This window comes from Elephas maximus, chromosome 3 (genome assembly GCF_024166365.1).
Source record: "Elephas maximus indicus isolate mEleMax1 chromosome 3, mEleMax1 primary haplotype, whole genome shotgun sequence".
Taxonomy (NCBI): Eukaryota; Metazoa; Chordata; class Mammalia; order Proboscidea; family Elephantidae; genus Elephas; species Elephas maximus.
The window spans coordinates 195,600,065-195,737,254 of NC_064821.1; the positions used below are offsets into that span (position 1 = coordinate 195,600,065).

A 137,190-nucleotide genomic window follows, 5' to 3' on the forward strand; every position below is an offset into this window, starting at 1 on the left:
GTATAGAATAACAGGCTTTTGTTTCTCTAAAATAGTAATACTTTCAAAATTTTGACTTAGATAAAAGGATGCTCATTATAGCATTGTTTAGAATATTGAGTATTTGTCAATACTATAAAACCAGTTGCCATCAAGTCCATTCCAACTGATGGTAACCCAATGTGCGCAGACTAGAACTGTGCTCCACAGGGTTTTCAAGGCTGTGACCTTTTGGAAGCAGACCACAAGGCCTTTCTTCTGAGGCACCTGTAGGTATGCTTAAACTGCCAACTTTTTGGTTAGTATTCACTTAACAATTTGTGTCACCCAAGGACTCCATATGCCCTAAAATAAGTAATTTATAAGACAAGTTACTATATATTTAAACATACCAGGTGACACTACAAATGATATCTTAGAAAAACATTCAATGACATGAGCATATAACTGTGAATATGTGACCCTAATATCTCTCAGCATGTTTTCTCCTTTTCAAAATGGGCGATTGAGAGCTTGGCATAACTAATACCATGATGATACTGTAAAGAACCTCTAAGTGTTTTTTGCTTGGTGTTCGGTACACTCACTTTCAATGTCTTCTTTATTACACCAGCCACACTGGTCTCTTACCAAAGGTGTGTGGGGCCTTCTCGGCTCTTGCAGCCTTGGTCTCCCTCCTTTTTATTGTTTTCTTGGGGGATGGCCTTCAGCCTGCAAGACAGCGGCTAGGAAGGCTGCCGAGTGCTTTTGGTCTGTAACTTTCTTCTTGCTTCTTATCTCAGTTAGAGTGCACTTGGTAGACTATTTCCACTAGCCGAGTCCAGAAGCATGCTTTTAGTCTGATGAAGAGTTTCTTGTAAGTGTCTTGTGATGTATACGCATCCAACCATCTGCAGGCTCCGTGCCTGAAGACACTATATAATCCTTGGAAAAATTATATATAAGCTCTGACATAAAAATTGCTTTTCAGGACCCCATGAAGGCAGCCACTGTTGCTGTCAGGTGTCCCATTCGTGTTACTTCCTTATAAACTTTCTCTGTCTTTCTGACTTGGAGTATGTTTCATTGGCTTGACTGCTCCGGGGCACGGACCCTAATCAGGAAACAAATAGGAGAGAAATTTCTTGGACACCAACTGAAAGGACAACCCTAACCATAAGAATCAGCACCAAACTGGTTTCTTTGAAGCAGAGGTGAAATATACACCCATTCTCCAACTTCTCCACCATTCTGACCTCAGCTGTTCTCCCCACAACATTCTTTCTCTATTGGGTTTGATAATTCATTGGAACAGTCACAGAGAACTCATGGAAACAACATAACTGCAACAACAACCTTAATAACAGAAAAGGATACAAACAGAAATGAAGATATACGGAAGTCAGGGTTTGGGAGGGTCCCACCATGGGACCTCAGTGTCTAAAAGGAGACCTGCTTACTTCTCAAAATGATTACTGTTGGTGAGAACCACTGTTCATTCTCACCCATCAGGAAACTTTCACCCAGGAAGCTCAATGACATCACTCCTCGGGGTCTGCTATTGGTTGCTCCTCTCAGCTCTTGGGTGGGGTTCAGTCTTTACACTGCTGACACCACCTGGATTTGTTCATTGTCTCCACTTCTTCTGGTACTGTTGCAGTTACTTCCTCCATCACCATCGCAGGTTTACTTGGTCTGGGAGGCCATAGCTTAGGATTCCTGTGTCCCGCACTCCTGACTCAGGTCCATCAGGAAGCCCCACCTGTGCTTTCAAATTCTAGGATTTTTATCAGTTACCCGGCAGCATCCCCCCTCCCGGCCCCCAGCTAATCCATGCAAAGGCCAACTACTGCATGGGGCTTTGGAACCGGGACTAAAGGGTCAAATTGCATTTTTTTTTAGTAAAGTGATTCTATGCCATGCAATAACAAAAATATTGAAAAAGAAAAAGCAAGGTATAGGTGTCATTTCATTTAGAATCATGAATTTATGTATATATGAGCACATACATAAGAAATAGTTTGACCAGTGGATACTGAGATATTATAACAGTTGTCACAGAGTGATGGAAACATGAGTGATTTTAATAGTTATCCTTTTTATTGACAAGTATGCAATCCATGCCCTGGGCCTTCCCAGCTGCTGCTTTACCTGAAGTCTTTCTTGGCTTCAGCCTCTTTTTTCCCTGCCCTGTTTTCTGGGCATTTTCTTTCATTATCAAGATTGTCACTGTTTAAATATCTCTAGAGCCAGGTGTTCTGTGGCTGACAGAGAACACCTCTCCACAGGGTGAAAGAATCAACCCTCTGCAACCTACCCACCCATACTGGAGCAATAGTTTGACTGGATATAGCATTCTAGGTTAAAAGTCTGTTTCTCTCAGATATGGGTAGGTATTGCTTCCTTCCCCAATAGCAAATTAAACCAAAATGGAATCAAATCAATGACCTGGAAGATTAAATAAGGAAATCTTCCTGGGAGATAAAGAAAGAAGACAAAGGATATAAAATTTTAAAGAAAAGAACTAACAATTGAGGAGATACATTGTCTAAAAGAAAGAGGAAGAAGAGAAAGGGAAAGGGGAAAGCAAGGAGAAATGAATTCCAGAACTTAAAAAAAGAGGAGAGAAGGAATACAGGGGGAAAGTAATTAAAAAATAATAACAATAACAAGAAAATTCCTCCGGGCTGAAGAAGTATTTATATCTTCAGAATTAAAGTGCCTTTTTTTTTTTTTTTTACCCCAACCTAGTAGTCATATTCTAGTAAGTCATAATTTTTATTATGATAGGACAAGATTAAAATATGTCTGGAAACAAAAAGATGCAGAAAACATGTCATCCGAACATTTTTATTGCAAATAAAAAAAGACAAACCTCACAGATATGCTTCAGCAACCCCAGAAAATAAAATTCAAAAAAAAAGAAAGACAAAGGACACAGAAATCAATATAACTTTTTAGAAAGTTCAAATAATTATTGATAATGCAGGTAAGAAGTTTTGTTTTTTTTTTTCAATTGTGCTTTAAGTGAAAGCTTACAAATCAAGTCAGTCTCTCATAAAAAAAAACTTATATACACCTTTCTATGTACTCCTTTTATGTACTCCTGGTTGCTCTCCCCCTAATGGGACCGTGCATTCCTCTTCACCCTGCACTCCCCATGTCTATTCAGTCAGCTCCTGTTCCCCTCTGCCTTCTCATCTTGCCCCCAGATAGGAGCTGCCCACATAGTATCATGTGTGTACTTACGCCAAGAAACTCACTCCTCACCAGTATCATTTTCTGTCTTATAGTCCAGTCCAATCCCTGTCTGAAGAGTTGGCTTTGGGAATGGGTCCAATCTTGGGCTAACAGAAGGTCCAGGGACCAGACCTCTGGGGTCCTTCTAGTCTCAGTTAGACAATTAAGTCTGGTCTTTTTATGAGAATCTGAAGTCTGCATCCCTCTGTTCCCCTGCTCCATCAGGGATTCTCTCTTGTATTCCCTGTCAGGGCAGTCATCGGTTGTAGCTGGGCAGCATCTAGTTCTTCTGGCCTCAGGCTGATGCAGTCTCTGGTTTATGTGGCCCTTTTTGTTTCTTGGGCTCATAATTACCTTGTGTCTTTGGTGTTCTTCATTCTCCTTTGGTCCAGGTGGGTTGAGGCCAATTGATGCATCTTAGGTGGTCACTTGCTAGCACGTAAGACCCCAGTTGCCACTCAACAGGCAAGAAGTTTAACGCAAATGATAAGGAAAATATTTTAGAAATAGAAGACAGATAATGTTTAAGAGAAATTTAAAAAATAGTATGGAACTAAACTTTATACCCCTTGTGAGATATAGAGGTGAGGGGAATAAAAGCTACAAAGGCATTCCTTTCTGAAGGAAGATTACAGGTATTGATTAATTCTCGATATTGACAGAATTGTATGTATTTTCTAAAAAATAGAAAGAAGACATAGAATTTTCAATTACTAGGCAAAACCAAAATAGAATAAAACATTAAATCGATCAGGTAAAATTCAGAAATTTTTAAAACAGAAGAAAGCACGGTGAATAGAAATAACAAAATAGTACGACAGAAATAAGAACAAACACATCATTACTGACAATTCGTCTCAGGTAAATGCGTCTATAAATTGAAATTCTTGGTTTAAAACACACATCCAAACCCGTTGCCATCAAGTCGATTCCTACTCATAGTGACTGTATAGGACAGAGTACAACTGCCGCATAGGGTTTCCAAGGAGCGGCTGGTGGATTCGAACTGCCAACCTTTTGGTAGCAGCTAAGCTCTGAACCACTGCACCACCAGGACTCCAAAACACACACAGACACACGAAATACTTCATCAAAATTTAAAATTTGGGGCATCAAAAGACTTTATCAACAAATGGAGAGATAGCCTACAGAAAGGGAGAAAATATTTAGAAACTACATATCTGAAAAGTGTTTAATAACCAGAATACAGAAAAAACTCCTACAACTCAACATAAAAAGACAACCTAATTAAAAAAATGGGCCAAAGACTAAAATAGACTAAAGAAAATATACAAATGGCCAATAAGCAGATGAAAAGATGATCAATGTCATTAGGTATTAGGCAACTGCAAATCCAAACCACAATGACATACCACTTCATCTCCCCACTAACTCACTGCTGTTGAGTCATGGCCCCACTAAGATGACTATTGTCAGAAAAACAGAAAATAGCAAATTGGAACCCTTATCCATTAAAAAAAAAAAAAATTTTTTTTTTTTTTCTTATCCATTGCTGGTGGGTTATAAAATGGTGGAGCCGCTGTGGACAAGAGAATGGTGGTTCTTCAAAAAGTTAAAAATAGACTACTATAATACAAAGCCAGTTGCTGTTGAGTTGGTTTAGCCTCGTGATGACCCCATGTGTGTCAGAGTACAACTGTGCTTTGTAGGGCTCTCAGTGCTGATTTACAAAAGTAGATCTTCAGACCTTTCTTCCAAGGCACTTCTGGGTGGACTCAAACTGCCGAACTCTCGGTTAGCAGCAATCATGTCAACCATTTGTATGACCCACGGACTCCAGAACTACCATACGATTCAGCAATTTCACTCTTAGGTGTATACCCAAAAGAACTGAGAGCAAAGACTCAGACAGGTACTTGTACGCCAATGTTTACTGCAACGTTATTTACAATCGCCAAAAGGTAAAAACAACCCAGGTGTCCATCAACAGGTGAATGGATGAGCAGAATGCAGTGTATCCGTACAATGGGATATTATTCAGCCATAAAGAGAAATGAAGTTCTGATACATGCTATGCTATAGATGACCCTTGAAAACATGATGCAGAGTGAAATAAGCCAGACGCAAAAGGACAAATATGGTATCATCCCATTTATATGAAATTTCCAGAATGGACAAATGCACAGAGACAGGAACTGGATTAGTGTTTACCATGGGCTGGGGAAAGGGACTGTGAAATAAAATGATAAGTTTTGTTTTATGAAAACAGAATTCTCTTGCCCATGACACTGAAAGCATCTCATTAAGTGTTAGAAACCTATTTGCTGTATAATCATATATATATATATGCTATTTAACAATATATATATATAATTTTTAAATCTTATAGTCATGCCTTAAACTGTAACTATCCTTTAGAAGCAGCTTTTCTAGTTTCACGTAATTCCATTTAGATGATCAGCCCACTGAAACTCACTTGAAACTTGTCCTTTCAAAAACAATTGAAGATTAATGAGCATGTCCTGCTTCTAAGACTCCAGAGGTCTTACAGTCATGGCTCACTGATTTTGCAATTGTCTTAGCAAGATTGCTGTTTTTCTATTATTTATAATGTTTGAGCACATCTGCTCTTTTATTAAGATTTATATATTCTGATATAATTGTCAGCCAATCAAACATTTTTTGCTCAAAGTTTCTGATGAAATCATGTATGTTGTTGTTGTTAGGTGCTGTTGAGTCAGTTCATACAGCGACTGTACGCATATCAGAATGCAACACTGCCCGGTCCTATGCCATCTTCACAATCATTATTGTACTTGAGCCCATTGTGGCACCCACTGGGTCGATCCATCTCATCGAGGGCCTTCCTTTTTTTCCCTGAGAAACATATAAGTACCCTGAAAATCGTAATTACTTGGGGGCACTGATTTACTGGGTAATGATATGCCATTCAACATTAAAGTTGTCTATTAAACCTGCATGTTGTTGTTCTTATGTGCCATCGAGTCGGTTCCAATCCATAGCGACCCTATAGAAAGAAGTAGAACTGCCCCAGAGGGTTTCCCGGGAGCAGCTGGTAGGTTTGAAGTGTTGACCTTTTGGTTAGCACCAAGCTTCTAACCACTACGCCATCAGTGCTGTTAGCAGTGTTCTGAGTTGCTCGTTTTTGATAGGATGAATTGAGAGTTATCGCTTAATGGGTACAGAGTTGCTGTTGGTGGTGATGAAAAAGTCTTGAAAACACATGTAGAAAGTGAGCTAGTGTTTGTTCTGCTGTTTATGTTTTCATCAGCATCAACGAAAGATAGACAAATAATTAAAAAAATTAAAAAGTAACAGGATTAGGAAAAAGTACTGGGGAAAAAAATCAAATTAAAGTGTTGGAAACTTATTTAAAAAACAAAAGTTTTGCACAGCATTGTGAATGTTCTCAATGCCACTAGGGTCACTATGAGTCAGAATCGACTCGACGGCAATGCCTTTTCTTTTTTTGAGATTGTATTCAAAACGGTTAAAATGGCAAGTTTTATGTTATATACATATTTGCCACAATAAAAAACAAGGATTGATAAAGTCTAGTGACTCTTGATGTCTTTTTGAACTTTATATTTTGTATAACATATACATACAAATAATATATGCACAAATCATAGTATCCAGCTCAATGAATTCCACAAAGTGTGAATATATTCATGATCACCCACATAAAGAGCTGGAATTAGTGGCCCCCAGAAGACCCCTCCCATCCCCGTGTCCAGAACTAACCCCCCGAGAGTAACCAGTATCTTCATTTCTAATGCAATAGGCTTGTTTTCCTTGGTTTTGAATTTTATAAAATTGGAATCACAGAGTATGAACTCATTGTGTGGAACATCTTTTGCACAGTATTAATTATATGTTGTTGCTTGTGGTTCTGGTTCCTTCATTCTTATTGCTATATAGTATTTTATTGTATAATTTTCTCCCAATTTATTTATCTGTTCTACTGTTGATTGGCATTTGGGGAATTTCCAGTTTGGGGTTGCTAGGAACTTTGTTGTATTTTTCTTCCGGTGAATTGAGTTATGTGATTGCCTGTTAATAAAAAGGCTGGAGCTTCGAGTCCACCCAGAGATGGCTCAGAAGAAATGCCTGGCAAACTACTTTCTGAAAAATCAGCCATTAAAAACCTTATGGAACACAGTTCTACTCCGACACATGTTGGGTCACCATGAGTTGGAGTTGACAGTGGCTGGTTATACACCTAGGGGTGGAATTGGTGGCCCATATGGTTTACATGGACACCCTGGTGGCATAGTGGTTAAGAGCTATGGCTGCTAACCAAAAGTTTGGCAGTTCGAATCCACAAGGTGTTCCTTGGAAACCCCATAGGGCAGTTCTACTCCGTCTTGCAGTGTTGCTCTGAGTTGGAATCGACTTGATGGCAATGGATTTTTTAATGTGGTATGGTAAACATAAGAAGCCTTGGTGTCACAGTGGTTAAACACTCAGCTGCTAACTGAAAAGTTGGTGGTTCAAACTAGCCAGCTGCTTCTCCAGAGAAAGATGTGGCAGTCTGCTTCCATAAAGATTACAGCCTTGAAAACCTTATGGAGCAATTCTGCTCTGTACTATAGGATCACAGTGAGTAGGAGTTGACTCGTCAGCAATGGGTTTGGTATGGTGTTTTAGTCATCTAAAACATCTAGTGCTGCTGTAATAGAAATACCACAAGTGGATGGCTTTAATAAACAAAAATTTATTCTCTCAGAGTCTTGGAGGCTAGAAGTATGAATTCAGGGTGCCAGCTCCAGGGCAAGGCTTTCTCTCTCTGTTGACTCTGGGGGAAGGTCCTTGTCATCATTCTTCCCCTGGTAAAGGAGCTTCTCAGCACAGGGACCCTGTTCTCCTGGCTCTTGTTTCTTGGTGGTATGAGGTTCTGCAGTCTCCCTGCTTGCTTCTCTCTTTTGTATCTCAAAAGAGATTGACTTAAGACACAACCTGGTCTTGTAGATTGAGTCCTGCCTCATTAACATAACTGCCCCTAATTGTGCCTCATTAACATTATAGAGGAAGGATTTACAACGCATAGGAAAATCACATCAGACGACAAAATGGTGGACAATCACACAATACTGGGAATCATGGCCTAGCCAATGTGACAGATATTTTGGGGGGACACAATTCAATCCATAACATATAGTATACATATTTGCATTTAAATAAGATCCAGCTAAAATTTTCCAGTTTATACTCCCACCAGCAACATATGAGATTGCTGGTGTTTCCACATCTTAAAAGCGAGACCTCAGGACTAGGAAGAAAATTTCCTTCTTCAACATCCTGAAGCCTTTCTTCCTGTTCTCGGATTGACCTCTTTTTAGCGTGATTGATCACAGGCATGCCTGTATCCTTCAGTGGAAACCCTATCTTCACTCAGAGGTGCTGGTCTTGGCACATGACTCTACCAAATCACATAATTGATTGGTATCTCTGCCTATCTCAAAGTTGGGGTTATATCACCTCAAGTGGTCATCACTACTTCAGCTAAAGCAGGTCCACACAAGTTCAGTGGAATTTCTTTTTTATCTGTGCGTATCATGAGTTCCAAAATACTCGGAGCTAATTCCTCTCAAGGGCTCACTTACATATGTAGTTATAGATGTTTGCTTAGGGCATTGCCTCCACACTCCAATCTTCTTGAAGTTCAGGTAGACAGTGGTCTGCTCTATCTGACCATTGGGACTGCCTAGTAATGACAGTGGGTAGGCACACTGACCATGCCGTTCATATTCTGACACCTGCTGTGTCTCCCAGGGTTAATTAATTTTGTAGTTGAGATTACCCTCATCTTGTGGTTAACTCCGTGGGGCACCCTAATTGTCAGTCCCTGATGCTTGGAGCTGGAGCCCTGGTGATGCAGTGGTAAACAGCATGGTTACTAATCAAAAAAGATCAGCAGTTTGAATCCACCAGCCACTCCTTGGAAACCCTATGGGGGAGTTCTACTCTGTTCTATAGGTCACTATGAGTTAGAATTGACTCAACTGCAAAGGGTTTGATTTTTTGGATGCTCAGAGCTTAGAAGTTAGGAGGTCATGACAAGGATGCTGTTCACTTAGTTACACTTGGTCTTAGCCAAAAGGCTGAGAAGCAATGTGTCTGCTTACTTCCTAGGCAGGTCTTTCCAATGCACATTCAAAGGTATTTCCATTTATTTGGTTCCATCCACATAGTATCTCATAGAACTCCTGTTTTGTGTGTGTATGTGCTGATGCAGATTTTCTCCCCAATTTTTGTGTTTTTTTTTTTTTTTTTGGTCATTTTAATGGTGATATGAGCAGAAATGAAATTTAGCATGAGGGTAAAAAAATCACCGTCTTGATTTGTGATACTTTATCACTGGTTAAAGGTGCACAAATGTCACTGCTGCTTTTCTTCTCAACTGCAATTCTGTTCTACTATTTTGGTCTGGAGTTCCTGGGTGGTACAAACAACCAAAGCACTTGATTGCTAACAAAAAGTTTAGAAGTTCCATTCCTCCCAGAGGTGCCTGGGAAGACATGGATGGTGATCTACTTTCAAAAAATCAGCCATTGAAAACCCTATGGAGCATAGTTCTACTGTGACACATGTGGGGCCACCATGAGTTGGAGTCAACTTGAAGGTAATTGGTGTGGTGTATATTTTGGTCTATCTATTCTTGGAAACCCTGGTGGCTTATGGTTATGTGCTATGGCTGCTAAGAGGTTGGCAGTTTAAATCCACCAGGTGCTCCTTGGAAACTCTATGGGGTAGTTCTACTCTGTCCTATAGGGTCGCTATGAGTTGGAATCGACGCGAGAGCAGTGGGTTTATTCTTGGCCACTGGAGTCACTGGGTAGTGCAAATGGTTACCCCACTCAGCTGCTAACCAAAAGCTTAGAAGTTCAAGTCCATTCAGAGATGTCTCAGAAGAAAGGCCTGGCAATCTACTTCTGAGAGATCACAGCCTTGAAAACTCTATGGAGTACAGTTCTACTGTGCCATACATGGGGTTACCATGAATCAGAATCAACTCAATAGCAACTGGTTACTTGTTTATTGGCCATTTTCATGCAAATTTCATTTTTAGATTTCAAAAAATGTTACTATATTATTACTATTTGATAGTTAAAGCAATTCTGAGAAAAAAGAATAAAGTGGGAGGTTTTATTCTTCCTGATGGCAAGGATTACTATGTAGCTACAGTAATTAAGACAGTGCATGACTGGTGGAGGAATAGACACACAGCTAACGGAGTAGAGATGGGACGCCAGCCCAGGCAGCTGTCTCTAAAGGCTGGGTTCTTGATCTCTCAACTAAACTGCCGATCCACAGGAGAACACTTTCCATTAAAAAAAAAAACAAAAAACCATAAAATCCCTTGTTAATTTGTTTAAGTTGATGTAAAGTTGAACATTCTAGTGCCTGGACAATATGGCAAGCTAACTCAGGCTGCTGTTTCCTCTTTCAAACCCAACTCAAAAAATCTTTCAAAAGTAAGAGGGGATTCAATTCATTTCAGAAGATAATTTTATAACTTTGAGGTCCCTGGGAAGACAAAAGATGACTGGGTCCTCATGTGGGAGGGAAATAGCCCAGAAATGGATTCTGTTGTCGTCTCTTCAAAGTAGGCCAAGATGAGAACTTGTCTCTCTGGTTCGTTCTTCTTTCCTTGGCTCTTTGTGCGTTGATAGCTTAAGAGAGGATAGCAGAAATAATTTCTTACACTGTGTCCGGGAAACAGTAGCAGTTCAAATAAATATTTGATGAATAAAAGAAGATATTGGGGAAGGAACTTGGTGAGAAAAGAAATGATGACACAAGGTGGCTTGCCTAGAGTCCCTGAAGCACATCTGGCTATAATGGTTATGAACATCCTGAATGTTTTCATAAAGTTTTATGGCAATCTTTATTGCTACTCTATCCTTGTTGCTGCTTTTCCCGTCTGATTCCTCCAAGTGTTATGTCTTCCTCACATTAGCGTAGGTGACTGAAGAGTCCTGGGGGAGACACACAAGTGAGCAAGAAAAGAATATGGTGAAGGGAAGCGAGATGACGAGCTTCCAAGAAGTCTAGCTCACCTTGGTCTCCGGAAATGTCCCTCTGGTGTTTGCTGTGGAGAGAAAAAAAGAAAAAAGTACCGTGCTATTAGCTCCTACTTAGACACTACTCCCAGACTTTATTCCCTAGGGCACAGAACTATTATGTTTAATATATAGATTTCCATCTTCTCCTGTTGCTCTTCTGTGAAATCCATCCTTTAATGCTGCTCACCATGAAGTTCCTCTAAGATTCCATCTACCCTCTTAGCCCTCCATGAACCCTTATTAATAAAGCCCTTCCTCTCTCTGATGCTGTTTCCATGGATTATTTTCCCTTTTTTTTTTTTTTCTTTTGCCTTCTCTAACCAACACAATATTTTTTAGTATTGGTCCTCTAACCAATATAGTATTTCTCCAGGGATCACTTTCCTGTCATTCCTTTACGTTCCTTAGACTACCATCCATGGGTGGCTCACCTTACTGTATAGAAGGAAACTGGAGGCACAGGCAAGGGTGGACAAACCCTGAGTCACACACAGGATTCTCACAGAATGAGTCTGGCAGTAGGTGCTGCTCGGTGATGTCTGCTTCTTTCTCCCTTCTTTCTAGATGGGCATTTACCCACTGCCATTAAGTCAATTTCTACTCACAGCAATCCTATAGGGCAGAATAGAACTGGCCCTCAGGTTTTTCAGGGCTGTAAATCTTTTCAGAAGTAAACTACCTCATCTTTCTCCCTCCGAGTGGCTGGTGGGCTCTAACCACCGACCTTTCGATTGGAAGACGAGCACTTTAACCACTGCTCCAGAAGGGCTCCCTTAGGTGGGCATAGTAGGACTAAATCTCCTACCCTCTTCCTAACTACAGATCACTACCTAGAGGGTCTGGAAGATGTGCATCTGCTGGCACAGTGAGGCTGATTGTGTCTTTCAATTCTGCTGGGCTAGCTGCAGACAGAGGAGAGCAACAGGGTAACCAACTCATACATAAAGCTGCAGCAGCACAACTCTGAGCAGAGCTGGCAGAGGACCCAACTACAGAGACTGAGAGGAGAGTAGGTGGCTGACTATTGACCAGGAAATTGGCTGAATTGCAAGCAGCTATTAAAAGAAAAAAAAAAAAATTTTTTTTTTTATTGGCTGTATTGGAGGCAGCTGGGAGCACAGATTAAAAGGCTGGTATTCGTGTTGCAGCTTCAAGGTTACTGGGCAGCAACTTCAAGGACATGGCTCTTCACTGCTACAGAACCTTTGTCTCAGTTCTTGCAAAGTTACATGTCAAAGTGAAAATCCTCTGGATGCCTCTAGATGCATTCAGTGACTCCTCCCATCACACTCCAAGAAGTCAGGTTCCTCTTCAACTCAGGGAATTTCTCCTGGCTGAACACTCCTCCCTCAACTGGAGATATTCTCTCTCTTGCCTGATTTTGTTCATTTTGTCTTGTACCCCAGGTTCTCCCTGATTGCCTAGTCCCATCAAAATAAAGACTCAACACCTGCCCAAAAGCAAGATGAGGGGGTGAGAAAGGACAGGAAAACTGGATGAATGGACACAGAGAACCTGGGGTGGAAAGGGAAAGAGGGAGAGTGATGACACGATGCGGGGATTGCAACCAATGTCAAAAACAATTTGTGTATAAGTTTTTTGAATGAAAAACTAACCTGCACTGTAAACTTTCACCTAAAGCACAATAAAATTTTTTTTTTAAATGGAGACTCAATGGACCATCTGCCTTTTTTTCTTTTCTAATTCAGCTTCTCTACAAGAACCTTCCTCTAGAAATCTCCTGTTTCCATTTAGACCCACAGATTTCACATCAAGGGCAAGTGATGTGATGAAGTCTTTATTGCACACACAGCACCACAAAACAGCCCCACTTCTGTGGGAAGAGGCATCTGACAAGAACGACTTTGCAGTTTCTCACCTGCGCCTTCTGTCTGTTGGATGCTCCACACCTGGGAATAAACTACATCCTTATCTGCAGCACCATCTAGAAGGAGAAGACAAGAGTTCACAGATGTCATGGCCAGTGGCTCAAACTCTAAACATGTCTATCCAGTCCCCTGTTCCTTAATTAACTTCCCAATCCCAACATGATCCTGAGGAATTAACTAGTACTCCTGAGGGTTGGGTGGCTAGGAAAACAGTCTAGGCCATATTAACTTTATGGTCTTTTCCCTCGCTCCCTCTTTCCTCCTTGGTTCAGCCCCAGAGCCCCTTCCAAGGAAGAAACTCACCATTTGCATAGTCTGGCTGCCCTTTCTCTGTCACTGTGAGTGTGTTGGAGTAGATGGTCTCACAATTGGCATACAGGGGCTGCAGCTCCCCCACTGCTGGGAGTGGGCTGGAATGGGTGGACTCTTGAGAGCCTGAGCTGGAAGGACCTCTGTGAGAAAATGAACTGACTACATGATAATCCCAAGAACAGTGAGTGAGAAAAGAAATGAGAGAATCTTGGGAGAGAGGGTGTAAGAAGCCAGGCAGGTGTCACCGTCCTTGGGTGATATTATGGGCCTTTGTATAGACTACCTGTGTGTGGTCTCTCAAGGTGTCCCAAGATGAAACCAGATTGTCACTGCAGGTGAGCTTCCAGAGACAGGGCCAGAGATACATTACTTAATCACAATTTTTTTTTTTCTAGTATAGCTGTTTTTTAAGTTCATATTCATTGCCTTTGTTTTATTGTTGTTGAAGAAAGTATTTTTGTAATAGGTTAGCTACACTGGTTTGGCAGAAATTTTCTATTTCTTCTCTTTGGCCTTTTCAAATGTTATGAATAAAACCAAACCTACTGCCGTCAAGTCGATTCTGACTCATAGTGACCCTATAGGACAGAGTAGAACTGCCCTGTAGAGTTTCCAAGGAGTGCCTAGTGGATTTGAACTGCCAGCTTCTGGATTAGCAGTCGTAGTGCTTAACCACTACCGCACCAGGGTTTCCAGAGTCATAAATAAGACAATGATATTACCCCAGAGTTAATTTTTTTCTTCTAATAAACACTCATAGGACTTTACCTGCATATTACTCACTACTTTTTCTTTCTTTCTCATACTCTGTACATGTCTTACATCTCCTTTAATAAAGTATGTCCCTTGAGGAAAGAAATAAACTCCATAGTATGCATATTTCATCCTTTTGACATCTAACAAGAACTCATACATTACAGGTACCCAAAAAATAATCTTGAATATACAAATTAGGAAATTAATTTTAAAATATCTAATTCTATCCAAGAACACACCCAGGATCATGTGGGCCATCCTCAGACAATGCCCTGAAGCATAAATATAATGAAGTAGAGAATTGAGGAATTATTATGGCCTTGAAATCTATGTACAAACAGAGTAATAACAAGTGTTTAAAACTGCAAGTAAGGAGATCACTAGAGTTGCAATTTTGAATAGGAAGAGTTCTCACCTGGGTACATTAGAGGCAGAACTTCCTCCTGAAAAGCAGATAAAGAAACATTTATTTCAGCAGAGGGAGCTTTATGTCTCAAAGCTTTTGCTTGACTTAACTGTGTATAATCAGCCTGGAAAATACATGATATAGAATAGGAATTCAATTGTATTTCTTCCAAATGGCTATTTATTCCAATACTATCAGTTGAATAATCCATCCTTTTTCCCCAGTGCTTTGAAATGTCACTTCAAATGGCAAACCTCACAGACATTTGCCTGGGTTTCTGGATATTCTATTTTGTTCTATTTTTTCCTTGTCTAATCACATACCTAAAACAATGTTTTAATTATCGTAAAATATGATATATTTTACGGTTTAATATGCTATCATCTCAGCATGTGTTTCCACAATCAACTGGCACATGGAATTAGGGCATGGAAGGTCAATCTTTGACTCCTAAAAGCTCCCATCAGGAATGACACACACCACTTCTGTCATTTCACTGGTCATACATAACTTCAAGGAGTCAGGGAAATGCAAAATTCCCATTTCCCCAGAAGTAAAGGAAAACTGGATGTTGTTGAATATTAACATCTTTTGCAAGATTAATTACAAGAATATAAATAAAGACATTTGTCCAAGGTCTAACCCTCCAAAAGCACAATAGGCACAGACGATTTAACGGGAATGCTCCATAAAACTTTGAAAGAATAGGCAATTTTTTTGCTATATAAACTGTTTCAAAACATATAAAAGAAAAGAAAACTTTGAACTTCCTTTTGTGAAGATAAAATAACACTGAGTACTCTTAAAGGGGGAAAAAAAAAATCTCTGAACCTGCTAAGGTTAAAAGCAAAGAGTTTTATTAAGAGATGTACAATTCACAAATTAGACAGCATTCAGTAAGAAAATGCTCTAAAGTCTGAAAGGGGATTTTTGTATATGAGGGTGGGGGGTTACATATATATCACAAGTAAACTTCTCATAATGTCAGTCAATCTAATTTCCATCACAGACTTTCTGGGGACAACCTGTGTAAGTGTTCTCCCTATAACATGCTGCATAAACATTTTCTCCTGAGAACAGAGCATTTTTGTCATGCTGTTCCTGGAACACTTTTTTCATAAATTTAAGCAAGCATAACCACATAATTATTCACCCGGAAGGAAGAGGAGTGCACGTATTCTGAAAGCAGGAGCAAGGATCTGGGGAAAAGGGGAATTTGATTTTAGACCTGGGTCAGCAACCTTAGTCAAGCCAAACACCTCAGTTTTAAAATGCTCTTATACACTCCTCCCTTCTGATCATGAATTTCTGTAGACATTCCTTGATCACTACTATAAGAGTGCTTTCTTCTGCATGGATTTTTTAGGTTGTTTTATTAAATTTCAGACCTAGTTTTCATTTTCCAGTATTCAGCTATTAATTTCTTCACCATGCCACAGCTTAGACACTCTGCTTCTGTGATTCTCTGGTTGGGACATGTGTACAGCAAGGCCACATTTGGAGTCTAAAAGACTAACTTAAGGTGTAAACTGGGGTTCTTTAAAAATACATAATTCTATGCATTGTCAGGGAAATAGTGTCCTGATTACAAATGTTAGAGAAACAATTCATATAATATTTGATTAACCCCAAAATAATTATTACAATAACTAAGATAATCAATCTAGTCTGGAATAAAAATGTAACTAAGAGCCAATACTATTAGGTAACCAGTTAAAAATATCAAGAAAAGGAGTATTAGGTATAGGAGGTATTGAATGAGGCTAAGAAGCTTTTTTGTGTGTGTGTGAGTTTTTATGATATTTTGTCCTATTTCTCTTGTAGTACTTACTCAGGCATAAAGAGAAGCATTAGCAATTAAGCAGAAAAAAAGTTTATTTGGACTTTCATATTAGAGAGAATTTCTAAGAAATAAGACCACAGGAGTATAGTAAGGTTATTAATACAAGAAAAGTTACAATCACTAAGCAAAGTCCACAAATCTTAGTAACTTGCATGATATCTTGTTCCATGATCTTGGGATTAGCTGTCTGCTTCTGCTGTCATTTGCTTCTGGCCATGAAGGGGTGTAAAGAGAATTTTTAGGTCACCGAAGGGCTGACAAGTCTAAGGAGATGCCTTAGACAAATGGATCTAAGGTTTAACTTCTAATTTTGTGACACAGGGATTGTTGAGAAGAACTAGGTATGGTCCTTTTTATAAGTCCAATATAGCCTATTTTTGCTGAAATATTTTGGTCAAATGTTTTCCATGAATTTGCAAATTAAAACTTACCTGCAGATGACAAGCAAAAATGGCTGTGGTTGATTTACAATAATAATAATTCTTAAAAGTAAAAAACCTGATGGGAATTAATTACATAACTAATGTAAAGCTAAATGAAGTCAATTCAAAATTTTTAAAAGGGTTTCAGATATAACATGTAATAATCTTAAGACATACTACTGAATAGTCAGGATATACAAAGAATATTTAATGTTAGGCAAAGTAGCATTAGAACATACCAGGGACAGAGAGAATAGTGACAAATCTCTAGGAACTTATACAATTTCTGAAATGTATTAATAATATTCAACCTAAATGTAAGTATATCTTCTGACCTGATAACATTTCTTATGCGATTTACAACATATTAAATATCCCAATTTTTTTAAATAAAACTTTCATCTTCCTCCTATCAACTTTGTTCATATCCTCCCAGTCTAACATTAGTCCTGCTAAGATTTCAGCAACCATTTCAGCCATCCCATTATGTCCATTTATATGTAAATGGAACCCCATCAATGTCTACTTTAGTCGTCTTATTTTTTAATATCCTTCTCAAGATTTCTATTCTGCTGGGAGGGGTCCTTTGACTCTTTCCTTTGTCTTCTTTGTATTCTCTTGGCAATAAGTTTAGCCTTCTTCTGTCATTTTACATCTTTTCATTAAGAACAACCCAGTAACAGAAAAATTTAACAGACAGAAAACTAAATTTTAACAATCCTGTAAATAAACCCATCAAACCCTAAACTTCTACTTAACCTTCTTCTTCCTTCTACAACTTTCCATATTCATTCAAATTCTTTTTCTGTGCTCTCCTCTTTCTCATCTTGGTATCAACATCATTTTAGGACAAACATTACTATCTTTTAAACTTTAGAATATATTCCATATACTCAGTCTAGCCCCAAAACCAAAACCAAACCCACTGTTGTTGAGTCGATTCCGACTCATAGCGACCCTATAGGACAGAGTAGAACCCTCTCTTAGAGCTTCCAAGGAGCACCTGGTGGATTCGAACTGCCGACATCATGGTTAGCAGCTGTAGCACTTAACCACTACGCCACCAGGGTTTCCCAAGTTACTTATAAAGATCTTGGAAACTGTTTTGAAGTTGACATATCACAAAACAAAAAGTTTTCTCAGAACAACTTCATTTTCATTGTTTTCTGGGACTGTTACCATTGCCGTTGAGTTGATTCTGACTCCTAGAGACCCTGTAGGACAGAGTGGCTGCCCCATAGAGTTTCCAAGGAGCTCCTAGTGGATTTGAACTGCCAATGTTTTGGTTAGCAGCCAAAGCACTTAATCACTATGCCACCAGGGTTTTCTCTGGGACTATTAGGACTATTCAATTTATATAAGTGATTATTTATTATTAAACTAGTCAGAGTAGGTCCTTTAAAGAAATATAAGCTAATTTAATAATACCACCTGGAGGTAGGAAATTATTATATTTTCATAAGCCTTTCTTTTGAATGCATTATAGGATCTTTTAGAGAACAGCTTTAGAATAATTTGTCTCTTTTAACAGCCTTAACATACTAATCAAAATAAATGTCTTCTTCCAATGTACTTTTCAAACAGACTGAATTTTATCAAAATTTCTCAGAATAGTTATTAAAAGCCTAGGTGAAAGAAGGAGTTTTTCTTGGAAGAGAAAAGAACTGAGATTTTAGATAGCCCTGTGAAAAACTCTACCTATGGCCTTCAATATGATACAGGAACTTAGAAATAACATTCTGAAACAGAAAAACAATTTAAATGTGTCTGTCTATGAGGCCAGCTCAGAAACTATGCTTATATAATACCATATAATACAAACAACCTAGTTTATTCTAGGAATATAAGATCAACTCAATATTTGATAATCAATGTAATTCACCACGTTAGGAGAAAAAAGGTGAAAAATCATATGACCATCTTAATAGATTCAGAAAAGGATTTGATAAAACTTAGCACCCACTCATGTAAAACTGCTTAGCAAACCAGGAATAGAATAGCAAAAACATCTGATGAAAAGTATCTATCAAAATCTTAGGGTTTGTTTTTGTTGCTGTTAGTTGACTTGAAGTCAAATTTCAACTCATCCACACCGAAACCCAAACCTGTTGCCATTGAGTCGATTCGGACTCACAGTGACCCAAGCCCTGCTGGTGCAGTGGTTAAGTGCTCAGCTGCTAACCGAAGGTCAGCTGTTCAAACCCACCAGCCACTCTGTGGGAAAATGTGTGGCAGTCTGCTTCCATACAGATTACAGCCTTAGAAACCCTGTCGGGGGCAGTTCTACCCTGTCCTATAGTGTTGCTAGGAAGTGCTATGAGTTTTGACTTATAGAGATGCCATATGACAGAGCAGAACTCTCCCATAGGGTTTTTTTGACTATAATCTTTACGATAGCAGATTACGAGGTCTTTCTCCTGCAGAGCGGCTGGTGCGTTGAAACTGCCAACCTTTCAGTTAGCAGGTGAGCACTTAACTGTTTGTGACGCCAGAAGAGTTCCCAAAATTATGAAATATTTAATGTTTTTTGCCTGAAGCTCTCTTGAATAGAGGTAGTGATAAAACACTGAGCTGTGCATTTTTGTTTTGTGCTTTTCTGCATGTGTGAGGTATTTGACAATAAAATGTGTTAAAAAGCACAGAAGTATTTTTAATGGCATGTCAAGTGCAGGCACATAAGAAAAAGAGAGTTGAAATGATGAGTAAGAAGCATACATTTAACTTATAATAGCAATAGAAATATTTCATATGGGTTGGCTCTAGGAAGATTTTCTTCAATGTAGTCCTCATACTTTAAATTGTGGCTCCATTGTTTTGCTTTTCCCTTCTTTCTTTCTTCTTTTTTTTTTTGAATGATGATAAAAAATGAAGATTAAAATTTTCTTTTAATGGAGGTCAGTTAGGTTTTTCCTAACCAAAAAGATTTATATTCATTAAGCAGCAATAAAGCTCTCATGAAAGGATACAAAAACTATTAAAAGTTTTTTTAAAAAATTCAGAGATAGCAACTTTAAAAGCTTTGTGTGACACATTGAATTTTTGCCCCTCATTCTTCTCCACTCCTTGTATCCTTGGCATTAGCCGTGTGGCGTTGTGGTTTCTCCAGCTGTAGGTGAATGCAGTGCAGGGAATTACTTAATAGGGCCCTTCTAGCCACGTGTGGTCTACTGCCTCCCGCAAGATGATTGGGTGGGACTACGCAAATAAGGTGCTGTGGCCCACCAAGGGAACTGGACAGCCTTCTAAAATGGCAAATAAGGTGCCTGGAATACTTGAAAGCGTGAAAGTATTCAAATAAGGTACACCAAACCCAGTGCCGTCGAGTTGATTCCAACTCATAGTGACCCTGTAGGACAGAGTAGAACTGCCCCATAGAGTTTCCAAGGAGCACCTGGCAGATTTGAACTGCCGACCCTTTGGTTAGCAGCCGTAGCACTTAACCACTACACCACCAGGGTTTCACCTTAACCAGGGGCAAGGAGGATGCTGATGCTACTGTACAGTTCTTCCCTACATCACCTAAAATTGCTTTTTTCCTGCCAGACACTGCAGTCCCAGGACCAGTAGTGCAGCTGTGGGTGCTGAAAGCAGGAGTGATCCCTAAGCAAGAGACTCGAACTATACCCCTGGACCTGTGTGCCAGAATTCCTAAGGGCCTGATGTACCTTTCCCCCATCTGGCAAAATTGGAGGTGACGGTGAATACGGCCATATTGCCTAGTGGTGGAGATAGCCTACCAGTGTTATACCCGTGTAACCCAAAGATAGGAGGGAGTGTACTGAGGGAACAGGGAGTAGTTGATGTTAGAGACGATGGAGTGCTACAATAGTTTGGAGAAGTTGGAGATTTGGAAAACTTTTAACCTCTGTCTCATAAGAACCTGCTTTGTGCTGATCCTTATAAAAGAAATTACGAATTTAGTGGAGTATGCTTCTTCATGTATTCATTTTGGTCTCAGGCAATGGAATTTGGGCAGAGGTGACAATGTGACAACATACCAGTTCTGTGCCTAGGCTTTAAGAGATATCAGACAATTTTTCTCACTCCTGTCTTCCATGGCTATAAGGAACTGATGACCCAGCCAGCCCAGCAGTTCAAGAAGGATGAAAGACCTGAGACCAATCTGCAATAGGAAGTAAGCCCAGCCAGACTGCAATTTGGAGCCAAACTCCCCAGCCAAGTCCGGGCTAGATCAGCCAACCCTCAACCAACTGCATACATGTGAACAAGAAAAAATGGTTTAAGTGACTTTGGCCACTGAGCTTTGGGGTGGCTCATTAAACAGCAATTTTGACTAAAATGTAGACTAAAAGGAAGGAGCTAATAATACTCAGAATCTTTTGGATTAATTAAAATTACATATGTAAGTTACACATTTATAATCCATGTATACATATATTGGATCTAGTAATTGAAAGAGGAGTCATGAGAAAAGTAACTAATAAGAAATAGGTAAATAAAAGAAAAATGTTTATGGCAAAATTATTTTAATTCTTTTAAATCTAGCTTCTTGTTACATGTGGGAACGCTGGTGATGCAGTGGTTAAGAATTTGGATGCTAACTGAAAAGGTCAACAGTTCAAATCTACCAGCTACTCCTTGGAAACCCTATGAGGCAGTTTTACTCTGTCCTATAGGGTCACTCTGAGTCAGAATGGACTTGATGGCAACAGGTTTGGTTTTTTGATTTGTTACATTTTATTCCATTGCATATAAGCTAGTTATACTTATTGAAAGTTATTAACTCATGTTTAATAGTTAGACTTTTTATTTAAAAGTCAAGCATGGAGGAATATGTTAATGGCTTTTAATCTCAAGCCACTAGATGCAGGAGAAAATACATACTGTAAAATTAGTAGTATTGTAACATCGCTCAGGAGGTGGAAAGTCGTAGAATTGTGAAACATAGGAAGAAATTATCAGATTTTGGAAGGTTTTCTTTGCAAATTCAATTTATACCAGTAATGGATAAGGTCATAGCAACAAAGAGGAAATAAAACAAATAGATACAAACCTGATGTCTCTTGGTACCAGTAATAAAACGGTAGGGCAACAGCAACAAAACCAAGAACACCAAAGAGTCCCCCGAGAGTTCCGGCTATGACAAGGTCTTTTCTGTAGCCCTCAGGTCCTGAGGAAAGAAACCAGTGCCTCAGCCTCAGAGGGTAAAGAGTAAACTTTTAAAGGTAAATGTTGTACCCTGGAATCCTTATAGGGGATGTGGGAATAGTAAATAGAAATTCATGTAAGAAGCCACTAAGTATAGTCCATATTCTCAGGTTAGTGTGAGGAGAAGATAACCAGACACTGAGGTCGCCTTCTCTACCTCTCCACACGCAGTAGACATCACACAGGACACCACTCATCTTCTGAAACCGTAAAAGTTATCAATAAAGAATTTGGCTGTGTTGTGTAAGAATGTAGAGGTCAATCATATAAGAGATGCGATGCCTCATAAAATAGCACTGCAGAGCCAGAGGGTAGAGGCTTGTGGAATTTGGAACTATAATTTGTGGGAAAATGATAGTTTGCTAATTATAATATTGATCATCACTCCCCTACATCCAGTACCACCAACCTACCTGTGACATTGAGTGTCACCACCTGACTACGCTGGGCCCTGAGGCCATTGTCGGCCTCACAGGAGTAGTTCTCAGAGTGCTCTGAGGTCAGAGAGAGGTTGAAGGATGCTCCTCCTCCAAAGGATGCCGAGCTGTTCCCCAGGATGACATCCTTTTGATAGAACTGGTACAGGATAGGGTGAGTGCCTCTCTGGACCTCACAGTGAAGCTCCACCACGTCCCCGACCACAGCCTGGGCCCCAGAAACCCTGATGGTAAGGGCAGGGCGAGACACTGGAACTAATAGAGAAAAAGGGGCTGTCAGAGAGGATTTTTGATGCTGCAGTAAACTTACGAACCCCCATGATGGAGTCTTAGCAAAGGGCCTGGCCCTTTGTCATGCTGTATTACTTCCATTCTCACATGCCCCCTAGAATAATCAGAGGTAGTTTTCTCAAAGCTGTATTCAGGAACTTAGGGGAATACCAAATCTGAGCTACTGCTTGGGCATGGTCATTTCTTGTTACTTTTTTCTTATGCCAGCCCAGACTTCTTTATGTTACACAAAAAGAAAGACATCAGCAATTTAACTTGTAAGGGTTCTCCTCCCCCACAAAAAAACCAAACCCAGCTCCATCGAGTCTATTCCAACTCATAGCGACCCTACAGGACAGAGTAGAAACTGCCCCACAGAGTTTCCAAGGAACACCTGGCGGATTTGAACTGTGGACCCTTTGGGGTTACCCATCCTCAAATTGCTATTTGTTCTCCACAGCACTGATCCCTGGGGCCTCCTGGAATTTTCTCATGACTCCTATGTACCATGACTTCAGTTTTGGAATTCCCACCTGAGACGAATGAAAGTGGGACTCACTTCTCACAGTGATGTTCACCTCACTCAGGACGGGCTGGTAGCCATTGTCAGCTCTGCAGTAATACTTGCCAGCATCACTGTCCTTCACAGCCAGGATCTCCAGCTCTGCTGACAGGGAACGCTGGGTCTTGTTTCCCAGGCTGGTTTCTGTGGTCTCTCTGTGCCAGGAGAATGTGATGTTTCCTGTGCCCTCAGACACCGAGCAGAGGAGGACCAACTTCTCTCCTTCAATCACCTGCCCGCCAGGGGGCTGGGTTTCTAAGCTCACGTTAGCGACGGGTACTCCTGAGTGGGTATAAGATAACATGTGAGAACCCTGACTATAGAAAACCCTGAGACCGGGACAAAGACAGATTCCATCCCCTTGGGAATATAGGGATTTACATGTAATCCATTATAAGCATGCCTACAGACGTATGGACTCCATTACACTTAGCCTTGAAGAATGTGGATACAGATATTTGCATATCCCAACCCTGATTCTGGCTAATTTCATGGCAGCAATTACTACAGAATTTGTGGTGAACCACCTGCTCCATGAGGCAGGGAACGCTTTTTGGTTGAGCCACCGTGCAGGTAGATGTCCTTTACACAGAATGAAGACGGACACTGGCAGCATCAGCCCTACCTTAGAAAAGGCGTTGTCACTAATAATGATCTAAATGACAATTCTTCCTTTGTTTCCAATTTCAAGGCCTGAACCCAATCACAACCCTTCTGTCCCAAAGCATCCTCTGACCACTCAGATTCACTCTTGCTTCTGCCTTTTCTGAGGCTTTCTTTAGTCCCATACACTGTAGCACTACATTGCCTTCTAATAAGTCAAGACGTGTTGCAATCCCAGCAGATCAGCCATTTGGAGGCAGCAACCTTGGCTTTTAAAGTTGCTGGCCCACTGCTAAGTGCCGCACACACAGTCAGTGGTCAATGAATGTCTGATTATTTGACTGATAAAGAAGAGACAGATTATAGGGAGCTTAATCCATTCCTGATTCTTACAAACAGAGATGTCAAGAGCAAATTGGAAAGTTTCTCTAGCCTAGTTCCCACTTTACACAAGGACAGGATTTGCACAAAGAAACAAAAGAACTAGCAGTCCCCCTGAAGCCAGAGCACACCTTTCTTTTCCTTGCAGGCTCAGCCCTACCAATACTTACTCTGCACATGAATCTGAGATTTGAGGCTCTGCTTTTTGACCCTGGGAGTCACTGTTTGTGCCTCGCACCAGTAAGACCCTGAGTCTTGGCTCCATATAGTAGGGATATGGAGCTCTGGGGACTTGCTCCAGCCTGGCCCCAGGCCCTGGCCTTCTCTGAAGAAGCAGAATTGAAGCTCGGTGCCTGATTTCTCAGGAGGGAGCCAGGTCTCACAGGTCAGGGTCACTGGGGTCCCCTCCGTGGGCTGAGAGGAGCTGGCCGTCAGCACAGGAGGTGGAAACAGCTCTAGAGAGAAGGATCACAACAGTACCCAGAGCAGTGAGATTCAGAGTTCCTGCTGAAAAGCGCCTGGTGAGAAGCAACCCCAGCAAACAGGACACTCAGAGCCAGACACATCTTCCTTGCACGGTCAAACCACAAGCATTTCAGCTCATGCTTGGCACACGACAAGCTTTCCCCTGCCAGGTATTCACGCTGCTCTGCTGCCACAGCCTCCTGCCCAGCCCCAGCTCACACGAGAGTGAGGATTTTACCTTGGACTTTGAGCTTTACTGCTTTTGAAGTTGTTTCCCAATTCCAAAGAAGTTTTCCAGAAATGGCACAGTGGTACTGGCCACTGTCATTAAAAGCTGCACTTTGGATAGAGAAGGTTGAGACTTTATCTGACAAAAATAACTGTCTTCCATCCTTGTAGTAAGACATAGTTTTTATTATTCCAGTCCATTTTGCCTGGCATTTCAGAACCACACTGTCTCCTTCCAAGACAGAAGAGGGGGCCAGAAGGTTCGCCCCGTCTGCAAGAGAGAGGTAGAGAAATTGGATTTACCTTTTCTGCAGAGAACTCAAGTGCCTGACCTACTCCCTTGCTGTTGGGCAGTGAGATGGTGTTAGGAATTGTCTCTGTAACTTTAGACAGGATAGAGGTTCTAACTCATGCCTTATTTACTCAAGGCTGCACCCCATTTTTCCCAAGGGGAAGGAGGATGCCAAGGGAGCTGCAACTTTTTACATAGATGGAAGAATGTTCTGCTAGATCTCCTTTTCTTAGCTCTCTCCACTAGTGATATCACACAGGAGACCACTATCCCCAGGGGGAACACTACTTTTCCACCACCTATGCATTCATCCCAGAGTTGGAATCACATTAGACAGCAACTAACAACCACCACAATAACATGCATTCATCAGCCGAAATAATGGGTTTCAAGTCTGTGAGATGGGTGGACTTGGGGAACGAGAAGGCATGATAGTGAAGTCAAAACCCCTGAGCGGAATGTCCTAGTAAGTGAGCATAAGCTGGTTCATAGCTTCTTCCAGGAAGCTACAAAGAGTCAGGCTATGTGTCATTGTGATAAAGGTCAGACACCTCCAGGGTTGTAATCTGTGTACCAGAAACCAGTTGCTGTCAAGTGTGTCAGAGTAGAACTGTGCTCCATAGAATTTTTCAATGGCTGATTTTTCAGACATAGATCGCCAGGTCTTTCTTCCAAGATGGCTCTGGGTGGACTCAAACTTCCAACTTTTCAGTTAGTAGTTGAGCATATTAACTGCACCATCCAGAGGCTCCATTCTGTGTTCATTACCTCTTAATCTTGTGAAAGGAGTCAGGGGTCCTAGCAGGGCAAGGGGAAGAAGCCCTAATGCTGGCTCATTTATCCTTAAACCCAAAAAACCAAACCCATTGCCATCGAGTTGACTCAGGCTATCCTCAGGGAGTTCCAAATCCTCTAGCAACCAGCCTTGATCGATAGGAGCCAAACAGGCACAGTCAGGCTGAGGCAGGCACCTACAAAGGTGCCCAATAGGGGTGCCTCTCATCTAGGAGAATAAAGAAGAGAATTGTATTGAGGCGACAACGGTAAGAAACAGGGAGAATGTTAGTTGTGAATGGAGGACTTTGATTTAGGAAATAATATTGGAGTCATTATTCCCTGTCCTTGAGCATAGAGAATGTGACCCAGATGGAGTTGAACTCACAAGGACTCACAAGGACACATCAACTGGGCTCTGAGGTATAAAGACAATAGCTAAAACAATCTTGGAAAGTATCTTTCAGGGAATCTTTAACATAAGCCAATCAAACAGAACCCAAAAGATTTACCACTCTTATCTTTTTCTGTTAGCATTTAGTGAGTAGAAAATTTGTTGGACCCATGAAGACCCTCCTGACTGTTGTTATCAATGAGATGGTTAAGAAAGACAATTCAAATTGTAGGATTACAGAGATTTAGTACTTTCTAGACAGTCGATGAAAAGATGAAGCTTTCAATGGTTTTGCTCATTTGTAATGTTAATATATACTGATGACTCTATTACATCCCTTAGACTTGAGCAGACATGGCTCTAGCACCATGCTTGTCTGTTTTCCCATTATTGCCTGTTCTGTAATATTCCTTGAACTTGGACAGATATGGCTGTGGCAGCATGCTGGTCTGTTTTCCCATTCTTGCCTATTCTGTAATGTTTCCTTGGGCTCAGGCAGACACGGCCCCGGCAGCATGCTTGTCTGCTTCCCACTTTTGCCTTTTTGAACATATACCAAGTAAAACTTTCTGCTTTAGGAAACTTTGTGATGTTTTTACCCAATAACAGTTAATGGCACAGTGGTCAAAGATTTCTGAAGCTATAAATCCAGTCAAACTCAAGGAGACCTGGACTGTGGAGAAAAAGCTGGCAAAACGCGTTCTATCTTCTGGACCCACGTGTTCCCATTCCATGTCGCTTTGACAAGGACAGAATAAGTGCTCTTGGAAAGCGAGCCTTTGCTTATTCTTTTTTGTTCTCTTTATCATGTGTTCTTAAGTTTTGTTTGGCATATTTGTTTGAAGAACTGGTTGTTTGACTAAGGAGAATCTTTCTTAGATTTTTGCTTGACCATTTGGTTAAGGGTGATATCTAGTTAACTCTTTCGATGAGCTGCAATTTAGGTCTGGATTCGGGCATTTGAAATTTTAAAGAGGTAATTCTATTTTCGAAGAGCTCTGAGGCACCATAAGCCACAAAAATTTGGGAACGAGTCAACCAGTAAAAGCCATCAGGGCAGTCATCAGTGCTCATCACAAGCTTTAAAGTCTCCTGTGACAAGACAACGTAATCGAGAGACAGGCTAGAGCACTAGCATGCCGGCCACCCCCAAGAAAACTCTCACGCAATGAAGGTACACGTTGGTCTAAGCAAAACACTGTCTAAACTCTGTGGTGTTCCTCGTCAGGTTTCTTTTTGTGGCTCAGAGAAATCCTTGAAAATAGTGCTGTCTTTTACCAAATTTGCAGGGGGAGGTGACAGCTCCTGACCTGTGTTATGAAATTTGAAGGGAGAGGTGATAGTTCCATACCTGTTTTATGGTCTAGTTTCCCAATGAAGAATCACAATGTTAAAATTAAAATCATCAGTAGCTTTAAAGTACTTTCCAATTGAAGGGACTAGTATATTTAAGGTCTAAAATAAGAGACTAGGTCTATGGCCAACAGAATGAGTTAAATTCAAAAAGAAGGAAACCAAAAGCTTGAACCTTAGAGCTTAACATATTTGATAAATAAGCCTGGATTTCCCTCCTACTGCTGAGACACCGGTTTGTGGTTCACATCTAAAAAACACTGTAAACTGAAAATACTAGAAGTAATTTGGAATTTCAGTGACCACTTTGGGAAGCTTTCATTTCTGTTGTCTTTTCTTTTTGGGGAACGCTTGCTTGATGCTCAGGTTTTGTCAAAAGTTCTAATATTGCTCCATTTGAGGCTCTGGCAAATTAACAAGTTTTATCTAGAACTTGTTTTTTTCCTTTGAATTCAGTCTATTAAATTCCAAAAATTGCTATATACATTTTAAGAAACTGGAATTCCCATACTCTTGTTTTGTGTGGTATTTTTCAGTGAGTTTATGTGGTTTTTCTGTCTCCTTTGGTTCTAAGAGCTTGCTTCTGGTTTAGAGTGTTATGTCTAAGTTTCTGTACTGTGTTAGGCTGGAGGTTATGGTTGAGAATTGCTGTTTTTTTTTTATAAGGCTGTCTTAGAACCTCAGTTGTTTCTTCATCCAGAAAAACTGTCTTGTGTCTGTCTTATAATTTAGAATTTTAATAGCTACTTCGAGAGACTTTGATGGAAATTGGTCTATTTCAAAAGTACATCAAGATCTTTATGTTCTATACTATGTCAACCTTAAAAGCAAAACCTTTCTAAGTAACTTAAGCTTGGGAAAAATATGGGAAATTGTAAAAGTTGAATGAAAACTTGGAATACTTTTTAAAAAACACTTTATTTCAACACCTATGTTTTATGGTATAAAGGCTTAAAATAATTTCTAAGACCTTTTAGGTAACCTATTGATGTTAAATTGAGTTAATAGATATGTAACTTAATTTAAGTTTATATAATTTTACTTTTTATGCAACAAGAGAAAGAATACATAAATATACGTATATTTAGGTCTGCTAATGAATGTGTTCATTTTTGCTCCTTTAAAGTTATATACTAGAAGAGATATGCAACAAAGACAACATTTACGAGGTTTACTGAAAAAGAAATTTATTTGATATGGTCCAAAGTTTTATCTGTCTGACTGAAGTTTAATGGTTTAATTCATGAGATTTTTAGGAGCTTTAATGTTAAATAGCATGTAAAACAAAGAATTAGGTTTCTCGCTGCTAAAATAACTAAATTTTCTTTGGTTTCTGAGTTAAAAGGTTAATTTATTTGTGTAGTTTAAGATGAAGGTTTGGCCTGTCATTAGAATAAGATTTCTGAGTCAAAAACCAAGCCACATGGCTTCAGGAAAAAAAGCTAAGATTTTTACTTTAAAATCTTTGGTTAAATAACTTAAGTATTGTTTCTCAGTGACATATAATCAACTCCTGACAACTCTGAAACTTCATGGAAAGCCATAAAAAAGTTTATAAAGGAAAAGTGTTAAAAACATTTATTTAATATGTTATCAATTACATGGAACGTGTTGTCAAAATTGAGAAATGCCTGATTCTTTTTGGGTTAAAATTTGTTAGTATTTCCTCTTATGTTTTTGCCTAGTATTAGACAACAAATACATAATATTATGTCATAATTTTATTTTTCTTAATTGCTAACTTGGTTGCAACTTTATTTCTTTTGAGTCTAGTATCATAAAAGCCAATAGTTTGATTGGGAAATTGACATCATAAAAAAAAAAAAATTTTTTTTGTTTTGTTTGGTTACCTATGAATTTATTACTACTTGGGTAGAGACTTGTATATTTGTGGTATATCCTGACTATATGGTATTATGCCTCAAGATTATTATTAATAATAATATCTTATATCTTAAGTTCTTTAAAAATATGATTAATGATTATATTTAAAAATATTTTTTATCTTAAGTTTTTTTTAACTGATTTTATTGACCTTGGTGGTGTAGTGGTTAAGTGTTATGGCTGCCAACCAAAAGGCCGGCAGTTCGAATCTAACGGGAACTTCTTGGAAACTCTGGGGGGGCAGTTCTACTCTGTCCTGTAGGGTTACGATGAGTCAGAATTGATTCAACGGCAACAGGTTTTACATTGTGCTTGTAATTAATTTCTATCTGGTCTTTCACTATTAACAGTATTATTTTTATAAATTAATCATGGCCATATTAAGTTTTGTCATCTGCAGATAAGTTTTTACTTTGCTGATTTGCTGATAATATTTGATCAAAATATCTTAACAAAAAGATGGACTATATCGGACTTATGAAAAAGACTAGCTAGACTGAATCAAGATTTCCAGAACTCTTACACAGAAGCTGATGGGATCACAGACTGTGGCTGATCCAGAATCAGGTGGGAAAGAAATTAACTACATAAGACTGAGTAAACTAAAGGAAACTAGGGTTTTTATATGGGAATATTGCTGAGGTTTTAAGGTCCTACTTTCTGGATATAAGAAATCATTTTCCTTTCTCCTAAATTATCTAGCTAATGGGTTTAGGTATTGTAACACTTGAATTAGAAGCTCCTGTTGGTAAACTTAGAAAAGTTGTAAATATCATCACCAGAGAAGCATCTGAAATTTGAGCTATGATTTTACAAAATAGAACAGCATTAGATTTTCTATTAGTTCTTTCAAGGAACAGTTTGTGCCTTAATAGATAAATGTTGCTGAGTTTATATTAATACTCAATCTGAGGTTTTGTAGAATATAGTTGCTGTTGAGCCATGTAAAAAGCAGTTACCGAAGCTGCTTGTCTATTAAAAAACACCTCATGAGATTTGTTTCCTTGGTTCAAAGACTTTAGGGTCATGGTTTCATCACTATTTTAGACAATTGGCTTAATACTATTGTTAGTGTTTCTTTTCTACTTCCTAGTTTGCTGTATGATTCCTGGGATCTTAAAAACCAGATGGTGCCCAATTACCATTTATTGAGCATTTTTGATCAAAGATTCCATAGCAAGATCATGATCGAAAGGAGGGAAACATGAAAGAGTTGTAATTCTCCTGGAATCCAGATTTCTGGCTTTCATGAAGGCTCTAAGGTAATCCACACAGGCCTTTGGATGTCCTTTTGAACCTCGAGTTTTGAGGGAAAAAAAAAAAAAAAAACTGGTTCCTGAAGCCACTCAGAGTCAAAAAATGGTCCAGATAAACTAGTAAGACCATTTTGCTCTGGACTTTTTTTTTTTTTTAAGGATTCTCTGTATTTTGGGAAACTGACTCCAAAGATTGGACTGAGAGCTATGTTCAGGGTAAATCAGTAATCAGTTTATTTAGTCTTCAAGACAGTGTCATGAAAGACTTGTCTAATGTTTGTAATCAAACTCTCACCCTCTTATTATGCAGAAATTTATGTATCTCAAAGAAACCAAGTTCTCAGAGAAGATCAATCTCATGGCTCAGACTCCCCTTTGTCTTTCGTTTTACTTCTGCTTCTTAGAAAGTGACTCATGACTTAATGGGTAAGCCAAGGAGGGGCAACTTGCCCTTGGGAAGAATACTTAATATGTTTTAAACAGATTAACTGGATACTTCCAACAGAAGTCCATCCTATATCATCTTGCTAATCAAGAATTTTCTAGTGGAAATTTATTTGTCACATGTAAATTTTTCTATACCTTCTGTTTCCCCTAGCCAAATTTCTGTACTCCTTATGGATGTATGTTTTTGCGTGATAGATCCAACTATACTAGTTTAGAGGATCCCTTTCCAACTGATAGTGAATTTATGTGGGCAAACTCTTGTTTAGATTCCTGACAAATGCATGGGCAATGCCCTTTAGGAACTTTAAGATTACCTTTAGATATTCATAGTAATGCTGCTAGTAAATATTGGAAAGTTAATGTTAAATTATAACACATTGTAAAATGAAAGTCAGAAGAAAACTCATTGGTCCAACTCCCAGAGTATGGTTGGTAGATTAATTCCTACTTATGGCATAGTTGAATTAGAGAAATCTTTAAGAAATTTATCAATCGCTATGGGACAAATAGCAGGCAAAATTGCTGATGGGATGGAAACACAACAGCAATGTCTGATCTCATAAGCCAAGGTGACACAAGATAACAGAATAGACTTAGATTTTTTTATTAGTCCAAGAAAGTAGTCTGTGCTGTAGAATTAGACAGCAAGTTACTTGATTACACATTGTAACACTCTTACAAACACCAGATTTGTTTGGTTGGTTACCATCAAGAATAAGTACATGGGCTAGATCACTACTGCAAGGGATAGTAATATTCTTAGTATACATCCTGATAGTATTAAAAAAAAAAAATTATCTCCTGTCTTCTGGTCTTACACACTTAAAAGGCAAAAGAAAAACCTTGGGCTGAAATGTTGGCATACATTGTCTCTGCTCACTTAGAGATGAGAACATCAGTCTTACTTAAGACCCTGGTGAAGAACCAGATGGTATCTGGTAGAAAACCAGCACCATGAGTTTAAAGAGCCTGCAATGGCCACTGTCTAGAAGCTCAACTAAGTCCAGGCATTGATCACCAATGTGTTATCTCCAATTTCCATTCAACAAGAGGGAATGATTTTAGGAAATAATACTGCAGTCATTATTCCCTGTCCTTAAGCATAGAGAATGTGATCCAGCTGGAGCAGGACTCACAAGGACACATCAAGCAGGCCCTTAAATATAAAGAGAATAGCTAAAACAATCTTAGAAAGTGTCTTTTTGGGAACCTTTGGGAACCTTTCATGCAAGCCAATCAAACAGAACAAAAGATTTTCCAATCTTATCTTTTTCTATTAGCATTTAGTGAATAGAAAATTTGTTGGACCAATGAAGAATTGTTGAAGATTTGTTGGCAGAAAATTTGCCCTGACATGGAGAAAGATGAAAGGATATCTATCTAAGATGCTCATCGAACTCCACAGAAGGTAGATCCTAAAAGAAAGTCACCAAGACATATTATAATCAAACTTGACAAAACCAAAGACAAAGAGAAAATTTTAAGAGCGGCCAGGGATTAGTGAAAATTGCCTACAGAGGAGAATCAATGAGCATAATTTCAGACTACTCAGCAGAAACCATGCAGGCAAGAAGGCAATGGGATGACATATGTAAAGCATTGAAGGAGAAAAATTGCCAGCTAAGAATCATAAAAAATATATCTAGCAAAATTGTCTCTCAAACATGAAGGCGAAATTAGGACATTTCCAGATAAACAGAAGCTTAGGGGATTTGCAAAAACTAAACCAAAATTACAAGAAATACTAAAGGGAATTGTCTAGTTAGAAAATCAATGATATCACATACCAACCCAACACTAGAACACAGGACAAAGCAACCAGGTATCAACTGAGGTAGGGAAATCACAAAAATAAATCAAGATTTAAAAACGCTCAAAACAGGGAATCAGCAATGTCATTATATCAAAGATGACAACATTAAATCAATGAAGAGGGACTAAAAAAGTAGCCGTACATCTTCCATATGGAGAGGAAAATAAGGCAATATAGAGAGACACAAGTTAGGTTTAAACTTAGAAAAATAGGGGTAAATATTAAGGTAACCGCAAAGAAGACTACCATCAAAATAAAAAACAAGAAAAACATAAAGACTCAGCAAAAACAAAATCAACAACAATGAAAAAGAAGAACACACAATTTACAAAAACTACTCAGTGCAAGAAAATAAGTGGAAAAATGAAATTGTCAACAACACACAAAAAAAGACATCAAAATGATAACACTAAACTCCTACCTATTTGTAATTACACTGAATGTAAATGGACTAAATGCACCAATAAAGAGACAGAGAGTTGCCAAATAGATTAAAAAAAAACACGATCCATCTATATGCTGCCTACCAGAGACACACCTTAGACTTAAAGACACAAACAAACTAAAGCTCTAAGGAGGGGAAAAAAATATATCAAGCAAACAAAACTCAAAAGAGAGCAGGGGTGGCTACACTAATTTCTGAGAAAACAAATTTAAACCTACCACAAAGGACAAGGAAGGACACTATATAATGATTAAAAGGAAAATACAGCAGGAGGATATTACCATATTAAACATTTATGCACTCAACGACAGGGCTTCAAGATACATAAAACAAACTCTAACAGCATTGAAAAGTGAGATAGACAGCTCCAAAATAATAGTAGGAGACTTCAACACATCATTTTTAGGGAAAGACAGAACATCCAGAAAGAAGCTCAATAAAGACACGGAAGAGTTAAACGCCACAATTAACCAACTTGACCTCATAGACATATACAGAACACTCCATTCAACAACATCCAAGTGTACTTTCTTTTCCAACTAATATGGAACATTCTCTAGAATAGACCACATATTAAGCCATAAAGTGAAACTTAACAGAATCCAAAACAATGAAATATTACAAAGCATCTTCTCTGACCATAAAGCCATAAAACTAGAAGGCAATAACAGAAAATCAGGGAAAAGAACTGAACAACACTTTGCTCAAAAATGATTGGATTATAGAAGAAATAAAGGACAGAATAAAGAGTTGCATAGAATCCAACAGGAATGAAAACACTTCCTATCAGAACCTTTCGGACACAGCTAAAGTAGTGTTCAGAGGTCAATTTATAGCAATAAATGCACATGCCCAAAAAGAAGAAAGGTCCAAAATCAAAGAATTATCCCTACAACTTCAACAAATAGAAAGAAAGCAACAAAAGAAACCCTCAGGCACCAGAAGAAAACAAATAATAAAAACTAGAGCAGAATTAAATGAAACAGAGAACAGAAAAACAACTGAAAGAGTTGATAAATGAAAAGCTGGTTCTTTGAAAAGGTTAACAAAATTGATAAGCCATTGGCCAGACAACAAAAGGAAAACAGGAGACAAAGCAAATAACCCCAATAAGAAATGAGATGGGCGATATCACAAGTGGTCCAACTGAAATTAAAAGAATCGTAACAGAGTACTATGAAAAATTGTGCTCTAACAAATTTGAAAACCTAGAGGAAATGGACAAATTTCTAGAAACACACTGCCTATCTAAACTAACACAGAGGTAAAACCCACCCAATGCCGTCGACCCAGAGGTAGAACAACTAAATAAACCCCTAACAAAAGAAGAGATTGAAAAAGTAATTCAAAATCTCCCAACAAAGAAAACCCCTGGCCCTGACAGCTTCACTGGAGAATTCTTCCAAGCTTTCAGAGAAGATTTAGCACCACTACTGCTAAAGGTATTTCAGAGCATAGAAAAGGAGGGAATACTCCCAAACTCATTCTATGAAGCCAGCATAACCCTGATACCAAAACCAGGTAAAGACTCCACAAGAAAAGAAAATTACAGACCAACATCCCTCATGAACTTAGACACAAAAATCCTCAACACAAATCTAGCCAATAGAATTCAACAACATAGCAAACAAATAATTCACCACAAACAAGTGGGATTCAGAGATAGTTATGCAGAGATAGTTCAACATTAGAAAAACAATCAAAGTAATCCATCACATAAATAAAAGACAAGAACCACATGATCTTATCAATTGATGCAGAAGAGGCATCTGACAAAGTTCAACAGCCATTCATTATAAACACTCTTAGCAAAATGGGAATAGAAGGAAAATGTCTGAACACTATAAAGAGCATTTATACAAAGCCAACAGCCAACATCATCCTAAATGGAGAGAGACTAAAAGCATTCGCCTTGAGAACAGGAACCAGACAAGGATGCCCTTTGTCACCACTCTTATTCAACATTGTGCTGGAGGTCCTAGCCAGAGTTATTAGGCTAGATAAAGAAATAAAAGGCATCCAAATCCAGAGACAAAGCAAATAACCCGAATAAGAAATGAGATGGGCGATATCACAAGTGGTCCAACTGAAATTAAAAGAATCGTAACAGAGTACTATGAAAAATTATGCTCTAACAAATTCGAAAACCTAGAGGAAATGGACAAATTTGCAAAGAAAAAGTAAAAGTGTCTCTGTTTGCAGATGACATGATCTTATACACAGAAAACCCTAAGGAATCCTCAAGAAAACTACTGAAACTTATAGAAGAGTTTAGCAGAGTATCAGGCTACAAGGTAAATATACATAAATCAGTTGAATTCCTCCACACCAACAAAGAGAACGTTGAACAGGAAATCACCAAGTCAATACCATTTACAATAGCCCTTAAGAAGATAGAATACTTAGAAATAAATCTAACTAGAGACGTAAAAGACCTATACAAAGAAAACTATAAGACACTACTGCAAGAAACCAAAGGAGACCTACGTAAGTGGAAAAACATACCTTGCTCGTGGACAGGAAGACTCAACATTGTAAAAATGTTTATTCTGCCCAAAGTGATCTACAGATACAATGCAATCCCGATCCAAATACCAGTGACATTTTTTAATGAGATGGAGAAACAAATCACCAACTTCATACAGAAGGGAAAAAGGCCCCAGATAAGTAAAGCATTACTGAAAAAGAAGAACAAAGCCAGAGGCTTCCCACTACCCGATTTTAGAACCTATCATACCACCACAGTAGTCAAAAGAGCCTGGTACTGGTACAACAACAGACACATAGACCAATGGAACAGAATTGAGAATCCAGACATTAGTCCATCCACATATGAGCAGCTGATATTTGACAAACGCCCAAAGTCAGTTAAATGTGGAAAAGACAGTCTCAACAAATGGTGCTGGCATAACTGGATATCTAGCTGCAAAAAAATGAAACAAGACCCATACCTCACACCATGCACAAAAACTAACTCAAAATGGATCAAAGACCTAAATATAAAATCCAAAATGATAAAGATCATGGAAGAAAAAATAGGGGCAATGCTACGAGCCCTAATATATGGTATAAACTGTAGAAAAAACATTATTAAAAATATACAAACACCAGAAGAGAAATTAGATAACTGGGAGCTCCTAAAATTCAAACACCTATGCTCATCCAAAGACTTCACCAAAAGAGCAAAAAGATTACCTACAGATTGGGAAAAAGTTTTTAGCTATGACATTTCCGGTCAGCGTCTGATCTCGAAAATCTATATGATACGGCAAAAACTCAACAACAAAAAGACAAATAACCCAGTTAAAAGACGGGCAAAGGATTTGAACAGGCACTTCAGTAAAGAAGACATTCAGGGAGCTAAGAGATAGATACATGAGGAAATGCTCACAATCATTAGCCATTAGAGAAATGCAAATCAAAACTACAATGAGATTCCATCTCACCCCAACAAGGTTAGCATTAATCCAAAAAACACAAAATAATAAATGCTGGAGAGGTTGTGGAGAGACTGGAACACTTACACACTGCTGGTGGGGATGTAAAATGGTACAACACTTTGGAAATCGATTTGGCGCTTCCTTAAAAAGCTAGAAACAGAAATACCGTAAGATCCAGCAATTCCACTCTTTCGAATATATCCTAGAGAAATGAGAGCCCTCACAGGAATAGATATATGCACACCGATGTTCATTGCAGCACTGTTTATAACAACAAAAAGATTAAAACAACCTAGGTGCCCATCAGTAGATGAATGGATAAAAAAATTATGGTATATTCACACAATGTAATACTATGCAACAATTGAGAGCAACGATGAATCAGTAATTCTAGTAAAAAAAACCAGGCTTAGTGGTCTGACTGAGACCAGAGGGACCCTGATGGTTATGGTCCCCAGACCCTTGATGGCCCAAGATTGGAACAATTCCCGAACCATCTCTACAGACAGGGATTGGGGATTGGCCTGGACTATAAAATAGACAATGATGCTGGTCAGGAGTGAACTTTGTGACTCAAGTAGCCACATGAGGCTTTGTGGGCGACTCCTGTCTGGTGGCGAGATGAGAAGGAAGAGGGGGACAGGAGCTGGTTGAATGGACATGGGGAATACAGGGTGGAGAGGAGGAATGTGCTGTCTCATTAAGGGGAGAGCAGCTGGGAGTGCAGGGTGGGGTGTGTATGGCTTTTTGTATGAGAGACTGACTTGATTTGTAAACTTTCACCTAAAGTGCAATAAATATATTTTTTTTAAAAAAGTAGGATTATAGAGATTTAGCAATTTCTAGACAATCTGTAAAAAGTTGAAGCTTTCAATAGTTTTACCCATTTGTAATATTAACATATACTGATGACTCTGTCACATTCCTCGAACTTGGGCAGCATGCTAGTCCATTTTCCCACTTTTGTCTGTTCTGTAATATTTCCTCAGACTCAGGCAGACACGGCTCTGGCAGCATGCTTGTCTGCTTCCCACTCTTGCCTTTTTGAATATATGCCCGATAAAATTTCCTTTCTGCTTTACTAAATTTTGTGATTTTTTTACCCTACAACAACCTCTGGGGTGGGGCATATAAGCAGGACCACAAAGATTAAATTCAGGGCAAGATACACAGGTATGAAATTTTTTTTCCCCACGAATAATGTTTTTAACGGAACAGCAACAAGAGTAGAAGGCAAACCATGTTTCTCAGGCGTTTGCCTGCAATGGAAGGTCAGCCAGGGTGAGGGCAATGCGTGGGTGGGGCTAGGAGGAGAAACAGAAGAGAAGACTGGCCTGAGGGAAAGGGTGGGGAGAGAAAGATATTACCAGCTGTTACACTGGAGTGGAATCATCTGCATATGAGCCTTTCCACTGGAGATGAGACTGAGGTTCAGAGAGGCCACCTGACTGCTCAGGCTACACAGCTGGTATATAGCAAAGGCATGATTTAAATCTAGTCTTTCAGCCTGTATAGCTACTCCTGAGTCCCTGGGTGGTGCTTACTTACCAACCAAAAGTCGGAGGTTGAAGTCCACCCAGAGGTGTCTCAGAAAAATAGGCCTAATGATCTACTTCCAAAAAATCAGCCTCAGAAAACTGTATGGAATCCAGTTCTACTCAGATAAACACAGAGTCCCCGGGAGTTGGAGCCAACTCAACGGCAACTGTTCTTTTTTTTTTTTTTTACTACATCATGCTGAGTAAGGCTCCCTTTTATTCTTTTCTGGAAACCCTGGTGGCACAGTGGTTAAGAGCTACAACTGCTAACTAAAAGGTTGGCAGTTTGAGTCTACCGCCGCTCCTTGGAAATCCTCTGGGGCAGTTTTACCCTGTCCTACAGGGTGGCTAGAAGTCAGAATTGACTCGAAGGCAAAGGTTTTATTCTTTTTTGAAGGGAAAGATCTCAAAGTCCTGAGGAGCCTTTCAGCTTTCTGAGAAGCTCTTGCGCAGGGAAAGAAAAGAGAATAAAGTGCCTGTTGCCTGTTCTCTGATTAGTCACCAGTGAGCCACTGCAGAGACTGTGTGCGCCTGCTATTGATACAGATAAGGTTAACTGTGCTGGCAGAACAAAGGAGCTGCTAAAAGATTACCATCTAGAAGCTGGGTAAACAAGAACCACAACCTGTCAACGTGAGATAGGGCTGAAACAACCCGTGAATTACTATATCCTTCTTAGTGTTTTTTTCTAGTCCCTTCCCCCTTTACAGGCTCCTGCATGCATAGAAGAACAAAGTGTGACTGCTGTTTAACCTTCCTTAGCCCTCTGAAGATGGTGATGGAGTGCCAAAGATCAGTGCGGTTGCGTTATATCCCATAATACGTGATGCCAAGGGCTGCTGAGAGGACTCCATCTTGAATATCTGTGGGTTCCATCTTGGATTCCAGATGTCGTGCAACCTATTTAACATGCACAGCTGTTCTGAGAAGTACCCACCCCTTGAAAGAAGCCCACTAAATATTCGTTACTCTATTGTCTCCACAGAACCCATATAAGCCCCAGCCTTGCTTCCCTTTTCCAGTCAGTCTTTTGGCGAGGTTTAGATCCCCACTGACTCCTTTTGCTTGACTCAAGCAAAATAAAGCTTGCTGAAGATAAAGTTTGTCTTTTGCGTGTATTCTTACTCAGGAAAAGAGAAGGACCCTTTGTGTCAGATTGGCAATTGGTAACAATATCACACTGAGACTGAGCAATAGCATGGATTCTATTTGTGGTCAGAAACCACCTGAGCTTTGACTGAAACCAAAAAACCAAAACCACTGCCATGGAGTCAATTCCTACTCATCCTACAGGACAGAGTAGAACTGCCCCATAGAGTTTCCAAGGAGTGCCTGGTGGATTTGAACTGCTGTAGCACTTAACCACTACACCACCAGGGTTTCCAAGCATTGACTAAGGTTTCCTCTAATTTCCGCCCTGACAGAAGGTGCACTGATGAGTATCACAGGGTAGACTCAGAGGTCTCACATGAACCAGAATAAACACAAGAGATGAGACTTGCTCTAGAACAAGCTCCAGGCCAGGACCTCCGTAGGTGTCCCTGGACATTCTTGGTCCATTAAGGGTGAGACAGGCATCTTCTTATTTCGGTACAGTTCCTTATAGGCCAAAGAGCTCCTTCCCACTTAGCAGTTAGCACTGGATAGACAACAAAACAAGTCTCCCTTTCTTTAGATTTAGTCTTATGTGGAAATTCTGTACGTAGAGTGAAATATTTCCCTCTTTATTTTCTTGGTTGAGTACAGCTTTAAGTCAGGAAGAAGGAGATAAATTAGTTTTAACCACACAACTTTAGAAAAGTAGCATAGGAATAAAAATTTTGGAACTAAATAATGGGTCTAGAGCTGGGATTGTCAAGCTCTGGCCCACCAGTTGGTCAGTTGTCTGTTTTTGTAAGTAAAGTGCCCTTGGAACACAGCCGTTCATTTACATATGCTCTATAGCAGCTTTCCTGTCTCAACAACAAAGTTGAGTAATTGAGTGGTTACAACAGAAACTAGCAAACCCTAACATATTTACTATTTCGTCTTTTATAGAAAATGTTTGCTGACGATCTAGAGAAACGACAATGCCACATGTTTGTTCTGACTGTGCACCAAGTTTTCATAACTGTGAGGACATATGACCAGACAATATTGAAAGGTTATAGTCCTACTGGCCGGGAAAACAATTCTCCCCAAATTAGCTTTCTGTCCAGTCTGCATGTCCTTTTTCAGATGTTACTTCCCTCCCTGCAGTTAAGGCTTTTAACAAGGAGGGGCACAGAGGATCTGCTTACCCAGGCAAGCATGACCAGAGTGGAGATTTCATGACCTCAGAACGAGTCAGCCCCTGGAAACAGTGACATTTGCACATCTCTGTAAGTCCTTCTAGAGCCTACTGTACAGGACCCTGTGGTGGCCAGGTGACTGATATACCAGAGACCAAGAACAAAGACAAGTGGGACTCACCTGACTGTTCACTGACTGGAGCTGTGAAGAGGTCAAAAGTCACAGGTTAGCACAGAGCTCATAATTTTGAAATTTGTATTATTCTGATAAATTTCTCAAAAATTCTTTCCATCTTTCTCTTCTTTTCTATTCCCCTACACAGTGGTTAAGAGCTACGGCAAGCTACAGGAAGCTATGGTTGCTAACCAAAAAGAGGTTAGCAGTTCAAATCCACCAGCTACTCCTTGGAAACTCTATGGGGCAGTTCTACTCTGTCCTATAGGGTCGCCGTGTGTTGGAATTGACTCAACGGCAACAGGTTTTTTTTTGTTGTTGTTGTTACTCCATTACTTGAGCCCTGGTGGTTCAGTGGTTAAGAGCTTGACTGATAACCAAAATGTTCAAATCCACTAGATGCTCCTTGGAAACCCTATGGGGGTATTTCTACTCTGTCCTATAGGGTTGCTATGATCAGAATCAACTCAAGGGCAATGGGATTTTTTACTCCATTATCACCAACAATTCAACCTTCCTCAAACTTACAACTAACCCTCATTTCATTTTATAATTACAAGGCAAGTTACAAGCTCAGTCTTTGACCAAAGAGATTGCCAGGAACAAGTCCCATGATGTTGGATATTTCGTGATTCTCTCCTTCATTTCATTCTCTTCTTCTGTCCTCACACCCATGCTTTTCAAAGGAGTAAACACTTGATAACGTGGTCACAGAAGGTTCATCAGAAAATGAGCATTGGGATAGTTGGAGAGTTGAACCCACTTTAAATGGATTCCTTTCCTTGCATTATATTTTATGTTAGAGTTCTTTGACTCAGTTAACAAATATTTATTTCTTCCTGCCAAGTATACAGAAAGGAATCTTTTTTTCTTCCAGCAGCAGCTCTCTTCTCAGTCATAAAACCAAAAAACCCACTGCCATCGAGCCAATTCCAACACACAGCAACCATATAAGACAGAGTAGAACTGCCCATAGAATTTCCAAGGAGCACCTGGTGGATTCAAACTGCCAACCTTTTGGTTAGCAGCCATAGCTCTTAACCACTACACCACCAGGTTTTCCATCTCCTTCATAGCCCGCAAATAAATAGAGGAACATTAGTAAAGCTTTGCAATGAATCTCCTGAACTCAGATCTTGTAGGTTACTGTTGGACTCATTGTTTTTTTCATGGTGGGGAAGGGAAGTATTAAGTGTAAAAAGTATGAAAATTTTATAATGAGAACATCACATTACTCTATAAGATCTTAGAGTTCAAAAAGAAATGTATGACTAACAAGTAGTAAAGTGGCCCACCTTGAAAATTAAGGATTGGGATGTGTTTCGATTTGATTTTCCTCAGACCCCTGATCCGGCCATCCCCCACTGCTTTGCATCTGCCTCTGAAATTTGGGCTGGAAGCAAAGACCTGAGCATTCCTACTTGTCCCTGGGCTCTGGTTAAACCCCAGACCACTCAGGAGGTGGACACCTCATCCTGTTGGCCACCTCAGTTCCAAATCAAATAATCAAACTCACCAAAGATGACCAGCAATGACCACAGCAACATGAGGACCTGGTGCAGCTACTTGAGAAGAGATATTCTTACAGCCACCAACTGGAGCCTTTGAGCAGGGAATGGAGCCTGCTTTTCAGAATAGGTTTTACGTAATTAGCAAAAAAAGGAAGTAGAAGAGACCAGCAAAGTGTTATCTCTATTGTCTGTTCTATAGGCACTAAGAGAGTTAAAGATGATCCTCTCTTATTGGCAGAGAAATTTCACATCTTGCCACCAAGGGTGCTGGTTATGACTATATAGGGCTCTTAAAGAGTCAGACACAGTTCTAAGTGCCTTCTCTTCACAAAGTTATTTAAAGTCCCTGTCAGCTTCTGAATTTGGTACTGTTGTGATCTCCTTTACACAACTGAGGTGAGTAAGCTGACCAAGATCAATGCGGTAGCAGTAGCAGAGCTAGGATTCCAGGAAGCCCAGTCCCACAGCCTGGCTCTTTAGCACTATGGTATATTAATATGATGTATTGCTTCTCAATGTTCCTTAAGATACCAGAATCATTATCCCAGTGGCTCAAATTTCTTACCTGAAATTTTCTTAGTCAATTTCCGTCTAGAATAGGATCTTACTAAAATTCAAAATACTTGCTCTATATCACTGAAAACATGTTCCCTTCCATGTTTCTAATTCACTTTGTTTTTTGTACCCCAGGCTGGTCCTAAAATAGCCACACTCGTCAGTTTTTTTGGTGGGTAGAAATCACGCATCATGCTAGTCCCTGCTGGGACCCTCGTCCTGATTAGATGTGATCCCTATTAACGTTATGTGGTGAAACCTGTGAGAACCAGAAATTGATGGACTGCCTTGTTTTTCCAGGTCTCACAAGTTTTCCACCTTTGACGGGGTGCAATTTCACCCCTTGTCTATAGCTTGTTGTAGTGGAAAATATTTGTTTTCGTTCACTAACGGGTTTCCACCTTACACAGCTTGTACCTTTCACACTTTTTACTGTGTCTAAAAATGTACTCAGAATCAGGCTGTCCAGGTCTTGTGCAGCATGACGGTTTAAACCACAAAAGCATAAGCGCTTATAGCTTGGTGACTGACTGATAGGGAAATAATCATAGAGTCAATGCCATCTGTTCAGGGGAATACTTAACATTATCACTCACTATAAATGTCACTCTACTTTGGGTTATTCATCAAAGCATTTCTTATAATAGTGAAAAAAGAAAATACTAAAATGCCAAAGGAAGATTAAAACATAAATCCACTGTCAAACCATGAAATAACAAGCAGCTATTAAAATGCTTCTACAGAAGAATATTTCATGGCGAGAAAAGATGTTTATGATATATTGTCAAGGGGAAAGTGAACACAGAATGCAGTTTGTCTCAAATTAGGAGCCCGCTATCCCCAATAAAAAGTGTTTGGGATGATAAGATGTTGCTGTTAGGTGCCGTCAAGTCGGTCCCAACTCATAGCGACCCTGTAGAACAGAGTAGAACTGCCCCATTGTGTTTCCAAGGAGCAGCTCGTGAATTTGAACTGCCGACCTTTTGGTTAGCAACTGAGCTGTTTAACCACTCCGCCACCAGGGCTCCAATAAAGTGTTAGTGTAATTATATATGAAACATGGAATTAAAGTGGTTTTCATTTCTCTCATTCTGCTTTTCGGTGTTTTCTAATATTCTTATAATAAACATATGTTATTTGTTTATTTTTAAATTAAAGATTCATTAAAAAAAAAAAGTTCTGGGCTGTATGGCCTCTTTCACCTCAAAGAGAAGCAAGCAATGCTACTTTCACTTTTGTATGCATTTAGAAGAACGACCTATTCTCTCCCTGGAACGAGAAATAGTCACCGAGCTTCTTGTCGAATCCTTGCCTACTGGGAGGGTTTCTAACCAGTCTCCATGGAGTTGATCCTGACTCATGGTGACACCATGTGCGTCAGAGTAGAACTGTATTCCGTAGGGTTTTCAATGGCTGGACTTTCAGAAGCAAATTGCTAGGCCTTTCTTCCAAGATGTATTTGAATGGATGGACTTGTACCTCCAACTTTTTGGCTAGCAGCTGAGTGTGTTAAGCATTTGCACCACCCCCCAGGAACTCAAGAAGGGCTTCTAGACGACCTGTAATTCTTCCTCATCCTAGCCACCCAAGAAGGCATAGGATTCTGGTAGAAGGAAGGGAATTAAGGAAAAAGATAGAGAGGAGGGCATGGAAAAGGTGGTAGAGGAGTTGGTGGTGGGTGTAAGTTTTTCACAGTCATCTAAGAAGATTTTTCAAAATACCCATGACTTTTCATTGATTCTGATCAACGGAAATATAACCTCTTCAGTTTAAATTTAGTATTCCCTAAGGCATTACCAAATGGTATGGAGCGGAACTCATGGTTGAGGTGAAAGTGGGTGCTGCAGATAGAAAATAATAGAAAGTTGTTGAAGACCAAATCTGTTGTACTGAGGGGGCTGGGCTACAATGATGGCTATAAGTCCTCTAAGATGGTTGATATGATCCACCTAGGTGCTGCTCTGTATCTGACAGATGGTGGACAATTAATTACATGTAGATAAACATAGCCTTGAAGCCTACCTAAACTTGTATGCAAACTAGGGACCACAGCCAGAGATTAGCAATTTTGATCAAGCTTAGGGTTCCAAGGCCACCAAGTCTAAGAATTCTTTTTTAGTGGATATAAATTGTTTATCATTGTAATTGCTGCATAAATGTCTGTAGAAGTAGTCACAGTCATATTATCCCTGTTGTAGTAGCATAGTTGTTATCTTAACAGTTACCACAATTACCTTGAATGACATATGTCTTTGTTCAATGGGACTTGACCTCAGAATTTCATGTTCAAGGTTATAAATATACACTTTTGCCATTAATGTACAGGTGATACTGTTTGTTCTAGACCTCGTGAAGCAGAATTAGCCCATAGAAATCTGTATGTTGTCTTCATAGACACTTTCCAGGTGTTGTTTAGGTAGATAAGACCCCTCTGCCCAGAAGATCCCCTACAATGCAACTCATTATTTGCTAGAAATCCACTGGGTCTCTCCATAGTCAAATAGCATGACAGGGAACTCAGAATGTGTAAGAATGCCTGAAGGCTCTCATCCATTATCTCCCTGGGAGATCCAAAGATGGAGATGCCCCAGAGATCCAGGATCTAAAAGACATATCTATGTATTTGCTCCTGGGAGTCAGAGAATGGCATAAGTGGGTAGCAGTCTCAGATAAGGTCTGCTCTAGGGGACTGGAGTTTACAGAGCCAAATTTTTCTTCTTCATGAAGAGTACTCATTCCTTCAGTAGCAGTATAAAGTCTGATAAACTCCTGCTATTCCTGTGATACCAAGCGAAGGAAAACCAGTCTTGGAGTCTGAAGAGAGGCAGAGGCACAGAAATCCATAGTGAGGTTCTAGAAAGACATTAGAGAATCACCTGCAGCAGGTAGAAAGACTCTCTCTTGTGAAAAGGCCTGGTAAGTGGCCTGGGCTCCCCAATGATGCCAGGTGGGGAGGGCACACCAAAGTCCAGAGACAATTCAATCTGAAATTTAATTGTGAGTGTGTGAGTTTTCCAGCAGGTAGATGAGTTATTACTTCCCAGGCAGGAAGTATGACCAAGGAGAACTGTGGATGAAAGTGGTGAAAGTGGGTGGGGTTATTGACTGCTGATCCTTAATATAGTCACTTACAGCAGCTTTCTGTAGACCGCCTCATAGCAAATGATCATCAGTTGTGTTGTGGCAGAAGAAAGCCAGGAACCATAGGGATTACGCTTTCGGCTTTCAGTTTTGATTTTCTCCGAGGTTGTTTGCTTATTCTTCTGACATCCTCTGCTAACAACACCTTCCCTATTCACCTAGTCTGATTCTAGGCAGGAGAAACATTCATTTAAGGATTCATGCATTCAATACAGTTTTATTCAATATCCTTCATTTTTGGGGCACAGTACATGGCACTCAATATGCATGCATGAAAAAATACGGCTCCTACCATTTTGGGAATTACTGTCTAGCATCAGAAGACTAACATGAAAAAAAAAAACACACTCATGTGGTGTGTGCTATGGTGGGACTCTGTACAGCATATAAAATTGGTACAGCAGTGAGTGAGGAAGGGGAGGAAAGACTTCCAGAAGAATGGAATCCTGAGAGATGGGTAGGTTTTCATCAAACAAATAAGGGGAGAAGGGAGGAACTCCAGGACTAGTGAGCAGCAAGAGCAAAGTAAGGAACCAGGGGCCAACTACAGCTTCTCAGGGATCCACAGACTTTAGAATGGCAGACACAAGACTTCAAAGAGGAGCATCACAAGATATAATGTCCAAAGATTGGCCAGACAAGATCAGGGATGATGAGTTGTGGAATGACATCAAGGACACCATAAATGAAGAAAGCAAAGTGTCCTTAAAAAGACAGAAAAGAAAGAAAAAACAAAATGAGTGTCAGAAGAGACTCTGAAACTTGTTCTTGAACATAGAGTGCCTAAAGCGAAAGGAAACGATGAAGTAAAAGGCTGAACAGAAGATTTCAAAGGGCTGCTTGAGAAGACAAAGTAAAGTGTTTTAATAAAATGTGTAAAGACCTGGAGATAGAAAATCAAATGGGAGTAACATGCTCAGCATTTCTCAAGCTGAAAGAACTGAAGAAAAAATTCAAGCCTTGTGTTGCTGTATTGAAGGATTCTACAGGGAAAATACTGAACAATGCAGGAAGCATCAGAAGGAGATAGAAGGAATACACAAGCCACTGTAACAAAAAGAGTTGATCAGCATTCAACCATTTAGGAGGTAGCATGTGATCAAGAACTGATGGTATTAAAGGATGAAATCCAAGCTGCGCTGAAGGGAATAGTGAAAAACAAGGCTCCAAATTGAGAGAATATAAATTGAGATGTTTCACCAAACAGATGCAGTGCTGGAGGTGCTCATTCATCTATGTTAAGAAATTTGGAAGACAACTTCCTGGCCAACCAAATGGAAGAGATTCATATTTGTGTACGTTCCACAGAAAGGTCATCTAACAGAATGTGGGAATTGTCAAACAATGTCATTAATATCACACACACAGGTAAAATTTTGCTGAAGATCATTCAAAAGTGGTTGCAACAGTACCTTAACAGGGAACTGCTACAATTTCAAGCCAGATTCAGGAGAGGACGTGGAAGGAGGGATATCATTGTTGATGTTAGATGGACCGTGGCTGAAAGTAGCAAGTACAAGAAAGATGTTTGCCTGTGTATTATTGATTATGCTCAGGCATTCAACTGTGTGGATCATAACAAAGTATGAATAATATTATGAAGAATTAGAATTCCAGAACACTTAATTGTGTTCTTGAGGAACTTGTACATAGACTAAGAGGCAGTCTTTCAAACAGAACAATGGGATATTGCGTAGTTTAAAGACAGGAAGTGTGTGCATCAGGGTTGTATCTTTTCATCATATTTATTCAATCTGTATACTGAGGAAATAATCAGACAATATGGACTATATGAAGAAGAACATGGCATCAGGATTGGTGGAAGACTCATTAACAACTTCCAATGTGCACCTGACACAACTTTCTTGCTGAAAGTGAAGAGAACTTGAAGCACTTACTGATAAAGATCAAAGACTACAGCCTTCAGTATTGCACCTCAACTTAAAGAAAGCAACAACCCTCACAACTGGACCAATAAGCAACATTATGATAAATGGAGGAAAGATTAAAGTTGCCAAGGATTTCATTTTACTTGAATCCACAACCAACACCCATGGAAGCAGCAGTCAAGAAATCAAGAGACATTGCATTGAACAAATCTGCTGCAAAAGACCGCTTTAAAGTGTTCAAAAAGCAAGGACGTCACTTTGAGGACTACGGTGCAACTGACCCAAGCCATGGTATTTTCAACCACTTTGTATGCATGCGAAAGTTGGACAATGAATAAGGAAGACCAAAGAAGAATTGTGTTGGCAAAGAATGTTGAATATACCGTGGGCCATATTTATGCCAGTTCCCGAGAAAGGTGATCCAACTGAATGCGGAAATCATAGAACAATATCATGAATATCACATACAGACAAAATTTTGCTGAAGATCATTCAAAAGCGGCTGCAGCAGTACATCAACAGGGAACTGCCAGAAATTCAGGCGGGATTCAGAAGAAGGCATGGAACCAGGGATATTATTGCTGATGTTAGATGGATCCTGGCTGAAAGCAGAAGGGTGTTTATCTGTGTTTTATTGACAATGCAAAGGCATTCAACTGTGGGGAACATAAAAATTATGGATAATATTCTGAAGAATGGGAATTCTGGAACACTTAATTGTGCTCATGAGGAACCTGTTCATAGATCAAGAGGTAGTTGTTCAGACAGAACAAGGGGATACTGAATGTTTTAAAGTCAGGAAAGGTGTGCATCAAGGTTGTATTCTTTTACCATACCTATTCAATCTGTGTGCTGAGCAAATAATACAAGAAGCTGGACTATATGAAGAAGAACAGGGCATCAGGATTGGAGGAAGACTCATTAACAACCTGCATTATGCAGATGACATAACCTTGCTTGCTGAAAGTGAAGAGGACTTGAAGCACTTACTCATGAAGATCAAAGACCACAGCCTTCAGTATGGATTGCACCTCAACATAAAGAAAACAAAGAGCCTTACAACTGGACCAATAAACAACATCATGATAAATGGAGAAAAGACTGAAGTTGTCAAGGATTTCATTTTACCTGGATCCACAGTCAACACCCATGGAAGCAGCAGTCAAGAAGTCAAAAGACACATTGCTTTGGGCAAATCTGCTGCAAAGGACCTCTTAAAGTGTTGAAAAGCAAAGATGTCACCCTGAAGACTAAGGTGCACCTGACCCAAGCCATGGTGTTTTCAATCATATCCTATGCATGTGAAAGGTGAACACTGAATAAAGAAGACCAAAGAAGAGTTGAAACCTTTGAATTGTGGTGTTGGTGAAGACCCTCAATGAGATGCATTGACACAGTGGCTGCAACAATGGGTTCAAGCATAGCAAAGATTGTGAGGATGGCACAGGACCAAGCAGTATTTAGTTCTGCTGTACATAGGGTCAATAACAAGAACAACAACATATACTAGTTGTAATAGCTACTGCAATTTTACACCTAAGGAAACACAAAGACATTAGTTAATCTGACCAAAATTGCAGAGCTAGTAAATGGTGGTGCCAAGATGTAAATCCAGACAATCCTTTTTGGAGATCACACTTTTAACTATTTTGCTAGTAATTTAACTCTCAAAAGAAAACATGTGGTCACTGAAATAAGGTAGAAATATGTTAAACAACAAAGTAAATATAACAGAAGAGAGAATTCGTAAACTGGAGGACAGAAATTAGGAAATTACTCAGAATATAACAAGGGCAATGAAGAAATGAAAAATTTGAAAGATTATTTCAGAATAGATTGAAAAGGTCCAGTAAATTTGCAATATGAATTTTTGAAGGAGGGATTTAAAATAACGATGAGGCGGTATAATAAAAAAAGCAGCAATAACCAAGTATTTTCCAAACTTGAACAAAGACATGAATTCTCAGTTTTAAAAAGGATTAATTTCTAGCAAAATAAATAAATTTTAGATACACTATCATGAAGCTGTTTAATACCAAAAGCAGAGAATCTTAAAAGCAACCAGAGGGAAAAGGCAGATTAACTATAAAACTACAACAATTAAACTGAAAGAAGCCTTCTCAAAGGCAACAATAAAACAAAAAGACCATGGAATAAAATATTAAAACTGTTGAAGAATATAATGGATCAAAACAAACAAACCCATTGCTGTTGAGTTAATTTTGACTCATAGTGACCCTACGGAACTATCAGTCTTAAATCCTACTTTTGCCCCCTTTGGACAATTTAATACAGACCTCAGCACGAAGAACTAGAAAATTGTAGTTTATGAAGGAAAAAACTGATCAAGAAGTAAGCAGCCAGATGTAAGATGCCACGGAGAGGTCTAATGAAAGTGTTAAGGCAAAGTTTCTTAACAGAAGAGAAATGATCTTACAAAGAAATTCAAATTTCTGGATAACATGGTGTTCCAATTTCATCCTTTGAGGCCCTCCCTGAGTTCCTAATACAGCAATGGCAGACGAAATATAAAACATAGTGTTTGTCCTAAAAAAAAAAAAAAAAAGAAAGAAAATTTTTCCATGGTCCAGGAACAGAAACTCAGTTTAAAACATTTAAACTGAAAATGTGGCTGAAGGAAATAAGGGTGCAAGGCTATCAGGAAGAAGAACATTCAAGGTATAGGGAACAGCAAGTACAGATGCCCCGGGATGGTACTGTATTTGAAGTATCTGAGGAACGCCGAGGCTAACGCGGTTGAAGTGGACTATGCAAGGGGAAGAGTGGTAGGAAAATCTGCGGTATTAAACAGAGAGTCCAAAAACAGACTCATGTTTAATTCGAGCGAGATAAAGGTAGCACTGAAATAAAAAGGGAAAGAATAGACTATTTAATAAATTTTGTTGTTGTTGTTAGGTGCCATCAGATCAATTTTTCCTTATAGTGACCAAATGTGACAGAGTAGAACTTCCCTATAGGGCTTTCTTGGCTGTAATCTTTATGGAAGCAGATTGCCAGGTCTTTTTTCCTTGGAGCCCCTGGGTGAGTTTAAACTGTCAACCTTTCAGTAGATAGCTGAGTTGATTAACCCTATGTGCCACCTGGGCTTCTATAGTTAATAAATAATAGTGGGCAATTTATGTCTGTTTTTAAAAATAAATTTACATCCCTACTTCACATAACTGAAAATTCCAAAAAATAAAGACATAAATACAGAAATCAGTAAAAGTTAGATTCCTACCTCTCACCAAAAAAAATACATATATAATACATTGAGTGAATATTAAAAAAAAAAAAACTGAGAAAGCATTATCAGAAAACATAGGAGGATATTTTTATAACACGCTCTGATAGAAGATGACAGAAAGACAAGAATCTCAGAAACTAAGAAAAACATTGAGAGATTTAGCTACACAAAAACTAAAGTTCCATATTTTAAGATTCACTGTAAACAAAAAGTGAAGTGAAAGATTAGACAAAACCATGTGTATCACATACAATGGAAAAATGGTTAAGATACCTAAGATCTTAAACTAATTTTAACATCATGGTTAAAATTTACATAACTGAGCAGACATACGAGACTATGTGGGCAGCTCCTGCCTGGAGGAGAGATGAGAAGGCGGAGGGGGACAGAGGCTGCCTGAATGGACACGGGGAATACAGGGTGGAGAGAAGGAGTGTGCTGTCTCATTAGGGGGAGAGTGACTAGGAGTACATAGCAAGGTGTATGTAAGTTTTTGTATGAGAGACTGACTTGATTTGTAAACTTTCACTTAAAGCACAATTAAAAAAAAAAAAAAGACGTGTTAGGGAAATGCCTAGGAATCTTGTAGACACAGGCCTCTGTTAAGATTCATAGTGGATTTCCAAGAATTACAGGGGTGGAAAAAGGAGTGGAGCAATTCAAAGGGCAAAATATTTGATTCCTATTTTTTTATAGGTCAAAATAGACATAATAAAGAAATTTAAATGCTCATTTAAAATATAACCTTGTAATACTAACATTTAAGAATGATCATGAATGTAATTCTTCTCTCTTCTGTTTGTCAGGAAACCCTGGTGGCGTAGTGGTTAAGTCCTATGGCTGCTAACCAAAGGGTTGGCAGTTCAAATCTGCCAGGTGCTCCTTGGAAACTCTATGGGGTAGTTCTACTCTGTCCTATAGGGTCCCTATGAGTTGGAATTGGCTTGACGGCACTGGGTTTTTTGGTTTTCTGTTTGTCAGAGTACTTTACAACAGAATTTAATTTGCAAGATAGCAGAGTATTCTAGTGTATGGATATGACTTATATAACCATTTGCATTGGACGTATAGTTGAAATTACTTTTGTTGCAATAAATAATATGACTGTCAAAAAATTTACATAATTGTTTCTAGGAGGGGCAGAAACTGACTGAAAGAGGGTATGAGGGAACTTTCTAGGAAGATGGGACCATGCTATATCATGACAGGCATTTGATTTACTCAGGGGCATGCATGCATTTGTCAAATGAATGGGACTGTGTACGTAAAGCCTGTGCTTTCAACGGTGTGTAAATTACACCTCAATAAACAGTTCATATAAAAGCATAAGAAAAAGAAATGAACACAAAGAAAAATGGGCAAAAGCTAAACACAGAAAACTTCTAGAAGAATTATAAACCAGCAGTCAATTTATGGAGAGATGCTCAACTTCCTTAGTAATTTAAAACATTTAAATGGAAATAACAGTGATATTTTTCCCTACACCTTCATTCTCTTCTTTACTGTTGATGAATATGTTAGTTGATACAATTTACAGGAGGGCAATTTAAGAGTATTTAACAAAATCCTCTAATGTACGTAACCTAAAATGTAGTAATCTCAGATATATATTAATTTATCCTTCAGATAAACCAACATGAATGCATAAAAAGATTTTTTTTATAGGACATTTACTTTAGCAATGTTTTTACAATATGAAAACTTTGGAAGCCACCTTAAAGTCCACCAGTGCTGGGAAGGATTAAAACTTATTATGGCTTGCCTATACAATGGAATACTGTACAGCCTTTTAATATAGTACAGTAGATCTATACAGACTTGAAAGTATTTCACGATATTTTGTTAAGTAGGCATATTTTTAAATAACTATACTTACATACATGTGTATGTGTTTGTACAAAACTATCTGGAGAGTCATAAGGTACATTTTTAACAATGGCTACCCTTTGTGGTGTCCTATTACAGGGACAGCTTCAACTTTTTTATTTTTTATACAAACTGCTTTTCATTTGTAAGAGTGAGTGTGCGATTGCTTTCAAATTAAAACACAGACTCCAAACCATATTATACATGTTTTCAAGAAATTTATGAATGAAAGAAGGAAAAAATGTATTCACAAATCTTCTAGAGGTTGCAGCAGACACAGAATTTTGGATAGAGATTATTTCTCATAAATATTGAGACGTTTAGATCAGCCTGGATGACACATTATTAAAATTGAGTGTGGCCACCATAATTCTTTATGTAATTTTGTTTTAGTTCTAATTTGCTAACATGACCCAAAATATAGTGAATAGTGTATTTTAGGCAGAAACATGATGATTAACCTAAGTGGGGTTCTGTACGGCCTGTGCTGAGAAAATACTTAGACAAAACCATGGACACAGCTGTCTTGTTGGAGCAGTTCTACAAAACCACTCTCCCTGGGTCCACGCACTCTAAGCTTCACTATTTCTCCACCAGGAGAGCCCAACCCCTTTTATCCCACCATTTCCTCTTGCGAAAAGAATTAAGAGCACGTTTTGACCCATCCCAGAGGAACCAGCGGGAAACCAGCTCTTCCATAACACAGTTCTTCCCACTCCTGTATCCACGTTAGTTCTCCTGGATGGTCTCTTCAGGGCTTACAGTGACTTCACGGTAGATGAAGGATTAGGCTCATGGAGCAAAGCACCTGGGTGAGGTGTACCAGAAAGCCGGCTCCCCTGTGATCTCTGAAGAACATCTTGGATCTGAGGCTTGGGCTCATGGATGGTTTTAAAAAGGTGGAATATTCCATAGTTTTACATTGCATCTTCATAGTCCACATCCATATTGCTTGCCTGCTTCACCTTAGAATAGATGGCTAAGGAGACCTGGAAGCAAAGGGTCATAGATAGGACTAAAGCAGAGAAGACAGCAGAACATGCCTCCCACCAGCCCACTTCCCCTGTAGCCTAGATGCATACTACCATGTTATACCACACAGCATATAAATTAGAGCCTCTTTGAAGACTGTGGTCCAAGGGCAGCATTTTCAAAGGGTCTTCATCCCACTGGTGGGCCACAGAGGTGCTCCTGATGAGCTACAAACTGACCCAAAGATGCAAGGGCTTCTCTCATTCTTATGGGCTGTTATAAGGCAGTTCCATGGGCTGTCATCTATTAAGGGATGTCAGAATTTTGTATTTGTAAACTAAATTTAGTGTGTCACTGGAGCTTACCAAGGACTTGAATTCTGTCTTGTTATGGATTGAATGAAAACCCTGGTGGCGTAGTGGTTGAGTGCTACAGCTGCTGGCCAAAAGGTTGGCAGTTCAAGTCCACCAGGCGCTCCTTGGAAACTCTATGGGGCAGTTCTACTCTGCCCTGTAGGGTCGCTATGAGTCAGAATCGACTCAACAGCAGTGGGTTTGGTTTTGGTTTTTTATGGATTGAATTGTGTCCCACCAAAAATACGTGTTGGTTCCCAACTCCTACAGCAGTGGATACAATCCTAGTTGGAAATAGGGTTTAATTTGTTATGTTAATGAGGTCATATGAGTGTAGGGTGTGTCGTAAGCCTAATTACTCCTAAATTATAAAAAAGAGCAGATTAGAGACAGGTAAAATAAAAGTCATGTGAAGCTCATCAAGGAACTGAGGAATATTGGGGCTACAGAAGCTAAGTATCTTCCTCCAGAGCCGAAAGAGAGAGAGCCTTCCCCTATAACTGGTAGCCTGAATTCAGACTTCTAGCCTCCTGAGCTAGAATTTCTGTTCTTTAAAGCCACTTACTTTCAGTACTTCTATTATCGCATCACTGGGAAACTAAGTCATGTCCTGAGACATCTGGTTGCCCACACTACGCTAGACAAAATTATAAAGCACCTGTCGCCTTTGCACACACAAAAGGGTTGAAATTCTGCAATTACCAGAAACGATTTTTATAACATCGGTGATGTCTTAAGTTGTTCAAGGTTCACAAATCACTATTACAATCACTATTAGTATAGGTTTGTTTAATAATAATTTAGTGGATTGTTTGGCTAACCTTGTATCACAGTTATATATGTATGGCTCAACAATATTTGGGACACAGAATTTCAAGTAAATAGGCTTTTTAGACTAGGTAGTACTATGTTTCAACTACAAATCATTCATATGCCTATTGCTAAATGTCCATTTAAAACCAAAACCAAACTTGCTGCCATCAAATCGATTCCGACTCATAGACACCCTATAGGACAGAGTAGAATTGCCCCATAGCATTTCCAAGGAGAGGCTGGTGGATTTGAATTGCTGACCTTTTGGTTACCAGCTAAGCTCTTAACCACTACGCCACCAGGGCTCCAAATGTCCATTTAGGCCTCCAAAATATTCCTTATACAGTGATACTTTATTGTTACAACGCATTTTTGACCCCAACTGTGTGGGGAGATGGGGAAGGAGGTGGACTATGAAATCGTTTGCTTTTCCTAAATGACCATAATTTTAAAAGTTTGAGAACCAGTGCCCAGAGGAAAGGCAGCAAGGGCATGGAGGAAAGAACAACAGGGACTTTAACTCACCTCATCCTCAGTAAGTGTCCTTGGCGGCTCTAAAGTGGAGAAAAAGATAAATACGCTAAGTCCCCACTTCTATTGAAAGTCCTTGCCTAAACTGGCATTAATATAGGCTTCTTCCTCTCCCATCTGCCGCCCGTGAATTGAATTCCATTAATATTTTCACTCTTGCTTTTCTACCTATTACAAATAAGATTTCCTTACTCTACAGGGGAATATTGGCAGCCCGGGGGTCGGGAGTAAATACACCCCTCCTGACAGAGGAGGGGTCTTTATACCACTCAGATTTGCTGAGCCCAACACGCGTGCGAAGCGCAGCAGCAAAATAATTAGGTGGCTGTGATGGGGCTGCTTTGGGAGGCCGTGGGACCACTCCGAGAGAGCAGACAGAAGCCATCGTCTCTGCTGCTGCGGTGACACTGGGCAGTGAGACGTTAAACAGGCCAAGTTAACGTTAGCACTGTGATCTACTCCAGGCTGCTTCCGGACCAAGGACCAGTTTTCAGAGAGGGACGGTAGTGCTCAGAGCCGGCTCCAGGCAGCTGCTCTGCTGGGCGCCGCCATTGAGTCTCCTCTTGGTTCCAGGAAGGAAAAGAGGCAGACACAAAGTCAGTCCTCATCTCTCACCTGCTGCTGGTTTCCGTTCCTGCTGGCTACAGTAGACCAGGGAATAGACGTCATCCCCACTTACAACGTTCACTGAAAAAGAGGAAAGGAGGCATCAGGACACAGTCTCCTCTTCTTGCCGTTCGACTCACTCCATACCTGTCCACCCATCACAGCCCTGAAGACACAGGAGTCATTTATTTGCAGAGGTGGCTGGGGCCCAGCATGGCCAGGTTGTGTTAGCAGACATCACCCCGTGACCCCTTCCCCAGCTAACTCTGCACATTTTGGCACAGGTCATTTGGGACACCTCACCATTTTCATACACAGGCTGCGGCGGCGCTGGGGTAGGTGAGTTGACATAGGTAAAGTCTTGGGGTACAGGGCTGGGAGGGCTCCTGCAAACACAGAAACATATGCTTTCATTTGGGGTAGTGAGTGAGACGTCGAAGGAGAGAAACCTGTTAGAAACTGTCTTGAGTGGAGCAATAATTCCTGGGCAAATCAGCATCTGGATGGCACGGCTCTATGGGACAAGCCGCCATCCTCCACACGGGCTGCGTGGGGCATTGCAGAGTGTGGTTGGTGGTGTTGGTAGTTGCCGTGAAGTCGGTTCTGACTCATGGTGACCTCATGTAGAGCAGAACTAAACCTTGCCCCGTCCTTCACCACTTCACAATCTTTGGTGTGTTTGAGCCTATTGATTGTTGCAGCTACTGTGTCAATCCACCTCCCTGAGGGTTTCCCTCATTTTCACCGACGCTCCTTTACTAAACACGATGTCCTTTTCTAGTGACTGGTCTTTCCTTATGATGTGTTCACAGTAAGCTAGCCAAAGCCTCACTATCCTCGATTCTAAGGGACATTCTTAGGGCAGAGCATGCAGTAGGGTGTATTTTTCATGAGTGTAAGGTCCTTCCTTATCTGACTGTCTCCCTGTGGGATCGCTCACACCCAGAATAGTGTCAGTCACATAATAGGTATTCAGTAAATATTGAATGAAGAATATGGATTCACCCTAGATGGAAAACAGGTGGCTAGGTGGAAGAAGCAGCTTGAGAATGGGCCAGAAGAAAGTGGTCCCACGTATACATGCACCACTGAAAGAGTGTTACTCCGATTTGGGGGAAAAAATCTGTTTATCGTTGGCATAAATAATACACTATAAAAATATATCAACTAAATATTGGTATCCCCAGATGGAAGTATTTTAAATCTTTTCCTCCTTTAAACTTCCAAAGAACTTCAACAACTTTTCAGTAAGTTTATTACTCTCTGTCTTGCATTACAGAAATGGGTCTATACCTTGTTGTTGTTTTTATTGTTGTTGTTAGGTGCCATCAAGTTGGTTCCAACTCAGAGCAACCCTACGTACAACAGAACAAAATGTTGTCCAGTCCTATGCTATCCTCACAATTGTTGCTGTGTTTGAGACCATTGTCACACCCACTGTGTCAATACATCTCATTGAGGGTCTTCCTCTTTTTCACTGACCCTCTATTTTACCAAGCACGATGTTCTTCTCCAGGGCCTGGTCCAACCTCCTGGTCTAATTTTTTTACCTACCTTAAAATACTTTAAGACTCTCAAGATCTTTTCATATTTTCAGGCCCGTCATCACTTAACAGAATGATTTACAGGCCTTCAGATATGGTGGACTAATTGAAAGAATGTATGACTCTAGTCAAAGCCATACAACTTTCTTATTTTTACTAATGAAGTAAAAGAGATGAATTAAGAAGAAAGATGAAAGGATTTAAATGAATTAGTTAATATATGAAATCGAACAGAAGAGGAAGAGAAATTGAAGGTTCAGTCAGCAGTGGAAGGACTCTGGAGTGACAGTGTTTGATATAATGAAGATATGAGAAGCTCATGAGAGAGGACAGCTCAAATTTTTTTTAAATTATTTTGCTGCATTATTGGCACACACAGAGAAAGCAGAGGCCTCACCTGAGTGGATCCCTGGCTGACCGTTTTCCTGCAAGTCAAACAAAGAAGTACACATGTGAATGGAGGGAGCCCTCTCTCTCAGTGTTTTCCTACAGCACCTGTGCAAGGAACGTCCCTTGTGCCCGATACCCATCCATGGCCAGACCCCAGGGTGAGCTCAGCGGACAGCCTAGTGATCGTTAGGCAGAGATTTCATCCCCAGATGAAGAGACTTGGGTCCAAAATAGTTCAATAGGGTCAAAGACACAAAGCTCGCTTGTACCAGAACTAGAATTTGAACCTAAGCCTCCAAAACATCAAGTCTATTGTAATTTTTGTTTCTGGTTTTGCAACCACACCATCTAATCTTTTCATGACAAGAGTACTTGCAGGTAGGTATTGCCACAGTCCTATTATAAATGGAGTGAACAAAACCATTGCTGTCCAGTCAATTCCAACTCATAGCAACCCTAAAGGACAGATCGGAACTGCCCCATAGGGTTTCCAAGGAGGGCCTGGTGGACTCAAACTGCTGACCTTTTGGTTAGCAGCCATAGCTCTGAACCACTACGCCACCAGGGTTTCCATAGATGGAGTGAGGAGCCCAAATATGCCAGAAAGGCTTGAAATTTAAATACAGATCTCACATTGTCCTCTCTTGCCCAGTTTCCAACTTGCTCAATGGAGGACAGGAGAACAAATTTAAACATACAAATGAAGACAGGATTACCAGTTGTGACAGAGCATGGACCTAAAAACTTGGTACTCTGGTGAAGAATAATAAAAGGGAACAGTTGTAGGCTCAGTGGCCAAATGAAATCTCTTTGAGGAAATGGCATTTAAGCTGAAAAGTGAGAAAGATCCAGCACTGAGTAGAAAGTATAGATGTGTAGATGAGTAAGTCAGGGAGAAGGAAAAGGTAACAATTTATGCATTGACTAGAACAAGGGTATGGTCAGTATAGCTGGAGCTCTTAACTGTACTTCTCTTCCGTTGCTGTTAGTTGCCATCGAGTCAATTATAACTCGTGGTGACCCCATGTGTGCAGAGTAAAAGTGCACTCCATAGGGTTTTCAACGGCTATGACCTTTCAGAAGCAGATCTGTCTTTTGAGGCACCACTGGTGGGTCTGTACCACCAATCTTTCAGTTAGTAGTCCAGCACTTAGCAATTTGCCCCACCCAGGGAACCAACTTCTCTGTTGTTGTTTTAGGTGCTGTCCAGTTGGGTTCCAGCTCATAGTGACCGTATGCATAACAGAACGAAACACTGCCCGGCCCTGCTCCATTCTCACAATTGTTGCTATGTTTGCGTCCATTGTTGCAGCCACTGTGTCAACCCATCTCACTGACATTTCTCTTATTTAGTTAATTTCTATATAAAAAATTAAATCACAGAAGCACAAGCTTTCAGTTGAACCTTAACTGATAACACATGGGAGATAGAGGACTATTTGAAAACTTAGTTAATAGGTGCCATTCCTACTCATTGGCGGTTGTGAGCAGACCTATAGCCAGGGTGGTTAGCAGGATATATTCATATTTTACAATGTACACATCACAGATCCAGTCTAGTCCAGTGAAAACAAATGTTGCAGTAACAGATTCCCAATCTCTATAAATACTAACCTATTTTTTTCTTGAGCCAGTAACAAAAGAGGAGGACGACAGCGGTGGGACCAAGGGTGCCGAGTAGCCCCTCGATGACTCCTACAGTAAGAAGTTCCCTTCTGTCCTTGGTAGGCACTGAAAGGAGAGACCTGTGCATGAGCTTGGGGTACGGAGAGCAGAGATCTTGGGTGTGGGTTGCAGCCAGGATCTGCTCTTCTTAGGGGCTTGCAGCATATCATGTTGATGAAAGAAGAAGCGCCCAGCATTTTGGCCCTCCACACTCCCCAGATGCATCGCTTAGAACAGCACCAACCGCAGAAGCTCCATCTTTGGTAGCACCCCACCAGCAGCACTGTGGCAGCATCAACAAAACTTTCTCAGGAAGCTGGGAAAGAGACATGGACCAACACAGTTCTGTAGCCTGAGCTATACCTGTGATGTTGAGTAGCACGGCTTCACTGTGCTGGGTCCCCAGGCCATTGTCGGCCTCACAGAAGTAGTTCCCAGAATGCTCTGCAGTCAGGTTGAAGGATGCTCCTCCTCCAGAGGGGGCTGAGCTGTTCCCCAAGATGATATCTTCGTGATAGAACCGGTATAGGATTGGGGGAGAGCCTCTTTGGGCCTCACAGTGAAGCTCCACCACTTCCCCCACCACAGCCTGGGCCCCAGTAGCCCTGAGGGTGAGGACTGGATGAGACACTGGAACTGACAGAAATAGTCAGGTGTCAGAGGGGTCTCTTATGCTGGCACAGACTCATAATCACTGGCCACAGAGGCTCAGCCCCATTTGAACTTCCTCAGGGTGTCCCTAGGGAACATGGAGCCCAGCTTGAGACCTGCTGGTTGAGACGAATAGTGAAACTTACTTCTGACAGTGATGCTCACCAGCCCACTGAGGCTGGGGCCATAGCCATTGTCAGCTGCACAGTAATATTGCTCAGCATCACTCTCCCTCGCCGTAAGGATCTCAAAGTCTGCAGTTAAGGAACGCAGGGTCTTTGTGCCCAGTTTGAAACCCATGGCCCCTTTGTACCAGAGGAAGGTGATGTTTCCTGTGCCCTTAGCGACCGAGCAGACAAGGACCAGCTTTTTTCCCTCCATCACCTGGCCCCCTGGGGGCTGTGTCTCCAAGCTCACATCAGAGACGCGGACTCCTGTGTGAATAGAAGATGACATAAGAGGAGTCTGAGTAGGGAGGATTTCAGGGGCAGGGAGCAGATATGACAGCGATGAAAGCAAAAACCCAAGGTAAAGTCAGTGATATATACACTTTAAAGGAAAAAAGGGAGTCTCTGCTGATTTGGAATTGCAGATGATAGTGTAAGAAAGCAAAGAATATTGAATACACCATGGATATACCATGGACTGTAAGAAGAATGAACAAATCTGTCCTGGAAGAGGCACAGCCAGAATGCGCCTTAGAAGCAAGGATGGTGAGACTTCATCTCAGGTATTTTGGGCATGTTATCAGGAGGGACGAGTCCCTGGAGAAGGACATTATGCTTAGTAGACAGCGAAAAAGAGGAAGGCCCACAACAAGATGGATTGACACAGTGGCTGCAACAATGGGCTCAAGCATAACAACAATTGTGAGGATGGCACAGGACCAGGCAGTGTTTTGTTCTGTTGTACATAGGGTCCCTGTGAGTCAGAACTGACGTGACAGCACTTAACTAAGTGTAAGAAAGACACCATAATATTACCATGGAGGATGTAGGTCAATGTGACTCCCAGATATAGAGAGAGATTCAGGTACATCTCTAGACCAGCTCCTATTCCCATGGGAACAGAATACAGCAGACAGGGAGGACCAGTTCAGGGAGGACCATCCCTGAGTTTCCAAACCCTCAATTTTCTAGATACAGTAGTATGGTGGGTTACAAGTTCAGGTTGCAAATCGAACTGCCTGTGTTTGAATGTTGGTTCCAACTCTTACTTGCTGTGTGTCCTCTATCAAATTACTTAACTTCTCTGAGACTCAATTTCTTATCTGCAAAATGGAGATGATAACGATAGTTATCTTCCGTAGTTGTGAAGATTCAATTCGACAACGTGCAGCATTAGGACAGGACTTGCTGTACACTAACTGTGCGTGAAGACAGCTATGATTTTTTTGTTCCGGTCCAGTTTCACCAGTGTTGAGTTTTAAGCATGTTAGGAAAACCCAGCCTTTTGGAAGTAGTAGACATTTGCTTTATGGCACAGTGGATATGCCTTTGTCTGAGAATAGGAAAGGATGTTGGAAGTGTCCATCCTGAAATGGAATAACATGGTTCAAAATCACTAACACCCTCTTTTCTATTTATCTTTCAAAATCAAGCTCCAACTTCCTTCCATAAGCCCTTTTCCAATAGCCTATTCCATATTCGTCTTCTATAAAACCTCTTACCACCTCAGTCAGATTTCTCCTTCTCTGCAGCCTCTACTAATAGCCAACCCTAGACCATACAACAGCACATAGTTTATCTCAGGTATTCAGGGTGCTGGTTGAACAAACACTTCTTGTCGTCAGAGATCATGTATCATGCAACAATAATTTTCCCCTACACCTTCCAGCACAGTGAAGATACACAGTGTCTCCAAAATATTCTTCTGTTTGCCTGAATGGGAACAGCAAGGATAAGGGAACACCTCTTAAGGATTCTGTTATGGTTTGAATTGTGTCCTCTAAAAACTACGTGTTGGAGTCCTGACCCCTACGCCTGTGGGTGAAATCCCGTTTGTAAATAGGGTTCTTCTTTATGATAATGAAGCCATGTCAGTGTAGGGTGTGTCCTAAACCAAATCATCTCGGAGTGATAGAAGGAACAGCCTAGACACACAGACAAGCAAGTGTGAAGGAGAGAAGATAGATGCCACATGTAAATCGCCAAGGGACTGAGGAGCCTGGAAGAGACAAGGATCTCCACCCAAGAGTCACATCCTGAATTTGGACTTCTAGCCTCCTGAACTGTGAGGAAAAAAATTTCTGTTTGCTAAAGCCACCCATTTATGGTATTTGTGTTATAGCAGCACTAGGAAACTAGACAGATCTGATAGAGAGGTTCAGGTCCATCTCTAGACTAGCTCCTATTCCCTCGGGAGCAGAACACAGCAGAGAAGGATGACCAGCCTCATGCCACTGCCCCTTTTGGCCCACCCTGGTCGACATGCCCCACTGGCACTCACTCTGCACATCTATCCAGAACCTCTGGCTCCGTATAACTCGAGTTTTCTCTGACTTTGCCTCACACCAGTAAGACCCTGAGTTTTCACGCCACATTTTGGGAATCTGAAGCTTTGGGGAGGTGTTGCAGGGCAATCTCTGGTTCCAGACATCACTGAAGAAGCAGAACTGAAGCTGGACACCTGCTGTCTGTGGAGCTGGGTAGATCTTACAGATCAGAGTCATCGAGCTCCCCTCTATAGGCCGGGTGGGACTAGCTATCAGAAGCAGCTCTAGAGAAAAAAGAAACACATATTCCAGGGTGAAGGGGTTCAGAGTTCCTGGTGAGGGGCACTTTTGGTTCTCAGCACTGGTAAACAGGGCTCAAAGAACCAGCCAGCTGGACACACAGTCTATCCCTCATATGACCCTCTCACAGTGGCCTGTGGGCTTCCCTTTGCCATGAGTCCACTCTGCTCACACCTCCCACCACACACACACACACACACACACACACATCCTGCCCCTGTGCAGCAGCGTCCTTTACCTGGAATTGATCTTTTCTCTTTGTGAAGCTTCTGTCACTGGGTGGTGGAAATGGTTAAGTGCTTGGCTACTAACTGAAAAGTTGGCAGTTCAAATCCACCCAGAGGCATCTTGGAAGAAAGGCCTGGCAATCTACTTCTGAAAGATCAAAGCCTTGAAAACTCTATGGACCAATTCTACTCTGACACACAAAAGGTTGCCATGAGTTGGAGTCAACTCCACAGCATTTTTGTTTTGTTTTGCTTTGTTTTTTTTTTTGTTTTTAACTTCCTCCTCTGAATGGGGCTTGGGTGCTAACCAAAAGGTCAGCAGTTCAAATCCACCAGCAGCTCCTTGGAAACCCTACGGGGCAGCTCTGTTCTGTGCCATATGGTTGCTATGAGTCAAAATTGACTCGATGGCAGCAGGTTTGGGTTTTGGCTCTGAATGGGGTTTAGGGGAAGAGGAGGTGAGAAAGAGGTGGGGCTGGCTGCAAGGTCCTGGGCGCAGTCTCGCAGCTCAGAGCTTGCTTCAGATCGTCACAAGCTACGGAGACTACCTGGCAAATACTTGATGACGGAAACTTGGTTTCTTCATCCTCATTCTCAATGCAGCCTTTGATTCCTGCTTTAAGCGAGGATTAGTTAGGTATGTGGTTTTATGGCATAACAGCAGGGCCAGAAGAACACAAGGCATGAGTTAGACTTGAGCAAATATCACGTGAGGAACTCAGAAGACTGGGTTGCTTCTGAAACTCTCTTTTGACAGGAATTCGTAATCCATTAGAGCCTGCATTCCTGAGTTCTTGAGGCTGCAGAACAACCTCTTTTAACACTGTGGTATTTCACGCACACAAAAAAAACCAAAACCCATTGCTGGTGAGTCGATGCCAACTCACAGTGACTCTATAGGACACAGTAGAACTGCCCCATTGAGTTTCCAAGCAACGCTTGGTAGATTCAAACTGTTAACTTTTGGTTAGCAACCATAGCACTTAACCATTACACCACCAGGGTTTCCATTTTAGGCACAAAAGAGTAATTCTCACATTCATTAGGTGTAAACATGCCTTAGTGAAAGTTCCCCTGTGAGGGGATCTTGTCCTCCTCTCCTCATCTGGGTAAGGGAGGACTTTAAATCAGGACCAAAGCTAAATTAGTTTACATAAACCGGGATCTGAGAGAAACTGTAGCACTTGGTGCTGCAGGGCAGGGCTAGAGATGGAAGGAGGCAGTGCTACTACTCCATTTATTGTGTGGACCAAGGATTGACTGTAAGGTTCGTCTCCAAGGATGTCCAGCATTTCCTCCATCACCTCTGGTGGAGCACCCAGCTGGGAAGTACGCAGGGACCTTAGTGCCTCCGAGGCTGGAGGACAGAGATTCTCTAGCTTCAGTCTTCGGCACCCTCTGCCTTCCTTGCCAAAATACTATCTTCCTCCCCACACTGCGCTTCCCAGAAATAAGATGGTGTTCTTGAGGTCAGAGCAAGACCTGTACAAGCGTTGACCAGGCACACGTCAGGTGCAGAGACTGGCGTAAACAGCACAGCCCAGGCCCAAGGGAGCCACTGATGTGTTTATACACCTCAGCAGTGTCAGCAGGGTGTGTCTTGGACGAGCAGGGGCTGCTCAGACAGCCATTCACCGGCCTCCTCCAGTGACAAGGCACCCACAGACCGCGAAGAAGAAAGGGAAGTTGCAACTCACCGGTTGGTTCACAGAGTGGAGCTGGGAGAGAAGGCAGCAGAGATCAGTAGAGAGCAGCAAAGTTTAACTCTACAATCCACCCTCCTTCCCTCTTACCCTCCCCCATCTCTGCCTTTCTTCCTCCTTAACCTTCTCTTTCCTCCCTCTTTCTCTTCTGCCCTCTCTCCTTTCATATTCTACTCCCCTTTCCTGCCTCCCTTTCTTCCCTCTTTTCCTTTCCCCGCATTCCACATCACTTATAAAACACCTTCCTACAAAAAACACATGGCTTTTTTTGCACCATCATAAAGTAATTTATGATCACTTTTCTCATCTGTAATTAGGAAATGGTGCCTTTGCTTTTAACTACTTGGCAGCTCCCTTCTTCACGCCCCTCACTTCTAGCCCTTCAGTTCAAAAGTGTTCCTGATCCAGCTCAAGACTCTCTGCTCATAGTAACAACAGAGTCAGACAAGGAGAGTGGAGGGGATCATCCTCAAGGTCGTGGTGCCCCTTTATTTACCAAGTTCAGATCAGAGTAAGCTTAGAGACAAGAGAAGGAATTCAGATTTCTCCAAAGACATTCTCAAGGATTGGACCAAGATATTTTGGCATAATGGTCAAGAAGAGAGCATTCTGAGGAAAATGTGAGCTCTGTAGCCAGATGGGATAGACTTAAATGCTGGCTCTTTGTCTACAAGCTGTGTGACCTTGGGAAAAATGCTTTATCTCTTTGTGCTTTAGCTTCCTTCTCTGTAAAATGGAAATAATAAGAGTACCTATCCCTAGAGTTTTTGCAAGGATTAAAAAAGCTAGTACCTATAAAGTGCTTAGAATAATGCCTGAAAATGTGTTGGCACCCAATTAATATTGTTTTTTAGTATTATTATTATGTCTTTTAGTTCATGTTTAGTTTGAGATGCCTAATGTTTTAAATTAAATATTTATGTGAATAATTAGTTCCTCAGGTAGAGAGGAGGGAACAATGATAGGTATGATAAAAATCACATTTTGCTTATTCATGCATTCAACAATTTTTTTTTAAATTTTACTTTAGATGAAGGTTTACAGAACAAACTAGTTTCTCATTAAACAGTTAGCACACATACTGTTGTATGACATTGGTTAACACCCCCTGACATGTCAACACCCTCCCTTCTCAACCTTGGGTTTCCTATTACCAGCTTTCCTGTCCCTGCCTTCTAGTCTTTGCCCCTGGGCTGTTGTATCCCTTTAGTCTTGTTTTGTTTTATGGGCCTATCCAGTCTTTGGCTGAAGAATGACCCTCAGGAGTGACTTCACTACTGAGCTAAAAGGGTGTCCAGGGGCCATACTCTTGGGGTTTCTCCAGTCTCTGACAGGCCAGTAGGACTGTCTATTTGTGAGTTAGGATTTTGTTCTACATTTTTCTCCAGCTGTGTCCAGGGACCCTCTATTATGATCTCTGTCAGGGCAGTCAGTGGTGGTAACCGGGCACCATCTAGCTAGCTGTACTGGACTCGGTCTGGTGGAGGCCGTGGGAGATGTGGTCCATTAGTCCTTTGGACTAATCTTTACCTTATATGTTTAGTTTTCTTTATTCTTCCTTGCTCTCAAAAGTGTGAGACTAGTGGAGTATCTTAGATGGCCACTTACAGGCTTTTAAGACCTCAGACACTACTCATCAAAGTAGAATGTAAAGAATCTTCTTTAAAAATGATGCTATGCCGATTGAGCTAGATGTTCTCCCAGACCATGGTCCCCACAGCCCTCAGCCCAGCAATTTGTTCCCTCAGGGAGTTTGGATGTGTCTATGGAGTTTCCATGACCTTGCCTTGTATAAGTCGTGCTGGCTTCCAAAGTATTGTGTACTGTCTCACCCTTCACCAAAGTTACCACTTACCTATTGTCTATTTAGTGTTTTGCCGTCCCCATGCTTCCCCTCCCTCATAACCATCAAAGATTGTCTCTTTTTGTGTGTAAACCTTTTCAAGAGTTTTTACAGTAGTGGTCTCATACAATATTTGTCTTTTTGTGATTGACTTATTTCACTCAGCATAGTGCCCTCCAGATTCATCCGTGTTGTGAGATGCTTTGAAGATTCATCCTTGTTCTTTATCTTGCATAGTACTCCATTGTGTGTATGTACCATAGTTTGTTTATCCATTCATCAGTTGATGGGCATCTTTTTGCTATTGTGAACAATGCTGCAATAAACATGGGTATGCATATGTCTATTTGTGTGACAACTCGCATTTCTCCAGGATATATTCCTAGGAGTAGGATTGCTGGATCATATGGTATTTCTGTTTCTAGCTTTCTAAGTAAGTGCCATATCATTTTCCAAAATAGTCATATCATTTTGTATTCCCACCAGCAGTGCATAAGAGTTCTAATCTCCCTACAGCCTCTCCAATATTTATTACTTCCTTTTTTTTTTTTTATTCGTGCCAGTGTTGCCAGGGTGAGATGGTATCTCATTGTGGCTTTGATTTGCATTTCTCTAATGGCTAGTAATCTCGAGCATTTCCTCATGTGTCTGTTGGCCACTTGAACGTCTTTGGTGAAGTGTCTGTTCATTTCCTTTGCCTGTTTTTTTAATTGGATTATTTGTCTTTTTGTTGTAGAGGTGTTGGATCTTCTTGTAGATTTTAGAGATTAGGTCTTTGTCTGATTTCAACAAGCATATTTGAGTGTTTACTATATGCCAGGCATTGTGTGGGGCACTGGGTTTACAGGAGTGAATATGAATGACAGTCTGCCACCAGGGGATTTACATTATAATGAGGAGAGAGCCAATCAGCAAATAAATATATAATGTGATTTCAGAGAGTGGTCAGTGCTACAAGAAAGCAGAGAAATAAGTTACAGAATACCTGAGAACGGTCATAACTTTTTAGATAGATGTCAGTTGAGTAGAAACCTGAATGAAACCAGGGAGTGAGTATCTCTGGCAGAGTTAGCAGCAAATGCAAAGGCCTTGAGAAGGGAATGGGCTTATTCAAGGAGAAATAAGAGGAAGTGTCCCTGGGACTGACTGGGAAGGGGACGGTGGTAGATACTGATGTGTGAGAAGTAGGCTGGGGCCAGTCATGGGAGGCTTTGTGGACTTAGTAACAATTGGATTTTGTTCTAGATGTGATGGGAAACCATGGACAGTTCTGAATTAATTTTTTAAATTTGTGTAGGATCACTCTTATCCTGTGAGAACAGATTATAGAAGTGCAAGAGAAGCAGGGAGAACATTAGTAGGAGAGTTTAGTCTAAAAGAGGGAGAAGGATGGTTCAGATTAGGCAGCACTGGTGCTGTTGAATGGTCAGATTCAGTATAAATTTGGAAGGTAAAATCATTAAGGATTGCTTATGGGTCAGACCTAAAGTAAAAGAAAGAGAAGAGTTACATATCACTCCTAAGGTTTTGGCCAAGCAACTGAAATAGAGAAGTTGTGGGGTGGTGGTGGCGAAGGTGTAGGGTCAAGAGATCTATTTGGATATGTTGAGTTTAAGATGCTTCTTAGAGACTGGAGCACTTATACACTGCTGGTGGGCATGTACAATGGTACAACCACTTTGAAATCAATTTGGCACCTCCTTAAAAAGCTAGAAATGGAAGTACCATATGATCTAGCAATCCCAAGCCTTGGAATAGATAGTAGAGAAATAAGAGCCATCACACAAATAGACATATGAATACCGGTGATCACTGCAGCACTGTTCACGAAAGTAAATAGATGGAAACAAACAAGGTTCCTGTCTTAGTCACCTAATGCTGCTGTAACAGAAATACCACAAGTGGATGGTTGTAACAAGAAAATTTATTTCTTCGAGGTAAAATAGGCTAAAACTCCTAATTCATGGTGTCAGCTCCAGGGGAAGGCTTTCTCTCTGTGTCAGCCTTCTTATCAGTCTTCCCTGGACTAGGAGCTTCTCTGCACAGGGAACCCTGGTCCAAAGGGCATGCTGTCCTCCCTGTGCTTCTTTCTAGGTGATATGAGGTCCCCTCACTCTGCTAGCTTCCGTTTCTTTTTAACTCTTGAGAGATAAAAGGTGGTGCAGGCCTCATCCTGGGAAACTCCCTTTACATTGTATCAGGGGTGTGACCTGGTAAGGGCGTTACAATTCTACCCTAATCCTCTTTAACATAAAATTACAATTACAAAATGGAGACAACCACAGAATACTGGGAATCATGGCCTAATCAAGTTAATACACACATTTTGGGGAGGGGACATAATTCAATCCATGATAGTGCCCATCAACAGATGAATGGATAAACAAATTATTGTATATTCACACAATGGAATACTACACAATGATAAAGAACAATGATGAATCCAGGAAACATCTCATAACGTGCCTGAATCCGGAAGGCATTATGCTGAGTGAAATTAGTTCAGTCGCAAAGGGACAAATATTGTATGAGACCACTATTATGAGGACTCAAGAAAAGGTTTAAACACAGAAGAAAACATTCTTCTATGGTTACAAGGCTGGGGAGGGAGAGGGAGGGGTATTCACTAACTAAACAGTAAAAAAGAATTATTCTAGATGAAGGGAAGGACAACACACAATACAGGGGAAGTCAGCACAACTGAACTAAACCAAAAGCTAAGAAATTTTCTGAATACAACCAAATACCTTGAGGGACAAAGTAGCAGGTGCAGGGGTCTGGGAACCATAGTTTCAGGGAACATCTAGGTCAACGGGCATAACAAAGTATATTAAGAAAATGTTCTGCATCCCACTGTGGTGCGTGGTGTCTGGGGTCTTAAAAGCTAGCAAGCAGCCATCTAGGATGCATCAACTTGTCCCAACCCACCTGGAGCAAGGAGAATGAAGAACACCAAAGACACAAGGAAAATGTTAACCCAAGAAACAGAAAGGGCCACATAAACCAGAGACCCCATCAGCCTGAGACCAGAAGAATTAGATGGTCCCTGGCTACCACCAGTAACCGCCCTGACAAGGAACACAACAGAGTTCCTGATGGAGCAGGAGAAAAGGGGAGTGCAGAACTCAAATTCCAGTAAAAAAAAAAAAAAAAAAAAAGACTTAAAAATGGTCTGACTGAGACTGGAGGGACCCCAGAAGACATGGCCCCCAGACTTTGTTAGCCCCAAACTAAAAACATTCTGGAAGCCAATTCCTCAAAGATTAAACCGGACTGTGGGACATAAAATGATACTTGTGAAGAGCGTGCTTCTTAGCTCAAGTAGATATATGAGACTAAACGGGCAGCTCCTGTCTGGAGGCGAGATGAGAAGGCAGAAAGGGATAGGAGCTGGTTGAACAGACGTGGGAAATGCAGGGTGGGAAGGAGGAATATGTAGTCACATTAAAGGGAGAGCAACTAGGGTCACATAACAATGTGTGTATAAATTTTTGTATGAGAAATTAACTTGAACTGTAAACTCTCACTTAAAGCACAATTTTAAAAAAAAAGATACTTCTTAGATACCTGAATGACAGTTGAATATATGAGTGGTGTTCAAAGGAGAGGTCAAGGCTGGAGAAATAAATATAAGTTTAAGCTTAATGTGGCACTTAAAGTGACCAGGTGATATTACTTGGGAAAGTGTATATGGAGAGAGAAGAGAAGTCTAGGTACCAGTCTTGGAGAGGTCCAACATTTTGAGATGAGTATAAGGAGAATTCAGTAATGATGACTGAGAACCAGCAAATATTGAGTTAAAAAGAAAACCAGCAGAGTATGGTACTCCGGAAGCCAGATGAAAACATGTTTCAGGAAGAGAGAGTGCTCAACTATGTCAAATGCCCTGAGAGGCTTAATAAAATGAGAAATGAAAACTGATCACTGCATGGGGTAACATGCAAGTGGTTGATAATGTTAAGAAGAGCAGTTTCATTGGTGTGGCGTGGAAGAAATACTGATGGAATGGGTTCAAGGAAGGATGGGGAAAAAAAAAAAAAACTATAGGGACCTAACACAGTTTAACAGTTGCAAGGGGTTAGGGATGCAGAGAAATCTCAATGAGGGTATGAGGGGATTATTTGAAGTGATGGAAATGTTCTGTATTTTGGTGATCGTGGTGGTTACATGTCTCTGGACATTTGTCAAAATTCACAAGAAGTAGATTAAAAAGAGAATTTTCTGGTAAGGTAAATTTAATATGAACTTTACATAGAAAGGATGGGAAGAGATGAAGTCAACAACTCACTGGAAACTTTGTAAAGAGAGACAGAGAAATGATGCAGTAGATGCAAGAGACCATTAGATCATATTTCTATTTTTTCAGATAAAAGACATTGTAGCATGTTTGTATATTCCTAGGAATAATCTAGAATGGAGAAACATTTTAATGATGGATCATGTTTTTAAGAAATCAAGAGAACCTCGGACTCAGTGCACAGCAGAGAATCCTGTCTTAGATAGGAGGAACCAAAAACCAAACCCACTGCCGTCGAGTCGATTCTGACTCATAACGACCCTATAGGACAGAGTAGAACTGCCCCCATAGAGTTTCCAAGGAGCGCCTGGCAGATTTGAACTGCCAACCTCTATGGTTAGCAGCCATAGCACTGAACCACTATGCCACCAGGGTTTCCTAGATAGGAGGAGGGACGATATATTCACGGTAAAAGGAGGGAAGGCAGAGTCTGTGAGTACAGAGATGGCTGGGTTGGTACATACAGCACTAGGAAGATGAGGAAAATTTCTTCTGATTGCTTCTATTTTCCCAGTGACATATGAAGCAAGGTCATAAATTGAGGGTAAGAGGAGGGTTTGAGGAGAAAGAGAAGGGATGGAAGAGTGGTCATCAAGAGTGGGAGACCATGGGCTATGAAAATATAGCAGGCTTGCAGCACTAATGATGTCCCATTTGAAATTTGGGGTCCTACATTTAAAGTGCGATAAGTCAGCAGGATTATGCCTTTTGTCTAAAATCACATTCAGCTCCTTAGGCACAAGTGGGAAGCGCTCAGAAAAGTGTGTTAATTGGGCAAGTGCTGTAGAGGAAGAGAGATTCGGGTGTATCCAAAGGAGCATTGTGGTGATGGAATCTCGGCTGAGCACTGTGAGATGTGAGAACATGGAGAGGAAGAATTGGCAATGAAAAAGTGACCCAGGGGAGCTGAAGACATGGTAAATATGGAGTGCTAGAGAGAGCGAGTATTGACAATAGGGTGTGGTGAAAGGAGGAGTAAAGGGAAATATCGCTGATAGTAAGAAGGGCAAGGAACTGAGCAGCCAGTTTTTCCCATGAATTGTATTTGTGGCTGTTGAAACAGGCACAGGGACAGAATTAGTGGTGGAAGGGAAGACAGAGACAGTGAACACTTTCTATGTGATAAAAACTGAAATGATAGCTTTCTTCAAAAATGTGGCTTTACCGCACCTTCCTGCCTGACTTGGAGCCCCTAGTTGGAAGTAGAGCCCTGAGCACCCCTGAGCATCCCCAGGCAGAAGGTTAGCCCTGGGAAGTTCCCACAGCTCTTCAGGAAGTGGAGCCCCAGTGTGATGGGATCCCATACTCTGCTTCGAGGTGTCCTACTCACCATAGATCAACAGCAGGAGCCTCAGAAGCATGAGGGTCAGGTCAGGAACTGTAACCGAAGATGTCCTTTCATCAGAGAGAATTCACCTCGGAGTTAAGAGGCAGCAGCTTGTCTGAGGTTTGAGGAAGTCAGGATCGGAAGTTACTCTTCAGCACGAGTTTACAAAAATAGATGAAGGAAGAAGAGAGGTGTGGAAGAGCACGGTGTATGCAAAGGTATAGTCTTCACTCAGGGTGTAGAAGACTATGCATTTCTCCTGTTTCCTGTGGAGGGTGAGGAAATCAAAAGTGCTCCTTTGTGTAGTTCGGTGCTGTCCAGTTGGTTCCGCCTCATAGCCACCCTATGTACGACAGAAGGAAACACTACTCGGTCCTTCGCCATTCTCACAATTATTGCTATGTTTAAGCCCATTGTTGTAGCCACTATGTCAATCCATTTCATTCAGGGTCTTCCTTTTTTTCATCAACTTTATGCTTTATCAAGCATGATGTTCTTCTCCAGGGACTGGTTCCTCCTGGTAACATGTCCAGTTTATGCAAGATGAATTCTCACCATCCTCCCTTTTAAGGAGTGTTCTGGCTGTGCTTCTTCCAAGGCACATTTGTTCATTCTTCTGGCAGTCTGGTAGATTCAGTATTCTTTGCCAATGCTATAATTCAAAGGCATCAATTCTTCCTTATTCACTGTCTAGCTTTCACAGGCATATGAGGCGAATGAAAATACCATGGCCTGGGTCACGCATACCTTAGTCCTCAAAGTGACTTCTCTGCCTTTGAACACTTTAAAGAAGTCTGTTGCAGCAGATTTCCCCAATGCAATACGTCATTTGGTTTCTTGACCACTGCGCTTTTATTGGCATCGATAGTGGATCCAAATAAAATGAAATCCTTGACAACTTCAGTCTTTTCTCTGTTTATCATGATATTGCTTCTTGGTCAATTTAGGATTTTTGTTTTCTTTATGTTGAAGTGTAATCCCAACTGAAGTCTGTAGACTTTGATTTTCATGAATAAATGCTTCAATTTCTCTTGACTCTCAGTAGCACAGTTCTGTCATCTGCGTATTGCAGGCTGTTAATGAGTCTTCCAATCTCAACACCTCCTTCTTCTTCCTGTAGTCCAGCTTCTCTGATTATTCGCTCAGCATACAGATTGAATAAGTATGGTGAAAGGATACAACCCTGATGGGCATCTTTGCTGATTGTATCCCCTTGTTCAGACTGAATCACGGCTTTTTGGTCAATGTACAGGTTCCACATGAGCACAGTGAAATGTCTGGGAATTTCCGTTCTTTGCAATGTTATCCATAATTTGTTATAATCTACACAGTTGAATGGCTTTGCATAGACAATAAAGCACAGGTCAACATCTTTCTTATATTCTCTACTTTCAGCCAAGATCCGTCTGACATTACTAATGATATTCCTCATTCCCTGTCCTCCTCTGAATCTGGCTTTAATTTCTGGAAGTTCCCTGTTGATGGCACTGCTGCAGCTGTTTTTGAATTATCTTCAGCATAATTTTACTTGCATGTGATGTTAATGATATTGTTCGATAATTTCTACATTCCATTGGATCCCTTTTCTCTGGAATGGGCATGTACATGTATTTCTTCCGGTTGGTTGGCCAGGTAGCTGTCTTCCAAATTTCTTGGCATAGATTAGTGAGCGCTTCCAGAATTGCACTCATTCATTGAAACATCTCAATTGGTTTCTGTTAATTCCTGGAGCCTTGTTTTTCGCCAATGCCTTCAGTGCAGCTTGGATTTCTTACATCAGCATCATTGGTTCTTGATCATATACTACCTGCTGAAATGGTTAAACATTGACCAATTCTTTTTGGTACAGTGACTCTGTGTATTCCTTCCATCTTCTTTAGGTGTTTCTTGTATTGCTCAATATTTTGTCCATAGAACCTTTCAATATTGCTACTCGAGGCTTGAATTTTTTCTTCAGTTCTTTCAGCCTGAAAAACACTGAGCGTGTTCTTCGCTTTTGGTTTTCTCACTCCAAGTCTTTTCACATTTCCTTAGAAAACTTTGCTTTGTCTTCTCAAGCTGCCCTTTGAAATCTTCAGTTTAGCTCTTTTACTTTATGATGTCTTCCATTCACTTTAACTACTCTATATTCAAGAACAAGTTTCAGAGTCTCTTCTGACATCCATTTTGGTCTTTTCTTTTTTTCCTGTCTTTTAAATGAGCTCTTGCTTTCTTCATGTATAATGCCCTTGATGTCATTCCATGTCTTGTATGGTCTTTGGTCATTACTGTTCAATGCATCAAATCTATTTTTGAGATGGTCTCTAAATTCAGATGTGATATACTTAAGGTTTTACTTTGGGTCTCGTGGACTTTGTTTTAATTTTTTTCAGCTTTTATTTGAACTTGCATATGAGCAATTGATGGTCTGTTCTGCAGTCAGCCCCTGGCCCTGTTCTAACTGATACTACTGAATTCTCCATCATCTCTTTCCACAGATGTAGTTGATTTCATTCCTGTGTATTCTACCCATTGAACTGCATGTGTATAGTTGCCATATATATTGTTGAAAAAATGTTACTTCCAATGACTAAGTCATTAGCCTTGCAAAATTCTATCATGCAATGTCCCACATCATTTCTATCACCAAGGCCATATTTTCCAATTACAGATCCTTCTTTGTTTCCAACTTTTGCATCCCAATTGCCAGTAATTACCAATGCATTTTGATTGCATGTTTGATCAGTTACAGACTGCAGAAGTTGGTAAAAAATCTTCAATTTCTTCATCTTTGGCATTAACACCTGGTGCACAAATTTGAATAATAGTTGTACTAACTTGTCTTCCTTGTAGGCGTATGGATATGATCCTATCACTGACAGTATTGTATTTCAGGACAGCTCTTGGAATGTTCTTTTTAACTCTGAATGTGACACTATTGCTTTTCAATTTTTCTCTCCCGGCATAGTAGACCATATGATTTTCCAATTCAAAATAGCCAACAGCGGTCCATTTCAGCTCACTAATGCCTAGAATATTGATCTTCAATCGTTCTGTCTCATTTTTGACAACTTAATTTTCCTTGATTCATACTTTGAACATTCCACATTCAGATTATTAATGGATGTTTGCAGCTGTTTTTTCATTTTGAGTTGTGCCACATCAGCAAATGAAAGTCCCTGTCTTGCTTATCTAGTGCTGCTATAGCAGAAATACCACACATGGGTGGCTTTAACAAACAGAAGTTTATTTTCTTACAGTTTAGGAAGCTAGAAGTTCAAATTCAGGGTGCTGGCTCTAGGGGAAGGTTTTCTCTCTTGGCTCTGGAGGAAGGTCCTTGTTCCTTTGAGCTCTGAAACTCTGCTCTTGGCTGATCTTCATGTGGCTTGGCATCTCTCTTCTCCCAGCTCTGCTTCCTGGCTTGCTTGTCTAATCTCTCTTATATCTCAAAAGAGGTTGGCTGAAGACACACACTACGATGATCTTGCCTTGTTAACATAACAAAGACAACCACAGGTATAAATGTAAAGATTTACAAGACATATTTTTTGGGAATACAGTTCGGTCCATAAAATTCCAATCTTTGGCCCCCAAAATTTATGTCCTTGCCACTTGCAGAATAAATTCAGCCCATCACATCATCCCAGAAGTCTTAAATCAACTCCAAGTTCAAAATCTCATCTTCTGAATCATGTAAATCAAATATGAGTGAGACTTTAGGCCTATTCCATCCTGGGGTAAAATTCTTCATATGTGAACTTGTGAAATCTAGACTCCAAGTTGTCTGTTTCCAAAGTACAGTGGTGGAATAGGCACAAGGTAGACATTTCCATTACAAATGGGATAAATTAAAGAAAAGGAAGGGATAAAGGGCACCAAGCAAGCCAAAAACCCACCAGAACAATTTAGCTCTCACGGTTTGAAAATACTCCTCTGTTCTCTGAGACCATCTGGGCAACGGCCCCACCCTCCAGCCTCTGGGTGTTGGCCATGCCCTCTGGATTCTGGGTGCAGTCCTCTCGACCCTGGGTTTCAGCTCTGCCTTCTTGGCCCAATGGAACAACAACTCTGCTCCCTCAGCACTGGGCAGCCACCTTCTCCTAGTCCATCTGACTGGTGACTCTACCCCCTTGGCCCAAGCAGACCCCCGTTCTTCTGCCCTTTGGGCATCACAGCCACGCCCGCTCAGCTTTTAGTGACTGCTCCATCCCCCGGCACCTTAACAACAGCCCCACATTCCAGAAAAGATTTGGCAAAGATCCAATTCTTTGAAACTTTGGAGGCCATGATCCCACCCTTTGAGAACATGGTCCCAGCCTTTAAAATCAAGAAGACCCTGCTTCTCTGTTCCTTCCAACAATTCTGCTGATCTCTGTGCTGCTTCAGGGATGATCCTTTTCTTTTTTTGGAGGACATCAGATGTAGCTCCTTTAACCTGTTTCCTGCAAGTAGAATTCCAAGAGGCAGACAGTGTTCTTCCTTTCATTCCTTTTCTGTCCCCTTCAGTCTAAGCTGATTGAATTTTCTTCTGTGGTAGTTAGTTAGACCCCTCGGTCACAGGTGTAATCTTTTTAGGATTTATAACACATGCTTTTGGGGGGTACAATTCAATCCATAACAGTCCTGAAAGCTTTACCTCCATCCACATCATTAAAGGTGACTCTACTTTGAAGAGACTGCTCTTCCCCAATTGTATTTTAAGTGTCTTCCAACCTGAGGAGATCAACTTTCAGCGCTATATAAATGTTCAGCTGCTCTTCATAAGGTTTTCACCGGCCAATTTTTTTCAGAAATAGGTCACCAGGTCCTTATTTCCAGCCTGTCTTAGCCTAGACGCTCTGCTGCAACCTGCCCACCTTGGGTTACCCTGCTGGTAATTTGAAATACCTCTGGCATAGCTTCCAGTATCACTGCAGCACACAAGCCACCGCAGTATGACAAACTGACAGATGAATGGTGGAAACTGGGAGCAGTACACTTTACTATATCAGGGCCTTCTCCAAGGATTCGGGTATTTCAAAAGAAGTTTCCCAAATGCAATTTCTGACTTTGACATGAATCCCATCAGGGTCTGGTCCTGATGAAATTTAAATGCATTCTTTTCTCCTTTGATAAGGGTGTCCTCTCTTGATGTCTCATCAGCACATCCTTTTTTTTCTCAGAAGCCTCTAGTGTAGTCATACTCTGCAAACATATCGTTAAGCCAGGGACAGATGGGGCTGTCACCTGGATTGTGGGTTAAACCAAAAACCAAACCCATTGCTGTTGAGTCGATTCTAACTCATAGTGACCCTATGGATTATGGATTAAAAAAAAAAACAAACCCAGTGCCATCGAGTCAATTCCGACTCATAGCAACCCTACAGGACAGAGTGGAACTGCCCCATAGAGTTTCCAAGGAGCGCCTGGCGGATATGAACTGCCGACCCTTTGGTTAGCAGCCGTAGCACTTAACCACTACACCACCAGGGTTTCCATGGATTAGAGGGGAATAAACTAACTTAATTTTCAACCTTTTTTTTAATCTTTAAGTATCTAGGATTAAGAAGAGCCAGAGAATATGTGGAATCCAAGCTAAGCTTTGCTTATTGCCTAGGGAAAGCTTGGGGGAGCAGAAGGGTGAGTTTGTCTAATGTAAAATTGTTAGGTCAACTCAGAGAATTCTCAGTGAAAATTGTGGAGTCTTCTAAACCCTGGATGTAAGGCTATAGTGTAGGGCTATGCCTTTGCATACAGCATGCTGTTCCACACCTCTCTGCCTGAGCTTATGTTATGTTCTGCTTCTTTTTTTATTTTAGTTTTCCACACGAGCAAAGCTTTACTGAAAGCAAGACGAGGAGGGCCTCGAGCAACACATACCCCTGTCTCCCAGAACAAAAGATGGGCCTGGGTTTTTAAAAGTTCTTGGGGTGGGAGGGGGGAGATTCACGTTTATTGACAGGTATAGGCAGGATATGTTAACAACAGTGCACGCACAGCAGCTTCCCAAGATGGCTCCTGTCTCAGAGGCCTCTGGGATTCGTAGCAGGACTTATCATCAGGTGTCGTGTCTGCGCAGTCTCCCAGCTGGAGCTGCAGCCCCTCACTGCCCCTGGTGGAAGGTCACACAGCGGTCAGAGGTGGATGTTCTGCACATGCCCCTGGGCCTGGTTTTCTCCGGCTGCTTCTGAAAGACAACTTCAAAGAAGTTTGGGGGCTATTTTCTGATCCCTGCCCCATTGTCCTGGGGAATGGCTTTGTTTCTGCACCCTGGCCTATTTCTTGTTACTTTGCAGATTTGGGAGTGCTCTCTGTTCCCTGTCTTACTCCCCCCTGAGAGACTTCAAACCCATAAATCTTTATGGGAATGTGGATGGAGGTCTCTGCTTCTGTAACTTCTTCATGCTGGACTGGGGCGTTGTTCTTGCCTAACCAAGTAGATGTCACTACCTGATCTAAGATAGTGTGCACCACTGGGACCTCTTTTTTGGGGAACTAGTTGGTAGCCTTGCATGACCAAGAGCTTGGCCTAAAATGATTGTAATTTGGCAGATATGAACTTTACCAAAGTTTAGCAAACACCTTGTCTGCACACATAAGATCTGTCTTTCCCTATGAACGTCTTTTATTCCCTGCCCATCGGCAACCGGTACAGCCAGAGGCCTTTTCCTTTTCATTTCTAGGCTCACCCTCAGGCACTTGTAGACAATAGTCTTAGGAGGGTGTCCCTGCCATAGTGTGTGGCATCATGAAAGGCTTTTACTATTTTCTGTAATAAATACTCAGGCACATATCATACTCCCCCATCATTCTTCATCCATCCTGTCTCATTATAAGAAAATCTCCTTCTTTTCCCTTAGGGCACACACCAGGGCAGTTAGCTCAGCTTTTTGGGCTGATGTTCCTGGTTGTAAAGCTCTTGTCTCAATAACACCAGTCTGGCTGACAGTTGCATAAAAGGGTGGCAGGGTTCAAAGTTTGGCACACCTTTAAGTTTAACTCTGGGGTATCTACAAGGAGGGCCCAAAAAGGGTAGAAACTAAGTAATAGAAGGGAGTGCTTTCCACACTGCCCACCAAATATCTTGGCCTCCCCTTCTTTTGTTTCTCAATCTCATACTGTTTTTTTCTTTACATTTTCTGGCCCACTTCACAGGAAAGGAGAAAAGTGAAGTTCTTTACCTTAGGCTTTCCGTCAACCCCAATGACTATACAGTCGCGAATGGAGAATGGGCCTGGATTTTGGGTTAAAACAGAGAAGGCAGCTTTCCTGTCTGGCAGAAATTTAGTCTCCTTTCCTCACACGTCAAGAGTAACCCAAGGCTCTGCCGTGGAAATAGCGATGGTCTTCTAGAGGGGAGCTGAGTGGACCTCTGGGCCTCACCAGTAGGGCTGCTCTTCCTCTTCCTCCGAGAAGGACATCAGGTGCTGTGGGCCTGCCTGGACTGGCCCCTGGAGGAAGTCAACAGGGCACCCTGTTTTAGGACACTCCAGCTTCCAATAGCCTCTCTTTTTTTACAATACCCACATTGGTCCGGCTTGATACTCACTGGCCGATGAGGAAATTTTTGTGGAGGTCTTGGTCTTCTGGATCCTGTAGGGTTACCTCGAGGTGGGCCCTGAAGTGCTATTGCCAATAATCAGGGCTTTTTCTTCATTTTATCCTCTGCTTCAAGGTTCTTGTTGTTAAAGGCCTTGAAGGCTTCCTCAACCAGTCGTGAGAGTGGAGTCTGGGGTCTTGCCTCTATATTTTGCAGCTTTTTTCTAATATTTGCTGTCATATCTAGCAAAGTCTTTCCTTCTGTGCTCTCAGAGTCAGTGTTAGTACATTTCCTAAAAGCCTCTGTCAACCTGGTGAGGAAGACCGCTGGGTTCTCCTCTGTTGTCTGGGTAATTTCTTTTGCCCTATTATAATTAAAAGACTTGGCTACACACTTCTGAATTCCGCCTATAACACATGTAACTAAATGTCTGGCTCTCCCTTTACCATCCCCATTGTAATCCCAATTTGGCTCTGCAACAGGGACTGCATCTCTTCCAGGTCTGAAAATAACGTGTTGGTTGTAGGCAGTTAGCATCATCTGCCTGTTCTCTAGCCTTAGCCGGGATCTTAGTCTTTTCATCTGTACTACAACAGTGAGGTAAAATGACCACCACATCTCTCCAGGTCAAATTAAAATTGGAGTTTCATGAACTCATCTTTAAATCTCTCAGGGTCTTCTGACACACTTCTTAACTTTTCTTTGTACTGGCTTAAGGCTAAGACTGAGAACGGCACAGGCACCTGCGTTGTGCCCCTAGTTTCATTGTGACTGACAAATTTCTTAAAGATTTCTCTAATTTAACTACAGCGTAAACAGGAATTTAAGTTACCAATCACACCCCGAGTGTTGGACCAATGGGCTTTCGTCTGACTCTTGTTTTACAAAGGATGACAAATTTAACATTACCTTTTTAATATTTACTGTGACTATCTAAAGATAATCTTAAAGTTCTCCAAGTGTACTGTGCACGCATTTATCAGTAATCTAAAGAAATCGTCTACGTAAATTTACTATCAGTTGGGAAGGGTTCATTTAAACCAGTATATGTGCGTATGTTACATAAAAATATACATCCGTGAAGCACACAAAGTTTGTCTAGAGGAAACAGACATAGTTTTGTGTATAGCAAGAGGGTAAGAGTTTGATTACAAGCATTAGACAAGTATTTTATACAACACTGTCTTGAAGACTAATTAAACCAATTAATGATTTACCCTAAACATAACTCCATTTACTGATGTTGGGAGTCAGTTTCTCAAAACAGACTTAATTCTTTATTTAAAAAAAAGCACAACACCCAGAGAAAAATGGTTTTGCTAGTTTATCTGGACAATTGTTTTCAAAAGGACACCCAAAGGAGATGGCCTGAGTGGGCCAAGCTCTATGAAAACCAGAACTCTGGATTCCAGGAGAATTACATACAACTCTCTCATGGTGTCCTCCTTTGGATCAGGATTTTGTTATAGAATCTTTGATCATTACCTGTTTTTTTAGGATTTCAGGCACCATACAGCAAATTAGGAGGTAGGATAGAAACACTAACATTAGGCCAATTGTCTGAAATAACCAATGAAACCATGACCCTAAGGTCTTTGAACCAAGGAAACAAGTCTCATGCGATGTTTGTTCACGCATAAGCAGCATCAGTAACTGTCTTTCATGTGTCTCAGCAGCACCTACGTTCTGCCAAACCTAAGACTGCAACATTTGTCTATTAAGGCACAAAACTGTTCAGAGAGAACTAATAGGAATCTGATGTTATTCTAATTTGTGAAATCATAGCTCAAATTTCAGGCATTTTTCTGGTTATGATATTTATAACTTTAAGTTTGTCAACAGAAACTTCTAACTCAAGAGTTCCAATATCTAAGCCTGCTAGTTAGATAATTTAGAAGAAAAGAGGAATATGGTTTCTTATCTCAGAAAGTAGGATCTTAAAGTGTTTCCAGAAAGAAAAAACCTTAAAACATCAGCAATATTCTCAGATAAAACCCATAGTCTCATTTCGTTTCCTCAGCCTTATGTAGTCAGCTTCTGTTCCATGTGATGGATCAACTGCAGTCTGTGAACCCATCAGCATTTGCATAAAAATTCTGGAAATTTTGTTTGAGTCTAGTCACAGTCCCTTTCATAAGTCTAATATAGCCCTTCTTTTTTTTGTTGAGAAAGTCTGGTCAAATGTTTTCAGAAAATTAGCAAAGTAAAAACTTACCTGTAGATGACAAAACTTAATACGGTCATGATTAACTTATAAACAATTCTTAATGGTGACAGACCTGACAGAAGTTAATTACAAGCACAACATAAAGGCCAAATAAAATCAGTTAAAAAAAAAAAAAAAAAAACTTTAGATAAAATATTTCTAATAATAACCATTAACCATATTTTTAAAGAACTTCGGACGTAACACATAATAATCCCGAGACACAGCACTATACAGTCAGGATGTACCGAGAACATATCAACATTATCAAGTCTCTAAATACCTAAAGAGTAATCACCATGGTAGACATGGCGACTACCATGGAGCCATTCAATGTTTCACTGTACCGGCCGTGAGTACTTAGACACGGATGGCTTAATCTCTGAGACAAGCGTATGAACCCAAAGAGAATCAGGCACTTCTCATGATTTTAACAACACATCCTAAGTAATTTATAACATGTTAAAGAAACCTTTTTAGTGCTTTTTCTTTACAAAAATTTTTGTGGCTTTCAAACATATCAGGAGTTTATCATATGTTACCAAGAAACAATAGTTACATAGCCCAAAGATCTTAAAACCTTAGCTTTTTTTCTGAAAGCCATGTGGCTTGGTTTCCACCTCAGGAATCTTATTCTCATGACAGACTGAACCTTTGTCTTTGAAGCAGATTCAATTTAACATCAATAAGTTACCTAAAAGATCTTAGAAATTATTTTAAGCCTATATACCATAAAACATGACTAATTGAAATACAGTTTCTTTAAATATTCCAAATTTTCCTTTGACTTTTACTATTTCTCATATTTTTCCAATCTAATTTTACCAACTGGCTTTGGGAGTCACAAAGTTTCTGTTCAACTGACTAATTAAGCATTTCTCCAGGACCCTTCAGGTGTGTCCCATTGTGATTTCTATTTGAGCTTGAGGGCTGAGGCCTGGGGACTAAGGAAGCCTGATCTTGCCCCGCCCTGTCTACCTTTTAACTCAAGGTAGAAGACAAGATTAGCCCATTCTGATTCATTCACATACAGAGGAACTTTGAAAGGCTATCTACCCAGTAAATACCAAAGCCCTTTAGCAATTTTGTAAATTAATCCAATTCTTAGCTTGGGAGACTGGAGGCTGGAGGGAGTCATCCCAATTCGTTTACATATGTTTAAGTTTACCTAGGCATTTTGAAAGGCAAAAGATAACAATTTCTTTCTCTTTTGTTATTCTGGAGCTGCTACTTTTCCTTTAAGACAAAATTATCTTTTTTCTTTAAACCATCTAGAGCAAAGGATGACCAGTTGTGCAGGAAACAGCCCAATGAATAAATTCTCAGGAGTCTCCACAAGCATGCTCCAATTCAACCTGAATTTCTCTTCACCAATTAGTTTCTATGCAACACGCACACAAAGTACACGAAGACACAGACAGAGGCGACCGAGACAATCCTGCAGTCTCAACCTCCCAGACAATCCTGGTCACACATAAACAAACAGAGAGCGCTTGGACCAGACAAGTCAGAAAGGGCTTAGTGAGGTCTCACACATTACTAGAAGTATCTCAATCTCCGCTTTGATCTTCCAGATACCTCTTATCCCCAATACCAAACGGAGGGGCTTCAATCTCTCTATCCAAACAGAGACCTCTACATCCATTCCTCAGAAACAGGGTGCACCATCTAGACACAGACAATATCTAGACACACAAAAATGACGGCTGAAACAAGTGGCTGGGCAAAATGCCACCTTGAGAGGAGAGAAAAACGTGCAGGCTGCAGTCCCCACCAAAGAGTGCACTACCAGCAGATCAGAAATTCCCTACTCGCGGGGTCAAAAAGAAGGCTTCCTTTGTCCATAGGGTCAAAAGACCCGTTGCTCTGGGGACCTCCGTAGACCTTTCAGTAGTAATTTCTGATGTGGAGCCCCCTAATCAATGAGTTTAAGGTGTCCCTTGGTCCCTAGGGTCAGTTAAGACCTGTCACACTGGAGACCCTTCAGAAGGCATCCCTTGGTCTCTAGGGTCTGAAAGACCTGTCACTATGGGGACCCTTCACCCTTCACTAGAGACTCCGGCCTCCACAGTACGAGACACCCATCCATGGGGGACTCCCAGGTGGCCTTCCCCAGGCAAGAGACTCTTATCCACCACTTGGATTTTTGAGTCCTCGTCATTGTGCTTCACGTTTCCAAGGAAAAACAGAAAAACAGAAAGTTTGCTCAGGAGGAAAATGAAACTAAGGTCAGCCAGCGAGGAGTAATGGGGGAGCAGAGAAACACAAGAAGAAATCAGCCTCGGCAGCTGCTTCGTTTGTCCGCCAGGGTCAGACAAGTCTCCTCTCCACACTGCCTCAGGTCCAAGGATGGTACGCAAAGGATCCCTTTGTGCCTCCTGGCTGACTCACCAAAATCGTTCCCGGAATAATGTTCTTGCCTCTCACTAGTCAAGAACGCACAGGTAAGGCGAGTAGAGTTTTCCACACGAGCTAAGCTTTATTGAAGAGGCTTGTGAGTGGAGACGAGGAGGGCCTAGAGCAACGCATACCCCTGTCTCCTGTCCTGCTTCTTTGCCCTTGCAATTTTGTCAGAGTAAAATTGCTTTTATGTTATTTTTTAATTTTTTATAATGCAATATTTGATGTGTACAAAAGAATATATGCAACATAAATTATGAAATACTGTAATGAAATGACAAGCCATGGATCTACCCACCATTCAGCTGAAGAACTAGAACATAACTAATAGCACTACATATACTTGTGTGCCTTCTTTAGCCCATTTCCTGTATATTCCCCAGAAATCACCACTGTCCTGAATGCTTAGTTTTACATTTCTCTTGTTTCTTTAAAAATTCAGCTGATTGAGGTATAATTAATATACTATGAAGTGAACCCATTATAAGCATAAAATGTATACATCTGTGTAAATACAACCACAGTCAAAATATAGAACCGTTCCATCACCTCAAAAGCTTCCCTTGTATTCTTTCCCAGTCACCCCAAGACCACCACACCTAGGTAACTATTGATCTGCTTTCTGTTGTTACGGGTGACAGACTGCCAAACAAACTTTGCATTCCTGGAATAAATGCCATTTAGACATGACATATGCTGGATTTGATTTGCTAATACTGTGTTAATGATTTTTGAACATCTTTCAAAAGGAAAGGAGTTTAGTCCGTAATTTTTTTTTTCTTGTAATGCCTTTGTCTGGCGTCGGTATCAAAATGGAGCTCAAAGGAAATGGCCTAGAGGTCTGGAGTTTGTCTTAGCAAGGCTGGAGCAAGTAAGTAAAAGGCAGTTAAACAAGAAAGTGCCAAGGAGGGACTATATTTTTCCTGATAACCCAATCCTATGCAAAGAATGTAAAACCACCAATCCTATAATGAGCTTGTTAGAGACAAGAGCCAGCCAAGTGTGGTGTGATATGTTACAATGTGACTGTCATGCTGGAGAAGAAGGGAATGGTATGTTCACTGTGGCTTTCAGAGAGGATGGAAGTTTTCTAGAGAAAATGGAATAAATTATACAAAAAGGAAACTAGGAAATTCAGGATTCTGTGGGGTAAATAGGAATAAAATATGGTTCAGGAGGTGCTGAGTGAAAGGATGCACCACAGGGGAGGAGAGAAAGGTGGAAAGAGATTAATCACTGGCGCTCCACAGTGCGAAAAAGAGTTTTCAAAAGTGGATAGGTCTGGAACTCGTGCAGGGAGAGCAGCACCTTTTGCGCTGTGGAGCAGTGATGAGGACACAGAAGTGACTAGAATTCAGCTGTGAGTGTCTGAAGAGTGATGTACCATGACAGAGAGGCAAGAGAGAAGAGATCAGCAATGCTCACCACCCACATCTAGTGGGCTGAGGGGGTTGCCTTCTGCAGGGAAAGCTAATGGAAGAACTTTCGGGAAGGAGATCTTCATTCGAGTATTTTACGGATAAGGAACATATGGTCCAGGGAGGAAAAGAAACTTATTTCAAGTCACTGTGGTAGATTCAATTACTGCTTCCAACTATTGGATCCCTTCCTGTAAGAAAATTATACATGTCTGCCCATTGTCAGGAGACTTGCCCAAGTAGCCTTTGAGAAAAACGTATATTCCTGGTTCGTTGACTTTTGGCTTGGCTATGTGGCATGCTTTGGTCAAAGGGATGTAAGTTCACAAAGCATTTGCTGTATCCAAGCGGTCGTATACATGTAGTCGTGTGGTTTGTTTTAGCTGCTCCTTTGACCCAGGGCACAGAGTGAGAAGACAGTTGGAGGAAACTTAAACCCAGCCCACAGCCTGGAGCCAAGCCCAGCTGAGGCCAGCTGAGCCCAGCAAACCTCAGCTGGCCTGTTGTTGTCCTCAGTTACCCTGGGTAAGAAATAAAAGCTTGCGATGCAAACCATGAGATATCGTGGTTTGTTACTATGACAAAAGCTGACTAGCCTAGTTATGTAACAGCTTAGTAGCTGCATGCTCTACGTACGTCTTTTTGATTTCATCTTCAAATTAATCTTGTTCATTTATTTATTGGACCTTTGCTGTATTCTGTTAGGAAGTACACGTTGTCTACTATTCACGTTTGCGTAAAAGGGAGAGAATTTCCTCTCCACGCCTCAGGAAGAAAATTATGGAGGGGATGTGTCCTATTTGATTGGGTCATGTCTTGAAGCTGCCAGGCAGGGCTTGATGCTCTCTCGTCTGTCATTGTCTGCACAGAAGGGGCCTGTCCCTGCTGCAGAGGCCCATGGCTATATAAACTTCCTATAACCAGGATGGCAAATCTGCCGAGCTCAGCAGTGAGGTATCAGAGAACCACTGAGGTCACACCCCAGAGATACTTCCTCTGAAGCAATTTTTATTGGCGAGAAAGCTGAGGTTTTGCACAATTCCTGTGACTTTCAATTTGTTGAACTTGAGTGAGTGAGAAAAATGTGTTATTTGTTGTCTGAGAAGGTCTGTGTTCCACGCACTATGGAGCCCCTGGCTGGTACAGATGATCGATGCACTTGGCTGCTAACTGAAAAGTTAGAGGTTCTAGTCGACCCAAAGGCACCTCAGAAGAAAGGCCTGGCTACATCCCAAAACATTAGCCATTTAAAGTCCTGTGGAGCACAGTTCTACTCTGACACACATGGAGTCGCCATGAGTCACGGCTGACGCAATGGCAGCTGGTAAATATATTACATGCTGAGTGTGCGGAGATGGAAACGTTTGTTCTTTAAGTGCCAAGAATTCATGGTTCTGTAGAGAGCGAAGATTTGTAAGTAAATAAAACACAGTGAAGAGTGATAACTGAACCAATCCCAGGGTTTAGAGAGGTAACGTACAGGAGAATCTAGGTGAAATTTTATCAGGAAATGGGAGGGGTAAGAAAATTAAGCAAGGCTTTCCAGATGAAGTGATGTTTGAGTTGAGTTTCCAAGGATGAATAGGAGTTCAGCCAGCTGACTGGGTAGAAAGAACAATCTAAATAGAGAGAAGAGAGTGTGCAAAGGCATAGAACCATGAAATAGTGAGGCATGTTTGCTGATATTCATAGTTTGATTTTTTTGGAAAAAAAAAATAAGGAAGTACTGACAGGAAATGAGGTTGAAGAGACAAAGATACAGAGTAAATCATGAATTTATACACTATATTTTTACCAAGGGTTTTGGAATGTATTTTCCAGATGGTGAGTTGGGTCAGGTGAGGCTGTGGGGGCCTGGAGAAAACGTCCCCCATCCAAGGGGGAAGCCGATACTCTGCTTCAGCTGATCATTGCCATAAGGTTAAACAGCAGCATTTCCAGGTCTTCTGATTATTCAAGGCAGCCAGAATTTTAGAATTTTACATGAAACCTACTAATGGTTAAATGTGGGTGATTAAATTGTTTAAAAACAAAGCACTCTGCAGCATGCCACAGCTTTGCGATCTCTACCGAAGTCATGGGGTTGGTGAACATTGCTGTGTTCGTCAGGAAAAAGTCATAGCTGGACTTACAGAAGACGAATTGGCGAGGGGCTAGCTTGGGATCCCCTGAGGGGATCTTCATCTCCTCCAGGCTATCCCCTCACCCATTCATCCAAACAAGGAGTGGGCTCATTTGGGACAATGTTTGAAAGGGCTTGGTGACTGGTTGGAGGTGTAGGGGGAGAAAGGCAAATCTGATTTATTTGGCTCAAAAGATGGATGAGATGATAAAGCCACCAACTGACATAGTAATGGAGAAGGAAGAGCAGGTTCAGGAAATATATTATGAGTTATAATATGTTGAGTTTGAAGATTTTAAGGTATATAATTTTTTAATTTACTCATTTTACAGATGAGGAAACTGAAACTCCAAGATGTTAAGTAATTTTCAAAGTTCCACCTCTCATAAGAACCAGTCCATATGGCCCAATGACCTTATCTTTCTCCTAGACATGCACTGTACAATATGATAGCTACTAGCCACATGTGCTACAGCTGTTAACCAAAAGGTTGGCAGTTCAAGCCCACCAGGCGCTCCTTGGAAACTCTATGGGGCAGTTCCACTCAGTCCTTATAGGGTCGCTATGAGTTGGAATCGGCTCAATGGCAACGGGTTCGGTTTGGCTTTTTTTTAGCCATACGTGACTATTAATTACTTGAGATGTGGCTAATCCAAGCTGAGATGTGCCATAAGTATAAATTACACACCAGATTTCAAAAACTTAGCAAGAAAGAAAGTAAAGTAAAATACATGAAAAACTTTACATTGATTACATGTTAAATGTATATATTTTGGATAGATTCAGTTTAATAAAATATGTTGCTAACGTTAATTTCACTTGTTTCTTTCTATTTTTTATATTATGGCTACTAGAAAATTTGAAAGTATAAATGTGGCTCATATTGTATGTCTGGTCAAGAGAGTTGCCCTAGACCACGGCTGTAAGAGATAAGATGCATTCTAACTTTGCAGACAGCTAACCTATTGAGAGCATCTGAATCTGGGAGATTGGGTGGATGTTCCCCATAAATGTATGTCAAGCCACATAAGATGTGATCCCTACACCTCAAAGTAGAATAAAATAAATGCCAAGAGGGGAAATATGGGTGATGGGGACAGAAAAAATGACATTTTCTAGTTTTTCAAGAATCTCTGAGGAGCATTCTGGGGCTGGGGCCCCGCTTCAAGAACAAGTCATGAGATCAGGATATTCTCACAACTTTCAGAATCATCCTTATAAATTTGGGTTACTGTGTGGACCATTCCCATTGAGTACTCAAGGTCTAGGTCATCTTCCCCTCAGAATAGATTACTGGGTGGTTCTAATGAAGAAATATAGAGGTAAAGACCTAAGGGAGAGAAAAGAGGAGCATGGAGGAAAAGAAGCCAAGGAATCAGACTCAGTTTATCTACCTTCTGAGTCCCTTGGGTATTTTCTCTTGGTGGGGGGGGGGCAGAAGTGTTAAGCTGTGAGAGTTAATATATTAACCATCATTTAATGCTAAATGAACACAAAAAGTACCATCCCAGCCAGGACACTTTTCAGAGTGAAAGTGCTTAATAAAAATTATTAACAGAGATTCATTGACTCTCAACAGGTATGAACCAGCACTGTCCCAGGCAAATGGAACCAAGTCTCTTTAAGACTTTATCTATTCATAAAGTTCTCTCCTACACTTATGTTTTCAAGAACTTTCCCCTGTCTCATCAGATACCCAGGGATTACCTTTGAGTTTTTCCTTCTTGTTTTTCTGACTTTGTCAGAACTCACTTCCTGTGTCTCTGGGACAACTTCCTCTCAATAAGCCTTTTCATTAGGAGAGACAGGATACATTAGGTCCCAATTCATGCAGCAGTTTTTCACAAAGACGGCATTCAGGAAAAAGGCATGGCACTTTTCCTCTCTCCCTTTCTGGAGGTTTAGTAAGACTGAATCTTCTTTCAGGCTACAATGAGAGCGTGGACTATCACCAGCACAGGAAGGATGATGGTACCACTTGGGCCTGCCAGTCCAGTCAAGGATGGGTGCAACTTCAGATATTGCCTGGAGGGAGGCTGAGAGAGCAGCCCAGACAGAAAATATCTGGAGTGACATCAGCTTTAGACTGTTCTAGAAGTAGCTGTAAGCATGGACTAAAGGCTGATCTGGGGTTCACGGTTAGCACCACCTCTGAAGGACTTTGAAATGCACAGCAAACACAAGTCAGGGTAAGAACTATTTTTCCAGTATTCACTTGCTTCTACCAGTGTCTGCCCCAGACTTGAGAATAACCCACATCTTTAAGCTAATGAATTCATGAAGAGAAAGATAATTTTTCATAGGGACTTATATGAAAAGGAGCCCTGATAGCACAGTGGTTAGGAGCTCAGGCTGCTAACCAGGAGATCGGCAGTTTGAATCCATCAGCTGCTCCCTGGAAATTCTATCGGATAATTCTACTCTGTCCTATAGGGTCGCTATAAGTTGGAATCAAGTCAACGGCAACAGATTTTTTTTTTTTTTTTTTGATGAAAGATCTTTCTTCCAATCTACCTGTTGGGTATTTTACCTTCCCAGACCCACTGTTGAGTCATTTATAGACATGAAGTGTTTTGACTTCAGAAAAACCTGGGACAGAATGAAAATCCTTCTAGTCCACAGTCCATGGTCCATTCCTAAGTGCCCCCTGCTCCCCACCTTCCTTTGCTCAGCCTCAGTACCTTTCCAATAAAGACTCCTCACCATTGATTTCATAACATCGGCTGCAGCTCTGCTGGGGTTGTTAGTTGTAGACAGTGGGCTTTTGACAACTTGAACTGTGAAGGTCCCTCTAGGACAGACAACCCTCTGATACTTCCTGGGAAAGTGAATGAGACTGGCTGGGAGACAGGGTATAAAACCCATGGTCTGCAGGTGATGCTCTCATAAGCTTATGCAAGGGTAGTTTCAGAGGAAACCTTAAGGGGGAGGAAAGTGATCAAAATGAGCCCCAACCTGAAGGATTTGAGTAGACAGCATAAGAAAGGGCCAGGGGACAATACTAATTTAGTTGCAAAATCCCATGAGTAGAGAGTAGTTAAAAGGACCATCCTTACAGCCAGTTCATCATCACAACTTTATTACCTCTTCCTCATGTTCCAGTTTCTTCTTGAATCATCCCCTTTTGGCTTCTGCCTCAACCACTGTACCGAATAACTCAAATTAACTTGCCCTAGAAGTTTTTCTCTTTTTTTAGAAGTTAGGAGGAAGGGTAAATAAGTGGAAGAGAGAGAGTGATAAGTTCCACAAGACTAAGGAAGTGAGTGGTTCTGGGTTCTATGTGAAGAGCAACCTGTGTCCCATGCCCTTGCAATACCCTAAGGAGACAGCAGGACCTCAGAGGGGACTATTTCTATGACGTACCTAGAGAGGGTGGACCCTAGGAACTATTCCAGTTAGGTTCTTTCTTCCATCATGTCTCCAAAATTTCTTTTAGTAAAACCAAAGAGTTCCATGGTGTCAAATCAAGAGATCAATGTTGAGTCTTCTTCTTACCTAAACTGTCAGCACATTTAATGCATAATGTCCTTCCTGAAACACTGTCTTCACTTGACTTTCACCACATTGTGATCTCATGTTTACTTCTACTTCATTGTCTCCAACAGCTGTTGTGGACAAGTCCCATGCGCACCCGTGATTTCCAATCTCGGTTGCTTACATCTCTGAGATTTTCTACCTGAAGTTTTCACTGGTATTCAGGAGCTTTCTCTGTCCATATACAGAGCATAACAACAACAGGAGAAATCCATAATTCAAGGGGGATGGGAGTAAGTGGATAAACATCCCAGATATCCCATTCCTTGGTAAGATACTTTAGAGGTTCATTCTACACAGTTCCTCAGAAGATTCCCAGTGGAATGGTGACCCAGTTCCCGTTGCAGTACCCAATGGATTTTCTCCCTTTATTGGATTTTCTCACTTTCCTGTTTCACATTCCACAGTCTTTCACTAGTGTTTCCTGGGACTGCCACCTGTCTTAGTTATCTAGGGCTGCTCTAATAGAAATATCACAAGTGGATGGCTTTAACAAGAAGAAATTTATTCTCTCAGTTTAGGTGGCTAGAAATCCAAATTCAGGGCATCAGCTCCAGGGAATAGCTTTCCTTCTTTCTCTCTGTCAGCTTCCGGGGAAGGTCCTTGTCATCGGTCTTCCTCTTGGCCTAGGAGCTTCTCAGTGCAGGGATCCTGAATCCAAAGGTTGCACTCCCTTCTTGCTCTTCTTTTTTTTTTTTTTTTTAATAACTTTTATTAAGCTTCAAGTGAACATTTACAAATCCAATCAGTCTGTCACATATAAGTTTACATACATCTCACTCCCTACTCCCACTTGCTCTCCCCCTCTTGAGTCAGCCCTTTCAGTCTCTCCTTTCTTGACAATTTTGCCGGCTTCCCTCTCTCTCTATCCTCCCATCCCCCCTCCAGACAAGAGTTGCCAACACAATCTCAAGTGTCCACCTAATATAATTAGCTCACTCTTCATCAGCGTCTCTCTCCCACCTGCTGACCAGTCCCTTTCATTTCTGATGAGTTGTCTTCGGGGATGGTTCCTGTCCTGTGTCAACTGAAGGTCTGGGGAGCATGGCCGCCGGGATTCCTCCAGTCTCAGTCAGACCATTAAGTTTGGTCTTTTTATGAGAATTTGGGGTCTGTATCCCACTGATCTCCTGCTCCCTCAGGGGTCCTCTGTTATGCTCCCTGTCAGGGCAGTCATCGATTGTGGCCGGGCACCAACTAGTTCTTCTGGTCTCAGGATGATGTAGGTCTCTGGTTCATGTGGCCCTTTCTGTCTCTTGGGCTCTTAGTTGTCGTGTGGTCTTGGTGTTCTTCATTTTCCTTTGCTCCAGGTGGGTTGAGACCAATTGCTGCATCTTAGATGGCCGCTTGTTAGCATTTAAGACCCCAGACGCCACATTTCAAAGTGGGATGCAGAATGATTTCATAATAGAATTATTTTGCCAATTGACTTAGAAGTCCCCGCAAACCATGTTCCCCAGACCCCCGCACTTGCTCCCCTGACCTTTGAAGCATTCATTTTATCCCGGAAACTTCTTTGCTTTTGGTCCAGTCCAATTGAGCTGACCTTCCATGTATTGAGTGTTGTCTTTCCCTTCACCTAAAGCAGTTCTTATCTACTGATTAATCAATAAAAAACCCTCTCCCACCCTCCCTCCCTCCCCCCCTCGTAACCACAAAAGTATGTGTTCTTCTCAGGTTTACTATTTCTCAAGATCTTATAATAGTGGTCTTATACAATATTTGTCCTTTTGCCTCTGACTCATTTCGCTCAGCATAATGCCTTCCAGGTTCCTCCATGTTATGAAATGTTTCAGAGATTCGTCACTGTTCTTTATCGATGCGTAGTATTCCATTGTGTGAATATACCACAATTTATTTACCCATTCATCCATTGATGGACACCTTGGTTGCTTCCAGCTTTTTGCTATTGTAAACAGAGCTGCAATAAACATGGGTGTGCATATATCTGTTTGTATGAAGGCTCTTGTATCTCTAGGGTATATTCCGAGGAGTGGGATTTCTGGGTTGTATGGTAGTTCTATTTCTAACTGTTTAAGATAACGCCAGATAGATTTCCAAAGTGGTTGTACCATTTTACATTCCCACCAGCAGTGTATGAGAGTTCCAATCTCTCCGCAGCCTCTCCAACATTTATTATTTTGTGTCTTTTGGATTAATGCCAGCCTTGCTGGTGTGAGATGGAATCTCATCGTAGTTTTAATTTGCATTTCTCTAATGGCTAATGATCGAGAGCATTTTCTCATGTATCTGTTGGCTGCCTGAATATCTTCTTTAGTGAAATGTGTGTTCATATCCTTTGCCCACTTCTTGATTGGGTTGTTTGTCTTTTTGTGGTTGAGTTTTGACAGAATCATGTAGATTTTAGAGATCAGGCACTGGTCGGAGATGTCATAGCTGAAAATTCTTTCCCAGTCTGTAGGTGGTCTTTTTACTCTTTTGGAGAAGTCTCTAGATGAGCACAGGTGTTTGATTTTTAGGAGCTCCCAGTTATCGGGTTTCTCTTCATCATTTTTGGTAATGTTTTCTATTCTGTTTATACCTTGTATTAGGGCTCCTAGGGTTGTCCCAATTTTTTCTTCCATGATCTTTATCGTTTTAGTCTTTATGTTTAGGTCTTTGATCCACTTGGAGTTAGTTTTTGTGCATGGTGTGAGGTATGGGTCCTGTTTCATTTTTTTGCAAATGGATATCCAGTTATGCCAGCACCATTTGTTAAAAAGGCTATCTTTTCCCCAGTTAATTGACACTGGTCCTTTGTCAAATATCAGCTGCTCATACGTGGATGGATCTATGTCTGGGTTCTCAATTCTGTTCCATTGGTCTATGTGTCTGTTGTTGTACCAATACCAGGCTGTTTTGACTACTGTGGCTGTATAATAGGTTCTGAAGTCAGGTAAGGTGAGGCCTCCCACTTTCTTCTTCTTTTTCAGTAGTGCTTTGCTTATCCGGGGCTTCTTTCCCTTCCATATGAAATTGGTGATTTGTTTCTCTATCCCCTTAAAATATGACATTGGAATTTGGATCGGAAGTGCGTTAAATGTATAGATGGCTTTTGGTAGAATAGACATTTTTACTATGTTAAGTCTTCCTATCCATGAGCAGGGTATGTTTTTCCACTTAAGTATGTCCTTTTGAATTTCTTTTAGTAGAGCTTTGTAGTTGTCTTTGTATAGGTCTTTTACATCCTTGGTAAGATTTATTCCTAAGTATCTTATCTTCTTGGGGGCTACTGTGAATGGTATTGATTTGGTTATTTCCTCTTCGGTGTTCTTTTTGTTGATGTAGAGGAATCCAAGTGATTTTTGTATGTTTATTTTATAACCTGAGACTCTGCCAAACTCTTCTATTAGTTTCAGTAGTTTTCTGGAGGATTCCTTAGGGTTTTCTGTGTATAAGATCATGTCATCTGCAAATAGTGATAACTTTACTTCTTCCTTGCCAATCCGGGTACCTTTTATTTCTTTGTCTAGCCTAATTGCCCTGGCTAAGACTTCGAACACGATGTTGAATAAGAGCGGTGATAAAGGGCATCCTTGTCTGGTTCCCATTCTCAAGGGAAATGCTTTCAGGTTCTCTCCATTTAGAGTGATATTGGCTGTTGGCTTTGCATAGATGCCCTTTATTATGTTGAGGAATTTACCTTCAATTCCTATTTTGGTAAGAGTTTTTATCATGAATGGGTGTTGGACTTTGTCAAATGCCTTTTCTGCATCAATTGATAAGATCATGTGGTTTTTGTCTTTTGTTTTATTTATGTGATGGATTACATTAATGGTTTTTCTGATATTAAACCAGCCTTGCATACCTGGTATAAATCCCACTTGATCAGGGTGAATTATTTTTTTGATGTGTTGTTGGATTCTCTTGGCTAGAATTTTGTTGAGGATTTTTGCATCAATGTTCATGAGGGATATAGGTCTATAATTTTCTTTTTTTGTAATGTCTTTACCTGGTTTTGGTATCAGGGAGATGGTGGCTTCATAGAATGAGTTGGGTAGTATTCCGTCATTTTCTATGCTTTGGAATACCTTTAGTAGTAGTGGTGTTAACTCTTCTCTGAAAGTTTGGTAGAACTCTGCAGTGAAGCAGTTCGGGCCAGGGCTTTTTTTTGTTGGGAGTTTTTGGATTACCGTTTCAATCTCTTTTTTTGTTATGGGTCTATTTAGTTTTTCTACTTCTGAATGTTTTAGTTTAGGTAGGTAGTGTTTTTCCAGGAATTCATCCATTTCTTCTAGGTTTTCAAATTTGTTAGAGTACAATTTTTCATAATAATCTGAAATGATTGTTTTAATTTCATTTGGTTCTGTTGTGATGTGGTCCTTCTCATTTCTTATTCGGGTTATTTGTTTCCTTTCCTGTATTTCTTTAGTCAGCCTAGCCAATGGTTTATCAATTTTGTTAATTTTTTCAAAGAATCAGCTTTTGGCTTTGTTAATTCTTTCAATTGTTTTTCTGTTCTCTAATTCATTTAGTTCAGCTCTAATTTTTATTATTTGTTTTCTTCTGGTGCCTGATGGATTCTTTTGTTGCTCACTTTCTATTTGTTCAAGTTGTAGGGACAGTTCTCTGATTTTGGCTCTTTCTTCTTTTTGTATGTGTGCATTTATTGATATAAATTGGCCTCTGAGCACTGCTTTTGCTGTGCCCCAGAGGTTTTGATAGGAAGTATTTTCATTCTCGTTGCTTTCTATGAATTTCCTTATTCCCTCCTTGATGTCTTCTATAACCCAGTCTTTTTTCAGGAGGGTATTGTTCATTTTCCAAGTATTTGATTTCTTTTCCCTAGTTTTTCTGTTATTGATCTCTAGTTTTATTGCCTTGTGGTCTGAGAAGATGCTTTGTAATATTTCGATGTTTTGGACTCTGCAAAGGTTTGTTTTATGACCTAATATGTGGTCTATTCTAGAGAATGTTCCATGTGCGCTAGAAAAAAAAGTATATTTTGCAGCAGTTGGGTGGAGAGTTCTGTATAAGTCAATGAGGTCAAGTTGGTTGATTGTTGTAATTAGATCTTCCGTGTCTCTGTTGAGCTTCTTACTGGATGTCCTGTCCTTCTCCGAAAGTGGTGTGTTGAAGTCTCCTACTATAATTGTGGAGGTATCTATCTCGCTTTTCAATTCTGTTAAAATTTGATTTATGTATCTTGCAGCCCTGTCATTGGGTGCATAAATATTTAATATGGTTATGTCTTCCTGATCAATTGTCCCTTTTATCATTATATAGTGTCCTTCTTTATCCTTTGTGGTGGATTTAAGTCTAAAGTCTATTTTGTCAGAAATTAATATTGCTACTCCTCTTCTTTTTTGCTTATTGTTTGCTTGATATACTTTTTTCCATCCTTTGAGTTTTAGTTTGTTTGTATCTCTAAGTCTCAGGTGTGTCTCTTGTAGGCAGCATATAGATGGATCGTGTTTCTTTATCCAGTCTGTGACTCTCTGTCTCTTTATTGGTGCATTTAGTCCATTTACATTCAGGGTAATTATAGATAAATAAGTTTTTAGTGCTGTCATTTTGATGCCTTTTTATGTGTGTTGTTGACAATTTCATTTTTCCACATACTTTTTTGTGCTGAGGCATTTTTCTTAGTAAATTGTGAGATCCTCATTTTCATAGTGTTTGACTTTATGTTAGTTGAGTCGTTACGTTTTTCTTGGTTTTTATCTTCAGTTATAGAGTTGTTATACCTTTTTGTGGTTACCTTATTATTTACCCCTATTTTTCTAAGTAAAAACCTAACTTGTATTGTTCTATATCGCCTTGTATCACTCTCCATCTGGCAGTTCAATGCCTCCTGTATTTAGTCCCTCTTTTTGATTATTGTGATCTTTTACCTATTGACTTCCATGATTCCCTGTTATGTGTATGTTTTTTTTTTTTTTTAATTAATCTTAATTTGTTTGTTTTTGTGATTTCCCTATTTGAGTTGATATCAGGACGATCTGTTTTGTGACCTTGTGTTGTGCTGATATCTGATATTATTGGTCCTCTGACCAAACAATATCCTTTAGTATTTCTTGGAGCTTTGGTTTGGTTTTTGCAAATTCTCTAAACTTGTGTTTGTCTGTAAATATCTTAATTTCGCCTTCATATTTCAGAGAGAGTTTGGCTGGATATATGATCCTTGGTTGGCAGTTTTTCTCCTTCAGTGTTCTGTATATGTCGTCCCATTCCCTTTTTGCCTGCATGGTTTCTGCTGAGTAGTCAGAACATATTCTTATTGATTCTCCCTTGAAGGAAACCTTTCTTTTCTCCCTGGCTGCTTTTAAAATTTTCTGTTTATCTTTGGTTTTTGTGAGTTTGATGATAATGTGTCTTGGTGTTTTTCTTTTTGTATCAATCTTAAATGGGGTTCGATGAGCATCTTGGATAGATATCCTTTCGTCTTTCATGATGTCAGGGAAGTTTTCTGTCAGGAGTTCTTCAACTATTTTCTCTGTGTTTTCTGTCCCCCCTCCCTGTTCTGGGACTCCAATCACCCGCAGGTTATCCTTCTTGATAGAGTCCCACATAATTCTTAGGGTTTCTTCATTTTTTTTAATTCTTTTATCTGATTTTTTTTCAGCTATGTTGGTGTTGATTCCCTGGTCCTCCAGATGTCCCAGTCTGCATTCTAATTGCTCGAGTCTGCTCCTCTGACTTCCTAGTGCGTTGTCTAATTCTGTTATTTTATTGTTAATCTTTTGGATTTCTACATGTTGTCTCTCTATGGATTCTTGCAACTTACTAATTTTTCCAGTATGTTCTTGAATAATCTTTTTGAGTTCTTCAACAGTTTTATCAGTGTGTTCCTTGGCTTTTTCTGCAGTTATCCTAATTTCATTTGTGATATCATTAAGCATTCTGTAAATTAGTTTTTTATATTCTGTATCTGATAATTCCAAGATTGTATCTTCATTTGGGAAAGATTTTGATTCTTTTGTTTGGGGGGTTGGAGAAGCTGTCATGGTCTGCTTCTTTAAGTGGTTTGATATGGATTGTTGTCTCCGAGCCATCACTGGGAAACTAGTTTTTCCAGAAAATCCGCTGCGTCCAGTCCAAATCCCTGTGGGACGGTTCCCCGGCTCGGATGCTGCTCTTTCTGCTCCAAGACCAGTCACTGCCTCCCGGGGACTTCTCCTACCGGCTGCATCCCACGCCGCCCATGGAACCGGCTGGTCCCCCTCCCGGGGTTAGTTCAGGGGAGTGGAGCAGCTCTCTGTGCTTGTGCCGTACCTGACTGGTACACTGGCTCCAGGCTCTGGAAACAATCGCTGCTTCCCCGTATTAGTTCGTTCTCCGTCTCTAAATCTGTGTTTGTTGTTCAGGGTTCGTAGATTGTTATGTATGTGATCGACTCACTTCTTTTTCCGTGTCTTTGTTGTAAGAGGGATCCGAGGTAGCGTCTACCTAGTCCGCCATCTTGGCTCCGCCCTCTCCTTGCTCTTCTTGCTTGGTGATAATGAGGTCCCTCTCCTCTGTGCTCTCTTCTCTCTTTTGTGTCTCAAAAGAGATTGACTCAAGATACGACCTAATCCTGTAGATTGTGTCCTGCCTCCTTAATATGACTGCTCCTAATCCTGCTTCATTAACATCATAGAGGTTAGGATTTACAATACATAGGACAATCACATCAGATTACAAAATGGAGGACAACCACACATTACTGGGAATCATAGCCTAGCCAAGTTGGCACACATTTCTGGGGACACAATTCAATCCATAACATTCCACTCTTTGATCCCTAAAAATTCATGTCCTTGCCACATGTAAAACACATTCACCCTGTCATATCATCCCAGGAGTCTTAAACTAATTCCAAGTCCAAAATCTCCTTTTCTGCAAAATTCCTCTTCATCTGTGAAACCTAGAATATAAGTTATCTGTTTCCAAAGTACAATGGTAGAACAGGCACAAGGTCAACATTTCCTTTACAAATGGGAGAAATTAGAGGGAAAGAAAAGTTAACGGCATGAAGCAAGTCCAAAGTGAAGTGGAAAGATTTACGTTTGATCTCAAGCTCTGAAAATAATCCTCTCTTCTCTGAGACCATCTGGGCAATGGCCCTGCCCTCCAGACTCTGGATGTTGGCCATGCTTTCTGGATTCTGGGTGGAGGTCCCTCAGCTCCGCACTTCAACTCTGCTTTCCAGGCCCACTGGCACAGCAACCCTGCTCCCTCGAATCTGGGCAGCCCCATTCTCCTGTCCAAATGAGTAGTGACACCACCCCCTTGGCCCCAGCAAGCCCCATTCTTCTGCCCCTTGGGCATGGCAGCCTAGCCCCTTCAGCTTTGGGTAGTGGCTCTGACCTCACTCCTCTGGCATTCCTGAACAGCAGCCCAACACTCCAGTACTGAGTTGGTGAAGATGTGATTCTTTGAAACCCAGGAGCCAGTGGCCCCACCCTTTGAGACCCCAGAGGTAATGACCCTGTCCTTTGAGGCTGAGGCAGCTCTACTTTCTGAGCTCCTTGTCTCCTCAGCTTCTGCTTCCTGGTTCCTTGGCCATTCAGCCCCTTGGCCCCTCAAGCATCCTGGGCCAGCCTGGCCTCTGCTCTGCTCAGACAAGTGTTACAAACTCTTTAGCTCTACCAATAAGTGCCCAGAAGCATCCCATTCCTCTAGGAAGTCTTCTGCCTAAAAGCACTCAACTCTCTTGCTCCATGGGTTACTTCCTACACCATCTCATGTCAGTCTCCTGTTCCATTGTTGCCGTTTCTCTGCTGCTGCTTTTTGCCATCTGCACAGTCTCTGGTATTGCAACTCTCCTCACTTTCTTCTGAACCCTCACCAGAATTGCCTTTGACTTCCATAATTCCACCAACAGTTTCTTGAAGACAATCTAGGTTTTTACTATTAAGTACCTTAAAACTCTTTCAGCCTCTACCCATTCACAGTTTTAAAACCAATTCCACCTTTTAGGTAGTTATTAGAGCAGCACCCCACTCCCAGTACCAAATATCTGTCTTAGTTACCTAATGCTGTTATAATGGAAATACCACAAGTGGATAGCTTTGACATAAAGAAATTTATTCTGTCACAGTTTAAGAGGCTAGAAGTCCAAATTCAGGGCGCCGGCTCCAGGGGAAGGCTTTCTCTCTGTGTCAACTCTGGGGGAAAGTCTTTGTCATCAATCTTGCCCTGGTCTAGGATCTCCTCAGCACTGGGATCCAGGGTCCAAAGGATATGCTCCACTCCTGGCTCTTCTTGCTTGGTGGTAATGAGGTCCCTCTCCTCTATGCTCTCTTCTCTCTTTTGTGCCTCAAAAGAGATTGACTCGAGATATAACCAAGTCCTGTAGATTGTGTCCTGCCTCATTAATATAACTGCCTCTGATCCTGCCTCATTAACATCATAGAGATTAAGATTTACAATACACAGCATAATTACCTCAGATCACAAAACAGGGGACAATCACACAATACTGGGAATCATGGCCTAGCCAAGGTGACACACATTTTGGAGGCACAATTCAATCCACAGCACCACCCAGTAGGGTACCTACACCAAGCACCTATTTCAGGTGAATTGAACATTTGTCGTAAATTCAAAGTTTATTGTGGTTTCCCAAGACTCAGTCCTTGGATTTCTTCTTTTTTTCAGTCCTCACTTATTTTCTTGTGACTGATGTCCTCCAGTCTTATGGCTTTAAATACCATGTATATGCTGATGATTCCCCAGATTGGATCTCCAAGCTCAGACCTCTCTCCTAAACCCCTACTCAACAAACATCTCCACATGGAGGTCTGAGAGGCATCACGTCTAAAACACTTTGTGATAGTTCCTGTCTCCAGAACCTGATCTTCTGGCAGATGTCTCCAAGTTCAAAAAAACTGTGTGTTTAAGAAAGGAATAGAAGACCTTATAGTTGAAACGTGCTGTTAGAGGAAGAGAGTAGCGCGAGATCAGATTGGAGATGTAGGTGGGTGCCAGATCATGCCTTTTAGGAAAAGAATTTCACGTTTACCTTGTGTGCAATGGGAAACTATCAAAGGGCTTTAAACAGGGTTGTAGCCTGATTCAAATAAAATTTGAAGAGAGAAACGTGCTTTAAAGAATGATTAAAACTTCACCAGGTAGAAAAGCTGAAGAAGATCATTTCCAAAAAAAAGTATGAATAGCTGTCACTTCTGAGTTCCTGACCCTCTATAATCCACCTTCACTGGATTTTTAACTGATTTGTGTTTTAATTTGAAGGGCATGAGATATAAATGTCACCTGGGTAGAACAGGTTGGTTGGACATCCATCCAACCAGGGCCACTGAAGTAATATCTTTGGATTGTACTTCTGTTATAGGTGCTATTCCTTATCTTTTCAAACCAATAAACTCAGTTTTATAAATACAGTGAAAGTCAATTTATTATTAATAAATTGGGTTATCTAACCAATCTTGCCATCAAAATCAAAGAATCTTGCCATAGACGGATGAATTATCACAATTTAAAAAGAGTGAATTGGTTAGGATTTTTTTGGTTGGAAGTTCATAGGCCAACTCAAGAGAAAAGAAAAATAATTTATCATAAGAATATAAGAATTTCTCACACAACCCAAGACCAGGAATGCAGTTGGACCCCAAGAAGAGACAAGAATCAGAAACTGAAAATACTTCCTGGGTTCTCTCTGTCTTTTATCTCTGTTCCTCCCTGCACATCTGCTTCATTCTTATCCATTTATCTCTGTGGAAGGACTTCCACTTGTTCTTCCTTTATTTTATTTTATTTTATTTTGTAGGGTTAGGAGAGGATGGTATCCCTGACTTGTTCTGTGACCCTGGTCAAGCCTGGGCCTCAGTTTTCCCATCTGAGAAATGGGGGCAGCCCATGTTTTGGAGCTTTCCTACATGGCTTACAAGGGAGGCCTGGGGTCCCCAGCAGGGCTGTCATGGTGGGGGCACCCTGGCTGTATCTTCTGGCTCCTCTACTCCTCAAAACCCACACATGAACTCCAGGCTCAAATTCTGCTTGTTTTTATTTTAAAAGTCCTGATTAAGTAGTGGCCACCTCTATCAGGGTCCCTTAGCTAGGTGAGGCGGAGATGGTAGTACCAGTCTCCCACACCCCTCCCCCCACCCCTGAAGTGCTAGAATGGGAGCTCGACACGTAGAGGCCCTGGTCTCCTGAGCATGCCCTCTTATGAGTGGTCCCGCCCCACATTGTGTTCTCGTGGCAAGCTGCATGTTGGACAAGGTGTGAGGTTTGCTTTTGGCTGCGCTGTGTCCTGGGAGCCAGAGTGGCCAGGTGTAAGTGTTGCTGTGAGGCTCCCTCCACCCATGTCCCTGGTCACATGGCCACATCTGTGGAGGTCCGCACCCTGGTACACAGGAGCATGTCATGTGAGGCGTGTGAACCTCTCTGGGTCCCTGTGGCTGTGGGCCGGCTGGTTGCTTTTCCTGGGCTGGGTATGCTACAGAGGTTAAAAGCTGGGGGTGGGGAGGGTGTTGCTGTAGATATTTAATCTGGGGGGGGGGTGGGACTGGAGCTCCAAGGTGCAGGATCAGGCTGACCGTAAAGGTTGTATTCCCTCCTCCAAAGGTCAGGGTGGGGAGCTTGGTTTTCTCAGGATCCATATGGGGCTGACACCCTCACAGGAGTTCTCTGGCAACCTGGGCCAAGATCTCTTTGATGTGGCCAATGACCTTCTCGTGTCTGGCTGGGTTGTGCTCCACGGCAACATGTGGCCAAGCCATATAGAAGTCCAGGGTACTAGCATGGGTGCCTCAGAATATCTACGAATTCTATACACTACACCCAACGTGTCCATGGACAAAGGAAGAGAACATGAATGTAGGTGAACCCTTGGCAGTCTCTGTTTCTTCAGGCTAATCTCTTCAGGATCTGATATCCTATTATATCCACTCCATGTGCTGTGTTAAAAAAAAAAAAAAAGGACAGCCACAGATTCTGGGATAACATTAGCTCAGCTACTTGGAGGAACTAACCCTATTTTGGTTACAATTTCCAGCTCCTGGGAAGGGCTGATTGATCTAGCTTGAGAAGGATGTCCACTCTTAATGCCAGTCATCTGTGCCCAGGAGGGCAAGATTATTTTGTTTAAAATCCAAGAGACTGTTTAAAATGCATGGACACAGTGGGTCCAGTATATAGAAAAAGAGAGCTTTGAAGACTAAAAAAATAAATATCAAAAATAAAATATAATTAATCTACAATAAAGGTAAAACTATGAGTGAGCCAGTTTTTTTTTTTTAATCTTAATGTCTGTATTAGTAACGGTGAGCGAACTGCTGTAAATAAACAACTCTGACATTTCAGTGGCTTCATATAAATAACATTTATTTCTTATTCATGTCACAGTCAGCAGAGTATGGGTGGGAGAGTCTGGCTCCGTCTAATCATTCGGAGACCCAAGTTCCTTCCATTTTCTGGATCTGCCCTTCTATATATTCTTGGTGTCTTTCTCCAGTCAACCAGCAGATGGAGAGAGAAAGAGCATGGAGAAGGCGAGCTACTGTTAACTGTCTTGATGTGAAGGTATTATAAACAGCACATTCTTACTCCAGTGAGAACTGGCCACATGGCTTTATCTATATATAAGAGAGCTAGGAAGTGTTTTTTTTTTAGGAAGTGTAGACTAGTGGTGTGTCCAGGAAGAAGAATATCTGTGAGCCCTGGAAGTCTCTGTCTCTATGCTAATCTCTTCATGCTACGATACCCTATTATACCCACCTTCATTTTGGACAGCAAGACAAGGCAGCCATATTCTTGGATCAGGGGATCCTTTTCTCTGGACAGTGCTAAGAGGCCAGCTTCATGTCCTTCAGGCTTTCAGTTTTCTGACAGCCTCTCCTTTGGTGGCACACTCTTATTGCATCTGCTAATACTGTCATTTGAAGGCCCTGGCTGGTGTAAATAGTTAATGCAGTCAGCTGCTAATGGAAAGGTTGGAGGCTCAAGGCCACCCAGAGGGAAGGCCTGGTGATCCACTTCTGAAAACTGAGGCACTGAAAACCCTAATGAGCACAGTTCTACTCTGACACACATGGAGTCACCATGAGTTGGAGTTGACTCGGCGGCAACTGGATTTGATACTATCAGTTAGGTTACTGTTAGGCCTTGCTTTCAGCGGGCAAGTACCCTGTACTTTTATTTGATTGGTTTCTAGGGGTCTTACTGGACTGGAATTTTACAAAAGGAATTTTAATGGAGAAATAAAGGGGAAATCAAAATTCCTCTTGTGAAGTTCTGTAGGCAAAACAAGTAAGGCCTGTGAGAAGAGATCAGTAGGCTGGGTCGATCCTAAAATGTCTGTTAAGGCATTTTCTCCCCTTATAACAAGCTAGATTTCTCTGCCTATTTCCAAGCTAGTTCTTAAAGATTCATCGAACAAATATTTGTTGAACATCTACAGTGAGATAGTCGATTAGGTGGTAGAAACACATTCCGGTGTCATTAGGAACCATGAGATCCCATAGACGACTTTAGCTTCCACTGCTGCCAGTCTGTCTCATTTCTTACCTGAATAATGCAGACAAAAGATGACAGGCACACCCTGAGCCTAATGAATGGCCAAGTCCTTGTCACTAAACAGTATCAGTTTCATGTACTTTCTTGTAGACTCGTTTTTCAGAGGACCCCACTAGTTCTTCATTACAGCTTTACAGTGTCAGAAATTATTTCTCTCTGTTTAATGTTTTTGGATCCCCTGCAAAAACCTACTGCTGAAAGAATGATTATTCTAAAGGCTATGGACTCTAGGACTAAGGAATGAGGACCTTGGGAAACACTGGCCTCCTAATCCCCAGCAAATGGTAAGTCCTGCCCTCACTGGTACCCTCTTGTTTCACTGCACCTTCATTTCACTAGTGACCTTGCCTTCACAGCTGAACTGTTTTGGCCAAATTAACCAGAGTCAGGGTCCAGAGACATAAAGTTCTTGGTTAGGAGAAAAGCAAAAAAAAAAAAAAAAAATCATTAAGGTTAAAAAGGCATGACATCAGAGTTGGATTATTAGACATGTCAGTCCGAAGAACAGGAGATGCAGAATTGAACTTGAAATTCACAGGCTAGAGGAGGAAATAGGGAGAGAGCTCCATGCCCAGAGGAGAGAGCTATATCACACGTGGTTATATCTGCTGGCAAGTTCTCTCCTACCCAATCCTGCCTAAAAGGCCATTGCTGAGAAGCTGCCACACCTGCTTCCCTGTCAGCAGAAAAAGCATATCACAGAGGGGCAACTGTTCAGGCTGTCATATCTAATTTATTAGACAGTGTAAATGTAGGCATATTATAAGTACGGAGCTTAGCCTCAGAGTTTAAGATTGTCCATTTTTACAATCAAGTCTTGATTGTCATTTTAGTATCATGATGTTTCGCCTCAGATTAGCAGGTCCCAAAGCCTCGGTTCATAAAATGAAAATTACATTTTCTGATTGGCGTGAGACACAACTCTGGACATCCCAATCTCCTTCTGCCTTTTTCTTGCCCTTCTCCCAGTAGTAGCTCCATATCCAACATATTTTTCTTAGATAAAACTAATGCGTGTGTAACAGTCTTCTTGTTAAAGGCCAACCGTGTTGGCAGGTAGTATAGGGATGGACAAAAAATATATTTATCAGGGTATTCAGAATATCCAACATCTTTTTCCAAGTGTCATGAAAAAGGTCATGTCTTGGATTAGAGGATTCTGCCCCTGAAAAATGTTCCACTCTCACCAAGGAATAAGAGAGTAGAGAAGCATTATTAATTGTGATCACCCAAGACTTGATAAAAAGCTATAAGATGATTCTAAGATTTCCCCCAACTTCTGTGAAATTGTCTACCAACATTTCCTTTCAAATGTTCTTATTGCTCCATTCCTTTCATCTTGTTTGCAGACATAGATCTTGCCTAAGCAATGGATTGCACATCTGGTCAAAATGACAAGCCTAGGAATCCCAGGCAGTTTGGGAAGAAGCAAAAAAGGCTAAAAAACTAATGTCAAGGGGTCAGTGGTGAGGAGAGAACAACTGGAAGCTCATCTTGCCCTACAAGAAGTTTCTATTTCTTCCCTCATAACTCTCATAACAGGCAAGGATGGGTGTGCTTGGCTCTGAGAGCAAGGCTTGAGCGCAGTGTTCGGACTCCTGCTTAGGGAACGAGGGATGGTGGCTAAAGTTGTTGCCAGGTGAAAACCCCAGGTTTTGCTCAGCGTGACTTGTTACAGCCAATAAAGGAGAGGCCGAAGTGGGAGATCAGAGAGATGCCTTTATTTTGTTGTACAAGGGAAGGAGCAATCGGGGCTGCTGCCTCCAAGACTGCTTGCAGGCAGCTTGGGGAGGTGGGCTTTTACAGAGAGCAGACAAGGAAATGCAAATTAATCATGAATATTCAGGATTGACCTTCACACAGGTGCTCCTAGCTTGGGGATGACTATACATTTTTTTCAAAGGTTTGATCCCCCAGTAAGGAGGAAGAGGTTGATCTTCTTTCATTAGAAGGTTAAGTCTCCACTCAGAGGCCATTTTGGTTATCTTGTCAAGGACAATTTCAGAAGAAAGGGCAGCTTATTCTGCTCAGTGTAGGAGCATAAGCCAAAGCAGGTGTCTCTTAGAAGTTTGGGCTCTGAGGCTGCCTGCCTCAAAGTCTGCAGGCCCAGCATGGAAAAATCTGGGCCCATGAGACAAGTAGGGTCATTCCAGAGCTAGTGGGAGCCTGATGAAACATCAAGAAGACCAGGCTATGGCTCTGTAAAGACAAGAAGAACATACAGTAAGGGTGGCAACAGGTCATGAAAGGATTGTTTCATTCAAGCTCAAAGAGGCTAAGAAAATAGATGGCACCTTCCTAGGGCCTAAGACACACACTGATGGTGGGGCCAAGTCACAAACTAGTACAGTACCCCAGGGACTTACCCAACCAGCTCCCATGTGAGTCACAAACAATACTCACATATATTAACACATTTTATCCCCCACGATCATAAAACTCGCTGAGGTAAATGGGGCAAGTGTCTCCCTATTTCACACACGAAAACACCAGATTCAGAGCAATTAAGCGACTATCTAAGATCACATAGCTTCAAAGTAGTTGAGCAGGGCTCAAACTCCAGTCTTGTGTCACCAAACCCCTCCTTTTCAAGGCACTAAGCTGCTCCTCACATTCCTTGGTCAACTATCAGGTCTTACCTAGTTCCAGAGCCAAATAGCTCTGCACAGTCAGCTCCCATTCTGATTATAAAACTGAGCTGCTGACTGGTGGGTCTCTTGAGTCAGCCACTCAAGGGCTGCATTTGTATTTCCTGGCCCAAGTTAGGGCAAGGATTCTTCTCCCACTTCCCCAAAGAGGTCTCCAGTTCAGGGCTAGTATTCCAGGCTCTTTGAAAAGACTTTCTCAAGATTGTGTCCAAAGAGTCCCCACTTCCACTCCTACTCTGCAGCCCACACCAGGCCAGTCTTCATGGATTCCAGCTGCAGGACCTACCTGAGCAGATCACAGCCACATCTTCCTTGTGGGTGCAGTCATGATACCCCCAGAACCTGTGCCGGCACTGCTCTAGAGACAACTCATTCCCTGAGCAACGAACATCATCCAGCCAGATGGGGCCAACCCCCAGGCCAAAGCGCTTCTGGACTCCAAAGGGTAGAAGGAGGGGATCGCCACAGCCCAGTTGTTTGCATACCACCTGGTTTTCCTTTCTTCCCCAGCCATCATCACAGACAGAACCCCATATACCCTTGTGCAGCACCATCAGACGTCCAGAGCAGTGGCTCTCTCCTCGCTCCAGCTTCAGTTCAAAGGGATCTGTGGTGTCAAAGAGGAAGTCAAGGGTTGGAGAGAGGTAGAGAAAGGGAAAAAAAAGTTCCTTTACATCCTCACTCAAACACATTGCATATGAAACTCTCCACATGTGTTTCTGTGTTTACAGTCCCTCTTCTAGGTCTCCGTCAGGTTCTAACACATGTGGCCTAGATCCCTTTCCTTAACAAATATATTTTCATTCCCCCACCTATGTTGTAAATCTAACGTGTATACATGACTTTCTAGTAGGTCTGAAAAACTAAAGAACTTAGCAGCGACATGGGGTGGTTTGACTGCACCACACTGAGTGCATTTTCTGGTAACTCTTCCGAAAGCCCAAGCGAGAATCAAAGCAGAGGCAGCACAGACTGACGATCCAGCCTGTCTATTCCTCTGAACCCGTCTCTGCCCACGTGAAGATGTGGAACATCCACCACCACGGTTTCGGTTCTGCCAGCCTGAGTCCATGGAGTGAAAACTGACTACATAATGGGAGTCCCATCCCCATCAGCGAGTGGAGCTGAAAAATAGTTGACGGCTAAAATTTTGGGTCCATAGTCTCTTAACGAGGATCCTGGCATACATGAGCAGTCGCCCAGAACCCAGCACCTACAGTATATACTTAGATCACTTTCCTGGGGTTTTGCTCACGTTCTGGATTTATATTCTTGTCCTTGGTGACCCCCTGCCTCTCTCCTCTACAAAGGGGATAGATTCCGTTTCTCAGAACCTAGGATGCTAACCGAGGATTGTAATCAACTAGGGCAGGCATCTCTGAGGCATGACTCTGCCACTGTCCTTATAACAGGTATCAATATTGTTCAGAGACTTCTGATGCCACGGCCATACCCTCTTTTGATCTTGAGGCCAACTTGGTCAGTCACAGTTTACCTCTGTCTTCCTGAACCTGTAACTTGGGTTGCTACCAGCCCCTTGGAAAAGGAGAGGCAGCACTAAGGCAGGATTAACTTCTCAACTCCAGGTCCGTCCCTTCTAGCCAGTGACCAGTTGCCATCAAGTCTATTCGGACTCATGACAACCTCCTGCGTGTCAGAGCAGAACTATGTACCATGCGATTTTCAGTGACTGATTTTTCAGAAGTAGATAACCAGGCCTTTCTTCCAAGGTGCCTCTGGTTGGACTTGAACCACCAAACTTCTGGTTAGCAGCAGAGCACATTAACCATCCACACCATCCAGGGACTCCCCATCCTCCCTAATGTTGCCTAATTTCTCTCTCTCCACATGCCTAATGTTAAGATTGCAGTATATTTGTCTTTACTCAAGCCAAAATAGTACTCAATACCAAGGATGAATTCTTAGAGGCCCCTCTGGTTCCTACGCCACTGCTTCCTCTCTTTCATCTAACACTTTGGCAGTCAATTCTTTAGATATTTAAGACTTTGTGCAATAATTTTTCATTTGGGGAAAAGACCTAATCAAAATAGAAATTTAAGGTCAGCTCTTACTTAAAGAATTAATTCTGGGTGATTTCATAATTTGGTAGAATTCCAAACAGATACTTTAAGCCACCAGAAATTTTAAAAGAACTTTAAATCAGGTTTTTAAATATGTTTTTATTGTATATTAGCTAGCCCCTATCGGTTTGGTATCACTGGAGAAGGACATCATGCTTGGCTGATGAAAAAGAGGAAGACCCTTAAGGGAATGGATTGACACAGCAGCTCCAACAATGGGCTCAAACATAGCAATGATTGTGACACTAGCACAGGACTGGACAACATTTTGTTCTAGTGTACATACAGTTGCTGTGACTCGGAACTGACTCTATGGCACCTAACAACAGCCACAATTTGTATGGTTGAAAAACGCATATCAAAATCCCATCATAAATGAGGTAGGGAACAAAAAAAATAATAGAAATAATAAGACTGGAAGTTGGTTCTTTGAAAGCATCAACAAAATTGACAAACAACTGGCCAAACTGACAAAAGAAAAGCAGGAGAGGAAGCAAGTAACTTGGATAAGAAATGAGATGGGTGACATTACAACCAAACCAATTGAAATAAAAAGGATCATAACAGAATACTACGAAAAACTGCACTTCAACCAATTTGAAAATCTATAGGAAATGGACACATTTCTAGAAACACACTACCTCCTTAAACAAAAAAAAAAACTGAACAGATCCATAACTAAATAAGAGCTTGAAGAGTTTAAACACATGCACACACACACACAACAACAACAACAACAAAAAGCCCTGGCCCTAGTGGCTTCACTGGAGAACTCTACAAACATTCAGAGACGAGCTTACACCAATACTACTCAAACTATTTCAGAGTATAGAAAAGGAAGGAATATTCCTGAAGTCAATCTATGAACCCAGCATAACCCTGATTACCAAAGCCAGGCAAAGACACCCCAAAAAGGAAAATTACAGACCAATGTCCCTCATGAAAACAGATGCAAAAATTATCAACAGAATTCTAGCCTTCAAGCCTAGGAACTTCATCCCACAATGTGTTTGGTTATGTCTAAGAAGTTGCCTTGACTATGGCCCTTGTGTGCTGTTGTCTATATTAACATATGAGCAGCGTGGAAAAGGCAGTCAAGAAATCAAAAAACGTATTGCACTGGGCAAATCTGCTGCAAAAAGCCTCTTTAAAGTGTTGAAAAGCAAAACTGTGTCACTTTGAGGACTAAGGTGAGTCTGACCCAAGCCACGGTGTTTTCAATCACCTCCTACGCATGCAAAAGCTGAACAATGAATAACGAAGATCAAAGAAGAATTGACGCCTTTGATTTATGGTGTTGGAAAAGAATACTGAATATACCATAGACTGCCGGAAGAACGAACAAATCTGTTTGGGAAGAAGTACAGCCAGAATGCTCCTTAGAAGCAAGGATAGTGAGGCTTCATCTCACATACTTCGGACATGTTATCAGGAGGGACCAGTTCCTGGAGAAGGACATCGTGCTTGGTAAAGCAGAGGGTCATCAAAAAAGAGGGAAGACCCTCTAGGACATGGATTGACATAGTGGCTGCAACAATGGACTTAGGCATAACAATGATTGTGAAGATAGTGCAGGACCGGGCAGTGTTTCCTTCTTTTGTACACAGGGTTGCTGTGAGACGCAACCAACTCAACCAGCTCGACAATACCTAACAACATCAAATGAAAACGAATTTGCTTTGTAAACTTTCACCCAAGGCACAGTAAAAATTTTTTAATCCCTTTATATGAGCTAAACCAAAAAACAAACAAACAAACAAACAAACCCAGTGCTGTTGAGCTAATTCCAACTCATAGCGACCCTATAGGACAGAGCAGAACTGCCCCATAGAGTTTCCAAGGAGCACCTGGCAGATTCGAACTGCTGACCCTTTAATATGTTTCGGGTTTTAGATACACCATTTGGGAGCAAACTGCAGAGGAGGCGATTATCAATTCAAAAGCATGCTGAGTGGAAGAAAGAAGCCAAGCCAGGATTAAATAAATGTGCTACCGAAAATTGGGGAATCCGGCTCAGAAAACTTATACAGAATTCAATAAAATAATAGTTCGTATTTTTTTTTAATAATATAGGGATTAATATTGTTTAATATATTAATAGAGCTGCTATAGTAACTGTCATGGATTGAATTATGTCCCCCCAAAAATGGGTGTATCAACTTGATTAGGCCAGGATTCCAGTATTGTGTGGTTGTCCTCTGTTTTGTGATTGTAATTTTATGTTAAAAAGGATTAGGGTGAGAATGTAATACCACCCTTACTCAGGTCACCTCCCCTATCCAATGTGGAGGGAGTTTCCCTGGGGTGTGGCCTGCACCACCTTTTATCTCTCAAGAGATGAAAGGAAAGGGAAGTAAGCAGAGAGTTGGGGACCTCACACCACCAAGAAAACTGCACCAGGAGCAAAGTGTGTCCTTTGGACAGGGGGTCCCTGTGCCTGAGAAGCTCCTCGACCAGAGGAAGGTTGAGGACAAGGACCTTCCTTCAGAGCTGACAGAGAGAGAAAGCCTTCCTGGAGCCGATGCCCTGAATTTGGACTGGTAACCGACTAGACTGTGAGAGAATCGATTTCTCTTTGTTAAAGCCATCTGCTTGTGGTATTTCTGTTATGGCAGCACTAGATGACTAGGACACTGATTATGAGTTAGAATCGACTCAGTGATGACAGGTTTAGTTTTTTTGTTTGTTTACATCATTTTTATATACAAAGGCAGGTATTATTAGTCCCGTTTTAAAGACCAGAACATTAAGGATAAGCACAATTAACTTTGCTATGTGTATTTACAATTCTCTGTAAATAATGACTGAATAAAATTTCATTTAATAAATTCATGAAAAATCTTAGCCTCTGAATTTGCAGGTTTTACCTTCACAGTGGACCCAAGTGTCTTCGTCATGGGTGCAGTTGTTCTTCCCCCAAGGCCTGGAAGGGCAATCCTGAATAGTTAGTTCTTTTCCTGAGCATGACACCTGGTTCAGCCAGATGGGCCCTTGGCCCTGTGTAGCTCTTTTACAGTTTCCTTGGGTCAGTGTGGCCTTCCCACATCCCAGCTGCCGGCATACCACCTTGGCAGCCTGGAGGTTCCAGCCTGCTTTGCACACGGTGCCCCACTGGTCCTGATGCTTCACCTCCACTCGCCCTATGCAGCGTCCGGGGCCATCAGCCAGCCGCACAGTCTCTGGGACTGGAAAAAGAAAGAGGAAGTGTCTGTTCCCTGCGAGAACACAGTCTTCTTGAGAAAAGAGAATCAATGTATACATCTCTACTCTCTTGCTGTTTAGTGCAATGTAGACTGGAGTGCTTAGGGCCTAATAACTGCTTACGAATCCTCTGCTGAATGAGTAGATGAATGAACCAATGAGTCAGTTCTCAGTTGAACCATTAATCATTTCTACGCATTTTTATTTTTTCAAATTCTTTTCACATTCAACTTCTCATTTCCTCCTCAAAAAAGGCAGATAGAAACACTGTGTAGATTTAAAAAAATAAAATAAAAAACCAAACACAATATAACATACAGAGAAGTGAAGTGATGTGCCCAAGGCCAAAGCCTTTTGCTATTAGTGTCAGCACTAGCACCCAAGAATCCCAGATTAGGGCTCTCAATCTTCAAGACTTCTAAAAAATAGGAAAGAAGCCTCAGCATCAGGTCACAAAGAGTCGGTGCCTGTTTCCCTAGTAACGAATTCATGGGAGGCCGAGAAAGAGAAGACATGGCCTAGCCTCTTAGCCAAATCACAGTCTAATGGGGAAAAGTACACACAGAGAGGGGAGAAATTATTAAGACATAGAAAGCAAATGTATGCAGGAAAGGAAAGGAATAGAGAAAAACACGTGAGAGTGTGCTGGTTTCCCGTGAGCACCTCCTACCTACCTGACTAGCTGGTGGACAACTTGAGAGCCGAAACTATAGGACAAGTATAAATTATACCTCGTGGGCTCATTTCGTCCCCCATAACTCCAACTCTAGATCCAGATACATGGTACCCTATTCAGCATACGCTTCCTGACTGCAGGGGAGTCTCTGCATGTGCGTCTGTGTGTGTTCAGAAAAGAAACAGGTTCTCATATATCTTGTAACTAAGAGGAAGGCATTAGCTCAAGCAAGTAGCAGTAAAAATTCTAGGTGAGGATAACGTTTATCGCTAGGTCAAGTGTGAGATGTGAAGGACAAGGGACCAATTAGCCATTGCAGCCCATGTGAAAGTCCACAGTGGGAAGTAAAGACAAACAAGTGTGGCCTTGTGGGATATGGGCAGCTGGCAGATGGTCTTCGAGCCCTGCCATACTCACTTTCACATGAAGCTCCTGCGTAGTCTTGGTGGCTACAGCTCCCATAATCAGTATCTTCTTTCTCACATTGAGCCAGTGTATCTTCCAGCCCCTTGCAATGGAACTCCTCGATGAAGAAGTCTTGGTTCTCTTCCGCCTGTGGCTTATATGTAAAACTACTCTGTGTTCCCTTCGCTGCTCCACAGCCCAGCTCCCGGCACACCACAACTACGTTCTTCAAGTCCCAGTTGTAACCACACACAGCGCTCCACTGACCGTTCTGTTCCACATCTACTCGCCCTTCACAGCGGTGGGGGCCTCCCACCAGTCGCGCTCTGTATGAAGACTCTGCGAGGAGATGCACTATTAGCTGGGGACCCAGGAGGAGTCTAAAGGGTCCTCAGGGATGTGGTCAGTCAGCTTGGGACTGCTTCACCATTCACAGGCAGCATGGAAAGTCAGAGGAGGGGAAGGAGAAAACAGAAGGGAAGGGGAGAGAGGACCTGCAGGGCCCCATCTCTGAGCTCTGATTCTGCTACACCCTTAAATGTACCCTACCAAGAAATTCCACCTACAGACTCCTAGATATGACTGTAGGATTTTGTTTGCAGATTAAAGGAAGGATATTGATTAAAGATAAAGCAGAATTCTCAGAATCTCTGGTGGTCAAAACCAGAAGGGCCTATAGAGATTATAAAGCCCAATCCCACTATTTCACAGATAAGGGAGACAATCCCCAGAGAAGTGAAGATCCTAGAGTCATACTGTAAATTAGCAGAAGCCCCAGGCCAGCATCCAAGTCTAGCGAAGGTTACTATGTGATCTTTCTTGTTCATGACTCTGTCTCTCCCCACGGACGTCAGATGGAGGAGGGACTGAGAGATCTACGTATAGTTTGGGCTCCTAAACTGAACAAAGGAGTCCTGGTGGCACAGTGGTTAAAGGGCTCAGCTGTGAACTGAAAGGTCCAATGGTTCAATCCCACTGACCACTTTGTGGGAGAAAGCTGTGGCATACTGTTACCATGAAGATCACAGCTTTGGAAACCCTATGGGGCAGTTCTACACTCTATGAGTCAGAATCAACTCGATGGCAATGGATTTTTTTTTTTTTTTTTAAGCTGAACAGCCTCTCTCTCCCATTATCAGTGACCCACATCATCCTTGTTACTTCCTGTGACATTTTCCCATGCCCAAGCATCCAGGTCAGAAGAAATACAGAGAATACCAGACAAAGGAATCAGTAGAGCCTCAGAGTCTCAGAGCCCCAATTTCTAGTCTAAGAGGTCACTGAGGATGGGTTTGGGGTAGGAGAGAGGCTCTATAGAACCTATACATGAGTTTTGAGGAATCCATGACTTGGTTCTGCTTCTCAAGTAGACTATGGGGGGCAAAAGACTAACAGAAACCTCTCCCTTCTCCTGAGGCATAGAAGTAGAATAGGAAACAAACAGCCCATCAGGCAACATTTGTTGAGTGTCTGCTATGTTCAAGGTATTATTTTATGAACTTTGAGAACAGCGATGAATGAGACAGGTAATATTGCTGCCCTCAAGGAGCTTATATTTAGTCACTAGGCTGAAGTAATCCCTCCAAGTCGCCTGTAGCTCCAGAGTGAAAAAGGAGAAGAGAGGAATTTGTCACGCTCCACAGAGTGGGGAAGTTAGCCAGTGGGACATTTAGCTGAGAGAGGTCTGGTTCACCTGGAGGGATCACATTTGGGCTGGTGGTCTGCGACCTATAGAGATACGAGGCGCTTAACAGATGCCCACATAGACCACACGGGATGACCCAGCTGCCTGCAGGGATGGAATATGACTTCTGAGGACCATATTTCCTGCTGCCTGCCTTGTCTCAATGCTGTGTAAACTCCCCAGAAAACTTAGAATTAACCCAGAATAAGTGGTTGAATGAGAAAACACTGATCTGGCTGATATTAAACTGCACTGGAAAGCTTATGTTTAGTTTGTTCATTTGTTTTTTGTTTCTTCTTATTCCTTTTTTTTTTAATTTTTTTGGTAATATGCAGAATATATAGAATGAATACTTGAAATTTAATTAGTAATAGAAAAACTAAGAAAGTTACCATTTTTGCACCCGGGTTTAAGGCTGATACATTTGGGTACAAATATAATTCTTAAGGAGTCACCCAGAAATAACTTTTGAGTCAGTATAGTTCATTATAACTAAGACTAGAGTTTGCATTGACATTGTTATTTACTCCAGGAAAGATTAGCTATTAAGATCACGGTCAGGTTATTATATTTGATTTTGGGTGATAAAATGCTAGTTTTAAAATAAACTCCCTTTGAATGAGTTTTCATTTTCTGTGGAATGAAATACTAGAAGAGCCCATGGGAAAGAAGAAATATGTATTTAAAAAAAAAAGAAATAGTAAATATAAAAGAAATTCAGCTTGAGGGGAGAAAGAATGGCTGAGTAAGATTTTAAAGCTACAAAAGAGTAGAAAGAATCATCAGGGCAGTTGTGTCCTAGGCAGTGCCGTTAGCAGCCTTTAGCATCAGAAGGCTTTAGAGAGGGAGCCAGGGTCAGAAGAAAAACATCCTAGAGTATGGGGAGGTTTGTCAAGAGAGCCATTGTTTCCCAATACCAGCACCAAGAAACAGTCCTGGAGGCCAAAATAAAAAGATCAAGTAATCTGAGAGTTGGACTGAGGACCCAACAACTGAGCTCATTAAGAAATCAAACTGCATCCAGCAGGATGCAGAAGCTTCCACACCCATAGCAGAGTTTGTGGCTTCCTCTCTCTAGTAAACTCTCTACTCGAGAGAAAGGATAGACTGCAGGGACTATGTAAAAAAAAAACTGATATTCTACAAACAACCCCCTTGAGTTTGTACCATCATAACCTCCCTCTTCCATAGACTTATTCCCTTTGTGCAGCCCAACCTCTGCTTGGTTGTGCAGTTTGTGCACTGCCCAAAGGCTCCTTGCAGAGGTGACCAATGGAGGCTGACATCCAGCCTGAACTCTGCTGGTCCAGCCATGTACTGCGCAGAGGCAGATGGATTCACAGTTCAAATAAAGGTAACATTAAGGCTGGCAGGGGGAGCTGATGTGCTGGTTCCAAGTGGAGCAAAAGGAAGTTCATTTCCCAGAGATAGCCACCAGATGGTAAGGTACCTCTGTGTGTGTGTGTGTGTGTGTGTGTGTGTGTTGTGTGTTGTGTGTGCCATAGAGTAGATTCTGACTCATAGAGACCCTACAGGACACAGTAGAACTGCTCCTAGTTGGCCTGAAATAAAGCCATATGATACTTGGATGTTGGCCAAGCATCTTGGGCCATGGAGGCCAAGTCGAGAGGAGTCCCCTTGCAGGATAAAACAAAAGCAATCAAGTCAATTCCAGCTCATAGTGACCCCAGAGTAGAACTGCTCCCTAGAGTTTTCTTGGCCGTAATCTTTACGGAAGCAGTTCACCAAGCCTTTTCTGCACATAGACGAGTAGACGAGTGCAAATCGTTTGCACCACCCAGAGACTTGTCATTGCAGGATGAACCACCCTAATTCCTTATAAGTTCTGGAGGTAGAAATCCATCCAGACAAGACTGAGAGGGGGTGGGAACGCGGAAAGGAAGATGGGTTGACACAGTGGCTGCAACAATAGGCTCAAGCATAACAACGATTATGAAGACGGCACAGGGCCGAGTGGGGTTCCATTCTATCGTATGTAGGGTCACTATGAGTCGTAACTGACTCGGTGGTACCTAACAACAACAATTTCCCTGTGGTCCGGTGAGCTTCAAAATTTCCACTTTCCTGAGCTTGAAGGCCTACCTCTCAGGAATCCCCCAAAAATCTTACCTATGAGGCCAGGTCCAGTGCAAATGGCTAGGGAGAAAAGAAGGAAGTGAGTGAGGTCATATAGTCAATTTCCAAGGCTTTGCTGACTACAACTCTCTGGAAGGCCCTTGCCAAAACTTGTGCGATAGTTGGGGCGGTACATATACAACCTCCAAAGTCAGGCTTGTTGGCACCTTCTCCTGGGATGGCCAGCTTCAAAGGACACATGGACATTGGCTAGGAATTACAGAGACCAATTCTACCACAGCTAACTGACCCCATCCTGCTCCCTGGACATGTGATGGGAACTCTGTGCCAGACATGCCTAGATTTGGATTTCTATTCTAGTCAACTATGTTGATTGGTTAATACAGCCTGTAGTTACGGTGTGGTAAAGCCACCTCTGGGTCAACAAAAATGAGTTGCTGGAGGCCACTGGAAAGATGCACTGGTGGGGGGAGGTAAAGATGCAGTGGGGGCAGTGCAAGGAGTAGGGAAAAGTGGTGGGAATGGCCTGTGTTCACTGGCACTGCATTTAGTCCAGGGTCAGCAAATTTTTCCTTCAAAAGGCCAGATAGTAAATACTTTAGGCTTTGTGGACCATATGATCTCTGTTGCAACTACTCAACTCTGCCTTTGTAGTTTAAAAACAGCCATGGGCAATAAGTAAACAGATGGACATGGCTGTGTTCCAATAAAATTTTATTTCATGTAACTTTCACGTGTCACAAAATATTATTCTTCTTTTGAATTTTTAAAACCATTTTAAAATGGGCTAGTTTACAGACCCCAGATTTAGACCAGTAGATTAGAAAGCAGCCCTCTACTCAGTTCCAAATCTCTAGATTTATGCATCCGCACTCGTTCAATATATTGGAGTTTCTTCCTGGAGGATCTGCTGGGTTGGACCCTTTCATTCCTAAGGCTCTCTCCTAACACTGTACAGTCCTGAGCCCTGTGACCTCCAATAGTCCTTGAGGGCTAGGTATTTTCAAGTGCAGAACTCCTCCCTTATCTTAAAGGATTCTTCTGAAGGAACTCATACCTTTGACCTTCCACTCTAGAGTTTTTCAGGCAAATCCAAGTATCTCAGTGGCTTGTCCTGGGATACTTTCTTTTCTTGGTTTCCAAGGAATTCCTCAATAGCCCCAGGCCCTTACTCTTCGGGACATGACCACACTCAGACTCCGTGAGTTCTGGTTTGCAACTGCCTAAAACCCAAAGTTATACTTATGTGAACCATTTGTATAACACTCTACATGCCTAACAATGAACACAAAACATTTTTCTATACAAAGGAAATTGAACGTGTCAAGTTTGATACCAAAAACCAAAAAACCAAACCCGTTGCCTTCGAGTCAATTTCAACTCATAGCAATGCAAGCTGGAAATTGATATAGCTACTACATGACTTGAAAGCTCTCCTCTGTAGGGAGGGGGATAATGCGGGTGACACCGACCAATAACGCTTCATGAAGGAGCTGGGTCTGAGGTAAGCCTGGGAGATTCAGCAGAACATTTATGATGGGCAGAGCTGGCTCTTAGGTGCTGTGGGCTATATAGATGTTTCAGGGAGCATATACTTGCCCAGTTGTGTGTGTGAGAGAGAGAAAGAGAGAAAGAGGGAAACCAGGACTTCATCAAGACAATGAAAATGGATGAGATTGATTAGAAAATTTATCTAGCAAGCATTGCATTGTTAGATGTCCTAAATTAGTTATCTCATGAAAACATTCTTAACAAACCTGTGAGAAATATAACATTATCTTCATTTCATACATGAGAAATCAAGATATCAGAGATGTATGGTAACTGACATATTGAATGACAGATAAGAAATTAAAGAGCCAAGATTGAAACTCAGGTCTCTTTAGTTCCCAAATCCCCATTTACTTTAGATTACCCTGGGTGTTAAGAAGCTGGGAGAAATTAGGGAAGTGTGATAGAGAAAATTTTTGAGAGGAAACCAAGTAACATGATCAAGAAAAAAGGAGTATGTCTTGTGGCTCATCTTCCTTTCCTTGCTCTACCTGTTTGTCTTCTCATAAATAGTACATTTAGGGAAATTTATGTAAAAAGGGAAATGGAAAGAAAAAAAATGACCATAAATAGGTTATTGCAAATATAAGGGGAATAGATTTTAAAAATCTGGCCATCAAAGTGGATTATAAATTGGGTGTGGATTAAGTGGCTTCCTTTGGGTTTAGAAGAGTTGCTAGATATAAAGAAAGGAGAGCAGGGAGAAGCTGACCTTGGAAGAATGGGATCTGTGCAGGCTTGGCAAGTGGAAGATTGTCCTGATCAAAATCCGAGAAAACTCTGGAGTCTAAGCCAACAGGAGCAGAGATACTCACCAAGGATCAAGGAGAGTAGCAGAGCCATGACCTGGGCAGCTGAAGATATTGAACTGAAATTTAAGGCTGGAAGGAAACCCCAGAGTAGCAATATTCAGCTTCAGCTGCAAGTGTGTCTGGAGGGTGAGGGCAGCAGCTCCTGTATGTGACAGAAGTGCTCTCAGATGACCATGAACCAATGGATTTAGAAGGCAGAACTGATAGGCTGGACTTGCTGAAATCGGCATGTTTCCAGAGGAAGGGAGGTGGCCGGAAATGGCAAAAAGATGTTCACAAAAACAAAACAAAAAAACCAGTCTGTCATAACTTGGCTCTGCTATAATCCCAGCCCCATCCATATCTGCATTAGTTCCTTCACTATGTAAACAGGGGAGATAGTTCCTACAAGGAAACTCAGATGCTAGGAACAGGGCCATCTCGTAGAAGGCCAGGCAATGCTTTGTCTCCAAGTATGGTTTGTGGGGGCAGCAGGCCAATTTTGATTCCTTCTCTTCACAGTAAGCGCCCAGAGAATACGGAAGCCAGAGGCCATAGAAAGAATGCAGAGTTGCCCATGGAGGCAGTCATAATGGGCCACGATCCAGAACCAAGATGTCAAGTTCTATGAAGAGGGCTGGATTTGATTATCGTCTGTGTCTTTCCAGGTGTATTAGGCCCACCTTTGGAAACTGAGTGGAAACAGCTCCCTGTAGTGATGGACATCATGATTTCCGAACTTAAGGTATCCTTAGGTCTAAGGAATAATGAACAGAGATGAGACAGCAAGACCCTCAGTATTCCAGGCCCCTCTGCTTTGCTGTATTATTAAGCATAGCTATGCATTGAGAACTGTTCAACTCTGGAATACTCAAGTAGTGAGCTTGATATGCTAACATAATCTACAGTTCTGAGCAGAGTAATTTTTCCTCTATAATTAGACATCTTAGCTTCTTTGTAATTAGTCCAGTTACTCAGCATGCATTTTGGCTCATTGTAGGCATTCATTTTTTTTAGTCCTTATTTCTCCATTTACTTATTACTGCATTTATTAAAAAGTTTTCAGCAGCCATGAGTGGCAGACAATGTGACAGGTGCAAGCAATACAGTGAAGAATAAGAACCAGTTCCGAATTCCAAATGGGCGTGGTCTAATAGTTCCAATAGCATGTGAAAACTGCTATAAAGTATAAGAACTTTGGGGACGCAATGGAGGAAAGTGTCACCTCTACTTGGGGCTAATCAGAGAAGTCTTCACAGAGATGATGGCATTTGAGCAGATGTTAAAGGACGACTAGAATGGAGAATCAGAGTGAGAAAGACTTTGCAGGCATATCCAGAAAAAGGAAACAGCTATTGCCCAAAACACAACGTTCTTGGGGGTCAGAGGTCAAGGTGTTGTTGTTGTTAGGTGCTGTGGAGTCACTTCCGACTCATAGCAACCCTATGCACGACAGAACAAAACACTGCCCGGTCCTGGGTCATCCTCACAATCGTTGTTATGCTTAAGCCCATTGTTGCAGCCACTGTCAATCCACCTCCTTGAGGGTCTTCCTCTTTTCCACTGACCCTGTACTCTGCCAAGCATGATGTCCTTCTCCAGGGACTGAACCCGCCCGACAACATGTCCAAAGTATATAAGGTGCAGTCTCGCCGTCCTTGCTTCTAAGGAGCATTCTGGTTGTGCTTCTTCCAAGACAGATTTGTTCATTCTTTTTGCAGTCCATGGTATATTCAATACTCTTCATCAACACCACAATTCAAAGGCATCAATACTTCTTCAGTCTTCCTTATTCATTGTCCAGCTTTCACATGCATATGATGCAATTGAAAATACCATGGTTTGGGTCAGGCACACCTTAGTCTTCAAGGTGACATCTTCAACACTTTAAAGAGGTCTTTTGTAGCAGATTTACCGAATGCAATGTGTCTTTTGATTTCTTGACTGCTGCTTCCATGGCTGTTGATTGTGGATCCAAGTCAAATGAAATCCTCAACAACTTCTATCTTTTCTCCATTTATCATGATGTTGCTCATTGGTCCAGTTGTGAGGATTTTTGTTTTCTTCATGTTGAGGTGCAATCCATACTGAAGGCTGTGGTCTTTGATCTTCATGAGTAAGTGCTTCAAGTCCTCTTCACTTTCAGCAAGCAAGGTTGTGCCATCTGCATAACGCAGGCTGTTATTGAGTTTTCCTCCAATCCTGATGCCCTGTTCTTCTTCATATAGTCCAGTTTCTGGGATTATTTGTTCAGCATACAGATTAAATAGGTATGGTGAAAGAATACAACGCTGACGCACACCTTTCCTGACTTTAAACCAATCAGTATCCCCTTCTTCTGTCCGAACAACTGCCTCTTGATCTATGTAAAGGTTCCTCACGAGCACAATTCAGTGTTCTGGAATTCCCTTTCTTCGCAATGTTGTCCATAATTTGTTATGATCCACACGGTCAAATGCCTTTGCATAGTCAATAAAACACAGGTAAACATCCTTCTGGTATTCTCTGCTTTCAGCCAGGATCCATCTGACATCAGCAATGTTATTCCTGGTTCCACGCCCTCTTCTGAAATCTGCCCGAATTTCTGGCAGTTCCCTGTCGATCTACTGCTGCAGCCATTTTTGAATGATCTTGCTTGCGTGTGATATTAATGATATTGTTCTATAATTTCCAAATTTGGTTGGATCACCTTTCCTGGGAATAGGCATAAATATGGATCTCTTCCAGTCAGTTGGCGAGGAAGCTGTCTTCCATATTTCTTGGCATAGATGAGTGAGCACCTCCAGCGCTGCATCTGTTTGTTGAAATATCTCAATTGATATTCCATCAATTTCTGGAGCCTTGTTTTTCGCCAATGCCTTTGGAGCATCTTGGACTTCTTCCTTCAGTACCATCGGTTCCTGATCATATGCCACCTCTTGAAATGGTTGAACATCGGCTAATTCTTTTTGGTATAACGACTCTGTGTATTCCTTCCATCTTCTTTTGATGCTTCCTGCGTTGTGTAATATTTTCCCCATGGAATCCTTCACTATTGCAACTCGAGGCTTGAATTTTTTCATCAGTTCTTCCAGCTTGAGAAACGCTGAGCATGTTCTTCCCTTTTGGTTTTCCATCTCCAGCTCTTGGCACGTCATTATAATATTTTACTTTGTCTTCTCGAGAGGCCCTTTGAAACCTTCTGTTCAGTTCTTTTACTTCATCAATTCATTCTTTTGCCTTAGCTGCTCGATGTTCGAGAGCAAGTTTCAGAGTCTTCTCTGACATCCATCTTGGTCTTTTCTTTCTTTCCTGTCTTTTCAGTGACCTCTTGCTTTCTTTATGGATGATGTCCTTGATGTCATTCCACAACTTGTCTGGTCTTTGGTCACCGGTGTTCAGTGCATCGAATCTATTCTTCAGATGGTCTCTAAATTCAGGTCGGATATACTCAAGATCATATTTTGGCTCTTGCGTACTTGCTCTGATTATCTTCAGTTTCAGCTTGAACTTGCATATGAGAAATTGATGGTCTGTTCCACAGTCGGCCCCTGGCCTTGTCCTCATCACTGATGATATTGAGCTTCTCCATCGTCTCTTTCCACAGATGTAGTCAATTTGATTTCTGTGTGTTCCATCTGGCAAGGTCCATGTGTATAGTCGCTATTTATGTTGGTGAAAGAAGGTATTCGTAATGAAGAAGTCATCGGTCTTACAAAATTCTGTCATTCAATCTCCAGCATTCCTTCTATCACCAAGGCCATATTTTCCAACCACTAATCCTTCTTCTTTGTTTCCACCTTTTGCATTCCAATCACCAGCAATTTTCAGTGCATCTTGATTGTATGTTCGATCAATTTCAGACTCCAGCAGCTGATAAAAATCTTCTGTTTCTTCATCTTTGGCCCTAGTGGCTGGTGCATAAATTTGAATAATAGTTGTATTAACTGGTCTTCCTTGTAGGCGTATGGATATTATCCTATCACTGACACCGTTGTACTTCAGGATAGTTCTTGAAACGTTCTTTTTCATGATGAATGCGACACCACTCCTCTTCGAGTTGTCATTCCCAGCATAGTAGACTATATGATTGTCCAATTCAAAATGGCCAATACCAGTCCATTTCAGCTCACTAATGCCTGGGATATTGATGTTTATGCGTTCCATTTCATTTTTGACGATTTCCAATTTTCCTGGATTCATACTTTGTACATTCCAGGTTCCAATTATTAATGGATGTTTGCAGCTATTTCTTCTCATTTTGAGTCGTGCCACATCAGCAAATGAAGGTCCCGAAAGCTTTATTCCTTCCACATCATTAAGGTTGACTCTACTTTGAGGAGGCAGCTCTTCCCCAGTCATCTTTTGAGTGTCTTCCAACCTGGGGGGCTCATCTTCCAGCACTATATCAGACAATGTCCCGCTGCTATTCATAAGGTTTCAGTGGCTAATGCTTTCCAGAAGTAGACTGCTGGGTCCTTCTTCTTAGCCTGTCTTAGTCTGGAAGCTCAGCTGAAACCTGTCCTCCATGGGTGACCCTGCTGGTATCTGAATATTGGTGGCATAGCTTCCAGCGTCACAGCAACACGCAAGCCCCCACAGTACAACAAACTGACAGACACGTGGGGGGAGGTCAAGGTAGTAGTGTTGAAAGGTCCATATAATCTTATCTCATGAAAAGGTTCCTAAAAAAACCTGTGAGGAACATAATATTATCTTCATTTCATAAATGAGAAAGCAAGATTTCAGAGAGTTATAGAAAAGATTATAAACAGGGTCCAGATGATAGAAAATCTGTTATGAACAAATTTGTAGATGCTAATCACATCGTCTGCTCTCCAGATTCTGAAGCAATGCATTAACAGACACGGAAGTCAGAAAGGGCTCTATTATCAGCTTTACTGTTGATGAAGCTGGATGAGATTGCAACTGGGATCCAAGATTCTATGCATTTACCTCTGAATTGAATTTACCCAACCAGTCGTAGGCACATCTGCAGAAGCTTCAGAGCTTCATCCTTCAGGAGCCAGATGTGACCTACCTACTGAGTTTACACTTGGAGGAGAAAAGGCTTGACTTCATGTGGCCTGAGGACAGACAAATGCACCAGAAATTTGCCTTCACAATTCAGATATATTTCTTCCCAGCTCATATGGAGAAGTGAGTGAAAGAAGAGAGAAAGAAGACAAGGGCTTCCCCCACACCCACTCCCCCAATACTCTATTTTATTAACAAAGTCAGGGCATGAAGAAATGAAAGGGAGCTTCATCAGACAGAAGAACATTACGAGAAGTCATTGAAAGCCTTTATGCATCTTAGAGTGTTGTGTGCTCTGGAGACAAGTGGAGGACAAATTGGAATAGAGGGAGGCTGGAGTCAGATTCATTAAGGGACCACTGCACAAGTCCAGGAGAGAGCAGAAGAGGGCTTGAATGGAGAGGGGGCAGAGGTTCTTGAGGAGAGAGAATGGACCTGAGAGATGAATAATTGTAGAATCTGTAAGACTTTGCTCTTTGGATGTGGTTTAAGATAATGCCAAGACTTCTGGAAGGGAAATTGTGGTAAAGGGTGCAAATAAAAATCAATGCCAGCAGTGATATGTGGAAAGTAGAAGTTTGTACCTGATAGTCACAGAGTTTTCCAGTAAAATGTGGGGCAAGATTGTGTAGTGTGAGTGGGGAGACAGACTTGGGTAAAGAACTTCTGAAAAATGGTAAAGGTCTAAAATAATCACTGAGAGAAAAGAGGCTGTGAATAAAGATAAGTAAAACAATTTGTCAGCATTGAGCTCAACTGACATTAAAAGGCACACATTTGTAAGTCCCATCAGCACGTCCATCTTTGAGAGCCTCTCAGACTGCAGTCAAGTAGCTTGGGGATGAGATTATTAGCCTGCCGGATTCAGAGTTGGGGACTCATAGGAAAGTCTGCTGGAAGGCTGAGAAAGGCAGGGAGTTCAAGTTGAGAGAGTAGCTCAAGTTGCTTAACAGCCTTAGAGAAGATCTGGAAATGGGCTGATGAAAAATGAAAATAGAAACACATTGTCAGACAAGGGAGACCTCAGTGAGAAAGGGTTGGGAGAGCAGAAAGTGTTAGAAAATGAAACGGATGGGAAACTTGTTCAGAAATTTGGATGGTGGTATTTATGGTCTCAGAGGAGAAGTAGTTGTGAGCAATGACAAGGACTGGAGGAGAGTGAAGGTGGGAGTTGGAGAAGCTGAAGAGTTTAGGAAATTGAGAAGAGGTTAACAGTAGGTGGCCTACTGGGATGGGGCAGAGGGGGGGGATGCAGGGGGCTAGGGAGCCCAGGGCTGTATGGTACAGTTGTCTGGAAGACACCTATATATGACATACATAAGAGGATAGAGGCATTTTGCAGGATACTCTAGTGAAGTGTGAACTCCATGCCCTGTTGGTTTGACATCAAGGTGAAGCTCCTCTCCTCCCAGTCTAAATGGACAGTTCCCAAAGTTCCAGTCCACAGGATCTCACCTTGGCCCACACCAGAGCTATAATGATGTTCTTCTTCCAATGAAATGTTTTTTGCTTTTTTGTTTTTCTTTTTTATCTTTTATTGTCCCATGTCCAGATGGGGGACTTACAGAGCACCTTTCTCTTGGCTTGCATTTCTATGGCTTCAGTTTGACAATTATTAGGCAGTAGCCTCCATGAAAGTAGGGCTCCCTGTGCGTTGTTCACCATTATTTTCCAAGTACTTGGCATACAATAAATTGCTTTTGAATCAATGAATGAATTAATGGATGTACTGGCAATCAGAGAATATCGCTGAGCCTTTAAATGCTTAAGATATGCTATCTCATGGCTATACTCCTTGTCCATTATTTCCACATTGTCTTGTATGGGTTAAGGGGAAAATGTACTAGGCCCCAGAGGGAATAGCTGGCAGGAAATGTGCTTTGCTAAGCTGGGGCTTGCATCACAGACTTAAAGAATTAACAAGAGACCAAGTTATTTGGGAGGCCCACCACAGTAATAATGGAAGAGATTTAGGCCAGGAAAGCTCACTCCAGTCACGCTTGCTGGATCTTAATGTGCACCTGTCTTGCGTAGGATTCACTTCGGATCAGGGTGGGACTGAGCCCACAGGTAAGAGTCATTGGTGTGTCCTTCCAGGGCTGGAGAAGAGAGGGATTGATATTCCGAAATGGTTGTCAGAATGACTAAGACTCTTTTGGGCTGCCTTTCTAGAAACAAGATACATAACAGGATTCTGTTGGGTTTGACTTCTCTTCCTTTGGGCAGCTGTATACACCTGCATTATAGCTTTGACTCCCTTCTGTTGCTCTCATTTGTTTACCTGTCTCCCTCTGCTATAGTGACCCAGATGGAGAGAGAATTCAGAATTAAGTCACATGAGGACTTAGGGTTAAGGAAGCGTGAGCACAGTCTCCAGGCATTTAGAAAAACAAATAGATCTGTTCTGTGGGGTTCTTGAGGGGATAACTAGGACTCATATATGGAAATAACTGAGGAGGTAATAGTTGCTCCAGGGACCATGCTATCCACAACTGTAAGTATTCAGTCATGTGGCCTGTTCATAGATATTCCACTACTTGAGGCTGGCTGATGATTATTAATGATTTCTTTTTGTCACTAAGGCTCAGGGTTGTTTATTGCAAAAATACTGATCACTGTCAGAAAAGAGTTCCTAAACTCTTCTTAAAACCCCAGCAGTGACCCTGTCTGTATGGGGTCTTTGTGGACGCTGTGCAATGGTCATAGCACCTGTGTGTGGACTCTCTCAGAGCACGATGAAGCCATGATGACCTCCTGTTCTCCAGGTACCTGCTGTGAGAGATCCACGAGGAAGGACAGGTGATGGGCCCAGAAGAGTGGATTCCACAGGGAGGAAGACCTGTGAGCCTGGCTAGTCTGCCTGCATCCTGCCTGGCCCTAGTTGTCTTTAATGTCCCTGGTACGCTCTGTGCTGGAACTTCAACCTCTGCTTCTCTGGACTTTTCTGGAACCATCCCTTAAAAAGAGCCATTACAGCGCAGAGGCTGAAAACAAGAACTCTGGAGACAGGCATACCTGGTTCAAATACCAACTGGGTAGCTTGCTAGCTATGTGACCTTAAGTAAGATATTTTGGCCCTTTGGGGTAGTTTTGTTGAATAGGAACTTGAAATGCTTTGCTCGAATTGTCAGTTTCATTTCTGCCTTTTTAAAATAAATTTTTAACTAATTTAATCTTGCTTAACTTGCTCTCATGTTCCTCTTTTAAATGGGAAATCAAAAATGACCAAAAAAGACACCTCAGATAAGCACCAAGCAGGGGAGGTCAGCTTACTCTGAAATCTAGCCTTGCTCAATCTCTTCTGTGCCCCAGGGCAGATTTCCTGGGCATCCCTAATCCTAAACCTAGACTTTATGAATGACAGAATTTCCTATATTAAAAAGCCCCTCTTCTTTTTTCTGGTAACTCTAGAACAAATGGTTTAGTATAGGCCCACAAGAAGTCAGGAAAGAGGAGCCGATTGAGGAGCTGGCCCAGGATTGGGAGTGTCCCAGGAATTACTGGGCATTGCTGCCTGACACTGCCTCTCCATAGAAGGCATTATAAACCCGCTGCTGTCGAATTTCACTCATGGCGATCCCATGTGTATCTGAATAGAACTGTGCTCCATGGGGTTATCAATGGCAGATTTGGGGGAAAATAGATGGCCAGGCCTTTCTTCTGAGGTGCTTCTGGGTGGACTCGAATAGAAGACATTATGCTAATGGCTCAATAATTTCTCCCTAACAAGTCACATATGTGGCTTACTCTTGTGAACTTCCTACTGAGCTCCTGGGAGTATTTCTCTGTCAAATGTGATGGCAGACTCCAGCCCTACCTCACTAATGAAATGGTGACTTTCCTTTATCTGTGTGACCAAGAGAACAGTTTCTGTTCTGCCCACCCAGATACCTCTTTTTCAGAGTCTACGGGTCCTCTTCGGTGTGTCTGCACCATTCTTGCTCCATGTGGTCTGGGTGGGGCTGTCGTTTTTCTTTTTTCAGTATCCCCGCTCCTCTTTTACCGTCTGGAATCTGCCGCTTCTCCTGAGAAGAGGTTGGAAATGCAGTAAGGAGATGGTAGTGTCATGAGGGAAGAGCTGAAACCATACAGAAGGAGAAGAAAAAGGAAGGGAAGATAGTCTCTGTTAAACCTCACCCTCAGCTCTCTCAAAACTAAGAATATATTTTTTAACCAAATCTTATTACTTTAACCACAAGTATTTCCTGTGGACCAAGCCCTGTGTTAGGCTCACTGAAGGAGGAGGCAAGTAGTCAAAGATGGGTTAAAGGCAGTATTTTTGTGTTTTTTTTTTTTCCAAGACACAAGTAACCATGTTAAAAGGCAGTATACTATGAATGCTTCAATTAGATGTAACACTTTTAGGGGAAATTTATAATCCCTGTTCTTGTCGCTGGAGCCCTGGTGGTGTAGTGGTTAAGCGCTTGACTGCTAACCAAAAGTTCAGCAGTTCAAACCCACCAGCTGCTCCTTGGAAACCCTATGGGGCAGTTCTACTTTGTCCTCTAGGGTCACTATGAGTTGGAACTAGCTTGATGGCAACAGGTTTGGTTTTGGTACAAAGTATCCCTGCTTAATATAATGGCCTTTGACACTTGAAAACATCCGTAAGTTGTGAACAGGGACACAAGCTTGGTAATAAAACTTTCACATGAAAATGGAGATGGGGGAGAAGACTCTGTATAGATAGATGACAGAGATACAGAGACACAGACAGAGAGAGACAGAGACACAGACACCTGGTATAAGAGATGGGGGAATTAAGAGCCAATTTCTGTGAGACTGCGGAGAGACATACTGGAAGGAATAAAATCTTTAATGGAGATTTATTTGGTTTCCTTTTTGTTGTTAAGGAGTAATGCAAATTCTCTCATATCTTCACTAAAATATCTTAGGTAACATCTCTTTTACTTCTAAATATGCCTTTTCATATGGTCTCAGTTTTGGAACCCACCCTACTCTGTATGACCTCATTAACATAATAAAAAGAAATTTCTGTTTCCAAACCGTCCTATTTATAGCACAGGGGTTAGAATTTTAACACTTATTTGTATAAATCTGTGATCTTTATCATTTTTCTATGACTTGTTTGTGTTATTTTTATTTACTTATTAACATGTTATAGCTAAATATTAAAATGGAAATTCCAGCATCGATGAAAATATTTCATCTGGCTATCCGAGAAAGAAAATTTCACGGGACAAATTCAGTGCATATCAGCAAAGATGAATTTAACCATATTTTGTACTATAGTCGGTGATAAAAAGAAACAATGATGAATGTGATGCAAATTCTGCCCTCAAGGAGGTTACAATCTGGTGAGTGAGGCTGATTTATATAAATAGTAGATTCTAATAAAATAAATGGTAGAATACAGATTAAAAAGTGTTGGATAAGAACAGAGAAAGATACATTTAAGTCTGATTGGGGGTTATCCTTGAAGGATAGATAAGTAGAGAAGAATAGGGGAACATAAGGGTAGGGTGCCCCACATTAAGGGAAGAGCGTGTCAATATCACAGAAGCGTGGAAGCCTAGGTGTGTTTAGAGAATGAGGAGGTGAAATGTGTGACTAGAGTGTAGGTGTGTAAAAGGATTTCGTGGGAAGGAATGAGAGAGACAAAGAAGCCTTAAGTTACAAGCACCATTAAGCCCTCAGGTAAAGCGTTTGGTCAGTTTTCGTCATCCATTGGGAATGACGAAAAAGTTTAAAGAGGGAAGTGATGTGAATAAAGCCGGAAGACAAGTCTGATGAGCTGTGAGGGGTGGACCAGGGGGCACAGTATTCTTAGGGAATATTATAATGGTCTGGAGAAAGACAACAAGGACTTGAATTGGGAACCAACAAAGAGAAAGATTCCAGAGAATCAACTCAGGTGATGCCAAGAGAGTCAGGAGTGCCCAGATATAACAATATCATTTTTTCCACAAGGGTGAAATTTGAGATTCTTGGAGTTTCATTTGTAGACTCAAAGAATCAAAATATGTCAGAGTTGGAAGGAATCTTTGAAATTATGTAGTTTTGACCAATAGAAAAACTGAGCAACTAAGAGGAACCCACTGACTCCAAGCTAGGAACTGTGTCCACTACTCCAGCTGTTCTTTGAGCTTAAAGGTTTAAACCCTAGAAGAGGACAGCTGTCCCTGGGAGTGCTAATGCTTTAAGTTATTTTTAGGTTATGAGTACCTAGTATAAATAATTGTCAATTTCCCTTCTTTACTGAGGCTCTGGGGCAGAGAAGAGTTCCTAGGAGAAAGATTTGGAGGAGAAGGGAGGCCGGAGTAAGGGAAAAGTCCCAGAATGAGGAGAGTGGGACTCTAGAGACAAAATAGTCTGACTGCACAGTTCCTCCCCTCCCAGGCTGGAACGAGCTGCGGGGACCCTGCAAACCACTGTGGGTGGAAAAGTGTGAGCCTGACACACTCTCACAAGATTCGCTGTCTTTGCCATGCCCACAGATGTCCGTCCTGAAAGTCAGGGTGGTTTGGGTGCTGTGAGTGAAACGTGGAGCGCCATTTTCTCCATTGGGTCACTGAGAATAGTAACAAGATTTACATGTTCTTGCTATTAAGCAAAGCAACTGACTGCAAGGGAAATCTTAGGGGAAATTTCTGCCCAAAGAAACTTTGAGCAGTTTTATTCCCATAAAGGGCATGACGATTAAATTGATAAGGGGTATGTTTTTGTGGCAATCTTTTGTTGAGTAAAGAGTGCTCTTGTGCAGTGCAGCAAGTTCCATGAAAGATACCCAGACCAAACTCGTTGTCATCGAGTCGGTTCTGACTCCTAGCGGCCCTATAGGACAGAGTACAACTGCCCCATAGGGTTTCCAACGAGCAGCTTGTGAATTTAAACTGCTCACTTTTTGGTTCACAGCCAAGCTCTTAATCACTATACCACCAGGGCTCCATGGATGGTATAATCCAATATTAATAAGCATTTTAGGATATACACTTACCCTAGCAATTGTGGGAATTTACAAATCCAAACCCCAAACCAAACCCACTACCATCGAGTAGATTCCAACTCATAGCAATGCTATAGATAGACTCATATATATCTAAAATAATTAATTCCACAAATATTTATCGATTATCTACCGTGTAACAGCCAGAGCCGTGGACACTGGGAATACATCAATGATCGACATGAACAAAAATCCTTGCTTAATGGCGCTTGAACTCTGGTCTACATACAAACGAATTTGTTCAGTGCATTATAGTTTGAAACAGGTAATATTTAAAAACAATATTAATGTGCATCAATAAAGAAGTTAAATTATTTGCACCAGTACAATGGAATATTATTCACCTATAAAAATAGGTAAGGGAATTTTTATCTACTGACTTATCGTGATTCCTAACAGCTACTGTTGAGAGAAAACAGCAAAACGCAGTCAAGTGTGTGGTGTTACCATTTATACAAACAAGGAAGAGAAACAAACATCTATTTATCTGTCTGTTTGTACAGAAGAATTCTTAGATATATTATTTAAGCAATTGCTAATACAGGCTGCTTTCAGGGGACAGAAACTAGCTGAGAGTGGGAGCGTACGCCCTTTTATATATTTTGAATTCTGAGCCGTGTGAATATATAACCTACTAAAAATAAATAAAATAAAAGAAAAGTTATTTAAAATATTGCACAGTAGGAGAGACGCACACATACATTTCTAAAACAGCTTTAAATCCTCCGTGGCTGACAGGATGGTTGGTTTTCTTGGGAAGAGCTTGATTCTTCCTCCTATAGTAAGCCAAGAATCCATGAGAGCAGAGTGCCCTCTGCTGGCAGAGACGAGCCTTGGGTTTTTTGTTTGTTTGTTTCTGTTTTTGTTTTTTTCTTGAAAAAAGGTAAGGGACAATCCCGCGGAGACCACGTGGGACAAGAATGGTGCAGACACACGGAAGAGGATCAGTACAGCCTACAGAAGAGGCATCTGGGCCGGCAGAACGGAAACTGTTCTCTGGTCGCACAGATTAAGGAAAACCACAATTTCGTTGGTGAGGAAGAGTTGGAGTCTGACATCATCTTTGACAGGGCAATGTCTCCAGTGGCTAAGTCGGAAGCGCATAGGAGTAAACCGTGCCCGGGCCTCTTTAGGGAGCACGCATTGAGCCATTAGTATAGTGTCTTCCATGGAGAGGCGGAGACTGCAGGGATGCTCAGTAACCCCCGGGACACTTTCCAATCCTGGGCCACCCCAAACAGCACCTCTTTCCTGCCTTCTCCTGGGCCCTGTACCTAACCATTTGTTCTGGAGTTATCAGAAGAGGGGCTTTTTAACATGGAAATGTCATTCGTAAGCTTAGATCAGGGATGTCCAGGGAAACTGCTCGGGGGCACGGAAGGGCCTGGGCAAGCCTAGATTTAGGAGTAAGCTGATCTCCCCTGCTTGGTGCTTATCTGAGGTGTCCTCATATAAACTGCTTGTTTTGCTGTTACTTTTGATCTTGCCTTTAAAAGAAGACCATGAAAGTGAATTACATAAGACTAAATGAATTAAAAATTTATTTACTAAGAGGTAGAAATAATAACTGATAATTCTAGCAAAACAGTTTAAATCCTATTCAGCAAAACTGCCCCAAAGGGCAAAATTATCTTACTCAATTTCACACAGTAAGTGTCTGAGGTGGGATTTGAACGGGGTCTGCCCATCTCCAAATCCCATGCTCTTAGCCTCTGCACTGTAATGTCTCTTTTAAGGGAACATCTCCAGAAAAGTCCAAAGAAGCAGAGGTTGAAGTTCCAGTGCAGAGCACACCAAGGACATTAAGGACAACAAGGGCCAGGCAGGATGCAGACAGGCCAGCCCGGCTCACGGGGCTTCCTCCCTGCAGACTCCACTCTTCTGACTCCATCACCTTTCCTTCCTCACAGGCCTCTCACAGCAGGTACCTGGAGAACAGGAGGTCATTATGGCTTCGTCATGCTCTGAGAGAGTCCGCGCGCAGGTGCTGTGACCGTTGCACAGGATCCACAAAGATCCCCAGACAGACAGGGTCACTGCTGGGGTTTTAAGAAGCTTTTAGGAACTCTTTTCTGACAGTGACCAGTATTTTTGCGATAAAGAGCCCTGAGACTCAGTGAAAAAACAAATCATTAATAATAATCAGCCAGCCACAAGCAGTTGAAGATAGCATGGTCTCTGGAACAATCTATTACCTCCTCAGTTTTTCCATATTTGAGTCCTAGTTATCCCCTCAGGAACCCCAGAGAACAATCTATTTGTTCTTCTAAATGCCTAGAGACTGTGTTCACGCTCCCCCAATCCTAAGTCCTTATGTGACGTAATTCTGCGTTTCCTCTCCGTTTAAGTCACTATGGTGGAGGGAGGCAGGTAAACAAATAAGAGCAACAGAAGGGAATCAATGCTATAACGCAGGTGCGTACAGTTGCCCAAAGGAAAGAACAGCCAAACCCAACAGAATCCTGTTATACAGACATTTTATTTCTAGAAAGGCAGCCAAGAGAGCCTTATTCATTTTGACCATCACCTCAGAATGCCAGTCCTTGCCTTCTCCAGCCCTGGAAGGACACACCAGTGACTCTCACCTGTTTCAAAGCCAGTCCTTCACAAGACAGGTGCACACTAGGATTCAGCAAGCATGACTAGGCTGAGGCTTCCAGCCATAAGCAGTGAGGTATCTGTTAACAGGCCATGTGACTGAATACCTACAGTTGTGGATAACAGGGTCTCTGGGACAACCTATTCCGTCTTCAGTTTTTTCTCATGATGAGTACAGGAAAAAAAAAAAGTTTTCTTGTACTTCCCTTACATGAGTTCTAAGAATCCCCTCAGGAAACTCAAAAACAAATATATTCATTCTTCTAAACACCTGAAGACTCTCTTCATGCTCGTTCAACCCTAATCTATTCTGAGACACAATTCTGAGTTCCCTCTCCACCTAACCAACCCAACTCCCTCTATCTTCAAAGCCAGCAGTTTTATTCAATTGGTTGGTAACACCGCTGGAAGTTGGCATTAGAGATAGAAGTAGTCAGGGGAGTAGTCCTGCAGCCCTCCTCTACCCACCGCCCCAGCCTTTTCTCTCCTTCCTATGTAACATCTGCCTTCCCCTCTGTGAATGGTAGAAGCAGTCTCAAGTTGACTGAGTACATCCCTGAATGCCTTCTAGGCTCTTCCCACAACCCCAGCTAATATCCTATGTCTTTGAAAAGTCTTCATCTAGGATGTGATTGGTGAAAAGCCCCCACCACTCAAAAGGCTGGTGAAAGTGAACTGGATGGGTCTATGGAGGACCATGTGTGATGATAGCTGGGACTTGAAGAATGTTGCCAGTGTGTGCCAAGATCTAGGCTGGGGACCTGCCAAAGGAATACTTGAGGGGAAATATGTAAGCCTCTGGCAGAAGGCATGCAACCAACCTTCACCCAGGATGTCAATGTGGAATGAAAGATATACTGGCTCAGTGGGAGGAAAATTGCAAAGTCTTTGAATCTTGGCCCTGTGAGGATGCAGGTGTAAAGGTGAGTAATGGCAGAGTTCAACATCTGTCTGTCAGCTGCTCCCATTCTGCCTGGCCACCTTGTCTTGTCATTATTCCCTCCCGTGGACTATCATATAGACTGCAGTGGCCAATTGGACTCTCGTAGCATGTAACATCTCACACTTTCTCATTTGTGAGTCCTTGAGATTAATATTATCCTTATCAGGAATTGTTTACCCCAGGCTATAAGAAAAAGCTTCCTCCTTTTTTCTAATTACATATAAGAATTTATCTTTTCTCAACATGCGCACGTATGCGTGTACACACACATGTATATACAATTACTATGTCAAACAATTACTAAATGTCAAACTATTACTAAATCTCTGTTGAATATTGTGTCTTGCATCTGGAGTCATGGTAAGGGATGAGCTTCCAGAGATGAGCTCACAAGCCGGTATGAACGGAGTCCAGCACATCACTAGCTGCATAAACCATGATATAGCCATAATTTAGAATACTATTTAGGAGATTAAAAGAATAAGGTAGTTGTCTATAGGGTCACTATGAGTCAGCATCGACTCAACAGCAATGGTTTTTTGTTTGTTTTGTTTTGGTTTTGGAGTCCTGGTGGCTCAGTGGTTAAGATCTATGGCTGCTAACCAAAAGACCAGCAGTTCAAATCCACCAGCCACTTCTTGGAAACCCTGTGGGGCAGTTCTACTCTGTCCTATAGGGTTGCTAAGAGTCGGAAGCAACTCCACGCTATGGGTTTGGGTTTTTTTGTTTTTGTTTTTTCTTAATTAGGTGGCCTGGAAAGATCACCAGGACAGGCTTTTACACAGGGAAGAAAATTGTAAAACTATATGGAAAAATGTCACATCATTTATGTTGGAAAAAATCACACATACATGAAACAATCTTGCAGATACATACGTATCTAGCCTGGAAGAATCAATCCTAAAATCACAACAACAACTACATCTAGAGAAGGGATTCGTGTTCACAGATATGT

The 137,190-nt window shown here is 41.4% G+C and overlaps 3 protein-coding genes across 10 annotated transcripts; all 3 read right to left on the minus strand.

Moving 5' to 3' along the window:
- Positions 1 to 10,571: 10,571 nt before the first annotated feature.
- On the minus strand, positions 10,572 to 42,666 carry LOC126073788 (Fc receptor-like protein 2). The gene is made up of 12 exons (XM_049880867.1): positions 42,590 to 42,666; positions 41,080 to 41,100; positions 25,003 to 25,263; positions 24,470 to 24,754; positions 23,313 to 23,597; positions 22,460 to 22,738; positions 21,892 to 22,008; positions 14,622 to 14,649; positions 13,442 to 13,590; positions 13,129 to 13,194; positions 11,244 to 11,275; positions 10,572 to 11,162 (listed from the first exon to the last, which is right to left on the minus strand). Exons 1-12 carry the CDS (start codon positions 42,618 to 42,620, stop codon positions 11,124 to 11,126), a joined length of 1,593 nt encoding a protein of 530 aa, XP_049736824.1. The 5' UTR covers positions 42,621 to 42,666; the 3' UTR covers positions 10,572 to 11,123.
- Positions 42,667 to 53,155: 10,489 nt separating this feature from the next.
- Positions 53,156 to 73,162, minus strand: FCRL1 (Fc receptor like 1). Of its 6 annotated transcripts, none has more exons than XM_049880872.1 (11): positions 72,942 to 73,162; positions 65,466 to 65,486; positions 63,256 to 63,525; positions 60,954 to 61,241; positions 60,520 to 60,663; positions 60,106 to 60,222; positions 58,499 to 58,526; positions 56,861 to 56,943; positions 56,567 to 56,638; positions 55,946 to 55,974; positions 53,156 to 54,271 (listed from the first exon to the last, which is right to left on the minus strand). In XM_049880872.1, the coding sequence occupies exons 1-11, from the start codon at positions 72,970 to 72,972 to the stop codon at positions 54,200 to 54,202; spliced, it is 1,155 nt and encodes a 384-aa protein (XP_049736829.1). In that variant the 5' UTR covers positions 72,973 to 73,162; the 3' UTR covers positions 53,156 to 54,199. The 6 variants fall into 6 exon arrangements, 5 of the variants coding, with proteins under 5 accessions (XP_049736829.1, XP_049736826.1, XP_049736827.1 ...); XM_049880869.1 differs by having other exon boundaries at positions 60,520 to 60,792; XM_049880870.1 differs by lacking the exon at positions 65,466 to 65,486 and having other exon boundaries at positions 60,520 to 60,792.
- A 34,121-nt stretch (positions 73,163 to 107,283) lies between these two features.
- Positions 107,284 to 120,941, minus strand: CD5L (CD5 molecule like). Of its 3 annotated transcripts, XM_049880877.1 has the most exons (6): positions 120,736 to 120,941; positions 118,403 to 118,429; positions 114,601 to 114,927; positions 113,174 to 113,491; positions 108,512 to 108,832; positions 107,284 to 107,776 (listed from the first exon to the last, which is right to left on the minus strand). In XM_049880877.1, the coding sequence occupies exons 1-6, from the start codon at positions 120,761 to 120,763 to the stop codon at positions 107,769 to 107,771; spliced, it is 1,029 nt and encodes a 342-aa protein (XP_049736834.1). In that variant the 5' UTR covers positions 120,764 to 120,941; the 3' UTR covers positions 107,284 to 107,768. The 3 variants fall into 3 exon arrangements, with proteins under 3 accessions (XP_049736834.1, XP_049736833.1, XP_049736835.1); XM_049880876.1 differs by lacking the exon at positions 107,284 to 107,776 and having other exon boundaries at positions 107,813 to 108,832; XM_049880878.1 differs by lacking the exons at positions 107,284 to 107,776; positions 118,403 to 118,429 and having other exon boundaries at positions 107,813 to 108,832.
- Between the last annotated feature and the right edge of the window lie 16,249 nt (positions 120,942 to 137,190).

Coding starts and splice junctions, on each gene's coding strand:
- LOC126073788 (XM_049880867.1), bottom strand. CDS start 42,620: ATGTTGCTGTGGTCATTGCTGGTCATCTTTG. Junction 13,591..14,621: donor TCTGCCTCTAATGTACCCAG/GTGAGAACTCTT, acceptor ATTTTCTCACAG/AGGTCCTTCCAGCTCAGGCT. Junction 13,195..13,441: donor GCAGCCAGACTATGCAAATG/GTGAGTTTCTTC, acceptor TTCTCCTTCTAG/ATGGTGCTGCAGATAAGGAT.
- FCRL1 (XM_049880869.1), bottom strand. CDS start 72,972: ATGCTTCTGAGGCTCCTGCTGTTGATCTATG. Junction 65,487..72,941: donor GCTCCTGCTGTTGATCTATG/GTGAGTAGGACA, acceptor CTTCTCTCCCAG/CTCCACTCTGTGAACCAACC. Junction 56,639..56,860: donor GCAGCCTGTGTATGAAAATG/GTGAGGTGTCCC, acceptor CCTCTTTTTCAG/TGAACGTTGTAAGTGGGGAT.
- CD5L (XM_049880876.1), bottom strand. CDS start 120,763: ATGGCTCTGCTACTCTCCTTGATCCTTG. Junction 114,928..118,402: donor CACTGGACCTGGCCTCATAG/GTAAGATTTTTG, acceptor ATCTCCTCGCAG/AGTCTTCATACAGAGCGCGA. Junction 108,833..113,173: donor CACTTGGGTCCACTGTGAAG/GTAAAACCTGCA, acceptor TTGACACCACAG/ATCCCTTTGAACTGAAGCTG.